This window comes from Macaca nemestrina, chromosome 3 (genome assembly GCF_043159975.1).
Source record: "Macaca nemestrina isolate mMacNem1 chromosome 3, mMacNem.hap1, whole genome shotgun sequence".
Classification (NCBI taxonomy): domain Eukaryota; kingdom Metazoa; phylum Chordata; class Mammalia; order Primates; family Cercopithecidae; genus Macaca; species Macaca nemestrina.
The window spans coordinates 115,526,013-115,670,191 of NC_092127.1; the positions used below are offsets into that span (position 1 = coordinate 115,526,013).

General features: G+C 41.0%; 2 protein-coding genes and 1 long non-coding RNA gene across 7 annotated transcripts; 2 read left to right on the forward strand and 1 right to left on the reverse strand.

Moving 5' to 3' along the window:
• Window positions 1-22,158: 22,158 nt before the first annotated feature.
• LOC105499571 (ubiquitin specific peptidase 46) lies at window positions 22,159-101,028 on the reverse strand. 3 transcript variants are annotated; one of them, XM_011772208.3, is made up of 9 exons: window positions 100,841-101,028; window positions 72,611-72,691; window positions 69,511-69,724; window positions 67,576-67,805; window positions 45,934-46,010; window positions 36,041-36,124; window positions 33,311-33,508; window positions 29,832-29,910; window positions 22,159-28,939 (listed from the first exon to the last, which is right to left on the reverse strand). In XM_011772208.3, the coding sequence occupies exons 1-9, from the start codon at window positions 100,874-100,876 to the stop codon at window positions 28,838-28,840; spliced, it is 1,101 nt and encodes a 366-aa protein (XP_011770510.1). In that variant the 5' UTR covers window positions 100,877-101,028; the 3' UTR covers window positions 22,159-28,837. The 3 variants fall into 3 exon arrangements, with proteins under 3 accessions (XP_011770510.1, XP_070949443.1, XP_070949442.1); XM_071093342.1 differs by lacking the exon at window positions 100,841-101,028 and adding an exon at window positions 98,024-98,142; XM_071093341.1 differs by lacking the exon at window positions 100,841-101,028 and adding an exon at window positions 74,936-74,992 and having other exon boundaries at window positions 28,779-28,939.
• LOC139362378 (uncharacterized) lies at window positions 98,401-99,331 on the forward strand. The gene is made up of 3 exons (XR_011621181.1): window positions 98,401-98,528; window positions 98,939-99,054; window positions 99,255-99,331. It is a non-coding gene; the product is annotated as an uncharacterized lncRNA (long non-coding RNA).
• LOC139362377 (uncharacterized) lies at window positions 100,024-106,904 on the forward strand. 3 transcript variants are annotated; one of them, XR_011621180.1, is made up of 4 exons: window positions 100,024-100,157; window positions 100,349-100,539; window positions 101,568-101,937; window positions 102,410-106,904. XR_011621180.1 is itself a non-coding variant. In XM_071093343.1 (4 exons), the coding sequence occupies exons 2-3, from the start codon at window positions 100,437-100,439 to the stop codon at window positions 101,871-101,873; spliced, it is 420 nt and encodes a 139-aa protein (XP_070949444.1). In that variant the 5' UTR covers window positions 100,024-100,157; window positions 100,349-100,436; the 3' UTR covers window positions 101,874-101,937; window positions 102,410-106,904. The 3 variants fall into 3 exon arrangements, 2 of the variants coding, with proteins under 2 accessions (XP_070949444.1, XP_070949445.1); XM_071093343.1 differs by having other exon boundaries at window positions 101,557-101,937; XM_071093344.1 differs by having other exon boundaries at window positions 101,580-101,937.
• Window positions 106,905-144,179: the final 37,275 nt, after the last annotated feature.

The following is a 144,179-nucleotide window of genomic DNA, read 5'->3' on the forward strand; positions in this document are numbered from 1 at the left end:
CCGTGTCCAAGGGATCTCATTGTTCAATTCCCACCTATGAGTGAAAACATGCGGTGTTTGGTTTTCTGTTCTTGCAATCATTTGCTGAGAATGATGATTTTCAGCTGCATCCATGTAGCTGGAAAGGACACGAACTCATCCTTATTTATGGCTGCATAGTATTCCATGGTGTATATGTGCTACATTTTCTTAATCCAGTCTGTCACTGATGGACATTTGGGTTGATTCCAAGTCTTTGCTATTGTGAATAGTGCCGCAATAAACATACGTGTACATGTGTCTTTATAGCAGCATGATTTATAATCCTTTGGGTATATACCCGGTAATGGGATGGCTGGGTCAAATGGTATTTCTAGTTCTAGACCCTTGAAGAATCACCATACTGTTTTCCACAATAGTTGAACTACTTTACCATCCCACCAACAGTGTAAAAGTGTTCCTATTTCTTCACATCCTCTCCAGCACCTGCTGTTTCCTGACTTTTTAATGATCGCCATTCTAACTGGTGTGAGATGGTGTCTCATTGTGGTTTTGATTTGCACTTCTCTGATGGCCAGTGATGATGAGCATTTTTTCATGCATCTGTTGGCTGTATGAATGTCTTCTTTTGAGAAATGTCTGTTCATATTCTTGGCCCATTTTTTGATGGGGTTGTTTGTTTTTTTCTTGTAAATTTATATGAGTTCTTTGTAGGTTCTGGATATTAGCCCTTTGTCAGATGAGTAGATTGCAAAAATGTTCTCCCATTCTGTAGGTTGCCTGTTCACTCTGATGGTAGGTTCTTTTGCTGTGCAGAAGCTCTTTAGTTTCATTAGATCCCATTTGTCAATTTTGGCTTTTGTTGCCATTCCTTTTGGTGTTTCAGACGTGAAGTCTTTGTCCATGTCTATGTCCTGAATGGTATTACCTAGGTTTTCTTCTAGGGTTTTTATGGTATTAGGTCTAACATTTAAGTCTCTAATCCATCTTGAATTAATTTTCGTATAAGGAGTAAGGAAAGGATCCAGTTTCAGCTTTCTACTTATGGCTAGCCAATTTTCCCAGCACCATTTATTCAATAGGGAATCCTTTCCCCATTTCTTGTTTCTCTCAGGTTTGTCAAAGATCAGATGGCTGTAGATGTGTGGTATTATTTCTGAGAGCTCTGTTCTGTTCCATTGGTCTATAACTCTGTTTTGGTACCAGTACCATGCTGTTTTGGTTACTGTAGCCTTGTAGTATAGTTTGAAGTCAGGTAGCATGATGCCTCCAGCTTTGTTCTTTTGACTTAGGATTGTCTTGGCAATGCAGGCTCTTTTTTGGTTCCATATGAACTCTAAAGCAGTTTTTTCCAATTCTGTGAAGAAAGTCATTGGTAGGCTTGATGGGGATGGCATTGAATCTATAAATTACCTTGGGCAGTATGGCCATTTTCACAATATTGATTCTTCCTATCCATGAGCATGGTATGTTTTTCCATTTGCTTGAGTCCTCTTTGATTTCACTGAGCAGTGGTTTGTAGTTCTCCTTAAAGAGGTCCTTTACATCCCTTGTAAGTTGGATTGCTAGGTATTTTATTCTCTTTGAAGCTATTGTGAATGGGAGTTCATTCATGATTTGGCTCTCTGTTTGTCTGTTACTGGTGTATAAGAATGCTTGTGATTTTGGCACATTGATTTTGTATCCTGAGACTTTGCTGAAGTTGCTTATCAGCTTAAGGAGATTTTGGGCTGAGATGATGGGGTTTTCTAAATATACAATCATGTCATCTGCAAACAGGGACAATTTGACTTCTTCTTTTCCTAACTGAATACCCTTGATTTCTTTCTCTTGCCTGATTGCTCTAGCCAGAACTTCCAACACTATGCTGAATAGGAGTGGTGAGAGAGGGCATCCCTGTCTTGTGACAGTTTTCAAAGGGAATGCTTCCAGTTTTTGCCCATTCAGTATGATATTGGCTGTGGGTTTGTCATAAATAGCTCTTATTATTTTGAGATATGTTCCGTCAATACCAAATTTATTGAGCGTTTTTAGCATGAAGGGCTGTTGAATTTTGTCAAAAGCCTTTTCTGCATCTATTGAGATAATCATGTGGTTCTTGTCTTTGGTTCTGTTTATATGCTGGATTACATTTATTGATTTGCATATATTGACCCAGCCTTGCATCCCAGGGATGAAGCCCACTTGATCATGGTGGATAAGCTTTTTGATGTGCTGCTGGATCCGGTTTGCCAGTATTTTATTGAGGATTTTTGCATTGATGTTCATCAGGGATAGTGGTCTAAAATTCTCTTTTTTTGTTGTGTCTCTGCCAGGCTTTGGTATCAGGATGATGTTGGCCTCATAAAATGAGTTAGGGAGGATTCCCTCTTTTTCAATTGATTGGAATAGTTTCAGAAGGAATGGTATCAGCTCCATCTTGTACCTCTGGTAGAATTCAGCTGTGAATCTGTCTGGTCCTGGAGTCTTTTTGGTTGGTAGGCTATTAATTATTGCCTCCATTTCAGAGCCTACTATTGGTCTTTTCAGGGATTCAACTTCTTCCTGGTTTAGTCTTGGAAGAGTGTTAAGTATCCAGGAAATTATCCATTTCTTCTAGGATTTCTAGTGTATTTGCGTAGAGGTGTTTATAGTATTCTCTGATGGTAGTTTGTATTTCTGTGGGGCCGGTGGTGATATCCCCTTTATCATTTTTTATTGCATCTATTTGATTCTTCTCTCTTTTCTTCTTTATTAGTTTTGCTAGCGGTCTATCAATTTTCTTGATCTTTTCAAAAAACCAGCTCCTGGATTCATTGATTTTTTGGAGGGTTTTTTGTGTCTCTATCTCCTTCAGTTCTGCTCTGATCTTAGTTACTTCTTGCCTTCTGCTAGCTTTTGAATGTGTTTGCTCTTGCTCCTCTAGTTCTTTTAATTGTGATGCTAGGGTGTCAATTTTAGATCTTTCCAGCTTTCTCTTGTGGTCATTTAGTGCTATAAATTTCCCTCTACACACTGCTTTAAATAAGGTGTCCCAGAGATTCTGGTATATCTTTGTCATCATTGGTTTCAAAGAACATCTTTATTTCTGCCTTCATTTCTTTATGTACCCAGTAGTCATTCAGGAGCAGGTTGTTCAGTTTCCATGTAGTTGAGCGGTTTTGATTGAGTTTCTTAGTCCTGAGTTCTAGTTTGATTGCACTGTGGTCTGAGAGACAGTTTGTTATAAGTTCTGTTCTTTTACATTTGCTGAGGAGTGCTTTACTTCCAGCTCTGTGGTCAATTTTGGAATAAGTGCAATGTGGTGCTGAGAAGAATGTATATTCTGTTGATTTGGGGTGGAGAGTTCTATAGATGTCTATTAGGTCCACTTGGTGCAGAGTTGAGTTCAATTCCTGGATATCCTTGTTAACTTTCTGTCTCGTTGATCTGTCTAATGTTGACAGTGGGGTGTTGAAGTCTCCCATTATTATTGTATGGGAGTCTAAGTCTCTTTGTAAGTCTCTAAGGACTTGCTTTATGAATCTGGGTGCTCCCGTATTGCGTGCATATATATTTATTTAGCTATTCCTGATGAATTGATCCCTTTACCATTATGTAATGGCCTTCTTTGTCTCTTTTGATCTTTGATGGTTTAAAGTCTGTTTTGTCAGAGACTAGGATTGCAACCCCTGCTTTTGTTTGTTCTCCATTTGCTTGGTAGATCTTCCTCCATCCCTTTATTTTGAGCCTATGTATGTCTCTGCGTGTGAGATGGGTCTCCTGAATACAGCAAACTGATGGGTCTTGACTCTTAAACCAGTTTGCCAGTCTGTGTCTTTTAATTGGACCATTTAGTCCATTTACATTTAAGGTTAATATTGTTATGTGTGAACTCAATCCTGTCATTGTGATATTAGCTGGTTATTTTGCTCATTAGTTGATGCAGTTTCTTCCTAGCATCGATCGTCTTTACATTTTGGCATGTTTTTGCAATGGCTGGTACAGGTTGTTCCTTTCCATGTTTAGTGCTTCCTTCAGAGTCTCTTGTAGGGCAGGCCTGGTGGTGACAAAATCTCTCAGCATTTGCTTGTCTGTAAAGGATTTTATTTCTCCTTCATTTATGAAACTTAGTTTGGCTGGATATGAAATTCTGGGTTGAAAATTCTTTTCTTTAAGAATGTTGAATATTGGCCCCCTCTCTCTTCTGGCTTGGAGAGTTTCTGCCGAGTAATCTGCTGTTAGTCAGATGGGCTTCCATTTGTGGGTAACTGGACCTTTCTCTCTGGCTGCCCTTAACATTTTTTCCCTTATTTCAACTTTGGTGAATCTGACAATTATGTGTCTTGGAGTTGCTCTTCTCAAGGAGTATCTTTGTGGCGTTCTCTGTATTTCCTGAATTCGAATGTTGGCCTGCCTTAATAGGTTGGGGAAGTTCTCCTGGATGATATCCTGAAGAGTGTTTTCCAACTTGGTTCCATTTTCCCCCTCACTTTCAGGCACACCAATCAGACGTAGATTTGGTCTTTTCACATAGTTCCATATTTCTTGGAGGCTTTGTTCATTTCTTTTTCCTCTCTTTTCTCTAGTCTTCTCTTCTCACTTCATTTCATTCATTTGATCTTCAATCTTTGATACTCTTTCTTCCAGTTGATCGAGTTGATTACTGAAGCTTGTGCATTTGTCATGTAATTCTTGTGTCATGGTTTTTACCTCTATCAGTTCTTTTATGTCCTTCTCTGCATTGATTATTCTAGTTATCCATTCTTCCACTCTTTTTTCAAGATTTTTAGTTTCTTTGTGTTGGGTACGTAGTTCCTCCATTAGCTCTGAGAAGTTTGATCGACCAAAGCCTTCTTCTCTCAACTCGTCAAAGTCATTCTCCATCTACCTTTGATCAGTTGCTGGTGATGAGCTGCATTCCTTTGGAGGGGGTGATGCGCTCTGATATTTTGAATTTCCAGCTTCTCTGGCCTGCTTTTTCCCCATCTTTGTGGTTTTATCTGCCTTTCGTCTTTGATGATGGTGACATACTGATGGGGTTTCGGTGTGGGTATCCTTTCTGTTTGTTAGTTTTCGTTCTAACACTCAGGACCCTCAGTTGCATATCTGTTGGAGTTTGCTTGATGTCCACTCCAGACCCTGTTTGCCTGGGTATCAACAGCGGAGGCTGCGGAAGATAGAATATTGCTGAACAGCGAGTGTTGCTGTCTGATTCTTGCTCTGGAAACTTCGTTTCAGAGGTGTGAGGTGTCAGTCTGCACCTAGTGGGGTATGTCTCCCAGTTAGGTTACTCAAGGGTCAGGGACCCACTTGAGCAGGCAGTCTGTCCGTTCTCAGATCTCAACCTCCATGCTGGGTGACCCACTGCTCTCTTCAAAGCTGTCAGACAGGGGCATTAACATCTGCTGAGGTTTCTGCTGCTTTTTGTTAGCTATGCCCTGTCCCCAGAGGTGGAGTCTATAGAGGCAGGCAGGCCTCCTTGAGCTGCAGTGGGCTCCACCCAGTTCGGGCTTCCAGGTGGCTTTGTTTACCTACTTAAGCCTCAGCAATGGCGGGCACCCCTCCCCCAGCCCCGCTGCTACCTTGCAGTTAGATCTCAGACTGCTGTGCTAGCAATGAGGGAGGCTCCGTGCACGTGGGACCCTCCGGGCCAGGTGTGGGTTATAATCTCTGGGTTGCTGTTTGCTAATACCCTTGGTAAAGCGCAGTAGTAGGTTGGGAGTTACCCGATTTTCCAGGTGTTGTGTGTCTCAGTTTCCCTTGGCTAGGCAAAGGGATTACCTTCCCCCTTGCACTTCCCAGGTGAGGCGATGCCTCGCCCTGCTTCAGCTCCCACTGGTTGGGCTGCACCAGCTGACCAGCACCAATTGTCCGGCACTCCCCAGTGAGATGAACCTGGCACCTCAGTTGAAAATGCAGAAATCACTCACCTTCTGCGTTGCTCGTGCTGGGAGCTGGAGGCCGGAGCTGTTCCTATTCGGCCATCTTGCTCAGGATCTAGTAAGCTATTTTTAATGCCATCTTTGTTCAAAAACTAGATATAATATATATAAAATAGAGTTTTTCTGATAAAGGCAAAAAAATGAGGAAAATTCTGCCAACCACTACCAAGTACTTACACTTTTATTCAGCTTTCATCTTCCTGCCTTCCCAAAATGATTTGATTGTTTACAACATGTCTTTCTCCAAAAAATGAGAGGTGAAAATATAGGAAAGTAGAGTGATAGTTACCTGAGGCTGGGAAGAGTTGGCAGGGAAGGGGGAGGTATGGTTAATGGGTACTAAAATATAGAAAGAATAAGATCTAGTATTTGATAGCACAACAGGGTGACTATTGTCAATCATAATTTAATTGTACATTTAAAAACAATGTAAAAAGTACAATTGGATTGTTTGTAACACAAAGGATAAACGCTTGAGGTGATGAATTCCTCATTTACCCTTGTGTAATTATTATGCATCATATGCCTATATCAAAATATCTCATAACCCATAAATATATACACCTACTTACTATGTGCCCACAAACTTTTTTTATTAAAAAAAAAAGAAAAAAATACATGTTTCTCAGGGTAGGCAATCTCTACTGGCCAATGTATAAAAGACTCTGGGCATTAGGACAAGGTCACATAAAGGATCTTTAAAGGATCTTCTCCAAGATTAACAGTAAGAATATTCAAACTGTGGATTTTGTAAAAGGAAGGGAAGGGGAGGGGAGGGGAGGAGAAGGGAGGGGAGGGGACTGTAAGGAAAAGAAAGGGATGGAGAAGAAATCTGCAGATTAAGAGACTTAAAAAATTAGCCAGACATGGTGGCATGTACCTGTAGTCCTAGGCTGCTTGGGAGGCTGAGGTGGGAGGATCACCTGAGCCTGGGAGGTCGAGGCTGCAGTGAGCTGTGATTGTGCTACTGCACTCGAGCTTGGACAACAGAGACCCTGTCTCAAAAAATAATAACAACAATTTTTCAATGGTTAAACAAACCATAGTGCTCAACAACGTACACTGGGTAATAAAACTATTTTTAAAAATACAAGACAATTATAGCTATAAAAGTCAGGAGAGTGGTTACTTCTGATTAGAACAGGGCAGGTGGAGGGGCTACTAGGGTATTTGCCAACATTCTGTTTCTTGTCTTGGGTGGTGTTACAAAAGTGCACAACTCACAACATCCCATTAAATTATTCATTGGTTTTGTGTGGTGTTCTGCGTGTCTTATTTTACATCAAATGTATGTTTGCATTTTTAATAGTAACTTAATGTCAAAGTAATTTAATACAAATTAGGTAATTTGTATTATTTATAAATATAGAGGTAAACACCAGAAGTGGCCAAAACAGGCAAGGGTGGTTATTTCTGGGGTATTGCATAGATTATGGATAATGAACTCCTATTTTGCATTGTAAATCTTTTGGTGCCAGATGTATGTACCATGTTGATAAAAAATGACTTTTAAAATAAATTGTCCCAGACCAGGGAAGACTAAGGAGACATGACGAAAAAAATGCAGTGTAGTAACCTGGATTGGATCTTCAGACTGAGAGAGAACATCAGTGGAAAACTAGTCAAATCTGAATAAAGTCTGAAGTTGTATTAGTCCGTTCTCACGCTGCTGATAAAGACATACCCGAAACTGGGTAATTATGAAAGATAGAGGTTTAATTGACTCACAGTTCTACATGGCTGGGGAGGCTGCCACAATCATGGCAGAAGGCATAGAGGAGCAAGTCACATCCTCCATGGTGACAGGGAAGAAAGACAATGAGAGAGCCAAGCGAAAAGGGAAACCCCTTACAAAATCATCAGGTCTCATGAGACTTATTCACTACCATGAGAACAGTATGGGGGAAATTGCTCCCATGATTCCATTATCTCCCACCAGATCCCCTCACAATACATGGGAATTATGGGAGCTACAATTCAAGACAAGATTTGAGTGGGGACACCACCAAACCATATCAGAAGTTTAGTTAAAAATAATGTACCAATGTTGGTTTCCTAGTTTTGACAAATGTATCAAGGTAATGTAAGATATTAAAATTAGGGGAAGCTATGTGAAGAAAATGCAGGAACTCTCTGTAACTTCTCTGCAAACCTAAGTTATTCTAAAATTCAAAATGTATGTTTGCCCTTCTGCCATGTGAGGACACATAAAAGGCGCCATCTATGAGGAATCAGCCCTCACCAGACATGGAATCTGCTGGCACCTTGATCTAGGACTTCTCAACCTCTAGAATTGCATCTTTGTAAACATCTTCACCCCATGATACCCCCACACTGCTTCATCTCATAAAGCAACAGTAACACAAGGCTCTTCTGGGAAACAGACTTATGGTGATGATTTCGAATGGAATTTGAGAAACCTATTAGGAATAATTGCTTATGATTTCCCCAAGAATTCTAAATGGAATTATTTAACCAGATTATCTAGCTTTATAAATATGAATACACTTACTTTTTATACCTAAGGTGCCAAAAATATTTCAAATAAAAACATAAAAAATATTTTTAAGTTATTTTTATGAGCTGCCTTTTAGATTGTCTTATTACAAAAATTTTAGACACACACGTGCACACACACACACACACACACACACACAACAACCAACTAAACCTGTCACATGGGAGATGGGTGAGTCATACATCTGAGTATGTCAAGTACTAGAATGGCTTACTCTGACTTTGGAGTAGTCCAAAAGCTGTAGGGGGGTAAAAGAAAAATTTTTTAACAAAAATTCACCTTGCAGTTAGTTCCATTTCAAGGTAATGGCAATTTCTTACTCTATCTCTGTTTTGTAGCTGAACTCCTGGAACGTATGGGCCAACAAACTGGAAGCAGAACAGAGTGAGGAAAAAGTTTTAAAGGAGAGAGTCTGACCTGCTCAAGGAACTGGACAAAGCCCAGTGCAGCCAGAACTCAGTGCAAGGAAGAAGCATAGCAGGATAGAAACAGGGATTGGAGTGTGTAGGACCTTAATATGGAACAGCTGACTCCATGAGATGCCGCTGAAGGATGATATGCCCGATGGGAGCACAGTCTGACCCACTGGGTTCAAAGGTCCTTCTGCTCCTGATGTGATAACCTGAGAGGGACCCTACCAAACATGCATCACCTGGATTTACTCATGAGGAAATCTCAGACAAACCCAAATGGGGGAGTGTAGTATAAATTACTGGTCTGTACTCTTCAATGTCACAAAAGACAAAGAAAGCCTGAGATTAAAGAAGGCTGAAGACACATGACAACCAAGTATCTGCCCAGGATTGGATTCTGGAAGAAAATAACTTTTTAGATAGGACATTTTGGGGACACTTGGTAAAATTTGAACTTGGACTGTATAGTAGATAATAGTATTGAATCAGTGTCAAATTTACTGATCATTGTAACTGTGGTTATGGAAGAAAATGTCCTTGTTAAAGGATACAGACTAAAGTACTCAGGAGCAAAGGGTTATGATGTCTCCACCATACTCGTAAATGAATCAGCAACAATAATGTAATAACAGTAATTGTAATAATCAAAATATGCATATATAGAGATAAAACAAATTATTAAAATTGGTAAATCTAGATGAAGGATAGATAGTTGCTTGCTGTCTAGTCTTGCAACTTTTCTGTAGGTTTACAATTTTTCAAAATAAAAAGACAAAAGAAAGCCCTCAGGTTGCTGTGCCATGAATGGATTGAGGAAGCAAGACAGTATGGTGGCGTGGACTAGGGGGTTGGCAATAGACATGAAGCGATACCTCTGTAATTGATGTATACATTGGAGGTGAAGGAATGAACCTGGAGGAATGAAGGAAAGGAGGTGTTTTATTTATACTTGCCATCATCACAAATCTACCTGGTCAGTTTTGTTTTTTTTTTTTTTTTAATTGGTCTATCAATATAATATCTTTCAAGGTATGACAATAATCATTAAAATCACTATAAGCATAAATGTAAATAAGTATCATCATTCATGTGACTATCACAAACACCACACCAATAACTTATTTCCATTGATATAGTAAATGCTCATGGGTGAGCTGGAACCGTGCCAGAGTCTGGGATTTGGTAGGTGTTAAGGCCATCATCTATGTTCTGGGAGTTCAGCTATGAAACAGAGATAGAGTAAGAAATTGCCATTACCTTGAAATGGAAGTAACTGAAAGGTGAAAAATTTGATCAGGTCATAATTTTTCATTCAATAGATGAGAAACTATGTTACTGTTCCTGGTGCTGGTGGTGTTGCTGGTGCTGCTGGTGCTGGGGGTGTTGCTGGTGGTGCTGGTGGTGATGAAAGCGTCCTGCTGGCTCTGACACAGTCAGGCTGCAGAATTCCTGCTCTAGGCATAGTCTGGGTTTGGAATTCACATTCTACTCCTGCTGCACTTTGCCTCCCTCAGTATTTCAGCAGAAACCCACCCTCAGGCTAGAGTGAGTTTATTAATCATTGATGCAGGGATTGTCTGACAGATGAAGAAGATCATTCAAGAGACTTTCAAGTCAAAGCAAGGGGGTGATATAATCCCTTCACTAAGGATTTTGAAATGGTAGCTTCTTATATTCTCTTCTCAAGTCTTAGCCTTCAACTTTCAGATTTCCATGTTTTATCTCAAGAATAGCAGAATAAATTTTGTGGCATTTACAATTTATGTCATATGACTTTGGCAATAATTTCAAGAAAACCCAAATCAAGGAAAAACATTTCAGCAAAAAGACAAGTTTCACAATTAGACCAGTTGGAAATTCCAGACCCTGTTGAAAGGGCAACAGTGGAAAAACAACATTATCAACTTTCAAGCTTCTCTTGGGCCCGGAATACTCAAGAGGAAAGAATTTCAAACACCAGATGAGAACAGACATCAAGCCTATTACACTGTCTTCCAGTAATCTTAAAATTATATCTCAAATTACTATACTTAGATGATGGTTCCAGGCCCTGTGTTCATTAAACAAATGTGAAACTAAAAAAATCTCTTTTGGCATTCATAAAACCAAGTAGTTCTAGGGTTCAGTGTTAGCTCTTGGTCCAAAAGATTTAATGAGTTCCTCTAATTTCCCCAAGCACTTTCTCAGGACGAATTCAACACTTGCACATGGATACAGCTAAGCCTTCCAAGCCTACTGGTGTAAGTCCTTCCTGCCCTATAGGGAAAATTTTTAAGTTTAAAAATGCTGTTTACATGTGTGCAAAGATATTCACTCCAAGGTTTTTGTTGCTGCTGTTGTTGTTTGTGGGTTTTGTTTTCGTTTTTGTTTTGAGACAAGGTCTCACCTGTCACTCTGTTGCCCAGGCTGGAGTGCAATGGCTCAATCATGGCTAATTGCAGCCTCAACCTCCCCGGGCTCAAGTGATCCTCCTACCCCAGCCTCCTGAGTAGCAGAGCATGCACCATCACACCTGGCTAATTTTTATATTTTTTTGTAGAGATGGGGTTTCGCCATGTTGCCCAGGCTGGTCTTGAACTCTTGAGCTCAAGTGATCTACCCCCCTTGGCCTCCCAAAGTGCTGGAATTATACACATGAGCCAGCTTGCTTGGCCTTGCAAGGTTCTATGTATATATAAAAGTAGCTATGGTATATCTATATTATGGAATTATATGCAGTAATTTTTTTTGAGATGGAGTCTCACTCTGTCTCCCAGGCTGGACTGCAGTGGCATGATCCTGGCTCACTGCAACCTCTACCTCCCAGGTTCCAGTGATTCTCCCACCTCAGCCTCCTGAGTAGCTGGGATTACAGGCGCATGCCACAATGCTCATCTAATTTTTTGTATTTTTAGTAGAGATGGGGTTTCACCCTGTTGGCCAGGCTGGTCTTGAACTCCTGACCTCAAGTGATCTGCCCACCTTGGCCTCCCAAAGTGCTGGAATTACAGGCATGAGCCACTGCACCTGGCCCAGTAATTTATTTTAAATGAAGTCACTCTAGTATAGAAAAATCTTTAAGACTATTAAGTTGAAAGAAAGAGCAAGTTGCAGAATAAAACTTAATAATCTTTGTTTTAAAAATTAAAACTAAAAACATATTTATATATCTATGTGCAAATATACATGTGTTAATGCAAAAATGGGTCTGTAAGGGCCTACCACAAACTTTCATTAGTAGTTATCTTTGGGGAAAAAAATGGAACTGGAATAAAGGGGAACTATCGGTTTTCACTCTATTTAACTGGATATTTTTGGTGAATTTTTAAATATGATCATGATTTGTGTGTCAAAATTACTGCATATAATTTCATAATATAGATGTATCATTATTTATTTAAAGAACATTTAGGTCTTTTTGATATTATGTGCAACTTTGCAGTGACTATCTTCACACATATGTAAACAGCACTTTTAACACTTTTCTACATAGAGCAGGAAGGTCTTACACTAGTAGGCTCAGAGGCTTAGCTATCCACATGCAAGTGTTGAATGAGTCAAGTAACTTTATTTTTTTAAATGCATATAGAAGTCAAACTACAAAAATAATAAGAAAAAAAGCCTTGTGAAGATTCTTTTTTATTATGTTTTCCTAACTGTGGACAATAAGCATTTAGTACTTTCATCTTTTAAATAATACAAACATGTTTTAACAAAACCAAACATGTGATCTGACTGGAACTAGGGAAACTCAAGAATGTTTCTGTATAAGAAGTTTCCTGAATGGCTCAGGTAAGAGGTTGCCAAATTGCTATGATTTGGAGCCGTTGGTGTTGCCCAGGCCATCTTCAGTGGATGAGCAGGGGCAGAGAAGGCTGCCCTCACCATGGGCCCACGGACTTTGGGCTCTGAAGAGGTTCTAATAGCTGTGAATATGGACCTCTGTGAGCACCCACTGCCCCTCTCTGAGTGGGTCCCTGGCACACATGTGAGGAAGGCTTGTGTCAGACAAGACCCTCTGTCCTTCAAGAAGTGCAGAAACGGCACTTGTGAATAAAATGCTGACTTCGTTGGACACCAGCAGCATAATTGGCTCCCGGGGGCAAAATTTGTCCCAAAGCTAGGAATAGAAAAAGTTTGCTCGAAGAACAAGAAGTATGACTTGATGATATCAGCTCTTTCTGCCCTCTCTTTCATTGGCTGACAAAAACAGCATCCATCTATGTGCAAGAGCCCAATCTGCAGGGTTCGTTGCCCTAAAAGAAAAGAAGATATTAGAGCTATTTTTGGAACCAGGCCACAGCAGACACTGTATATGATCCAAAGAGGTGATCATACCTTCAAAGAGTAGAGGAATTAAGCTAAATGGTGTTAGCGCAGTCTCATTTTGTTTCTTAAATTATTGCAGGTAACTTATACTTATTCCTATTTTAAACATGTGCTTCAGTGGAGTGGTTCTTCTATGTTCAGCTAGCTCAGGCCTAATAATGAGTTAATAATAACAAAATAACAGCTAAGACTTTCTAACCACTTACATTCCACCACTGAATGTACGGAATGCACTGAACATAGGCACAGGCATTTTGTTATGTGTTTGACACACTTTATCTCATTTAATCCTCACAACAACACTTAGACATAGGTACTGTTATTATTTCCCATTTTACAGATGAGGAAACTGAGTTTCATACAGTTGGTAAGTGGCTGAGCCAACATTCAAATGTGTGTTATTTTTACTTCAAAGACTGTGCTCTTAACTGCTGTGTTATTGGGGAAAGCTCTATTCTTTCAGATGAACAAAAGCTTGCTTCTAAACCACCTCATCATTTGTACCTGAAATTTGCATCAGGTAGCCTGGGTGGTCACCACAACAAAGGGTTCCAAAAGGACTCTCAGAAAGCTCTTTTAAATCCTGGCCTCAGTGTTCTCATCCCTAGATGGGAATGATAATGAGAGAGAGAACCTATCTCACAGGGTTGTTGGGAGAACCCAATGATCATGTAAAGTACTCAGCTTATTACTCATCGCAGAGTAATTGCTTAATAAATGTGTGAGAAAAATAAATAATATTTGCAAAAGCACACAAGTAAACATATTGGCTGGATTAGCTTGCTACTATAGGTAGAAAACACCTAGCAGAAAGCAGCATCTAAGTCATGGGACACTTCCCATTCTGTAAGTTTTGATAAGGCAGAAGAAAAAAATCTGGATCACAGCCCCCAGGGATCTCAGTGTGTGTTGGGGGCACAGGGAGCACAGAATGTCCAAATAGAGCAGCTTGCTATCATGTCTTCCTAAAGGGAAGGGGATGCCAAAAACAGTTCAGCTCCCGGACTGAAGAAGTCGTGAGAAAGAAGTCCACCTACTTCACGATTTTACTCAGTGCTGACTCGAACCCACCCCTTTATGCCATGGGATGGAGGGGAAAGAAGGGAGGTGGGAATGCTAGGTCCCAGGCAGAACAAGCAGCCACTTTACCCTTTTATCCATCCTCCTACCAACCACAGTGCTAATTTAATGAAATTTAGTTAAAATGAGTTCAGCACCACTCCAAAGGGGAAAATAAGCCAAGAAAGGGCAGCAGGAAAGGCTGAAAAACGTTTGGGGTGAGGAAATAAAGGAGGCCTTACTTCTTCAATACCAGATTACTGGTTTTCAAACTATGTTCTATGGAACCCTGCTTCAGGGGTTCCACAAATGTTTTCATTAAAGTTTCACTTTTAAAATATAACTTGGCTTAATAACCAACAGATATATTCAACTGTGTTATAAATCAAATTTGAACTCTTTGGTGACTCTAACTGAGGTAATCTGAGAGGTTAACTTATTTTAATGAAAAATCTTAAAAATAAAAGTTTCCCCACTATTTTGATTTTATTGAAAAGATCTTGGAGATTGCAAGGCAGCTGTTTAAAAAACAAAATGAAACACAATATGCAACCATGTATCAGTGCAAACTTGAATTTTCATAATTCCATGTGAGTGAAAAAAAAGTTCAGATGTAAATTGGGTGCTGAGACCAATAAAAGAATACTATTGTCACTGACAATCCTTGATTTCAAAATTTCATGTTCCTCAGATAGTTGCACTGTTCTCATTCTAAAAATAATTTATAAAAGGAATGTATACTAATAAAATGCCATATAAAACACCATATATATACAAGTGGTCAACAGATATATGAAAAGATGCTTAACATCACTAAGCATCAGACAAATGCAAGTCAAAATCACAATGAAACATCACTTCATGCCTGTCAGGGTGGTTATTTTCAAAAAGTTGAAAGATAATTGTTGGTAAGGATGTGGAGAAAAGAATCTGCTATGGTTTGAACCTGTCCCCGAAAAAGCACGTGTTAGTAACTTAACCCCCAATGCATCAGTGTTGGGAGGTGAGGCCTAATGGAAGGTGTTTAGGTTATGAGGGCTACACCCTCATGAATAGATTAATGCAGATAATAAAGTGCTTGAGGCCGTGATTTTGACCTCTTGTTCCCTCTCGCTTGCACTCTCTTCCCCTTCCACCTTCCACTGTGGGATGGCACAGCACTAAAGCCCAGGCCCAGAGGTGGGCCCCTTGATCTTGGACCTCTCATTACTTCAGAACTGTAAGAAGTGAATCTCTGTTCTTTACAGCTTACCCAGTCTCAGCTATTTTGTTACAAGCAGCACAAAATGGACTAAGACAGACGCCTTATATACTGCTGGGGGGAAGGTAAAGTGGTACAGTCATTACACAGAAAAAAGAATGGAGGTTCCTCAAAAAATTAAAAACAGAAATACCATATGATCCAGCAGTCCCACTTCTGGGTATATATCCAAAGTATATAAATTCGGTAACTCTCAAGACATATCTGCATTACCACTTCACTGCAGCATTATTTACCGTAGCCAAGATGCAAAGCATCCTAAGTGCCCATTGACAGATGAATGGATAAATACATGTCATTCACACACACACACACACACACACACACACATATATATATATATATATAACGAAATATTATTCAGCCTTCAAAAAGGAAGAAATCCTGTCATTTGCAAGAATATGAATGAACCTGGAGGACATTATGCTAAGTGAAGTAAGCCAGACATAGAAAGGCAAATACTGCATGATATCACTTATATGTGGAATCTAAAAAACTGGAACTCATAAAAACAGAGTAGAACGGTGGTTAATAGGGCTAGAGAAGGGGAAAATGAGGAGGTATTAGTCAAAGGTTACAAATTTCAGTTTAAGGTGAGTAAATTCTTAAAATCTAATATATAGCATGGTGACATAGTTAATAATAATGGATTATATGCATGAAATTTGCTGAGATCTCAAATGTTCTCATCACACATACACAAGAGTATTTGCTAATTAACTGTAGTCGTCTCACAATGTGCACATATGCCAAACCATCCTGTTGTACACTTTAAATATATACAATATTTATTTGCCTATCATACCTCAATAAAGCTGAGGAAAAATATGCCATATACACACAATTAGGTTCTACATTAGATTTTATTTTTCAAAAAGGTTGTGCTACTGAAACAAGAGCTTGAAAACAGCACTAGATCATTTGGGTGATGGACTGGAGAGGGTGAAATTCTATATATAAGACCCTTTGGTTTCTGCTCTACCTCCTGATTGCTAAGACCAGCTCTTTCTGTTTCCTTGCCCCAACCCCTGCAGTTCAGGCCTCCACATGCTTCTTTGAGCAGGCACCAGGGAGAGCTGGAGATTTCAAGAGCTACAATTGAGCTTGCACTCCTTTCCTCCTGCAAGCGCCCACCACACAGAATAGTGACTCTGCTTCTACTCTGGGACAACGGTCACCAGTCCCTCCTTTTTTACTTTAGGTAAAACCAACTTGAAAAGTGATGCAAGCAAGTATTGATAAGATCTCAGGGCTTCTATTTCCTGTATTTTAAATCTATTTTAAAATACATTCTATTTCCTTATCTTGACTTTGAACTGTTTTCCAGGAACTGTCTTTCCACTCTAGCATTCTTTGATTTAATGCATTGATCAGTAAAATCTTCTAATGACATGCCACAAGAGAAAACATCAACAGGAAAGGGGCAAGACAAACAGAAACTTTGAGTCTGGCCCCATCCTTTTGGGAAAATTTCAGAAAAGTAAGGGTAGATGGAAAAGTGAAAACCTAGAAGGCGTGTAAAACAGCTGTGAGAGGTAGAAGTTGTCACTTTTGCATATGTATATTCATAGAACTATATTCTATAATCTATATTAGTTATAAAGTGCTATTGTTTCATTACAATTTTCCAAATAAATGTGGTTACTTCCTTATACTGTAGCTTCAGTCTCATTATTTTTTATATGATTTAGCCATTGTAAAAGTTAAGGACATTTCAACAATTAAATCTCTGCATCACAAAAAATGTTTTTGCATTTATGCTAATGATTATGTTACTTCAAGTTAGAGGATGACAAAATACATGGAAAATCCCTTAGAGTTGGTTGTCAATCTAAACCACATCAACACTTCATACATTTGTCCTTTATGGGTTTAGAGATCCTGAATAGTTGAGGGCCTGTTCATTTGATAACTTTCCAGTACCATCTGAAAATTCCAGCAGTCTGAAACAAGATTGGCTATAATTAACTGTTGAAGCTGAGTCGTGGGTTCACAGAGGTTCAGTATTCTATTCTCTCTACTTCTGTACATGTTTTAAATTCCCCATGATAAAGTTTTAAAAAGAAACTATATCTATTTTAAATCTATTTTAAAATACATTCTATCAGGAAGATTTCTTTAAATTTTAGTGTGACAGAAGTCACTCACTCACCAGCCATGCCTAAGAAGAATGCATTAAATCTCCGCTTCCTTCAGCTCTGCTTCGCCATTTTTCTCTCTTGAATATTCTCCTTACACTTCCATCACTCACTTATTCACAACACTTGTTCTCAGAATGTCACTATAGACTTTTTATTTTTTTTTGAGACAGGTTCTTGCTCTGTCACCCAGGCTGGAGTGCAGTGGCACAATCATGGCTCACTGCAACCTCTACCTCTCCAGGCTCAGGTGATCCTTCCACCTCAGCCTTCCAAGTAGCTGGAACTTCAGGTGCATGCCAAGAAGTCTGGCTAATTTTTCTAATTTTTGTAGAGATGGGGGTTTCACCATGTTGCCCAGGCTGGTCTCAAACTCATGGGCTTAAGCAATCTGCCTGCCTTGGCCTCCCAAAGTACTGGGATTACAGGTGTTAGCCACCATGCCCGGCCGACTTTCTGTCCAATACTCCATTCCTCCATATACGTAAATGGAGAAAAAAATCCTGTACCTAATGTAATTAAAGTTCTATTATGTAGCTTAGAGTCTGGGGTCAGCAGACATAATTACAAATAAATGCTTCTAACAAAAATAATGAAAGCTTCAAAATGCAAAACTATTTTCCAGAAATTCTAAAACAGTAAATGAGTTCCTATCCCACATCACTTTTTCTAAAACGATAAATGAGTCCCTATCCCATATCACTTTTGAGAGGCCTCACAGTTTTTGCCTACAAAAATCAATAGCTTGCAAAAAATTGTAACCAAAACTTGAATAGCAGAAACAAAACAGGATATTTGTTCTCAGGTAGGGGAGGACTATAAGGATTAAAATTATGCTTTGCCACTTTAGTTGGCTTGCCATGGGGCTCTTTTCCTGTACCTCCCAAAATCAGAAAGTGGCTCTCAGATCTTTTATTTAAACCCTTACATTGATTTCTCCATTTTCTTTCTTTTCTTCTTCTGTTCTTCTGTGAAAAGAAAAGAAATTTTCAGGACCTTCCCTATTTATTATGCCGAGGGCAAAAGTTAAGCCGTGGAAACTGAGCCACAGTTGTTTTTCTTCTCTGGTGAATGACTGTTGCTTCTTGATCTTTGTGTTGAGATGTTATATATTAACCAGACTCCCTAATCTTTATTCAAACTTAGGCTACATGAGATAAAGACCCTCATGATTTTTACGTCTTTACAATGAGATGTTAAGCAATCCTTTGGAGTGTAATCAACAGTAGCCAATCAAATCTTATATCTCTGTGTTAGCCTTTGTATGGAGAATGTTGTGATTCTGTTCTACACCTATTTTTGCCTATATAAACAATCTTCACTTATCCCCACACTGGGAGCACCAATAATCATTCTCTGGTGTCCGGGTGTGCCTTGACAGCTACCCTCAATCTTTGCACTTAAACTATTTTAATTGGATCCTGACTCTTTTAAATTATTTCAGGTTGACCTTTCCTTTCCTGCTTTATAACATTAAAAAGCTAAATAGGAATAAGAATCACTTCTCCTCTCTTTTTAGATTTCTCCACATTAGCCCCACATCTCCTTGCCACACATTTGTTTTAACTTGACAACCCTTTCTAGGCACCAGCTTCAGAGAGGGACAGGACACTGTCTTCATGGAGAATGTCTTCTTCTCCCTTTTCATGATCTCTTGTTCCATTGCCCTGTCTTGCAGAAAGGTAAGGGCTTAACTTCAGCCTTGGTTTGGATTCAAGATCACTGTTGTCACATTTGGGATTTTTTTTTTTTTTTTTAAACAAAACACATAGACAAGTAATGTAAGTAAAGTAAGAGCAAGACTTGCACAACAGCTCTTTTGAGGACAATCAGGAGGTGTTAGTGGGCCCTTCAAACTAGAGGGCACCGGACCCTGTCCCTGCATCTTCAGTCATCTCTACTGCCACCTGCCCTATCCACACCAGGATCATCCCTCCCAACCCCAGCCCTATGATTCTGGAAAGCTCTTGAGCACATATAACAGGATCCAGACAGAACTTGGAATTTCTGTTGGAGCAAATTGGAATTCCTGAAATTGACTGAACCCTCCATACAGAGGGAGCTCAGTCCCCATCTCCTCTGTTTCAGGCCTTGCCTCAAATAGTGGTTCTGACCCCTCAGGAAAACAAGGGTTCGAGACACAGACACACCTGAGCCTGAGGGACTCTAAGGGGAGGTGTGAAGGTGCCAGGAACTATGAACAATGAGCAAAGCACGTCAGTCTTACCAGGCCATGCCCACCATCACACTACATGCTTTCCAGCATTTCTATTCATGACAAACCTGCTTTGACCTTGTTTTACGGGTTAGGAAAAACTGAAGTCCAGATTTCTCCAGAGTTACTTGTAAGAAGCCTCCTTTGGTGTCTGGGCCAACACCACCAACTCCGTGGGCAGGAGGAGTTGCTGCAGATCAATGAGGCGCCAGCATACCAGTAGCCATCCTATTTGTGTGTATGATGCTCCTTTCCCCCTTGCCCTCATGAGAACAGCAGACCTCAGGAAATGACTTCTCAGTCCAGCACTCTCCAGTCAGACCACTAGGAACACAACTGTGGTTGAACAAATGCTCAGTGCACTGAGAGACCACACACTCTGGGGGACTGTGGGGCATCTCGTAAGCGGCTGTCAGAAAGAACTCTGAGGATGGAGACCTTGCTTAGGTCATTCATGGGAGTGTTCCGCGGATAGGGGTGTGCTTTGTATTGGGTGCTGTCAGGAAGTGGGGGAGATGATCTGATTGAGATCGCAGTAAATCTCATGTAGCACAGATGAAAGCAAAGCTAAAATGGGAACTGGTGATGAGGAGAGAGGGGGATGTTTGTGATTTCGTGGTTTATACAGTGACCTTGTGTTTGTCTATGCTGGGATGAAATTATGAAGTGGTCTTGTTTTTCGTCTCACTTCATCACAGTCACGGCATGACCTTGTCTAAGGCTGGTGTTCTGTGCGATTTACATCAAACAAGAAACACCACAGCCCAGCGATGAGCGCCAGGATGGCTCCGGACAACATCAGAGGGCGGCTGTCTCAGGCTAGCCCCTGGCTGTCAGGGGATGCTTATTTTTCTCACGTCTTCAGCGTCGTATTTCATGCCTAGGAAATGTTAGGAAATGTTGTGGGGAATAAATGAAACAGTAGAGCCTATTTCCCAGAACTATTTATGACTTAAGTAGCTAATATTATATACTTTCCACTGTGTTGCCAATTGGTCTCTCCCCCTTGGGGACTGCTGGGGAAAATGGCCCCCTCCACCAACTACCACTCATTAGCATCCTACCCCAATACTATGTCCAACATCTGAGTTAAGCAAACCAGGAAGCAAAGGCTAGGACTGAACTAGGATCTCATGCCTCCTGATCCTTTGCTTTCCCATACGCTAGGGGGATTGCATCGGCTGGTGACCAACCCACACTGGAACCTGAACGCCATTGAATTGAATCTAAAATTCCATGGGAGAGCGAGGTCAGGGAAGCAACAGAGAGGGCAGAGAATGTGTAGGTTTCCTGTCAGCGAGGGACAAAGTGGGGTTTACCTGGGTCCCAGCTAACCTTGCAAAGCACACACACACACACACACACACACACACACACACACACACACGTGTTGGGCAGGTGTTGCGGCAAGACCCAAGGCTAGAAGCTAAGCAGTACTAGGAGCCTTAACCTTATTCCCCTCCTCTTACTCCCGAGACTCACAGCCCCTTATTCTTCTACATCGTGTATACATTTCCATCTGAGAGGAGGCTGTATGGTGAATTCATTCTTCATAAACCTTCACAGACTCCTCAGATGACATAATCAGTTAAAAGACCAAGTCAATCATTAGCCATGCAGGCAGAGAGTTTTCTCTCCATTCTACAGCCTTCACCCTTCTGCTGATGTCTCATACATCTGTGAAAGGAAAAGAACATCTCGGGACCCCAAACTCACTATACCAAAGAAAAAAGTTTAGCTTGGAAGCTGAGTCACAGAAAACTGTCTTTCCTTTTGTTCCTAAACAGATAGCAAAAAGAGGCCATGTCTCCCCAGGTGGCCTCCTGCAATATGGGACAAGAGGAGAATAGAAATCATCCCCACTACCCACCTTGAGATAAATGCATATTTGACTTTTCTATTGTTTATCTTTTGTAAAGTGCAGTTTTACTGAGTAGGAGACATACATAATTTACTGTTCCTCTACCTATTCCTTTCCACACGCAGCATGTGAATTCAGATTCAGCGAGTGTGAATCAAAGCCTCCTAAGAATATGACCATACTCTCCCTCTTTTTTTTTTCTTTCCTCCTTCCTCCTCCTGCCTACTTTTCCCCTTTAAATACTGAAGCCCTCAGATTCCTCTTTGTAAAAAGTAGGGGCCATAGATCATACTGTGGCTTTCGTCTCTTTTCCCTGGTGTATCTTCAACTTCGGCAAAATAACCTGTACATTAATTGAGACTTGGCTCAGTCCTTTTCTTTGGTTTACATGTCGAAGCTGGCACATATGACATACTTAGCCTAGCAATTTATACTTAATATTTGTTCTCCGGGCTTTGGGGTAGCACAGATAGAACAATATACCGAAGCCATTTCTCTTCAAAGAGTTTTCAAACAATTTATTTCACAGGAGAGGTGGACGTCAGTCTTCTTCACACAAGCGTTACAACCCATTAAAAAATTATCTTTCTAATCTCCTCAGAGTGGAAAACAGGTAATTCTCAACCTGGAGACAAGCTCTAAAGTACAGAGATATCACCTGCTGCAGGAGACGTGAAGGCTCACTCTTAAAGTTTTCTCGCATTTATTTTCCATTTTCTTAGCATGGAATGTTCTTTCCAGCAAGGTCCATTAAGAGAGAGTGAAATATGAATACAGCTGTATTGGATTCCTGAGGAGGACTTGATCAAATACATAGAAATGGTGGCTTCAATGATCAAATTATTTTGCTTCTAGCCAAGTCGGATACAAGTCTCCGTTTTCTTTTCAAAGCTCCCTTATGCTGAGAGGAAGTAAGAACAGAATCAGACCGCAATCTAAACACAAGTGCCTGAACTCCTTTTCCATGAAGAGTTTCTATAGAACTCCACGCTGCCTTAAGCACGACCTCACTCTCTCTCTCACTCTTGGGAGAGAACAAAGTGAAAGATGCATCCGTGTAATTGACAACCTGAGCACGACCCCACCAAGGTTCATACATAGTTTGTTATAATCATGTGGGAATTAAGCACACAATTAGAAGTCTTTTCTACACAATCTAACATCATTTCTGACTCTGTTATCTCATAGCCAAAATGAAGTTACTTTTCCTTTGTAAGCTCCTCATGTCTTTCGTTCAAATCACTTTAAAACATAAAGGAACCTTAAAAAGCAAACACAGGTTGATGCACCAATAAACCACTTATGTCCTATCTTATTTTGGTAAGTCTACATAGGCTCTACTTATCTGGTCATAATGTAAACAGATTGTTTAGAAATAACAGATGCTTGATTCATAAAGCCCACTGTTGAGGCTTTCATGATACTGGCTCTTTTAACACGAGAAGAGGCAAAACGTGATTCATTGCTGCAACATAACCGATTTATACTTTGTTTTCCAAAATGTGTTGTCCCTGAGCTGGAAGGCAGGCTGGGAAGAGCGTGGGGCTCCCAGGAAAAAGGATGGGGTGGCTTCATCCAACAGTGCCACCTGCACCACCGGTGAGGCTGGGGCTGAATACCAAACTGTGCTGATTTGCAAGGAGTTTCCCCAACAAGTATTATTTCCACAACTTAATTTTAAATTTCTTTCTCACCCAGACTTTTCTGAGACAAAAAATGAGTCTGTAAGAGGGACCCAATCTGTGTCACCTTTTTATCCGCCAGCTCCTGTCACAATGCCTAGAATGTAATAGTTGCCAAACAAATGCCTAATTAAAAATCTCTCCACCTGGGGCATCTTCACAAAAAGTCTACATGGGCTATCTTTAGTACTAACCCCACAACCAAAATTTTCCCTCAGTAAAAGAAAAATGACTGATATGGTTTGGCTGTGTCTCCACCCAAATCTCATGTTGAATTGTAATCCCCAGTGTTGGAGGCGGGGCCTGGTGGGAGGTGATTGAATCATAGGTGATTTAGCACCATCCCGCTAGTACTGCCTCGTGACTGAGTTCTCACGAGATCTGGCTGTTTAAAAGTGTGTAACTCCAGCCGAGCAAGGTGGCTCATGCCTGTAATCCCAGCACTTTGGGAGGCTGAGGCACCTGAATTCAGGAGTTCCAGACCAGCTTGGCCAATGTGGGGAAACTTTGTCTCTACTGAAAACACAAAAATTACCCGGGTATAGTGGCACATGCCTGTAGTCCCACCTACTTAGGAGGCTGAGACAGGAGAATCGCTTGAACTTGGGAGGCCGAGGTTGCAGTGAGCTGAGATCACAACACTGCACTCCAGCCTGGGTGACAGTGAGACTCCATCTTAAAAAAAAATAAGAAAGAAAAGTGTGTAATCCCTCCCGCTTTGTTCTTTTCCTCTTGCTCCTGCCACATAAGATGGGCTTGCTTTCCCTTTGCTTTCTGCTGTGATTTTAAGTTTCCTGAGGCCTCCCCCAAAACAGAAGCCTGTACAGCCCATAGAACCATGAGTCAATTAAACCTCTTTTCTTCGTAAATGACCCAGTCTCAGGTATGTCTTTATAGCACTGCCAGAATGGACAAATACAATGACTTAGCAAATATTTTTATCTTCATGTAAATATAAGGCAATGGAAATGGAATGCTTCATTTTTTTTCAGTAAAGGTATTTTAAGTATCAATACAAAGAGAGGAAAGGAAATTTGAAGAAATGGGAAAATACATTCTCTAGAATTTGTGTCACCTTGGTAGTGACAGGCCTATCCTATAAATCCCACTGACAAAGTGAGGCCTAGGAAAGAAAAACACATTCCCAAGAAGATCTTCTCTTCCTTTGGCCTTCATGGCAGACAGATGTGACTTTCCCAACAGTCTCTGTTTCAGCTCAGTCAGGTTCAACTGCACTGCCCTGAGAAGATGGACAGCAGTTGGGAGACTCAACACTTACTGGCACATTCCCTGCTCTTCGTCTGTGAGGTTTTATTCCCATAAATGGACCCAAGCATGTATTCAGATGACAATCTGTCCACCCACAGATGCCCTGGGTGACTGATGCGGAAAAGCAGCCCTACCCGTGATTACTATAGGCTTCACTGTGGCCACATGGCATGGACCTGTGCCTGCCCCCCTTTTGGGGCAGGGAGTGGTGTGAACTCACCTGAGGATTTCTGAAGCTGGGGGTTCCCCGTGGCTCAGAAACAGGCCCAGAAGTCAGCTGGCTATCAGGACACCAGGGACCAACCACACTCCTACTCCTTCCTAGAAACCAGATGCTGTAGGCTGCCTCCTTATTTGGGGAATGGATCTTTCATTTCATAACTGGTTAAGGGGATTTTATATGCAAAGTCCCCAAAAAGAAATACACTGTGATGCCTAGTTAACTATCCCTAACTTCTTTTCACTGATATTCTCAATTTGCTATTCTCCAGATACTGTTCCCTGAATTAAATTCTGTTGATCTTTCTCACTCAAAAAAGTGATGAGTTATCTCCAGAACATTGATTTTTATCAACCTTGAGAGTAACGCTGCCTTTATATATTATAGTGACCAGAATGTTCTGTACATTTCCACTGCTTCAAAATTAAGTTTGTAATAATTACTTGGACATAAGACCTGCCACTGACTCACGCTTTATAAAAATGATTTTAAGCCCATGTGTGTAGCATTACCCGGATATAATTCTCTAGAAAGAGAATTTCCATTTTATTCATTTATTTAATTTTTGCAAACAATTTTAGAGGCAGGGTATTAAACTGATTAAAATTTCACAAGATTGACATTATTGCTTAAAGTGCTTGAATTGGTTACATTTTTAAAAATTAAGGTACAGATTATTTTAAATAAAAACTACAATATTTTTAGCAACAAAATAATAAGAATGCCACACAAATACAGTAACTATTTTGGTTACACAGAAATGGAAGCCAAAAATAAATTAATGTAATACTGGAAAACAGAAATTTAATTAGGCAGAAAAGTAAGAAATAATTTTCCCTGACCCATGCCATTTACATGAGTTCATTACAATAGTGCTGATAAATGCCTTGACCATATAATAGCAAACAAGGGCAAAACATTTAGTGCACAATATTTTAATACACATGAATATACAAAGTTGATCAAAATGCAATGTTGAAAGATAAAATCCATCTGTAATAAAGCTACACTCCAATACCTAAAATAAGCCCTAAGCTCCAGTTAGAATATAGATCATTATTCGGCATGACCATGAAATTAAGGGTATCCATGAAAATAATTGCATAGGGACCATTGCTGACATTTTTTCCCCATTTTATCTTAAATCCAAAATATACCAGGCCATAAAACCAAATATGACTGACTTCCTATTCAAACTAATGCCCTGCTTGTGTTGTGCCTCAGTCTCTTCAGACCAGTCCACTTCCTATGACCATAGAAGGGAAAATGCACCAACACAATAGGACTGGATGCCAGCATTTTACCAACATTTACTTTTAAACACATGATTTTTTAGCATTTTTTATGCCATAACCTAGAGGCTAAACTAGTACGTAACCAATAAAGCAAATGTTCCTTCTGGTTTTTTTTAAGTGTAAAACACTGTAACTTATTTTATAACACCCAGCAGTTAAAAGAAATACAGCAGGCCTACTCACTTCTGCAGATGACACAGGAAATCCTTGGCCATTGGAGGGAATACTGAGGAGCCTCTGGGCTATTGCTGACCTCAGAATGGTCTCACATCTCCCACACCATTTCCTGTTTTACACTATGAATGAGGGATGTAAACTAAAAGTGTTTGCATGTTACCGTCTTTACATAAAGAGACATGATTGGGAAAAACTTGTAGCTGCCTAGTGTTTGTTTCATTTATTGAGGAGGAAGAGTGAAAAAATTAGCAGATAGCTCTAAATTTTAAAAAGCTGATGGAGTGTTGCTGGAGAAGTGTGTTTTGGTCTTTTTCCAATCTTCTTTTTCTGCACCACACAATTGTTTTAATGTCTTTGCAATATTTTCTTATACTTACCCTTTTTCATTCCAAAAATCTATCCATGAATGCTGAATTTTAACTGACTCTTTCTATTAAAAGGAATTACTTTCATTAAATCACTGGGAAAAACATTTTGCACAACCAAACAGAAAAGAAATATCCTGAACTTATGACTGAGCATTTAAACATTACTTCTACAGGCTTCCAATTGAAATATTTTTTCTAATAAATTAGCTTCAACAGTTGTTTCAAAGATAATTTTAATAGCTTTTCTTATGAATCAGTTCCAATATATTAGAGGCCAATCATCATTTTCTTAAAACTTTGTAACTTGCAGTCAAATATATGGATTCTATGTAGTACAAACATTTTCCTACATTAATCACCTTCAGTCGGAAACTGCCTCTCCTTAAAAGGAGACAAAGACTCACCTTCCAGGTAGTGATTACTGCATAAGTTTCATGGAGAGAAAAACAATGCTTATAAATGTGAAATTGCCTCTAAACAAGGCAAGGTACATTTCCATCACTGTATAAAACAATAACATGAAGATCACCCTGTTTTGTCTTCTCCAGTGAAAAGTAAAACATTTCACTTCAAGCATAAACAAATGAAATGTTGGCATGCTTACTTAAGTTCTGAGCAATAAACAGTTCAAGATATTTCAAAGATAAGAAATCCAGTTTTCATCTAGATAAAGTGCTATCCTCTTCATTGTTGCAAAATGGCCACTAACATTTTCCATTTCAATTTTAGTTCACATTATGCCCAAAGTTTGCATGTTCATTAGCGGATGCATTAGGTAACAAAAATATGTTCACAGTTTATTATAGTGTATGGAAGTTACATGACTTCCAAAGGAAGCCAAGATCTAAGACTCAAAAACCAGCTCAACGGCAAAACACCAAACGACCCTTTTAATTAAAGGTACCAATATTCAAATGCTCTAATAAATACATATATAACAAAAGTGAAAAAAGTAACTATAGTGAGATGAGGTTCTTCCAAAAAAATTCTGTCTTGTCAAGCATTTTAGGAGTCTGAGCTAAAGAAACAGCGCCATTTTGTTCATTCCTCCCCCTGCCCACGGACACTTCCTTTGAGCCACCTTCATACCCAGCTAACTCTGGTATTCCCTCTAGGGAAGGTTCTGTATCAGCCCTGGGACTCGCCAGTGCCTCAGTAAACAGACGGACTATATTAAAAAGTTAAGTTGTACAATGTGCTGATGGCTGGAAAGATGCAGTACCTTTGTTATTCCTGATAAGGAACAATGCCGTGCTGACTGGCTAAGGTGAGGTTTGCCAGCCCTGCAGTCACTGACTGTGACACATCAGCAGGATTGGAAAGATACCTTGAAAAGCTTAGCAGTGCCGGATACAGGATAAATACAATTCACAGGGCCTCACAAAAGTGTCACTGAAAATAAACAACATAGAGTTATTTTCCTGAAACTTGGGTTTTGGTAGAAAGGTACGAAAATAACTTTTCATTGTCCACAAAAACTTCCCCCTCTTGGCTTTGCCTGCCCTGAGCCTTCTTAGCCCCTGGAATTCTAATGGCTAGGTCAGCACAGCCTAGTGCCAATGCCAGCCAACACCAGCCACCGCGGACAGCTTCTCTTCACCCTGTTTCATGTGAAGGATGATTTTAGTATTGAGGTTACTCACTTTTCGACATTTTCACTTGCACAAACTTAAAGCTACAGTTGCACCCCTAAAAGGTGAATATCTACCCAATTCTTCTGTCCTTTTATCAGAAAAGAGGCAGAGAAGCTGAAAATGGGTAGCAATGCTTCCAGGGACAAGTTAAAGGAATGCACTGTAAGAAGACCCTGGAAGCCACAGAAGTTTAGCAAACACCTAAAATAGACCATAGACATTCATAGGAAATGTCATTCTAATACAGCCAGACATAATGAATGGCATAGCTTTCACCCAGTCCTAAAATTAGCAACTGTTATTCACACAAATCAGACTACAATCTGATTGCAGTTAACTCTACGTCAGACTGAAATAAAACCAAGAGTAGTGCTGCATGTAAAAACACAAAAGGAGAGAGTCTAACTCGGCCAGACCATTGAGACTCAGAGTGATACCATTAGTGGGCCACTGGGGAAGAAGAAAGACTGCAGAGAAACCAGGTAATAGTGCTTTGAACATTTTCCCCCACTTGACTCAGTTCCACAGTTCTTTAAGTTACTCTCTTGACTGATAGAATAAAATATATCCAGATTCTGAATTTTTTGATATATCTGATGTCAGGCCATAGAATTCTTCAATAGCTTGAGCATCTATTTTCTGCAATAAAGGAGAAAGAAAACAATACAATTATATAATATGATTCCTGGGGAAAGGAGATAAAAACTAATGGAATATATATTAAAATGCAAGGAGGACAATTTGTTATGAAATCATGATTAGGAACTTTCAATAGCAAATGGAGAATTCCACAGACTTGTCTGAAGGACATCATCACAGAAATTGTACATCTCTGGGAAAGTAGGCAACGCCTTCATGCATTAGCAACCCTGTGTGGGCACTCATTGAAGAACAAGACAAGACATCTCCCAGATGGTAAACTGATGGGTCCTGGAAATAGCCTTAAGTCTTTCCGGCCACCAGAGTTTAGTGTTATTCCACTTTTAGTGTTATTCCACTAAAACTGCTACCCTAGTGGGTTAAAATAGATCATGTCTTTGAGTGTAGAATTCATTCCAGCTAGTATTCTTTTATAACAAAATCAATACATAGAATGTATTGGTGTAATATAAAGATTTCCAGATCCAACAGACTGAAAAAAATAAACAATAATCGATACAAGAAAAATTTGTTATAATAAAATAATTTTAATAGAACTTTGAAGTCTATTGTTTGCCCTGTATCAGAGGGGGCTTTAGTCATGATAGAAACAAGACTTATACTTAAGTATGATTTACGGTGGCACAGATAGAGAGACCCCGTGTCTATGGCTGAACCGTAGAGAACACTCATCGGTAAGTCCGTGATCACACCCCTTCTCCCTTTCCATGGAGCATGGGGATTAGCAGAATTTGGTTTTGAATAGAAATTTAAGTTGTTTTCAAATTACATTATGGGGAAAGAGGCCTATTTTAGAAAACATCTATACGTATACGTTCCCTGAAATACTATTGATGCTCTATGACTACTGGAGAATAATCTGCAAACCAACCTCTACAATGTCATCATCAAATAAAAGCCAGAAGCCGTGACTTTTCACGATAGTGATATAATGCCCACGATTAGGACCACTGGAAAAGAACAATTAAAAGAAAGTCAGCAAGTTAACATTTACCTCTTTATAAAACTCTACTTAGCTCTTTATAAGCAGTGCTTCTCTGGGAAACAAACTATGTCATCAGCATAAAGAACTTGGAATATAGCTGATGTCTATGTTCACAACACTAAGCTGGACACGAGAATACAAAAGTGGACAGAAGAGATGTCTTCTAAGGACTCATAATCCAGCAGCAAAAACAGACACTCAAATTCAGTAAATATTAACAAAAAATTACTCTCTACCTATTCTGTGCCAGGCCCTATTCTATCTGTCAGGGGAAGAAGCAGTGAACAAAACAAAGACCTCACTTACTTAGGACTTGGGGTAGGGGCCAGATTGGCAATATACAAACTAAAGTTATAAATGTATGTCAAGCGGTGAGAAGTGTCATGGAGAAGGATGAAGCAGGGTAATGGGATATGAGTGATGGGAGGAGGTAATATTTGATGGAAAGTGAAGGGAGGCCACTTTGATAATGTGAACAGAAGGAAATTTCCCTGAAGGAAATGGCAGGGGTAGGGGTAGGGGTGGGGTTGGGGTCAGGGCATGGGGAGAAGCCATGTGACTCTGGGATGGAAGTTTCAGAAATAGGGAATAGCAAGTGCAAACACCTGGGGTGAGTGAGTAGCACTTGGTGTCTTCAGGAACAGCAGAGAGGCCAAAGGAGGCCAGAGCAGCAGAGTGAGCGAGGAGGGGAAGACCGGAGGGGGCTGAGGGGCAGGTGTAGGAATCGCAGGTAAGATTTTAGGCTTTGCTTCGAGCAAGCCAGGAAGAAATGGGAATTTTGAGGAGTTGCATGATCTGTGTTTTAGAAAGACATTAACAAACCAATAAGCATAGTAACAAGTGTTAAAAAGCCATATACTATGCTATACGGAAAAAAGCAGAAAGGACAACTAAGCAGCTGTCACTATGTAGTTAGGTTAGATTTGCACGAGTGAGGAGATTTTAATCCTAAACCTAAAACTGTTTTTTAACGCACTGTTAAAGTTGAAAAAGCCAAACTTTCCCCTTTGTTTACCCTCTTTCAACACAAGATGATGCCAATGATCTGTTCCTGCCCTTTCTCCAGCCTCCTCCAGCTACTGTCTCCCTTTCCCTCTGAGCTCCAGCCCATCGGGCTCCTCTCACACGCCACCCCCTTCACATTACGGGCCTTTGCATTGCTGTAAACTCTGCCAGAGATAATCCTCCCCCAACTGCATTCTTTTTAGCCCTCAGCTCAAATGTCACCTCCCCAGATAAATCTCTGCTGACCACCTCACCTGAAGAGGTATTTCCCATCACTCACTCATCTCTCTGTTTATTCCTGATAGCACTGATCAAAATCAAATTATCTTGCAATGGTTTGTTTTTGGAGGTAGCAGGGCAGTGTGTTTACTTGTTCATTATCAGTCTTTCCAGATAGATTATAAATTTTGTGAGGGCAGGGCCCCTGTGCTGTGTGTCTTTTCGTTACTCTATCTTCAGATCCTGGCATGGAACCCAGAAAACATGAGCTTAAAAAAAAACTTGCAGCAGAAATCAATGCATGAGGCTATGCACCTGTTGCAACTGTGGGCCTGCCTTCCTGGCATGGAAGGGAAGGCAGGCCCAGCTCCCTAACCTCAAAGCTTTCCAGTGCTACCTGGAAGCCACCCAATCCACATGCATAGGCCAACCCTGCTCCACACAGGAGAACAATGCTACTTCTGTGGGGAGGAGTTTGAAGAATCCTAGTTAGTGGCATGCATGACTTGGCACCAACTGATTTCTGCTACCAGGGCTCTTCTGACCTTGTGCTCACAGTACAGAAACTGACCTTAGAGAACCCAGCCTCCCGCTGGACGTCCAGTTCCCTCACCTGGGTCTCTGCCAGTCCTCCCAAGGATTTGAATTGGGCACCCACAGAGACCCACACTGAAAGTCCTGTGTACCCTGTGCAAGGGGCCCTCCTGTTCACACCACCCCTGCCACCCACTTTAGCCACAATGCCCACCAGGTCCCAGGCTCTGCCTGCCTTAAGACCTTCCTGAACCCTGCACCAATGTGAGGCCTCACCCAGTGCTCAAGGCTAGGTTCCAGGTCACTGAAACACTGTGTTCTTCAAAAGAATAACAGCTCTTCTTCAGGGAGAACACCACAAAACTGGCATATAACTAGCAAATAAATACCATTTTACTGAGAATACAAGAAAACATCCAGTGACTTAAAGTTAATACGTGCAGGATAAAATATGGGGTGCTTCACATGTAAAGTTACAGTTTCTGATGCCATCTACCCTAGTACACAATTAAAAATGTATCAATCTATTCCTGCGCATGGCAATGGTAGTCTCCTGGTAATGGTGTGTTCACCATAATCCGATTTTAGCAGATGGCGGAGAAAGACTCTTACTCTGTGACACGCCCCAATCTAAAACCTACGAGGGCGGGGGAAAGCTGTGCCTACTCCCAAGACAGAACATACACCTGTCCCAGCTGAGCAAAGAATAACAAACAGGTAAATTTTCAATATATTTTTCTTCCCTTATACCAAATTATGGAATAAAAAATATCTGCTCACACTTTGGGAGGCCGAGGCGGGCGGATCACAAGGTCAGGAGATCGAGACCACGGTGAAACCCCGTCTCTACTAAAAATACAAAAAATTAGCCGGCGCGGTGGCAGGCGCCTGTAGTCCCAGCTACTCGGGAGGCTGAGGCAGGAGAATGGCCTGAACCCAGGAGACGGAGCTTGCAGTGAGCCGAGATCGTGCCACTGCACTCCAGCCTGGGGGACAGAGCGAGACTCTGTCTCAAAAAAAAAAAAAAAAAAAAAAAAATCTGCTCAAAGGATTTCGGCAAAATGCTTTGCCTTTCCATATCTAGAGGCCTTCTCTCTCTTATCTTTTTTTCTGATTATATACTTATTACAGAATGTTGGGGAAAGAATAAAAATAACAAAGAATATTTTTTGAGAATATATTTTTAATCACTCAAAGTGCCAAAAAAATATTAAATTTGATCCACTGCTTCCAGTCTTTATTTACACATCTTAAAATACTTTTGAGATCATACTATAAATGCAACTTGGCTTTTTAAAAATTAAAATAATAGCATAGACATTTCTCCATGTTATTTCAAATTCCTCATAACCATCATTTCCATGCAAAGGAGATTTATTAAGTGATTTCTCTCATGATAGAACACTTAGATTTTCATTATTGGAATGCTCTTTATTTTATGTGTCTGCAGGCATGTTTACATATTTTTTGTGATGATCAGTAAGAGTTTGGAAGATATCCCAAAAGTACTGAGTGCCACGGCCCAGGAAAGGTGCAGCTGGATATACTTCAGTGAAGGGGCAACCCTTACACTTACCCTGTATGTCTGCTTCCAGTCTTGCCCTTACCTGCCACAGTGAACGACCACAGCAACCAGGTCATACATGCGGTCCAAGTTCACCGCATCACTAGAGGTGTTGAAGAGCCGGAGTTCCAGAGGGAAGACCACACGGTAAGACAGCTTGGTGTATCTGTGCAGCTGCTCCATGTACTTGAACCGCTTTAGGTGCAGGGCCAAGATCATGGGCAGCTTTTTTACCCTCATCCTAAGAAACCATGAAATAGAAAATCAGTTGTACCCAACACCTGTTAGGGAAAGAGAATACACTGTCACCTGCCCAAACAGAATAAGAGGAAGTTCTATCCAACTTCAAACCAGCAAACAACCAAACAGTTTGCAAGGATAAAAGTATGTTGGCTTATATAGAGCTGATTTAACCTACATCCCTGGCTCCCAGAAGCATCCCAGCAGGAGAAATGTACAACGGTGTGTGTCTATTTGTTGAAAGGAGATGTTTCAGAATTTTTGTACAAATAAAAATAGGTTGTGCAATTGTTCTCCACCACTGCCCTGTGCCTTCCAGAGAGAAATGATACTTGGACAGTCTACCCCCTCAGATGATGGAGAGGTGGGTTGAGAGCTTTTGAGAACAGGAAGATGGGAGGAGGACAAGGTAGACGGTGCCGACTGCTGGACTTACAGGTTCCGAGGACTGGCAGGAGATGGATGCTTCTGACACACACTCTAGGGCACTGGGACACCAAGCGTGCCAGGCTCACTCTCATTCCGACCCTTGTGATCTTGGGCAAGTCACTTCCCTTCTCTAGCTCTCAGTTTCCTCATTTATAAAATGCAGGGGTTGGTTTAGGGCTACATTTTGCAAACTGGGTGCATGAGAGCACTGGAGATGTTAACAGATGTGATGTTTCTGTGGCTAAGTAAGTTTGGACGATGCTACTTTCTGCTTTGAAGATCCTAAGTGTACATTACCACACTGAAGATTTTGAGAAATCCTGCAGTAAAGGAATTGTTCTGTTGTTTGATGTTGGACTTCCCAAACTTATATAAACATAGAAAGGTTTTTTACTAGGTGATCGTTCACCTAGTAACTGATCATTCCTCAGTAAAAAGTCACAAAAAAAAAGTAAAAAGTCACCTAGTAACTGATCATTCCTCAGTAAAAAGTCACAAAGATAACAGTTTATGCAGAGTATACTGCTAGAATAACGGGTCTTCCAGTTATCTTCCAGGCCCCCATTCCATGAATGTACTGAATTAAGTGTAAATGCCGTTTAGTTTGCATACATTTTTAATGCATAGTATGTGAAAAGGACAAATTTTAAAAGAATAGTTTTAAGGAATCTATTAAGGAAAAGCCCTGTTCATACAAATAAGCAAGTAAAACAACACTAGAGAAATAAGAATTATGGGGAACCCCATATTTTACAGGAACACATGACATTGTAATGTATAAACTCCCCAGGGCTGAACGAAAAACATCTTAATGCCACAAAGGAAGACCCAAGGCCAGTCTTAGGCAGACTGCGGTTATAAGGATGGGGGGCAGACGTGAGTGACCTTCTTTACTAACAAAAGATATCTACCTACCTCCTTGAGGCCTGCCTGCTACAGTGACTAACCATCTGTAAGTTTTGCAGCAAAGAAAAGTGTACATGTTTGGAGTGAACGCCTGGGAAGGCTGGGCAGAGAAATGATCTCAACCTCAGGTCTAAACCCCTGAGGGTTTTAGACAGCAGTACTGAGCATCTGCCAGCTGCCTTGAATACTCCAGACCACTGACAAGATAGATTTAACTCACGGAAGCCTTTGCAGGATGACTGAAATGGCAACTTTCCTGGCTTGTAGGAGCAGATTAATGGGGAACAACTGGTTATTCCAGATTTTCCAAGAGCTATAACTGTCTGGTGTGCAGAAAAGATGGTGCAATAACTTACTTTCTTATCACCTGTTCTTTTTCTTTTTTTTTTTTTTTTTTTTTTGAGACGGAGTCTCACTCTGTCACTCAGGCTGCAGTGCAGTGGTGCGATCTCAGCTCACTGCAACCTCTGCCTCCTGGGTTCAAGTGATTCTCCTGCCTCAGCCTCCCGAGTAGCTAGGATGATAGGCGCCCATCACCACACCCACCTAATTTTTGTATTTTTAGTAGAGACGGGGTTTCGCCATGTTGACCAGGCTGGTCTCAAACTCCTGACCTCAAATGATTGGCCTTCCTCGGCCCCCCAAAATGCTGGGATTATAGGTGTGAGCCACTGCGCCCAGCCTCTAATCACCTATGCTTATAACTGATGTGTTAATAATTTCCTCATGAGTCCTTATGAAATGATATATATTTTTTAAACTTCTGTCTCTAAATAAGAGGTCCCAATGTTTAAGCAATACAAACAAAAATAATATTGGGTGTCTACTATGTGTTATATACTCTGCTAAGTATTTATATAATTTACCTTTAATCTCAAGAGAATAGTGATTACATTTAATCATTACTTGTTTATCTAGCATAGTATCTGGCACACGGCAGGGCTCAACAAATATTTGCTGAATGACTGAATGAATAAACAAATAAGTAAACAATCGGACAGACAACTCTCCAAGTTGTCCTCTCCAAGGTCAGCGTTCTTATCCCAGTTTCACTGGTGAGGAGGGTAATTGACTTCCCCAAGGTTCCACGGCTACAAGCCCAGGAAGCTGAGATTGATTCAAAGCCAACCCTACTGGGCCCCACAGTCTGGAACCTTCTCACCACACAAAGATAACCCTGAGCTAAATCTTTACCTACCTTTTCTGGGCTTCTTGTTTGCTGCAGCATGTTTCACAATAATATTTTTGTTCACTACACAGTGTTTCTGTGTTGCTGAAGTCTCTGTAGAGGAAAATATTTTCATCTTTAAAAAATGTCCAAATCTACTTGGTATACCATGTTTTAAATCCCTCAATTAACCTGTAGGGTAATTTTTAAATAAAAATGGGAGAAGTAATAAAAAAAAAACCCTACTTAAAACTAGGATGGAAGAGAAACTACAAGATAAATAAAAAGAAGACTGGGTGCCATTATGATGGTAGACATGTTCTTTACATCAAATCATGAATTTACCATGAGAGATTCAAATATAGTTTTATTTATGGGATATATAAAGGCAGATACAAATTAGGGTTTCCAACTGGATTCAGAAAAAAACCTCATGATTTAATGGTGAATACCTATAAGCTAGAAACTAAAATCATAATAGAAAAATGCTGTTGAGTAAAAGCTCACCATAAACACTAAAACTTAGGTCGAAAAAGGAAATCAGGTAATATGCAAGGTGACATTATTGTGTAGTTAATGAAAAACAGTATTTCTCTGGTAGTCCATATTTTCAAAGAGCACGAAAGTAAAGATAATGAAATTTAAACCATATACAAAACTGCCCTCTTACTGAACTAAAGAAATCCTGAATTAATCAAATGACCACCTCCTACCAACCATTGCTCCCCACTGCTCCCCTGCCAGAGGATATGAACTTTTGCCTGCCCCCTTTGGAGAACAAAAGCCACTGTGTTTGTCATATGTGTATCTACCTTATCTTGAGGTTCTACTCTGCTACTTATGGTTTTTATTTTTTAAATGTCATGGTTTTTCATTCTTTTCCAGCCATCGAGATTCTACTTAACATTTCTGTGGTACTGCTTCAAGGGCTGAAAAGAACATCTGGACTAACACCCTACAGTTTTGAAAAATTCTGGGACATTTCCTTGTTCACAGAGTGTCCTAGCACCACAATGACCAGATTTTATTAAACATAAAATGTTATTTAAAATGTGTTAGGTGATTCTACCACTTACACAGAACACATCAAAAGAAAACATGGATTCTTTCATTCATTAAGTCCCCAAATGTTTCCTGCCAGTCCTCTGGGCTAGATTCTGGGGATCCACAGAGAATAACTGCCCTCATACGGTTCACACTTCAACAGAGATACGTGCAAATGAACCACTGACAACATGAAACGATCAGTGCAGCTTCAATAAAAAGTATTACATGATTCCCCTGCTGAAACCCTCCAGCAGTTTCCACTGCACTTATCCACCCTGCCTCCTCTCTGCTTCAGTCACACTGGCCCTGGGATATCCTCTTCTTACCTTAGGGTGTTTGCAGGTGCTATTTTCTCAGCACTGAGAGCTTCCTCCCAGAAGCTTCCATGGCTGGCTAACATGGTTGTTCAGCACTCAGCCTAAACATCCCCTCTTTGGAGAAGACTTCTCTGGCCACTTTGTCCAAGCCTATCCAGCCCCTATCGCATTGCCGTCTTATTTCTTCCCAGCATCTGAAACCAATCTTCTGTTCATTTGATTACTTGCTTCCCCTCTATGTGGGCAGTGCGCTTGTCATTCCTATATCCCCAGCACGACACACAATGGAACGCATTAATATTTGTTGGTTGAATGAATGAACCAACAAAGACAGAAGCAGGTGTAAAGTCCAGGAGAAAGCACAGAGAAAGAGGGAAAGTGTGCCAGGTGAACAAGCAAATAAGAGTCAATGACTCCAGAGAGAGAACACTGCAGTGCAGAGGCCTGGAGGTAGGGAATAGCAGCAGCGGTGTATTAGTCTGTTCTCATGCTGCTAACAAAGACACATCTGAGACTGGGTAATTTATAAAGAAAAAGAGGTTTAACGAACTCACAGTTTCACATAGCTGGGGAGGCCTCACAATCACGGCAGAAGGCAAAGGAGGAGCACAGTCATGTCTTACCTGGCAGCAGGCAAGAGAGAGCATGTGCAGGGGAACTCCCATTTATAAAACCATCAGATCTTGTGAGACTCATTCACTACCACGAGAACAGTATGGGAAAAACTGCTCCCATGATTCAATTATCTCTGCCTGGCCCCTCCTTTAACACATGGGAATTATTACAATTCAATGAGATTTGGGTGCAGACACAGCCAAATCATATCAGGCAGCAAGTCACACAGCCTGGAATACGCTACCAAGACACCAGCATGAACACTAACCAACAGTCTCAACAAAGAAAAGACATAATCAGGTAGTGCTTTTTGGAAATTCCACTTTTGACAGCATGGTAGAGGGGGGATTGGAGAGGGCTAAAAGGCAAGAAAGCCATTAGAGTGCAAATGTACTAAACTTTCAGATTTCAAGTACGTGGTATATAAAACAAACTCATACTTAGCTGGTTGAATACTTCAATTGAGTAAGTGCTGTGGAATCTTGTTTTGGCTGCATGGGATTGACTGGAGTGGAACCAGGGAGCCAGAGGCAGGGAGGTGAGTATGGGCGTTATGGAGCTTCATATCCTCCCAATGTCTACTGTGGACAAGCTGTACTACCAAGCTAAAGGGTCACAATAGCCAAAGAAAGGCCAGCAACAAACAGGGAATCATTCATTCCTACTCATTCTTATTTTTTCCAAAAAGTTATTTGATTTGTACACCCAGACAGGTGGAAATATAGCAGAAGTTAATACCTAATGTAAAGACCCATTTTACAAAGAAGGTCGCTGACAGAGTAATGCTCTTAGGGCATCCATGAGTTGAGAATTAGAAAATGAAGGTAAATTAGAAGAAGGGAAGGACCCCAGCAGTAAATGCTGAGGCAGAGCAGCTGTCAGTTAATGCTCTATACCTGTTAGAACAAAAATGGGCAACAGTGGTGTAGGAAACTCTTCAATGAGAAAGACAGAGGGGCACTTGCTCTCTCCCACACTTGGGATAAATTATCAAAGCATAGAGCAGAGGTTGTGAGAAAAACACAAAATTCTTTGTATTGCTTTAAAAAGAGGCAGAGCAGCAATAAAATATTACTTAAAAATACACTTTGGGGCTTGATATAGTTTGGATCTGTGTCACCACCCAAATCTCATATTCAACTGTAGTCCCCGATGTTGGAGGTAGGACCTGGTAGAAGGTAACTGGATCATGGGGGCAGAATTCTCATGAACGGTTTAGCACCATCCTCCCAGTGATGTCCTCGCCATACATCGTGGTTGAGTTCTTGCGAGATCTGGCCATTTAAAAGTGTTTAGCCCCTCCTCCAACCCCTGGCTTCTGTTCCAGTTGTGTGATGTGTCTGTTCCCCCTTCACCTTCTGCCATAATTGTAAATTTCCTGAGGCTTCCCCAGAAGCCAAGCAGATGCCAACACCATGCAGAACGATGAGCCAATTAAACCTCTTTTCTTTATAAATTACCCAGTCTCAGGTATTTATTTATAGCAACGTGGGAATGGACTAATATAGGGCTGCTCCAAAAGTAGTGAGTTATCTCAATTGATGGTTCACAGTCAGTTATAGATCAAACTCCTTGTTCTACTTTTTCCTCCATTCTCAGGAAGGAAGGAAGGAGGGAAGGAGAGAAAGAGAAGAAAGAAAATACACTTTGGGAACAAATCTAATAAGAAATGCATGCTTTTACAAAAAAGGCACTAAAGCCTTATGCAAGTATTTTAAAACTTAAAAAATGGAGAAAGACTCTTTTTGGGGAAGGCTATCATTTATTGTAAACACAGCTATCGTGTCCAAGTTAATGTCTATCTTTGATATATTTTCAATTAAAATCTTTTTCACTCATCACAATAATTTAAAATCGATATTAAAAATCCTCAAGTAACACTTCCTGATAATTTCCATGTCATGATCACACAGAAATACTACCATGAGAAACACAGTAGGATATACTGACGAGGCTGCTCCTATGGCTGGCCATGGGGCTCTGGCACTGCCAGGCCCTCCTAGCCTCCCAGGAACCGAGATGAATACATCTAACCCATTTTCCCTGGCTCACCAGTTGGGAAGTTTTATTCTAGAATCTAGTGCAGTGGTTCTCCTCCTGCTCGCCTGGCTGCTCATTAGAATCATCTGGGGAGCTTTAAACACAATCCCAATGCCCAATCCCACACCCCTCCACCCCCGACTCTCCCTCTATTCAATTACATCAGAATCTCTCCAGGTGGAACCCAGGCATTATTGTTCTTAAATCTTCCAATGTGCTGCCAAAATGCCAATGTAAAGGCAGAGAGTCATTACTCCAATGCTTCCCAATAACCTGGGGATATTGTCGGCACTGGGAGAATGGGAATTTAAAATGAGAGGAAGATAGAGGAAAGGGAAGGTGGTTTTAGAGCACTGAGCATTTGGAGGAGAAAGAGGAGATTCTGGGAAGGAGTCATGGGGAGGGTCTAAGGCACTCAAGTGGAAGACAAAAATAACCAAAAAGGTCATGCAAGGATAATTAAGATAAACTTCACATAGTTTAAGTTTTTGCCTGAGGTCAGTCCTGAACTTTTCACAAGGAAAAAACATCTTTCTTTCTCAGTATTCTCCTATGACACAAATGGCTTACTCTGCCTAAGACACAGTACTGAGGTTTGAAGTATTAGATTTATAGCTCAGCTACCACACAAACTTAATGGTTTCTCCAGATCTATATCCTGAATTTAAACACTATTTATATCATTTCTCTGGAACAAAAGTTCAGTGAAAATACATTATAATTCACCACCTAAAAACTTTCTGGAAGAAGGTGCCAGAGATCTTACATTCAAACCCCACCATTTTAGCTTAATTTTTTATTTTTTAAAGTTATCGAAATGAAAGAAACATATCAGAAGAGAAATGCAGACATAACATTAGAGAAGAAAATTCATAATTCTAGTTTAAAAAACAAATCCTCAAAAATGCAATCCAAATTAAACCATGAAAGGGGCCAAGCAAGAGCCCACCCTTCCTTCTCTTTTGTCTCAGAGACAGAGAAAGCTAACGACTCCACTGGCATAATTTGCTCCCTGCATCTTTCTCCCGCAGGTCCTTCTCCCATCACGGAACTCTGAGTGGTGAGTGGCAACACCTGGCAGGCTTCTCTTTCTGCTGTAGAGGTGACATCTCACACGCATGTTAGGGCAAGGTCTAGTTTAGGTCTAGTTTAGGTGGGATGTAAAACAAGGGAGTGGGAGGCACTTCAGAGATATCAGCCTGCACAGTGCAGTAAGAGAGTCGAATGTTTAAAAGGCATTCAGAGTCTACTTTATATTCACCCACCCTAGCCTGAACATTTCCAAGTGCCTCTAGCCTGACTTCACCAGGTATGGATAACCAATATACACATTTCTCCAGGAAAAAAAATTATGGAAACCTAAACTTCAGTTCTATTTCTTATAACAAGGTTTCCCAAAGGTTGAAATTATCACCAGTCACTTAACACTTCACCTGGCTGATCTCAAATCTACAGCCACTGCCACCTGCCCTTTTGAACAGTTCAAGTAATTCCTGGAAAAGAGGGAATGTAGCCAACCTCCCTAACTCCAAATTCTCACCAAGGAGGAGAATGGGCATATAATGGCCTTCTCCCATTCCCTCATCAAAAACTAATGGTGGTACACCCTTAACGTTTTCCACGACCTGTGATCATAAAACCTTAGGAAATAAAAAATGGCTTCTTTTCACCGGAACGTTAGGAACTGATAATTGTTTGGCTCTGTGTCCCCACCCAAATCCTATGTTGAATTATAATTCCTAATGTTGGGGGAGGGACCTGGTGGGAGGTGATTTGATCACAGGGGTGGATTTCCCCTTACTGTTCTTGTGATAGTAAGTTCTCACAAAATCTGGCTGTTTAAAAGTATGTAGCACTTCTCCTTTCACTCTCTCTCTCCTGCCACCATATGAAGATTATGCATTTCCTCTTTACCTTCTGCCACAATTATGTTTCCTCCTGTATAGCCTGTGTAATTGTGAGCCAATTAAACCTTTATTCTCCATAAATTTCCCAGTCTCCAGTATGTCTTTACTGCAGTGTGAGAACAGACTAATATAGAAAATTGGTACCAAGAGTGGAACATTGCTATAAAGATATCTGAAAATGTAGAAGCAACTTTGGTACTGGGTAACGGGGCAGAGGTTGGAACAGTTTGGAGGGCTCAGAAGAAGACAGGAAGATTTGGGGAAGTTTGGAACTTCCTAGAGACCTGAATAGTTGTGACCAAAATGCTGATAGTGACATGGACAGTGAATTCCAGGCTGAGGAAGTAACAGATGGAAATAAGGAAGTTATTGGGAATTGAAGTAAAAACAAATCCTCAAAAATGCAATCCAAATTAAACCATGAAAGGGGCCAAGCAAGAGCCCACCCTTCCTTCTCTTGCTATGCTTTAGCAGAGAGATTTGTAGCATTGTGCCCCTGCTCGAGAGATCTCTGGGACTTTGAATTTGAAAGACATGATTTAGGGTATCTGGTGGAAGAAATTTCTAAGTAGCAGAGTGTTTAAGATGTGTTCTTGCTGCTTCTAAGTCTATGCTCGTTTGCATAAACAAAGATATGACCTGAAATTAGAACTTATATTTAAAAGGGAAGCAGAGTATAAAAGTTTGGAAAATTTGCAGCCCAACCATGTGGTAGAAAAGAACAATCCATTTTTAGGGAGGAATTCAAGGCTGTAGAAATTTGCATAAGTAAAGAAGAGCCAAATGTTAATAGCCAAGACAATGGGAAAATGCCTCCAGGAAATTTCAGAGACCTTTACAGCAGCCCCACTCATCACAGGCTTGGAGGCCTAAGAGGTGTGAGAAACACACTCACCCATCCAAACCCAAAGAATGGACTTAGAGTCACAAAGAACAGTGGAAACAAGACTTTTAACGGTGGTCTTGCAAGATCGGATGTCTGGTAGGCAGGCACACCAGGGGCAAGTACAGCAGCTAATTTCAGTAGCTAATTTATCTCCTAGCACACAAGTCCCTCCCCCAGTTCCTCAATGGTTGAATACTATGGGGTTACAATCTTCCCGGACATTGCCTAAGTTTCATTATTCCCTCATAAGTTCATACCCCAGTCCCCTTCCCTGCTTAAGTTTCAATTTCCCAATAACAAAACTTTCTTCCCTTTTATGTGCTGACCCCTCCTCTATATCCTGTTCACTTACAGTGACTTTCTAGGTGCCATGAGCTGTGCAGTTTGTCACAACCACAGGCTGGCTGACAGTACTTAGATCTATGATGCCTTGAAAACAAAACATTTAAAATGTTTTCTCACAGAGGGAAAAATGGTTTCATGGGTCAGGCCTAGAGCCTCCACTGCACCATGCAGCCTTAGGACATGGCAGCCTACACCCCAGCCACTCCAGCTCCAGCTATGGCTAAAAGGCACCAAGGTGCAGTTTGGGTTGTTGCTTCGGAGCATGCAAGCCCTAAGTCTTGGCAGCTTCCATGCGGTGTTGGGCCTGTGGGTGTGCAGAAAGCAAAAGCTAAAGTTTGGAAGCCTCCACCTAGATTTCAGAGAATATATGGAAATGTCTGGCTGTCTAGACAGAAGTCTGCTGCAGGGGCGGAGCCCTCATGGAGAACCTCTACTAGGGCAGTGCAGAGGGGAAATATGGGGTTGAAGCCCCCACACAGAGTCCCCACTGGGGCACTGCCTAGTGGAGCTGTGAGAAAAGGGCCACTGCCCTTCAGACCCCAGAATGGTAGATCCACCAACAGCCCACCCTGTGCACCTGGAAAAGCTACAGGCACTCAATTCCCGCCTGTGAAAGCACCTGCAAGGGCTCCTCCAAAGCCACAGGGGTGAAACTGCTTGAGGCCTTGGGAGCCCACCCCTTGTGTCAGTGTGCCCTGCTGTGAGACATGGAGTCAAAGGAGATTATTTTGGCACTTTAAGATTTAATGACTGCCCTGCTGGGTCTCAGACCTGCATGGGGCCTGTAGCCCCTTTGTTTAGGTCAATTTCTCCCTTTTGGAATGGGAGCACTTACTCAATGCCTGTACCTCCCATTGTATCTTGGAAGTAGCTAGCTTGTTTTTTATTTTACAGGCTCATAGGTAGAAGGAACTTGCTTTGTCTCTGATGAGACTTTGGCCTTGGACTTTTGAGTTAATGCTGGAATGAGTTAAGACTTTGGGGGACTGCTGGGAAGACATGATTGGTTTTGAAATGTGAGAAGGACATGAGATTTGGGAGGGAACAGGGGCGGAATAATATGGTTTGGCTCTGTGTCCCCACCCAAATCTCATATTGAATTGTAATCTCCAATGTTGGGGGAAGTACCTGGTAGGAAGTGACTGGATCATGAGGGCAGATTTCCCCCTTGCTGTTCTCAAGATAGTCAGTGAGTTCTCATGAGATCTGGGGGTTTAAAAGTGTGTAGCACTTCCCCCTTTGCTCTCTCTCTGTCCTGTGGCTGCTTCCCCTTCACTTCCACCATGATTGTAAGTTTCCTGAGACCTCCCTAGCCAGGCCTCCTATACAGCCTGCAGAACTGTGAGTCAATCAAACCTCTTTTCTCCATAAATTACCCAGTCTCAGGTATGTCTTTATAGCAGTCTGAGAATGGACTAATACAGAAACTCATGCTGTAAACAGAAACATTCAGAAGAAAAAAGAGGCCATCATGGCCTATAAAACTCTTTGCAAACAAAGAAATTACAAACTTGTCCTAGACACCTGGACACAAGCAGAAAAGCCAAACCGATAAGAAGCACTCAGGTAACTATCAGTCCCAGGGTGGGGAACTCTCAGAGCCCTGGGAAATGGGAACGCAATCAGCCCCCAGCTCACACAATACATTACACCCAGATGAACCAAGAAGCTCTTCCAAGCTGTTGTTGGTGCCTTTTCCCTGAAAGATGGCTTTCTAACTGCAACCACCACAGCCAAATCCCTTTAATCTATTCTTCTAAAAGGTTCCAAGTGACCTGAGCTCCTGAAATAAAGGTTCTGTCATCTGGCCCTTACTCATAAAAATTATGATACTATAACAATGTCTCTGACACCCTGCTGGAACACCCCAAGCCTTGGGGAGGCCCATGCTGACCACCTGGTCTACACAGGCACCTCCACTACCAGCCACTCTTCAGACTTGTTTTATTTCCTTCAAAGCAATGATCACTGTCTATGCATTCCCACTAGAATGTAAGTGCTGTGAAAGCACAGGCCTTGTCAGGTTCACTCCTCTATCCCCAGTGTCTACAACACAACCAGGCAAATTATAAGCACTCATGGCCTCCTGTTGAAAGGAAGAAAGGCAGAAGGGAGTGAGGGGCTCAAAGGGAATTACGTCTTTACAACAACTCTGAGCACATTTTCAATGCACAAGTCAATAAAAATGTCTACAGTAAACCTGGGCAAACATTACTGTTACACTCAGGGCTCCTTATCTTCTCTTCACCCTCATGAGAAAGAATTTCTTTCCATGGATGATCTCCATAGAATGCTTAAAAGATGGAGGAACAGGCAACTCCCTCATTAGTTCTCAGCCCAAAGTGCATAATATTTAAAATAATAAAATAGATTATCTTACAAAAAGATCGTAGGCATCTATAGCCTTTATTAACTTAACTGTATGAGAGAGAGAGACTGTGTACGTGTGTGTGTGTGTGTGTGTGTGTGTGTATGTAAGAAAGAGCAACACTGATTGATGAAGGCCAAAGCCTACATCTGCATTAAAGAGTAACATTTTATTTTTAAATTTAACAACCAATTACTTCTATTTTATGCTCTTTTTTCTCAGTGGGACTCTTCTCCAGACCACATAATCTCTCTTGGGAAAGGAGAGATAGAAAATAATACGATCATATTGGTTTAAGAGGAGGGAAGATTATGTCCTGAAGAAATACGGGATTTTCTCTCCCACTTAGCTACAAGCCTGATCAAAAGCTCACACTGCCTCAGAGTTCATAAGGTTACCTTAGACAGTGGGTAATGGATGTATTCTGCTCCACATCAACAGAAAGGTCAAGAAAATCTTCATCTTTGCTACTAACCTGAAATACAAACAGGAAAAAATACATTAGGCATGAAATACGTAGTAGATAACACTTTGAATATGTATAGGTAATCACTGACTGCAATAAAAACCATAACTGCAGTTAAAGTCCTGCATGGACATGTATACTCATTGGCACCCAATTACCACAAAAGCAACCCAATCTAGAGAAAATCCCAAATTCTCAATTTAACCTCATCCCTATCCCAGTTTTGACTCACAGCTTTTAATAGTTAAAACTCAACCAGATTTCTCTCCCTCTCCATTCATTTCTCCCATTGTTTCAAAGTAGGGAGTATTAAATATCCATATAGCCCAGATTGCAGAGTGATAAAAAATGGAAATGGAAAAAGGACAAGAGACTTACAAAATCTATCACCCAGATGACCATCCCTTGTTGAGCTGTTTCCACTTTTTGCCAGTCCCTTGAAATCACTCCCTTTCTCCCTTGCCCCATCATTCAAACCGTGTGGTGGGCCAGGGAGCCTGACAGGCAATGGGCTGCAGAATCACACTGACCACACATAAAGCTGTTCTTTGGCCAGGAAGTGGTCATCACATGCAGAGCCCTGTGCTGTCCATGACAATGACCAGACCTGGGGCTGGCCTGGAGCCTGGGCTCACACAGGCCCGCCATACTGTGGGCAGTTCTCAGCGGAGCTGGTTCAGTGGCCCCAGCTGTCTCTCAGCCTTCAACAGCTCACCCCACACTAATTCTGGATCTCATATATCTCAAAGCTCACTGAGTAAGTGCTTACTTTCCACTAATTCACTGACAACCCTGGGGTTTTACTACCTTGTTCCCGGAGTAGCAGGAACAGTTGGCAACAACCTTCAGGTGCTCAGTCAATTAGCAGCAAAATGAAAACAACATTCCTTTTAAAGTGTGACAACTACCCTATGACCCAAAATTCCAGAAGTTATCTGAAGAAATATTCAGAGATGTGGATGCTCTCTTTTATACTTTCAGAGGCACACACGGGAGCCAGGCATGGTGGCTCACGCCTGCAATCACGGCACTTTGGGAGGCTGAGGCAGGTGGATCACTTGAGGTCAGGAGTTCAAGACCATCCTGGCCAACATGGTGAAACCCCTTCTCTACTAAAAATACAAAAAATTAGCCAGGCATGGCAGCACGTGCCTGTAACCCTAGCTATTTGGGAGGATGAGGCAGGATAATTGCTTGAACCCGTGAGGCGGAGGTTGCAGTGAGCTGAAATTGCGCCACTGACTCCAGCTTGGGTGACAGAGTGAGACCCTGTCTCAAAAAAAAAAAAAAAAAAGTACACACGGGAATGGATACTGAGACACAAGAATGGGTATCGCCCAGATCTGTATTCTGTCTCTGCCACTTATAAAGTCGATAGCTTCAGGCTAGTTACTCAGCCTCTGTTTCCTCATCTGTAAAGTGGGGACAGCAAGAGTGTCTATCTCATAAAACTGTTGTAAGGAGGAAATAAGATAGTACATGTGAAGTGCTTTAAAAAGTAAGGACTCAATAAATTAGGAAGCAGTAAAAAATTTTAAGTGGCCTAAAATGGTCAAAAAGTTGGGAATGGCTTTCTACATTGTGGTTATCATATGAAATGAAAAAGTAGGTTATACAACTATATATAATTTAATTCCAATTTTGTATTTAAAAAAAAAGGCATCTTTATACTTACACACATGCATCCCCTCCCTTGGCATTCTCTACCATCCTGTTTTAATTTTTTAATGCCATTTATTTCTGTCATGATAGAACGCATTAGTAGCCCCAAATCCTCACCATTGCCTCTATTGGCTTCTTTGTCATATGGCTTCACAGATACTCTCATCAAGAGGTGATTATGTTTTGCCACCCTTGAGTCTGAGTGCGACCATGTGACTTGCCTTGGCCAGTGGGATGCTAGAAGGCAAGTTACCAGCAGAAGCCAGAACAAGCATTTGTGAAACTGCTCTCTTGCATCACCATAAGAAGGATAATCCCAGGCTAGCCTGCTGCTCCCAGAAAGAGGAGAGATCCATGGAGGAAAGCTGTCCTAACTAAGGCAATCCAGCCAAGCCCAATCTAGAGTAAAACCCCTAATGATCTTGCAGACATGTGAGTGGGCTAGCTGAACTACAAATACACAAGTTCAGCCGAGTCCAGCCTAGACCAGTCGACCACAAGCCAACCCACCATTGCATGAGTTATAATAATAAATGATAGTTTAAGGCTCAGAGTTTTGGGGTGGTTTGTGACAAAGCAATAGATTACTGATACAACTACTTATCCTTTTATATGTTTTACTTTTATATGTTTACTGTCCATCTCCCCCTCACTAAAATGAAAGTTCAAAAGACTGGCTTCCATAGTAACTAAGATCCTAGCACACCAATACTCTCCAGAAAACTAGAAACTATAAACTCACATAACCAAAAACTAAAAGCAGCTACCTGAAGGCACTGGAGAGTGAACACAAGCAAGCACATGGGGAGTCCACACTTGGAGAAGGATAGCCGTACACAACAAGTTCATGGTTTCATGGCCTTTAGCTGGGGGTGCTGAGGGGGAAACGCAGTCTTCCCGGTCTGCAAGCCGGAAGACTAAATCTGGGAAACCATGCCCACTGGAAAAAAAGGAAGGAGGGTATCTCCAACCCTGCCCACATGTGGCTGGCCCCTGATCCACCCATGCATGTAATACACACAAAGCAACTTGGCTATTAACAAAATGGCTGCCACCCAAAATTCAAGCTGTCACCCAAGAAACATAGTGAATAGTTTGGATCCAACCAAGATAAGTGCCTGTTAAACCTAAAGAAACTCAATATGCATTAAAGAAAACTAACAGAATCTGGCTGGGCGTAGTGACTCACACCTGTAATCCCAGCACTTTGGGAGGTGGAGGCAGGTGGATCACTAGGTCAGGAGTTCGAGGCCAGCCTGGCCAAGACAGTGAAACCCCGTCTCTACTAAAAATACAAAAATTAGCTGGGCATGGTGACAGGCACCTGTAATCCTAGCTACTTGGGAGGCTGAGGCAAGGGAATCGCTTGAACCCGGGAGGTGGAGGTTGCAGTGAGCTGAGATCTTACCACTGCACTCTAGCCTGGGCGACAGAGCAAGACTCCATCTCAAAAAAAAAAAAAAAAGAAATCTAACAGAATCCAGTGTCTCTGCCATTTAACATTCTCAATGTTCTGAATAAGATCCAAAGTTACAATATGTGACAAATGACTTACCTAAGACATTCTTTTTTTTTTTTTTTCCAAATAATAACTGATTTTATTCATTTGGCACAAACAAGAATAAAGTGTTTACAATTCAAAATGAGGCAAAAAATAGCCATAGGCAATTACTCCATCTTTTATTTCAGCATCATTACCAGTAACTGCTTTATTGAGCAATTCACCTGATTAGAATGGCAAAAGCACAACTTTAAAGTTGATTGAATGGCAGTAGAATGTGTTGTACCTGCTTGATACTTTTCTCTTTTTTTTTTTTTTAATTTATTTATTATTATTATACTTTAAGTTGTAGGGTACATGTGTATAACGTGCAGGTTTGTTACATATGTATACTTGTGCCATGGTGGTGTGCTGCACCCATCAACTCGTCATTTACATCAGATATAACTCCCAATGCAATCCCTCCTCCCTCCCCCCTCCCCCTTCCCCATGATAGGCCCCTGTGTGTGATGTTCCCCTTCCTGAGTCCAAGTGATCTCATTGTTCAGTTCCCACCTATGAGTGAGAACATGCGGTGTTTGGTTTTCTGTTCTTGTGATAGTTTGCTAAGAATAATGGTTTCCAGCTGCATCCATGTCCCTATAAAGGACACAAACTCATCCTTTTTGATGGCTGCATAGTATTCCATGGTGTATATGTGCCACATTTTCTTAATCCAATCTGTCACTGATGGACATTTGGGTTGATTCCAAGTCTTTGCTATTGTGAATAGTGCTGCAATAAACATACGTGTGCATGTGTCTTTATAGCAGCATAATTTATAATCCTTTGGGTATATACCCAGTAATGGGATGGCTGGGTCATATGGTACATCTAGTTCTAGATCCTTGAGGAATCGCCATACTGTTTTCCATAATGGTTGAACTAGTTTACAATCCCACCAACAGTGTAAAAGTGTTCCTATTTCTCCACATCCTCTCCAGCACCTGTTGTTTCCTGACTTTTTAATGATCGCCATTCTAACTGGTGTGAGATGGTATCTCATTGTGGTTTTGATTTGCATTTCTCTGATGGACAGTGATGATGAGCATTTTTTCATGTGTCTGTTGGCTGTATGAATGTCTTCTTTTGAGAAATGTCTGTTCATATCCTTTGCCCACTTTTTGATGGGGTTGTTTGGTTTTTTCTTGTAAATTTGTTGGAGTTCTTTGTAGGTTTTGGATATTAGCCCTTTGTCAGATGAGTAGATTGCAAAAATTTTCTCCCATTCTGTAGGTTGCCTGTTCACTCTGATGGTAGTTTCTTTTGCTGTGCAGAAGCTCTTTAGTTTAATGAGATCCCATTTGTCAATTTTGGCTTTTGCTGCCGTTGCTTTTGGTGTTTTAGACATGAAGTTTTTGCCCATGCCTATGTCCTGAATGGTACTACCTAGGTTTTCCTCTAGGATTTTTATGGTATTAGGTCTAACATTTAAGTCTCTAATCCATCTTGAATTAATTTTCGTATAAGGAGTAAGGAAAGGATCCAGTTTCAGCTTTCTACTTATGGCTAGCCAATTTTCCCAGCACCATTTATTCAATAGGGAATCCTTTCCCCATTTCTTGTTTCTCTCAGGTTTGTCAAAGATGAGATGGCTGTAGATGTGTGGTATTATTTCTAAGGACTCTGTTCTGTTCCATTGGTCTATATCTCTGTTTTGGTACAAGTACCATGCTGTTTTGGTTACTGTAGCCTTGTAGTATAGTTTGAAGTCAGGCAGCGTGATGCCTCCAGCTTTGTTCTTTTGACTTAGGATTGTCTTGGAGATGCGGGCTCTTTTTTGGTTCCATATGAACTTTAAAGCAGTTTTTTCCAATTCTGTGAAGAAACTCATTGGTAGCTTGATGGGGATGGCATTGAATCTATAAATTACCTTGGGCAGTATGGCCATTTTCACAATATTGATTTTTCCTATCCATGAGCATGGTATGTTCTTCCATTTGTTTGTGTCCTCTTTGATTTCACTGAGCAGTGGTTTGTAGTTCTCCTTGAAGAGGTCCTTTACATCCCTTGTAAGTTGGATTCCTACGTATTTTATTCTCTTTGAAGCAATTGTGAATGGAAGTTCATTCATGATTTGGCTCTCTGTTTGTCTGTTACTGGTGTATAAGAATGCTTGTGATTTTTGCACATTGATTTTGTATCCTGAGACTTTGCTGAAGTTGCTTATCAGCTTAAGGAGATTTTGGGCTGAGACGATGGGGTTTTCTAAATATACAATCATGTCATCTGCAAACAGGGACAATTTGACTTCTTCTTTTCCTAACTGAATACCCTTGATTTCTTTCTCTTGCCTGATTGCCCTAGCCAGAACTTCCAACACTATGTTGAATAGGAGTGGTGAGAGAGGGCATCCCTGTCTTGTGCCAGTTTTCAAAGGGAATTTTTCCAGTTTTTGCCCATTCAGTATGATATTGGCTGCGGGGTTTTCTAAAATAGCTCTTATTATTTTGAGATACGTTCCATCAATACCAAATTTATTGAGCGTTTTTAGCATGAAGGGCTGTTGAATTTTGTCAAAGGCCTTTTCAGTATCTATTGAGATAATCATGTGGTTCTTGTCTTTGGTTCTGTTTATATGCTGGATTATGTTTATTGATTTGCGAATGTTGAACCAGCCTTGCATCCCAGGGATGAAGCCCACTTGATCATGGTGGATAAGCTTTTTGATGTGTTGCTGAATCCGGTTTGCCAGTATTTTATTGAGGATTTTTGCATCGATGTTCATCAGGGATATTGGTCTAAAATTCTCTTTTTTTGTTGTGTCTCTGCCAGGCTTTGGTATCAGGATGATGTTGGCCTCATAAAATGAGTTAGGGAGGATTCCCTCTTTTTCTATTGATTGGAATAGTTTCAGAAGGAATGGTACCAACTCCTCCTTGTATCTCTGGTAGAATTCAGCTGTGAATCCATCTGGTCCTGGACTTTTTTTGGTTGGTAGGCTATTAATTATTGCCTCAATTTCAGAGCCTGCTATTGGTCTATTCAGGGATTCAACTTCTTCCTGGTTTAGTCTTGGAAGAGTGTAAGTGTCCAGGAAATTATCCATTTCTTCTAGATTTTCTAGTTTATTTGCATAGAGGTGTTTATAGTATTCTCTGATGGTAGTTTGTATTTCTGTGGGGTCGGTGGTGATATCCCCTTTATCATTTTTAATTGCGTCTATTTGATTCTTCTCTGTTTTCTTCTTTATTAGTCTTGCTAGTGGTCTGTCAATTTTGTTTATCTTTTCAAAAAACCAACTCCTGGATTCATTGATTTTTTGGAGAGTTTTTTGTGTCTCTATCTCCTTCAGTTCTGCTCTGATCTTAGTTATTTCTTGCCTTCTGCTAGCTTTCGAATGTGTTTGCTCTTGCTTCTCTAGTTCTTTTAATTGCGATGTTAGAGTGTCAATTTTAGATCTTTCCTGCTTTCTCATGTGGGCATTTAGTGCTATAAATTTCCCTCTACACACTGCTTTAAATGTGTCCCAGAGATTCTGGTATGTTGTATCTTTGTTCTCATTGGTTTCAAAGAACATCTTTATTTCTGCCTTCATTTCGTTATGTACCCAGTAGTCATTCAGGAGCAGGTTGTTCAGTTTCCATGTAGTTGAGCGGTTTTGATTGAGTTTCTTAGTCCTGAGTTCTAGTTTGATTGCACTGTGGTCTGAGAGACAGTTTGTTATAATTTCTGTTCTTGTACATTTGCTGAGGAGTGCTTTACTTCCAATTATGTGGTCGATTTTGGAGTAAGTACGATGTGGTGCTGAGAAGAATGTATATTCTGTTGATTTGGGGTGGAGAGTTCTATAGATGTCTATTAGGTCTGCTTGCTGCAGAGATGAGTTCAATTCCTGGATATCCTTGTTAACTTTCTGTCTCGTTGATCTGTCTAATGTTGACAGTGGAGTGTTGAAGTCTCCCATTATTATTGTATGGGAGTCTAAGTCTCTTTGTAAGTCTCTAAGGACTTGCTTTATGAATCTGGGTGCTCCTGTATTGGGTGCATATATATTTAGGATAGTTAGCTCTTCTTGTTGAATTGATCCCTTTACCATTATGTAATGGCCTTCTTTGTCTCTTTTGATCTTTGATGGTTTAAAGTCTGTTTTATCAGAGACTAGTATTGCAACCCCCGCTTTTTTTTGTTCTCCATTTGCTTGGTAAATCTTCCTCCATCCCTTTATTTTGAGCCTATGTATGTCTCTGCGTGTGAGATGGGTCTCCTGAATACAGCAGACTGATGGGTCTTGACTCTTTATCCAGTTTGCCAGTCTGTGTCTTTTAATTGGAGCAATTAGTCCATTTACATTTAAGGTTAATATTGTTATGTGTGAACTTGATCCTGCCATTATGATATTAACTGGTTATTTTGCTCGTTAGTTGATGCAGTTTCTTCCTAGCCTCGATGGTCTTTACATTTTGGCATGTTTTTGCAATGGCTGGTACTGGTTGTTCCTTTCCATCTTTAGTGCTTCCTTCAGGGTCTCTTGTAAGGCAGGTCTAGTGGTGACAAAATCTCTAAGCATTTGCTTATCTGTAAAGGATTTTATTTCTCCTTCACTTATGAAACTTAGTTTGGCTGGATATGAAATTCTGGGTTTAAAATTCTTTTCTTTAAGAATGTTGAATATTGGCCCCCACTCTCTTCTGGCTTGGAGAGTTTCTGCCGAGAGATCTGCTGTTAGTCTGATGGGCTTCCCTTTGTGGGTAACCCGACCTTTCTCTCTGGCTGCCCTTAAGATTTTTTCCTTCATTTCAACTTTGGTGAATCTGGCAATTATGTGTCTTGGAGTTGCTCTTCTCGAGGAGTATCTTTGTGGCGTTCTCTGTATTTCCTGGATTTGAATGTTGGCCTGCCCTACTAGGTTGGGGAAGTTCTCCTGGATGATATCCTGAAGAGTGTTTTCCAACTTGGTTCCGTTTTCCCCCTCACTTTCAGGCACCCCAATCAGACGTAGATTTGGTCTTTTTACATAATCCCATACTTCTTGCAGGCTTTGTTCATTTCTTTTTCTTCTTTTTTCTTTTGGTTTCTCTTCTCGCTTCATTTCATTCATTTGATCCTCAATCGCAGATACTCTTTCTTTCAGTTGATCGAGTCGGTTACTGAAGCTTGTGCATTTGTCACGTATTTCTCGTGTCATGGTTTTCATCTCTTTCATTTCGTTTATGACCTTCTCTGCATTAATTATTCTAGCCATCAATTCTTCCACTTTTTTTTCAAGATTTTTAGTTTCTTTGTGCTGGGTACATAATTCCTCCTTTAGCTCTGAGAAATTTGATGGACTGAAGCCTTCTTCTCTCATCTCGTCAAAGTCATTCTCCGTCCAGCTTTGATCCGTTGCTGGCGATGAGCTGCGCTCCTTTGCCGGGGGAGATGCGCTCTTATTTTTTGAATTTCCAGCTTTTCTGCCCTGCTTTTTCCCCATCTTTGTGGTTTTATCCGCCTCTGGTCTTTGATGATGGTGATGTACTGATGGGGTTTTGGTGTAGGTGTCCTTCCTGTTTGATAGTTTTCCTTCTAACAGTCAGGACCCTCAGCTGTAGGTCTGTTGGAGATTGCTTGAGGTCCATTCCAGATCCTGTTTGCCTGGGTATCAGCAGCAGAGGCTGCAGAAGATAGAATATTTCTGAACAGCGAGTGTACCTGTCTGATTCTTGCTTTCGAAGCTTCCTCTCAGGGGTGTACTCCACCCTGTGAGGTGTGGGGTGTCAGACTGCCCCTAGTGGGGGATGTCTCCCAGTTAGGCTACTCAGGGGTCAGGGACCCACTTGAGCAGGGAGTCTGTCCCTTCTCAGATCTCAACCTCCGTGTTGGGAGATCCACTGCTCTCTTCAAAGCTGTCAGACAGAGTCGTTTGCGTCTGCAGAGGTTTCGGCTGTGTTTGTTATTGCCCTGTCCCCAGAGGTGGAGTCTACAGAGACAGGCAGGTTTCCTTGAGCTGCTGTGAGCTCCACCCAGCTCGAGCTTCCCAGCTGCTTTGTTTACCTACTTAAGCCTCAGCAATGGCGGGCGCCCCTCCCCCAGCCTGTTTGCTTAAAGCGCAGTATTGTGGTGGGAGTTACCCGATTTTCCAGGTGTTGTGTGTCTCAGTTCCCCTGGCTAGGAAAAGGGATTCCCTTCCCCCTTGTGCTTCCCAGGTGAGGCAATGCCTCGCCCTGCTTCAGCTCTCGCTGGTCGGGCTGCAGCAGCTGACCAGCACCGATCGTCCGGCACTCCCCAGTGAGATGAACCCAGTACCTCAGTTGAAAATGCAGAAATCACTGGTCTTCTGTGTGGCTGGCGCTGGGAGTTGGAGACTGGAGCTGCTCCTATTCGGCCATCTTGCTCCGCCCCCGCCCAAGACATTCTTAAAAGAAAAAAAACTGAGACCAATCCTGGGATGACCCAGATGTTGGAATTAGCAGATAAGAATTTTAAAGAGGCCATTATAACTATCATCAATAAAATAAAATATACTCGCAATGGATCAAAAAACGTGAAACTCCAGTAGAGAAATAGAAACAATAAAAAAGAATCAAATAGAAATTCCAGAACTGAAAAACACAATACATTGAATGAATTTAACAGCAAAGTGGAGGTGACAGAGGAAAAAACAAGTGAGTATGAAGACAGATCAATGGAAATCACCCAATGAGGACTAAAGAACAAAGACTGAAGTAAAAATTAACAGATACTTAGGAATCTTTTAGCTAATACTGTACATATAATCAGAGTCCTAAAAGGGGAGAAAAGGGAGAACAGGGCAGTAGAACTGAGAAAATAAAGGCTGAATATTTCCCAAATTTGGTGAAAGACATCCATTAATAGACTCAAGACATTCAACCAACACCAAGCAGGATAAATACAAAGAAGGTCAGCCAAGGTGCCTCACAGGCAAACTGTTGAAAATCAGAAATAAAAAGCAAATCTGAAACATCTAGACCAAAAAAAAAAAGATAAGAGGATGGTTCAATTGGCAGCTAACCTCTCATCAGAAACTATGGAGGCCAGAAGACAGTGAAACATCTTTCATGTGCTGAAAGAAAAAAGTGATCAGCCTGGATTTCTTATGTGCCATAAACAGATCATTCAAGAATGAAGGCAAAATGAAGAGAATTCATTGATATAACAGACCTGCATCACAAGGAAGGGGAAAGGAAATTCTTTAAGCCAAAGAGAAATGACACCAGTTTGAAATCCAGATCCTTGAGTATAAAATGCATCAATAATGATAAATATTTGTGCAAATAAAAAAGACTTTTTCTCGTTTAATTTTTGTGTAATATTCACACCTCTTTAAAGGAAAACGCATAACACTGTCCTGTGGGATTTATATTCCACATAAATGTAATACATATAACAACTACAGCATAAAGAACAAGGTAGGGTGGGAGCAGAGGGAATATACACCTATATATTTATATGCTTTCTAGATTTCAGGTGAAATAGTATCATTATCTGTAAGGATACTGTGAAAAGTGAAGAATGTCTATTGTAATCTCTAGCAAAATCACTAAAAATACACACAGGCATGCGAAAATATACTCAGAAAAGATCAAGAGGAAAATTAAAAGAAAATACAGAAGAGGAACAGAAGAACAAAAAATAGAGGAAATAATAGAAAACAAAATCCAACTATACCAGTAATTACCATAAACATTAATGGACTAATAATTACAAATAAGAGACAAATATTGAATGAAGGATTTTTTTTTAAGACAATACCAATTTGTATGCCATCCACAAGAGCTAAACTTTATATATAAAGACACAGATTGAAAGTAAATGGTTGGAAAATGACATACTATGCAAAGAGTTAGCATAAGTTTGTAGAGGGCTAATATCAAATAAAATAGATTTTAAGATAAAGTTATTAAGAGAAATAAGAGAGGACATTTCCTAATGATAAGAATATCAACTTATCAGAAAAACACAACAATCGAATATGGAGAGTCCCCACCACAGAGTCTCAAAAACACATGAAGCTGGAACACTGTTTCACCAGTAAAAGGGAATAAACTCCTGATACATGCCACAACACCACTGAATCTCAAAAATGTTATGTAAGTGAAGGAAGTCATACATAAAAGACCACATATTGTATGATTCCATTTACATGAAACATCCAGAAAAGGCACAACTCTAAAGACAAAAAGTAGACTAGTAGTGACCTCAAACGGAACAGGAATTAACTGCCAGATATGAGGGATCTTACTGGTGTGATGAAAATTTTCTAAAACTAGGTTATAGTACTGGTTATACAACTCAGCAAATTACTTAAAGAAAAAAAAAATCACTAACTAGATAGGTTTTATGGCATGTAAATTATACCTCACCAAAGTTGTTTTTAAAAAGTCAAAAAATTCATAAAACAAAAATTGACAGAATTAAAAGGAGAAATAGGACAATCCCACAAAAATATTTTAATGCTCCTTTCTCAGCAACTGACAGAAAAGCTAGCAGGAAAGTCAACAAAGACAAAAAGGATCTGAATAACTTTATCAACCAACATATCTAACGATTATAGAATGCTACACCCAACAACTGCCAAATATTCTTTTCAACTCAGTAGTTCTCAACAGGGGAAATTTGGCTTCCAGGAGACATCTGACAATGTCCGGAAACATTTTTCAATGTTGTATCTTGGGCGGTGCTACTGACATTTAGCAGGTAGAAGCCAGAGATGCTGCTTAATATCCTATAATGCACAGGGCTATCCCCAACAACAAAGAATTATCTGATCCAAAAATGTCAATAGTTCTAACACTAAGAGATCCTGTTTTCTTTTTCTTTCTTTCTTTTTTTTTTTTTTTTTTTTGAGACAGAGTCTCACTTTGTCACCCAGGCTGGAGTGCAGTGGCGTAATCTTGGCTCACTGCAACCTCCGCCTCCCGAGTTCAAGTGATTTTTGTGCCTCAGCCTCCCAAGTAGCTGGAATTACAGGCGTGCGCCATGACACCCGTCTAATTTTTGTATTTTTAGTAGAGACAGGTTTCACCACGTTGGCTAGGCTGGTCTCAAACTCCCAACCTCAGGTGATCCGCCCACCTCAGCCTCCCAAAGTGCTGGGATTATAGGCGTGAGCCACCACGCCTGGCTGAGAGATCCTGTTTTCAAGGGCAGATGGTACATTTACCAGGACAGACCATGTGGAAGGACACAAGACATATCTCAATAAATTTAAAACTGAAATCATACAGAATACATTCCCTAACCACAACAAAATTAGAAATAAATACCATTAGGATATATAAGAAAATCCCAAATATTTGGAAATTAAACAGCATACTTCTAATTAGTGTACGGATCAAATAAAAAAAGATCACAGGAGAAATTAGAAAATATTTTCAACTAATGCCAAAGAAAACATACCATCAAAATTTGTAGCATGCAGCTAAACCAGTGCTTACAGGGAAATTTATAGCTTTGTATTTGTATGTTAGTAAACAAAAGAAAAGGGACCATTTTTCTACTTTAACTGCTATATCCTTAGTACCTAAAATAATTCCCAGCATTTAACAGGAAATAAATATTTACTAAATAAATAATAACTGAACAGAAGACTGAACAAATGGAAATATATCTAAATGACAACAGTGGCATCCGAGTGGCAGAATTATGAGTTTTTATTAATTTCTGTTTCTAATTTTTAAAAATAATCCACAATATTTTCCTTAATTGGCAGAACATTTTTCTTAACCTAAATGGCCCTTCTCTGAAATAAGAAGATTATAGCCAACTGAAACCATAAATAAATTAGATAGCTAGGATCTCATTCTACTTAAGCTCTTAAACGAAGAAGGGAATAAAAACAAAAACATTTTGTCCTGTTGGATGCAAATCTTTTTCTGAACTTAACGATTTTGGAGAGAGGGAGAAATGGAACAAATGTAATTCATTAACTGAAAAAAGTTTCTCTCAATTCCAAATGCAAACTGCTACTGGAATGAGAGTGTGTGAAAGTGCTGCGCAGAGGAATCACCCCTGCGGGGCCATCAAAACATGGCGCTAAGCCTTTCCGTTTGGATTTTTCTCTGTCCTTGCTCTAGATTGACACAGTCAAAAGCAATTAATGATCAAATAATGTGGGTTTTTTCTGGGGGGGGCGGGGGGGGCGGAGGAAGGGTGTTGGTTTGGGGGTTCTGTGGGTTTTTTGTTGTTGTTGTTGTTGGGTTTTTTTGCTTCTCTCTCTTCCAAGAAAGCTGCCAGAAAAGAAAACCATTTTCTTCCCACACACAAGGATCTCATTCTGGTCTAACTGAAAATACAGCTTGTCTCCAAGGAAACATCTATCACTAAGAGACTCCAATACTCTTAGCAAGTGCAAGCTATATCTTATTCTCCTTTCTTCTCCCTCAATTTTGAGCATGGAAGTCTCTCAAAAACTCTTAGTTTAAAAGCATATAAGAGACCTCTCACTTAATATTCTTTTTAAAGTAATTAACTGCAAATCAATTAATAAAATTGATTACATATAGGGTATACATATAAATCATGAGCTTTGCTAAGTTCTTAAGAAATTAAAATCATATTCAGGCCAGGCGCAGAAGTAGCTCATGCCTATAATCCCAGTGCTGTGGAGGGCTACGGTGGGAGAATCACTTAAGGCCAGGAGTTCAAGACCAGCCTGGGCAACATAGTGAGGCCCAGACTACAAAAACGCCTGTAATCCCAGCACTTTGGGAGGCCACGGCGGGCAGATCACCTGAGGTCGGGAGTTTAAGACCAGTCTGGCCAACATGGTGAAACCCCGTCTCTACTAAAAAATACAAAAATTAACCAGGCGTGGTGGCAGGCACCTATAATTCCAGCTATTTGGGAGGCTGAGGCAGCAGAAGTGCTTGAACCCGGGAAGGGGAGGTTGCAGTGAGCCAAGATCACGTCACTACACTCCAGCCTGGGTGACAGAGTGAGACTCCATCTCAAAAAAAAATCTTATTGATCACCACCACTGTATTCCAGCCTGAGCAACAGAGGGAGACCCTAACTCTAAATAAATAAATAAAGTCAGCTTCTAAATCCCCATATTCTTTTCTTGAGCTTAGTAGAAAAGGTGATGAGGTGGCAGTTCTGCGCTGTTCAATCATGAGCCGAAACTGTGCTGGCTTTAAAAGGTACCCAGTGGTGGGCTTGGGAAAAGTGCAACTACAGCCAATTTGAATGAATCTCTGGGACTCAGAATCTCCACTGACTATCACACCTCCCTCCATTACCCAGCCCTACTCCTATCTGCAAAAGCCTCAGAAGCTCTACTAATCAATTTGAACCTCTGCAAACAAAGCAATGAGGAGCTGTAAAATTGGTACTTAATAAAGCAGTTCTTAAAACAACCTTTTGGCTCCAGTAGCAGATACAAATGTGTTAAAGCCACTGAGAAGCATGGGAAAACCAGAGATTTGTAGAGCAAAAGCTCAGCTTAAATGGAAAGAGGGAAAATTAAAACAAACAGTGGCAAAATTAAGCTCCAACTGGGCTAACAAATCTTATGAACCAAACAAAAGAATAACCAAGGGAACATGCAAGGCTACAGTGGAATATCCAAGCCCCAATTCTGAAGTGCCTTTATCAAGGTTATCCAGAAAAGTCAGCAATGAATTACCCCTTAAAATAGTCTCTCCAAGTCTATTGCAGAATGAAACTGTTTGTCTCCACAAATCCCTCAGTTGACATTTGCACTGCAAGCATAAGCAACATTTACAAAGGGTGAGACCCAGGAAAAAAAAAGAAAAAGAAAATCATTGTTTTCTGAAAGCATGAAGGCTGGCAAAAAGGTTTTCCACAATTGAAGGAACTAGCAGCTGAGGCAGTGACAATGGCAAGGTACCCCCAGGGGCTAATTTGCTGCTCAGGATCTAGTGCCATTTAATCCCACAGTTAGACTTCACAAACATGGGTCTTGGCAATTCTGACTGAAGCACCATCTAAAGGCTGTCTGCCCTAGGCAAAGGATGTTACTCAAAAGAGGCACCCTGTTTCTCATCCAGGTAAAGGAAATCTTTCCCATTAGGTCTTCTTGCACACCAAGTACTCAACATTTTATAGTAACAGAAAAAGCCTGCAGGCTATGTGTTTTCTTAGAAAGTACAGGGCTTTCTAACAATTAGAGCTTTCTAAAAATGGAATGCAACGCCTTGGGAGATTGATTCCCTGCCTCTGGACTGGGTCCATCAGATGCTGTTGACCAACTGGCTAGGATATCATAGAAGGGACTCAGCACTGGCAGAAAAAAAAAGATTAAATGACTGCTAGGATCCCATCCAGTTGAAGGAGCTAAGAAAATGGAGGTGATTATCCAAGTAACTCCAGAGAAAAAACACTCTTGCCTGAAATCATCTTATCATTTCAGGAGGAAGAAAAGTAGGTTTTACAGATTGCCCCATTTTCCAGAAAGACATACCGGCACACTCGCATCTACTTCTACAAAACAAGTATAAACAGTTGGAATCCATTATAACAAATACTACAGTATCATCCAAAAATTTCGAAGGCATTTTTGGGCACAGGTTTCCCACTCGTGATAACCCTCCAGGAGATAACAAGCTAGGTAAAAGCTTTTGCAATATAAATACTTGACAATGCAATATTTGCATTTATTGGGATCAGCTGACCTTTTCATAAGGGAAAAAAAAAAAACTACACATGTGTCTGAGTCCATCTTCTGAGTCTTCCTGAAAATCCACATTGAGTAAAGATGGATTTAGCAACAGTGTTACTGTAGAGTCTGGTACAGGTTCTCTGGCTACAAATGTAGGAACTGAAGCCCCCTTGTTCTGGTTCCCATATCATAAACTCATGCAGTACTCTGTTCTTCTTCACGGCATCTTGCAATTATAATTACTTAACTAATTACTCATTTTGTCATTAAAGACTGTGTCCATGCTGGAAGTTCCAGAAAGGCAGGGCTCTCACTGTACCCTCAAGTGCCTCAGGCTTTTACATAGCAAATGTGGAAAAAAAAAAAAACCCACATATTTACTGAATAAAAGAATACTGTACAAAGCCACTAGATTAGCAAAAGTGAAGATATCTGAGAAGAGCAGGGATAGATGATGTAGAGAAATGAAAGCACTCACTCATATACTGAGTGTGTAAAGTGGTATAACCATTTTGGAAATTTGACACTTTCTAATGATGTTAATGAAAAGCATACAATATGACCTAACACATTTACTTGATGTGCATATCCTAAAGAAACTGGGTTCATGTGCACTACAGTATATGTATTAAAATGTTCATAGCTGCATTGTTCATATTGCCCCAAACTGGCAACAGCCAAATACCCATCAACAGTAAAATGAATTAGTAAACTGTGGCATATTCATGCAATAGAATACCATATATCAATAAAACTGAATAAACTAAAGCATCATGCAACAACACAAATGAATCTTACAAGGGACACTGAGCAAAAGGCAAAACACAAATGATACATATTTATGATATGTATCAAAATGTCAAAAACAAGCCAAACTGAACTATATATTTCAGATATGCAAAAATAGGTCATCAGTTCTATCAAACATTCAAAGAGATAAAAACTTATAGAAGCTCTTCCAAAGAAAAGAGAGAACCAATTTCACAAGAATGTTGATAGCAAAACCAGACAAGTACAGTGGAGAAAGGAAAAGTTCAAGCCAATCTCACTAATAAACATAGTGGCAAAAAATCCTAAAAATTTTAGATCTCACAATCCAACCATGTATATAAAAGATAAAGCCCCAATTCAGTTTCTCACAAAAATACAAAGTGGGGTCAACATTAGAAACTCTATTAATGTGGCCACACGCTGTGGCTCATGTATGTAATCCCAGCACTTTGTGAGGCTGAGGTGGGCAGATCACCTGAGGTCAGGTGTTCAAGACCAGCCTGACCAACATGGTAAAACCTCATCTCTACTAAAAATACAAAAATTAGCTGGGTGTGGTGGCATGCACCTGTAATCCTGGCTACTCCAGAGGCTGAGACAGGAGAATTGCTTGAACCTGGGAGGCAGAGGTTGCAGTGAGCCAAGACCGTGCCACTACACTCCAGCCTGTGTGACAGAGGAAGACTCTGTTTCACACACATACAAAACAAAACAAAACAAAACAAAAAAAAAAACTCTACTAATGCAACTAACTTACCACCACTTTAGAAACATTTGGCACTACCTAGGAAATCTGAAGATGCACATGCCCTATGGCCAGCAATTCTGCTCCCAAAAGGATATCCCAGAGAGAATTTTGCTCATGTGGGCCAGCAGATAGTTTGTAGCAGCACTGTCTACAAGCCAAAACTAGACACACCATGTAGAAGAATAGAAAAACAAACTGCAGTATATTCCTACAATGGTATACTATAAAATAACAATGAATGAACCACGCTACAAAGAAATGGCCAATTCTCAAAAATATTCATATAATCTTTAATGATAATAGCAAGTTTAGAAGAATACATGTATATGATTTCATCTATATAAAAGCCATAAACATGCAGAACTAAGTAAATGTCTAGAAATACACATGCATATGTATGTAAAACTACAAAGAAAAGATAGCATTGACACACAAAATGGAAGACAGTGGTTATTTCCTGGGCAAAGGATGAGATTGAGAGGAAAATTAAATTGCAAAGAAGTACACGGAGGGTTTCAAAGTTATTGCTAATGTTCCATTTTTGTATAGGTGTATATGCCTATGGATTTTTTTAACTATGCTTTAAAATGTATACGTAGCCTATATATAAACATACACTATACACACATACACTTCTTTATAAACATGATGTATTTCCTAATTTAAAAAATAACTTCAATACTTACCAGTCTAGACCAGGCTTTACTATGAATCATTTCTCAATTCTAGCTCATGAAATAAATCAAAATATTTTCCCATAACATATAGTTTTCTTCTTCAAGAAACATGACATTTTCATTTATTTATTCACTCAACTATTTATTGAGTAATTATTATATGTCAACTACTCCTTGGGCACCAGAGAGAGAAACAAAACTGGCACTATCCCTGTCCTCATCAATCTTACAGTTTAGATGCTGCATACAAAATACATATAGATAAATACATAAATACAACAAAGTGCTATCACAGAAAAGTAGACTATTGTAAGATTATACAAGGTGACTTCATTAAGTTGGAAATTCAGAGAAGGCCTCTCTTGGGATTTAACACAAGTTGAAATCTGAAGAGGTTTTAGTCAAGCAATAGGGGCAGGTGGTGTGCATTCCAGACAGAAAGTGGCATGTGCAAAGGACCTGAAGCAGGAAGGGGTTTAAAACGCTTGAGAAGCTACACTAAAGCTACAGTAAGAAACAGAATAGCAAAGATGACCCTGTAGAGACAGACAGAGCCAGATTATGTAAGAATTTGTAGGCAGTGGTATTTTCAGTGAGACTGCAGGCCACTACTATACTTTAGGTAGGAGAGTAACATGGAGGAAGGCCAGAGGAAAAAACAGAGAATCCAGTAGGAGTTACTACAGTAGTTTAGTTGAGACTGCCAGCCAAGAGTTGACGGGTGCCTGAGCCAGGATGGTAGCAGGGAGGAAGAAAAGTATATTAAGGGAGATACAGCAGACAGGGAGTGGCAACAGAATAGATGTAAGAGGTGAGGTAAGGATGGCGTGAAGGAGTACACCCTTATTAAATGACAAATATTGAAAATCTGTCAATTGTCATATTTACAATATAGCCCTAGTTTTGATGTTTAAAAGTATACAAAATTATTCTGAAAATAAGCTATCAAAAGGAATAAAAAACTATAATGGATTAAAACACACGAAATATATTAAAATTCATGAATTCATCACAAAATGGTAATACAAAAGACAGAGAGGGAGATAAAGTATATTAAAGGCTCTAACATTGTTGGAAAAGTGGGAAAAAAAATGAAAGAGGTCAAGGATGCATGTTGTAATCGCCAGAGTAACCTCTAAATGAATTTGGAAATGTAATATATTAAATGCCAAAAAATGAAAAATATTTCATTGACCCAAAAGAAGAGAGAAAAATGAATATAAAATAGATCAATTAAATAAAAACAAAGGGTAGGGGCCAGGTGCGGTGGCTCACGCCTGTAATCCCAGCACTTTGGGAGGCCAAGGCAGGGGATTACCTGAGGTCAGGAGTTCAAAACCAGCCTGGCCAACATGGTGAAATCCCGTCTCTACTAAAAATACAAGAGTTAGCCGGGCATGGTGGCGGGCACCTGTAATCCCAGCTACTCAGGAGGCTTAGGTAGGAGAATCACTTGAACCCGGGAGGCAGAGGTTGGAGTGAGCTGAGATCAAGCCACTGTACTCCAGCCTGGGCGACAGAGCGAGACTGTCTCAAAAAAATTTTTTTAATAAAATAAAAATAAAAACAAAGAGTAGGGTGGTAGAAACATACTGCCATTTTACCATACATGTTAAAGTACACCACAAGGATGTGTCCAGAATGTGGGAAATGCTATAGGACAAACACCCTGATTTCTTCAAAAAACAAATTGCAAGGAAAAAAGGGTGGGCGGGGGAAGGTTGCAGGTGAGGATCAGGATTGGCCAAAGTGTTAACAATCACTGATCCTGAATGATACACACATGGGAAACACCACACTACTGCCTCTACTTTTGTATTCATTTGAACTTTACTGGAATATAAAGTAGAAAGGAAGAGAGGGAAAATGGGAGGGAGGGAAGAAGAGAGAGAGACAGAGATGGTGGCAGGGAGGGAAGATCTCTGGATACTTATTGGCATATTTATGTGCAGAAAATGTTTTGGCAGGATATATTTTTAAATGTTCAAGTGGTTATCTCTGGGCTAATTTTTAGAATGTTACAAATTCATCATCTCTAGGTGGGAAGATGACTGGTAACTTTTAGTCTCTTCTTGTTTAGCTATGTTTTCTAATTGCTTCTACAACGGGTAAAACAGAATGCTTGACTCAAAAATTGTTTAAAAGGATGGAAGAAAGACTGCCAAAACCCAAAAAGCTTCTCCCAACATAGATGTTGATGTGTAAATCTACATTTCTTAAACATTTCTGGGTTACAGCTCACAATGGACTGAATGTCTGTGTCCTCCCAAAATTCGTCCGTTGAAACCCTCATCTCTAATGGGATGGTATTTGGAGATGGGCCTCTGGGAGGCAAACAGGTCATGAGGGTGGAGCCCTCATGATAAGATTTGTACCCTTATAAAAGGAGACCCGAGAGAGCTTGCTTTCTCTATCTCCACCAAGTGAGGACACAGCCAGAAGGCAGCTGTCTGCAAGGCAGAAAGAAGGTCCTCACCAAGAACCTGACCCTGCTAGCACCTTCATCTGGGACTTCCAGCCTCCGGAACTGTGAGAAATGATTTTCTGTTGTTTAAGAAATCCATGAAGGATTGCGTTGTAGGCAGACCAGACTAAGACACAGGCTCTTTGCAGAATCTGACAAAAGCTACTAACTCTCTTTCCAGAAAAATGCACAATCTTATAGAATTTTTCATACAATGTCAAGAAACTCTGAGATCCCTAATGAACCTATAGACTTTCTATGCTGTCAGTAGTAGCTAGAATAAAAAATTATAGCTGACATTTATTGCCCACTTGCCATGTGCCAAGCATGGCTCTAGGTGTCAACTCATTTAATCCTCCCACCAACCCTCCAAGATGGGCATTCTCATCATCCCCATTTTATAGATGAGGAAACTGAGGACAGAGAAGATTAATAATTTGCACAGGGTCCGCTAGTTATTAAGCAGAAAAGCCATCATACAAACTTGGGCAGCCTGGCTCCAGAGCTCAGCTCTTAAGCAGCAAAATATGAGGCCACCCACAGAGTTGAAGTTAAACATGCCAAGCAAATATGACATCCTGAATCATGCTCTGGAGAACATATCTTCAAATTCAATTAACATTAAGTACCTACCATGTGTCAGACCCATCCAAACACATAAGCTCATCCAACCCTCAAAACAGTGCTGTAAGTAACTCGCCCCAAATACGCAGTTAACTGCTATAAAAACAGGAGTCTAGCCTGTCTTCTGACTCCAAGTTCAACATACCACAGCTGATTGCCTCTAAATTGGGGTGATGGTCCTGTTCCACATTACACATGACCTCCCAATGACCAAAATCTTTGTAAGGTAACTGGTTGACATCCAATTCAATAGGTTAAATCTGTAGACCCCAAAATTTGCCCATGGTGTAAAGCAATTCAGCATTTGAGGAGATTTTTCTTCATTACTCAGCTTTGGCCTGCTGAGACATCCTGGATGGATATGTGCTTCCAAAAGTTTGCACTTGAGTTTCATATGCAAAAATAGGATCATTTACATACACTGCAGATAATTGCTAAATGCTGTAATACCACATTGCAATCACATGCAACATAGCCTACATAAATATGAACACGCGAGTTACATGAGAGCTCCCCTAGTACTTACAGTTTCACAGTTCAAGCATCGAGTTTCATTGGTAAGCGTTCCCTGAAAAATCTCATGGACCCAGGTGAGTTCTGGTTTATTATTTTCTGCAGGTTCGTTCATGTTGCCATTTTTTAATTTTCCATTTTGTTTTTCCTGTTTCTTCTCCTCCTGCAGGATGTCCGCAATAGTGTTCAGCAAATAATTTAAAAATTCATGAGCATCCTGCTGCATGTAGTTATCAAAGAGATCTGGAAAGCAGAAGGTGGTTATTTCAGTCTCTGGTTCTTGAAAAGCAAATGGATGTAGTTAGTGTTACATGCCATACTTAATTTTTTTTTTTTTTTTTTTTTTTTATAAGAGACGGAGTCTTGCTCTGTCGCCAGACTGGAGTGTAGTGGTACGATCTCAGTTCACTGAAACCTCTGCCTCCCAGGTTCAAGAGATCCTACTGCCTCAGCCTCCTGAGTAGCTGGGGCTACAGGTGCGTGCCACCATGCCCAGCTAATTTTTGTATTTTTAGCAGAGACCAGGTTCACCATGTTGACCAGGATGTTCTCGATCTCTTGACCTCATGATCTGCCCACCTCGGCCTCCCAAAGTGCGGGGATTACAGGCGTGAGCCACCTTGCCCAGAGCCCATACTTCAATTTTTATACTGAAAGGGTGAACAGGTATGGAATATAAACATACTCATCTCTACCAAGCAGCTTCAATGAGTAAGTTTCCAAAGAATTTTTTTAATTCATTTCCATTTTCCACCACGTACCAAAAACAAAATTTCCCGTATCTCCCTAAAGTCATCACATTTATATAAAACTACCAAAAGTTCTATTTGTTCTACAAAAGAACAGAAGTTACTAGATAAGTTCCCTGATAAAATATGAATTTTTAATATGATGTAACTACCAATGATCAATTAAGTATTCATTGGGTAATTTATTCAGAACAACTAGGGTGTCTTCCCAAAGATCATATCAAACCCTGGACCAGCCTGGAAGCAGCCTAGATGAAACACAGAAGGGAGATGAGGGATATGTGTGAGCATGCATCTATCTGATAGTGTTCTGAAACCAAATACAAATGATTCCAGAAGCCTCCTGCTGCTCCCCGCCATAAGGACAAACAATCAAAAGATGAATGCAGCTGTGAACCTTCATTATTACTCACGTTCACAACTTGACAGAGTGCTCTGTTTCCTTCTCCACTCAAATTAGTTTTATTCTGGTATGTATAAACTGTAACTTCAAAACATAGCAATCAAATTAAAAGAGATTTTATAAAACAAATACCTGATTAACCATGCACATCTGATGAAGGAAGGCTGAATCTAAGATAAATAGTAATTGCCATAACAAATATCTTTATAGTCATAAAAACTGCCAATACAAAACTTCTGGAATACGCACCTAGTTTCTACTACCTACTCCCCAAAAGAAGAAGATAGAAAAATCAGGACTTCTAAACATCATATAAAGCAATCAATTTGATATCCTTCAATTACCTTAGGCAAATGAAAATCAGAGGTATATTTAAAACAGTAGAGGCTCTGATTAGATAATAGGCACTTATTTTAGTAACCTATGACAAGTGTATAAGACAGTACTATTTTATTCAATTATTGCATCAACCAATTTAGGCCAATGAGTATCCCACTCAGAAGGCTGCCTTGGACACTTTTCTCTCTTACAATGATACTGCCCAGAATGGAGAAAATAAAAAGGTCATTCTAAATTGGAATAATAAACGTGCATTTTTAAGCATGTTTCTAACCCAGTTTTGTTTTATGTTTACTGGGCAGAGAAGAAATGTTGTTTCTTAAAAAATGACACCGAGTAGTTAACCATGCTTATTTTCCCTTTTCGAAAAATCTCAGCTCTTCCTTTTGAGGAGATAGAGAACCATCAATTCTCCTTATTTCAGAGGCTTAAACACATTATACTGCTTACTACTCACCATTCTCTTTTCTCAGCCTTGAAATGAACTTCTTTGGTGGGATGACGCCAACCTTCTTCTTCTGCGTGGCAATGCTGTGGAAAAGGTCCGCCAGGCACGTCAGCAAGTTTTCCTTCTTCTTTTGCTGGGCCTTGTATGCCAACACATTCTCCCGGAATGGACGGCAGAAGTACAACGCCTGAAGCACGGAGTTACAGTAGCATGTGTTTCCAAACTGCCAAGGGACAACAGGGATGGTTCAAGTCATTGCCTGGGGATGAGCCACCTCTGGAATAAGTAGTGAGGGTGAGAAGGTCCCCACTCCATGAACTGGCCTGGATGTCCCTGTATTGGAGTCTAGTTCACCATATCAGAAAACTAGTTAACTACTGTAAATACCAGTGACCATCTGATCCACAGAGAAATGAAGAAAAATGCACATCATTCTGGTGCTTCTCTAGCCCATCAAAGTCTCGAGAATGATAACAAGCACTCTGCCTCAATAAAGAGTCTAATGAGGCCTGCTGGTGCTTAAAAAAAAGAGAGAGAGAAGAGAAAAAAATCTACATAATGCAGAGACTCAGGAAAGCAGCTGGCTAAATAAAAGATGCACATTGCAATACATCAAAACTCCTACGACAGGGAAAATAAAAATCTGAATAAAAAAGAAATCCAGTAATTAGGAACCACTTGCTCGGGTGAAACAGCCTAAACTGAACGGGGGCTGGTTTTCGTTTTTCAATATTCCAGGGCTCCTGCCCACTGGCTCAGACCACATTTCCTCACTTAACCCCAAGCAACACAGGCAAAAATATGCTGCCTCATGTCACTCTCCCAGCTTCCCACCCTCTGGACTTCTAAATGGCCCTTGATCTTGCCTCTGCCAAGGCAGCAATTGTGCCAATACCATACTACCCAAGTTCCTAGCCTGCAATCACATTAGGGCCCACCCAGTAACATTTTATACCTCTCACAAAGCATGGATACTGAGATTATTATTAAAGAGGGAAAACATCTCACTGATTTTCAACTGACTATAAGACCACCTCTGTAGAAGAACACAGCTGAGACTATCACTTTAGAATTTTTTGTGCACAATAAAATTTAAAGAAAAAAATTCTAAGGAAATAACTAACAAGATTAATAACAGATTACAAAATGCTATGTAGGATTGAAATAGAACATGAACACCTTCTCAAAACTGGTTGTTGGCTTGTGTGTCGTTTAGCCAAGAGCGAGACAGATGCTCTGCCATACTTAACATGACATTTCTACGTATGCTAAGATAGAAGGCTTCCTATTTTTATATTTTAATCTACTTTGACACAATTATGTAACAGGAGACAAACCTCTTTGTACAGAGACGCTGGAACTTTCATAAATTACCATTCAAAGGGAACATAAATGAAGCTATTAATAAACACAGATCCCACAATCCTTACACAAACTAGGAAATGGCCTTAATTCTTTCTTTCTTTCTTTCTTTTTTTTTCTTTTTCCCTCTCCACAATCTGCATTTGTTATTTTTCTTAGCCAGGGCAGAATTCCCATGCCTTGAATAACTTACTTCACAGGGCTAAGCAGAGGCTTGTGCACAATGGCTAAAAGGTTTGTTTTAAAATTTTAAGTCAGCATTTCACCAACACAATGCCCTATATTCCAGGACTTAGCTTTCCTCCTTCCATTCTTTTCTCTTCTACTCAGTATCTCACCTTTCCCCAGACACCCTTCAGTAACACTTGGCCCCAATTCAGTGGATAACTCCTGGGAAGGGAAAGGAACTAACATTTACCGAGCGTCCACAGTATGTCTCAGCTTCATGTCAGGGTTTTAAATAGGTGCTCTCATTTACCCTTCATTATCACCCAAAGGGTAGAAGCCATTATGACCCCCATTTTACAGATGGGGAAATGGAGGCTCAGAAAAAGTAAGTAATTGCCCAAGATCACACAAGCTAGGGAGTAGCACAGGCAGAATTCAAACCGAAGTCTGTATTACATTAAAGCCAATGTTCTTCCTATTATGTCATGGGCAGCATTTACTTGCAGAGAATATTTCCAGCTTTCCCAGTGGAAATTACTACTTACCACACCTGGGCACTGACAGACTATGTTCAGCATAATTATTCAGAAAACCAATTGTTTATGAGTTAGTATTTGATGTCACTTAACACCTATATCACAGAGAAAAAGGATCAAGTGAGGAAGAAAGCTCATGAGGATGGAGGCACACGACCTCTACCGTGTTACTACTCCATTATCATCAACCTACCAAGGAAGCAGAGCTGCTGGGTCCAGCCTTCTACAAAGGAGGTTACTGCTGAGCACAAAAAAAAATGAGGCCAGGAATTCTGAGATAAAATGGTCCCAGTTTTCCCTCCCAACCTGTCCTGCTTCAGGTACACCACCAACTTACACTGTTAAAGAAAGACACTGGCAATGTGCTGGTAACGTTTTTAAAACGCTGGTTGTACTGATGTAAACTTAAAGAAAGACTGGCTGAACAGTTCATCCAGAGGACACAGGGAGAACATATAAGAGCAGATTTGGGGCCTGGTGCGGTGGCTCACGCCTGTAATCCCCGCACTTTGGGAGGCCAAAGCGGGTGGATCACCTGAGGTCCGGAGCTCGAGACCAGCCTGGCCAACATGGCAAAACCCCGTCTCTACTAAAAAATCAGCCGGGCATGGTAGCGCACGCCTGTAATCCCAGCTACTCGGGAGGCTGAGGTAGGAGGTGGAGGTTGCAGTGAGCTGAGATTGCGCCACTGCACTCCAACCTGGGTGACAGAGCAAGACTCTGTCTCAAAACAAAACAAAAAAAAAGCAGATTTGGCTACAAAGACTAATGAAGTTATTATGAAAGTTATGTATGCAAAGGAAATTCCTTAAAGCATGGGGGGGAAATGTAAATTTGACCCAAAATGCAATAATTAAATGTTTTTTGCTGGGACAACTCATACTTTCAAAAATAGGTTAAGTTGCCTCCTCCCCAACATTGGCATTCTACTAAGGAGCATGACCAATCATTTAAAAATTGGCAGTGATAAAAATGCACTTAGAGTAGAGTTGCTTCATATACCCTAAAACATTTGATGAAAATAAAACATTTTACATACTTACATTGACCAATCCGAAATAGTGTTCATTGATTGGAAACTGCTCTGGACCAATGTCTTTTTCCAGAGCAGAGGCATTGGTGCCCTAAAAGAGAAAAATAGCAAAAGTTCTGTTGCATGTAAAATAGATGAAAAGTAAAATCATACTTAGAAGAGTCTACTATTGAGACAAGCATCTCCCCCGGTCAATATGGTATTTGGTGATGTTTGCACTGAAGGAAAATGTGTCAGAAGTAAAGCAGAAGAGCAGTTAATAATGTCAGCCTTATTCTTCTCCTCATTGAACTTATTCATCCCCTCAAACCTACTCTACTTGACTTCAATTTTCTTCCAATTAGAAAAGAAAGTTTAAGATAGGCAAATGAACAAACAATCGCCAAGAACTTCTGAATAAGGAACATGGGCATTTCAAACAGCCACAGCAGCTTTTGTAATATTTGATGGCATACAGAATCATATTACCACTATTAAAGTCAATGTCTTCATTTTAATAAAGATTTACTGAGCACCCACTAAGCCAGACACTGTTCTCTAGGTCTGGGCATGGATAACAGAACAGTGAACTAAACGCATGATGCCTACTCTCATGGAGTTCGCACTTTAGCAGATGAAGACAGACTGAAAGGAAAAGTGTGTTGGAGAGTTTATTTAAAAATAATAGTGCAGGGGCTAGGTGCAGTGTCTCATGCCTGTCAAATCCTAGCACTTTGGGAGGCCGAGGCGAACGGATCACTTGAGGTCAGGAGTTCGAAACCAGCCCAGTCAACATGGTAAAATCGCATCTCTAGTAAAAATACAAAAATTAGCCAGGTGTGGTGGCAGGCATCTGTAATCCCAGCTACTCAGGAGGCTGAGACATAAGAACTGCTTGAACCCAAAGGCTGGAGGTTGCAGTGAGCCAAGATTGTGCCACTGCACTCCAGCCTGGGTACAGAATGAGACTCCATTGGAAGGAAAGGAGAAGGGGAATGGGAAGGGGAAGGGAGATGGAGGGAGGGAGGGAGGGAGGGAGGGAGGGAGGGAGGGAGGAAGGAAGGAAGGAAGGAAGGAAGGAAGGAAGGAAGGAAGGAAGGAAGGAAGGAAGGAAGGAAGGAAAATACTGCAATGGAGAAAAATAAAGTAGGAAATGGGGATGGGGAAGACAAGAAGTAAGGATGGGGGAGAGGCATGCAGGCTGTAGAGGGTGGAGAGCAGCACCTTTATTTTTTTATTTCATTTTTTGAGACAGGTTGTTACTCTATCACCCAGGCTGCAGTGCAGTGGATTATGGCTTACTATAACCTCAAATTCCTGGGCTCAAGTGATCCTCCTACCTCAGCCTCCCAAGTAGCTGGGACTACATGTGCACACCACCATGACCAGCTAATTTTTTTTATTTTTGGTAGAGACACGGTCTCATTATGTTGTCCAGACTGGTCTCAAACTCTTGGCTTCAAGCAATCCTCCCACCTCATCCTCCCAAAGTGCTGAGATTATAGGTGTGAGCCACGATGCCCAGCCTGCACCTTTAAATAGAGTGGTCAGGGAAGGCCTTACTGAGAAGGCAAATGTCCAAAGAATATTGTAAATAGTGAAGAAATACAAGTTAAAACCTAACCTTTCCCAAATGCATCAAATTGGTAAGCCACATGACAATCCGACATGATAACAGCTACTGGGTACACTTTCTATGTGCCACGGACTGTGCTATTTATGCTCACAACAATCCTGTGAGGTAAGTACTATTACCATCCCCATTGCACGGACAAGGAACTTAAGACTCAGAAGCATTTAAGAATCCACCTAAGGTCCATTGTAAGTGGTAGAGCTAGGACTTGAACCCAAGAGGCAGACTTGAGAGTCCACAATCATAAGCAAATGCTGTACAGAGCAATTCTAATATTAAACCTTTTGTTGAGTCCCATTAAGGGTCAGTTACTGGCAAATGATTATCATCACTCCATAAGACCTGAATGAGTCTTCTAGGATTAGGAAAAATGACCCAAGTTCAGTACAATATGGTAAGTAGTTTGGGAAGCAGGTAAAAATAAGACTCCATTTGTACCATGGACTCTATCATCATTCTAGAGAAGGCTCTGTCTACCTTCGCAGGCCATCATGGAAGACTAACAGCTCACAGAAACTCAAGACTTGAGAGACAGGTATTTTTAAATGAATAAGAAAAAAGTTTTGGCTGGACATGGTGGCCCACACCTGTAATTCCAGCACTTTGGGAGGCCAAGGTGGGCGGATCCCTTGAGCCCCAGTGGTTCGAGACCAGCCTGGGCAACATGGTGAAACCCTGTCTCTGCAAAAGATACAAAATTTAGCGGGACGTGGTGGCACAAACCTGTAGTTTCAGCTCCTCAAGAGGCTGAGGTGGAAGGATCATCTGAGCCTGGGGAGGTAGAGGCTACAGTGAGCTGTGATGGCACCATTGCATTCCAGCCTGGGCAACAGAGTGATACCCTGCCTCAAAAAAGAATAAAGAAAAGAAAAGAAGGAAAGGAAAGGAAAAGAAAGGGGAAAGGAAAAAGGAAAGGAAAAAGGAAAGGAAAAAGAAAACGAAAGAAGGAAGGAAGGAAGGAAGTTTCATCTTTAAAAATTGATCTGCTGTTACTATTTATTCTGGACTCACAACTGGCATCTCCTGTCACAGAAAGAAATGACCAAAACATAAGTGAGAACCAGTCAAAATGGCCATTTGTCCCTAAGTAAACACGAAATGTAAAATGACCCTCCTCAGACCACAGAACTACAGCAGAAATGGCACACAGCCTCCCCTCATCATAACATCCTTCAAATTCCACTTGTTTCCTAGGTCCTTAATATTGTTCCACCAAACTAATAACTCCCTTTACCTGTCATCTGAGACTTAGAGTTCAAGGATCATTTGTGTCTAGGATAGTTTCCATGTTTTTTCATTAGTCACTGCCTTCACAATAATGTGACACTATATACAAGGCTGAATTTTTGAAATAACACATCAAATTACGGTAGGACTTTACGGTATAGACAAAAATCACTAAAAATTTTCAATAAAGTTATATCTCAAGCATAAATCAATGTAAATAATGCATATTAAATATACCCCCATAGCCATTTTTCAAGCAAAATTAGGATATATGGCTTAGAGCCCAGGAGGAATATCAGATATAAAAGTATAGCACATGGAGACAGATACCATTAAATCTTTCTTTATGAGGTAGGAACATATTCAAGTTAATCCATGATTTTTGCTATTTGGAAATTCTTAGGTTCGGTTTGCTTTTTCTACCTATCTTAATATTTTCCCATTTTGGGAGGCGGCAACCTGGAGGTGGAGGTCATGACTCATATAAAGGATGGCAACCCAGGGGCCAGTGTTCAAGAGAAATACGCTGGAGACAGAGGCCTGGCCCACTCAGGCAGGAAGCTGGGTGTACCACAGCACAGCACAGCACAGCACAGCACAGCACAGCGAAAAATCAAAGTGAGCTCTCTGTGCCTTCAGTGAAACCTTGCTCTACTCTGAGGTCAGCACTTCCTCACCACCCCTCAGGTTGAGCTTGCTTGGGTCTGGAAGGGTCATGAGGAGAAGTTTGCTGGGCCCTGATCCTTGGCGCTGCTTCTAGACCATGATACCCTCACCCTCTTGTAAAAACACTTCCCTTTCTTTTTTTTTCTCTTTTTTTCTTTTGAGACGCAGTCTTGCTCTGTCCCCAGGCTGAAGTGCACTGGCTTGACCTTAGCTCACTGCAACCTCCACCCCCCGGGTTCAAACAATTCTCCTGGGGCGGGCGCAGTGGCTCACGCCTGTAATCCCAGAGCTTTGGGATGCCAAGGTGGGCAGACTGCCTGAGATCAGGAGTTTGAGACCAGCCTGGCCAACATGATGAAACCCTGTCTCTACTAAAAATGCAAAAATTGACCAGGTGTGGTGGTGGGCACCTATAATCCCAGCTACTCGGGAGGCTGAGGCAGGAGAATCACTTGAACCCAGGAGGCGGAGGTTGCAGTGAGCCGAGATCGTGCCATTGCACTCCGGCCTGGGCGACAAGAGCAAGACTTCGTCTCAAAAAACAAAAAACAAACAAACAAAAAAAATTCTCCTGCCTCAGCCTCCTGAGTAGCTGGGATTACAGGCACCCGCCACCATGCCCAGCTAATTTTTGTATTTTTACTAGAGATGGGGTTTCACCATGCTGGCCAGGCTGGTCTCAAACTCCTGACCTCAAGTGATCCACCTGCCTCGGCCTCCCAAAGTGCTAGAATTACAGGTGTGAGCCACCGTGCCCAGTCAAAACATCTCCCTTTCTGAGGTCTATAACTTCCACTACTGTGAAGCTCCCTCCTTGCCCCTCTTCTTGGCTGACCCAAGCTCGTGGAAGACCTACACTTATACTACAACTCTTACCATCCCAGGTGATTTCAACACCCATGTGGATGGATGAACCATCCCACACATGCTCTCGCAGCAACTTGATGTCCTATTTTTCAATTGTCTTATTTCACTCCACTTTTTAAAATTCCATTCCACTTCAGCTACCCCTCCCATAGACACCCTGGATCTGGTCATCACCCTGAAATCCTCAAATGCAGCTGCCCACAATCTACCCAAACTCAGCTGTCAGCTGGCTGCTTCTACTTCTTCTTTTTTTTTTTTTTTTTTTTTTTTTTTGCCTCCTTATACCCTCCAGGCAATGTTACCACTGGCTTCTTTTAAGCCCACAGTCCTAGCCACACCTACATCTCTCCAGAACCTCTAGTCCTCTACTTTCTCATTCAGCTTTGAGTCTGTGGATAAGGAATCCAGCTGCTCTTCTAAATAGCCCTCACCCTGCCCTTTGGCCATACATCTGGTAAGAAAGCCAAGCCAGTGTAAACCAAACATTTTCCTCTCTGAACATACACCCAGACAAATGTGCAATGCTAGAGGGAAAAAAGTCAAACAACCAAGCTGACTAGATTCATTGGAATGCCCCCATTTCAAGTGGCCCACAACAGGTCCCACATTCCAGGGTTTCTCCAGTGCATTCACTTTCCACTCCACAGTGCTCATTTCCAACGGTCCCCAAGTTCCTCAAAACTTTGCCATCCCCTTGACCTTTCTCACTGGCCTTCCACTCAACAGAAAAAAGCAAAACAAAACATTAACTGTTAGACAGGGACTCCCCCAACTTCCTACATGCCTCTTTCTTGCTAATGACAGAGAGCAAGAAAATGATCAGATCCTTCCCATCAGCATTTAAACATGCTCCAGCTCCCATATCAAAAATATACACACCCACACTGCCCCAAACATCACCTCCAGTTATCAGCTCCTCCTCACTTCCTCCTCAGAGCTAAACTTTCTTAAACAACTGTTTATTCTGAAACATTTATAGATGAATCAGATGATTTCTGAGATGGGTCTCAAACAATCTGGTGGTGAGGTTGGGGAGAAGTGGGGGTTCAGGGGATAAAGCTATGTTGTTGAAGTTGAGTGATGGGTGTGTGGGGGCTCACTGTGCTTTCTGTTTATTTTTCACATATATGTATATAGGCAAAATAGTAGCCCCCTTAACCTCCATAACTAGAGAATACATGACCTGACATGGCAAAAGGAAATTCAGGCTGTAGATGGAATTAATTTGCTAACCCAGTGACCTTACAATAGGGAGACCTACGTATTCTCCAGGTAGGCCCAATGGGATCAATCATAAGGGTCCTTCCAAGTGAGAGACAAAAGCAGAAGAGATCAGAGTGAGGCAATGTGTGAGGTCTCAGCTCGCCCTCACTGGCTTTGAAGATGGAGGAAGAGGCCAGAGACCAGCAAGGCAGGCAGCCTTTGGAAAACAGGAAAGCCAAGAAAATGGGTCTCCTTTCAGTCTCCCGGAAGAGCACAGTCTGGCACCACCTTGATTTTAGCCCGGTGAGACCCATTTCAGACTTCTGACCTCTAGAACTGTAAGATCAAAAATGTATATTGTTTAAGACACTAAGTTGGCCAGGCGTGGTGGCTCACGCCCGTAATCCTAGCACTCTGGAGTCCAAGGCGGGCGGATCACAAGGTCAGCAGTTCAAGATCAGCCTGGCCAATATGGTGAAACCCCATCTCTAGTGAAAATACAAAAATTAGCCGGGCGTGGCAGCAGGCACCTGTAGTCCCAGCTACTCAGGAGGCTGAGGCAGGAGAATTACTTGAACCTGGGAGGCAGAGGTTGCAGTGAGCCGAGATGGTGCCACTGCACTCCAGCCTGGGCAACAGAACAAGACTCTATCTCAAAAAAAAAAAAAAAGACACTAAGTTAATGGTAATTTGTTACAGCAGTAATAGTAAATTAATACAAAATGTCTCAGGCGTTCCATAATAAAATCATTTTTTTCTTTTTTACGAGACAGGGTCTCACTCTATTGTCCAGACTGCAATGCACTGGTGTGATCTCGGCTCACTGCAGCCTTGAACTCCCAGGCTGAAGCGATCCTCCCACCTCAGCCTTTCAAGTAGCTGGGGCTACAGGTGCATACCCCCACACCCAGATAATTTTTGTATTTTCTGTAGAGACAGTTTTGCCATGTTGCCCAGGCTGGTCTCAAACTCCTGGGCCCAAGCGATCTGCCTACTTTGGCCTCCCAAAGTGCTGGGATAACAGGTATGAGCCACCGCACCCAGCCTCCTAATAAAATCTTAAGACTTGTCTCTACTTCCTCATCTCCAAATCACTCCTCAAAAAGCCCCTTCTGGGCTCTACCCTCACTTCATCACTGTTGAGTTTCAAATGTGGCAAACTCCATGGCACTTTTAGGTGGCTGACTTTTTCCAGGGGCTGTCTGGGGCCCTCCACCCTCTCCTGGGCCCAGGCAGGAACCACTCACATGGCTTTAATCAGCTGCTATGTGCCAACCATTTCCAACTCTTTCTCAGCAGCCCGAAAACCTCACTTGTGAGCTCCAGGCTGAATGAGTACTGGCAAGTCCACTTCTTTGTCTCACAGGATCTCAAAATCAATTTACCTAAAACTAGATTTTTCACTTATCTGGTGTTTCCCTGCTTAGAAAAGGACAATATCCTCCTCTTCTTGGCTCATGCCAGAAACCTACGGTCATGCCGACATCGTCCTCTGCACTCTTCGCCCATCCATCACTGTCCTATTGCCTCACCCTCATTAAATCTCTCGATCCCATGTGCTTCTCTTTTACTCTACTGCCACCAGCTAGGTCAGACTACCAGATCTCTCATCTGAATTACAACCACATGCTGAATGGCCTCTACCGCCCATCTTACCTACCTCTAACCCCGCCATCAACGCTGCAAAAAGTGCTCTTGTAAAATATGACTCTGCTTAAAATCCTCCAGTGACCTTCACTGCTGTCTCCAACCTCATCTCCTGCCCCCATCCCCTGTCCCAATGGCCCTCCTGTTCTTTGGTACCTCAAATGCCCCTGCTTACCATCTGAGTACTCCTCCTTCCCTGCTTCTTCAGACGCCTGTGTCCCAGCATCCTGCAAAGCCAGCTTAAAGATCAGCTCCCAGGAGTATTCTACACTGGCACCCCTAAGTTAAGTCAGCCTCTGTGACAGAGAGAATACTGCCCCTCCCAAAGTTGTCCAGGCCCTAATCCCTAGAACCCATGATGATGTTACCTTATGTGGCAAAAGGCACTTTGCACATATGATTAAATAATTAAGAACCTAGAGATGGGGAGATTATCCTGGATTATCCAGGAGACCCAGTGTAATTACAAGTGACTTCAAGAGAGGGAGGCAGGAGGGTCAGAGTCAGTGAGGAGACTGACAACAGATGTAGAGGTCAGACGGAGAGACTGAAGATGCCATGCTGCTGGCCTTGAAGAGGGACGAAGGAACCATGAGCCAAGGGATGCAGGCAGCCTCTACAAAGTAGAAAAGGCAAGGAAATAGACTCTCCCCTAGAGCCTCTGGAAGGTGTACAGCCCTGCTGCACCTGGCTTTTAAGGCTTGTGACCTCCAGAACTGTAAGATAATATATTTGTGTCTTTTTAACCTACTTTCGGTAATTTTTACAGCAGCAACAGGAAAGTAATACACCCCTCCCCAAGCTCCACTTCCCACTCATAGCATCCTGGATGTCTCCCTTGTATATTCCAGTTATTATTTATATAATTATTAACATCTGTCCAATGCCCTAAATTATATATATAATTATATATATTATATATATAATATATATTATAATATATATATAATCATATATATATAATTATATATATATAATTTTGTGTGAATATATATAGATATTGCTCATGGGAGCAAAGAACGTGTCTGACCTGCCCAATGCTGCGATCTCAGTGGCTGGCACATAGTAGTCCAACAATACCTGCTGCATGAACTGATGGCTGGATGAATGCATGCATGGACAGGGATGGGTAGGGCTGCCTGGGTAGTTTCCATGTGCATGATAATTTGGAAACATATGTTTGTGCACTCCCTATGTACTGTTCAGTGAGGCATAAGCAGTACCCTTCATCACTTCCCCATTTTCCCTTCCCTTTTATAGACACATACTCTAAGAATTGGTTTCCATGGATACAGAATGTCACTGATATTGACATTTGGAACCAAACTCTTACTTCACATGCTAGCATTTTTCATTGGTAACATGAATTTTTGTGCATCCTTAACAGACTTAGGGCTTAAATATGTTAAATGTAAATGTTTGCATGATAAAAGAACACAGACATGATGGGGAATGTTTCATGAGATGATGATGATAATTGCTTAAAGATAAATTAAGCAGTAGTATCAAAGTTTTAAATGACCACAACCTTCAACCCTGCAATTCGACTTTTTTTATTCTACTATATTTTCATACAGGTAGAAAAAGAGACAAAGGCTGTAAAAAGACTCAAATAATATAAGTGTGGCTTAAACAAGATGGAAATTTATTTTTCTCTCATGTAAGTATGCAAGAAGACGCAGCGTGGGCCTGATATAGCAGCTCTGCAGTGTTGAGGACTCAGGGTCCTTTTACCTTGTTGCGCTGTCATCCTGAAGAGCCAGTTTCTATCTTTGGAACCAATATGGCTACTCTAGCTCATACCATCAAATGACCTCTGCCAGGGGGAAGCAGAAAAAAAAATGGGAAAGGACTGATCCTCTTCTTTCAAAGATGCTCCTGGAAGCTGCACAAGTTACTTTTGCTCACAATCCTGCTAGCCAGAATCTAATCTAGTCATACGGCCACACCTAGCTGCAAGGGAGCTTGGTAAAGGTGGTCTTTACCTGGGCAGCCATGACCAGGTAAAATGTCTCTAGAAATGAAAAATGCACTTTTTTTTTTTTTTGAGACAGCTTCTTACTCTGTCGCCCAGGCTGGAGTGCAGTGGTGCCAACAGGGTTCACTGCAGCCTCAACCTCTCAGGCTCAAGTGATCCTCCTACCTCAACCCCAAGAGTAGCTGGTACTACAGGCATGTGCTACTACCATGCCTGGCTTTTTTTTTTGTAGAGTCAGGGTCTTGCCATGTTGTCCAGGCTGGTCTCGAAATTCCTGGGCTCAAACAATCCTTTCCCCTTGACCTCCTAAAGTGCTGGGATTACTGGTGTGAGCCATTGTGCCTGGCTGAAAAATGGATACTGAGGGGACAATCAGCAGTCATATCCCTGCAGCAAGGTTTGTATCAGGAAAAAAGAAAAAGAAAAAAGAAAGTAACTTGAACTGGTTAAGTAATTATAGTAATTCATATGATGGAATACCATGTAGCTAATTTAAAAAGTAAAGTTACCCTACAGGTACTGCTATGAAAATTTGCCTAAGATACAATGATAAGTAAAAACATGTTACAGAGTAACAACGTGTTGTATAGGACAAAACTGTAAATGTGGTTCATTCCATCAACAGACACTGAGCCCTGCGGTGTGCCTGGCTCTATTCTACATCTGAGGGACACGAGGTGAACAAAGCAGACCAGGCCACTGTATTCAACATCTACATTTTAATGGAAATTTCTGAAAGAACACTTGAGAGATTATAACAGTGGTCCCCAGCATCAGGGAGTAGGCCTAGAAGAAGAGGAGGTTAAGAACGGGCTTTTCTTATTATCTTTTTAACTCTTTGAATTTGCACTATGAGCATATATTATTTTTTATTAAAATTTTAGGTCAGGCTCATGGCTGTAATCCCAGCAGTTTGGGAGGCCAAGACAAGTGGATCACCTGAGGTTGGGAGTTCAAGACCAGCCTGATCAACATGGAGAAACTCCGTCTCTACTTTAAAAAAAAACACAAAATTAGCCAGGCGTGGTGGCGCATGACTGTAGTCCCAGCTACTCAGGAGGCTGAGGTAGGAGAATTGCTTGAACCCGGGAGACAGAGGTTGCAATGAGCCAAGATCGCACCATTGCACTCCAGCCTGGGCAACAAGAGCAAAACTCCATCTTAAAAAAAAAAAAAAATTAACAAATTTTTAAAAATGTAATAAAAGTTTAGTAAATGAATGCCCTGCAGACCAGTTGCCTAAGGCCCTTGGCAAATACCTCAGAGTTGTATTTGGCCATTTTTTTTTCACCACTATGAAATGCCTCTGATTTTAGTCACTTTACCTCTTTGTGGCCTTAGTTTCCTGGCTGAGAGGTTGGGCTGCTGATATCCAGTCTAACTATTCCTCAGGGCAGCAGAGAGAATGAAGCAAAAACTGGGAATGTTATCAGCACTGTATAAATCGTAAAGTATGTTACAAATCCAAGAGACTGCACTTCTATTGCTAGCACCCTGCACAAGACACAAAAGGCAATGAGGGGCACTGAAAAATAATTGCTATATGACCAGATGGTGAACAAAGTACCTATCTAGTGGGCTAAATCACAGGGTCTGGAAGCATAAGAAACATAGGGTTCTTATTTCCATCAGTAAAAAATGTGGTAACCTTTGAAAAACAATGCAGCCAACTTTATTAAAAATAGCATCTGAGCTGGGACAAGTTCCAACAAGACTATCATCTTAGCTCCTCAAAGCACCTCTGAAAGCAATTCTATGACTACCAAGGGGTGCTACTAAAACACAAACAACAATAACAAAATCCCAGGAAGGATGATTCATAAATGCATAAGATGGAAAAAGAAAGAAATGTTTTGAAGCAATTTACAAGGAAAACAAGTTAGAATTTCTTCCTTGGTTGGGGGTTAAAGGATGAAGATGGCCTTGCCCAGAAGGAGGAAATAATGAAAACAATGGCATTAAAAGGTCTGGAAAAACCAATGAGAACTCTGTCGAAATATGGAAGAGCCTAAAACAAAAACACAGGAACCAGGAAGGGTCCCTGGAGAAGAGCCAGACCATGCCACAGATTAAAAAATGAAGGCCCAGAGAAGCAAACGTACTTGCCCAAGATCTTTCCAAGGCAGCTCATTTATCTGCATCCTAGGACATGCAGCCTTTCTTTCAAGTTTGTACAAGGAAGGGACACAAGAAAGGCCAAAGATAACATGTAAGGATTTCTAAGTACATAGAGAATAAGTCATTAATTAAATTAAAGTAGATGACAGGAGAGGTGAACATTGCTGCTAAAACCACATTTGTAGATCTGTGGTTCAAAAGGCTACTCTACTTATCAACTATACTTTCAAAGTACAAAGCACATAAAGGACCTATTTTCAAAAGGACTAGTGTTCCCAGAAATCTGATGACAAAGATCATTCCTGTAGTCTTATGGAGAAAGTGAAGCAAAAATGAAGTGACTCAGCCCAAGATCTCAGGATAAGTCAGAAGTCACCCGACAGAATTCAAGTGTGATCACAGAGGAATTATGGCCACTGATGCCTCTGATGTAATTAATAATAACAGAGAACTCATAAATAGCATAGACTGTGTACAGTCACATTCTAGGGATTTTACCTGTATTTCATTCATTTTAATCCTCATAAAAACTCTGAGGCAGATGCTGCTACTGGCCTTATTTTAAAGATAAGAAAACTAAGAGGGCAGGGAACTATTCAAGTTCACACAGGTGCTAAGTACTGGAATTGGGTTTGAACTTGAACAATCTGGCTCCAGTGTGTGTACCCCCAACTACTACATAATATGGACTCTCAGGGAGGCAGAGTCTCCTTGGAACCACAGAACTGAAAGAACTGAAGAAACCGAAGAGGTCACGAAGTTGTCAGGAGAACCCCCTTCCTTCTGAAGCACCCCTTGAAATTTTCCAGAATGAGAACACACAAGTCCTTTTCCATGAAATCTCTACAGAGTACTGGCAACCCGTTTAGAGGAAACATAAAATTGAGATTGGGAGTCAGGGGAGACATGAGATGTAGTCAAGAGGAAAGCAGATTTTTTTTCAAAATCATTTCAAAGACTGTGGACCTTTTATCTAGCCAAATAATAAAAACAAATAATGTCAACTTTTAAAAAGCTAAAAGAGAAAACCATATCAAAAAGCGAATTTGAATTCTAGGGAGTAAACCATTTTACACCTAATAATGAAATAATGTACAATCTTCTCTACTAAATACTTAGATAGATACTGACAATAACATAACGAAAACAATGGAAAAGGGAGAGAAAGTGCATATGTAGAACAAAATGTGTTAATATATTAATATAGCTTATCTCTTGGTAACATAGCTTATCTCTTGGATTACTGCAGGGAGAGGGGTGGGGAAGAAGAGAACTGGCAATGAATTAAATTGAGGAAAGAAATTGTTTATTTTAATCCAAAGAAAGTTGCAGAATATCTGTTATGCCTTTAAAAGATACAAACCCACAGACCAGCCAGGAGCACTATCCATCTCCTCCTCTAGCTGCCTCTCCTCATCATTTGTTTCAACGTCACTCTTCAAAGCTACCTTCCCTGACCCTTCCCACTCATAGAATCCTGTCTGTTCCTCCACAGCCCTTAGAACAATCTGTAACATCATAATTGTAATTATTTAACAACTGTCTTCCCACTAGACCACAGGTCTGCAACTAACAGCCCATGGGCAGATTATGCCAACTGTTGTCATAAATAAAGTTTTACTGCAACACAGCCATGATCATTCATTTACTTATGGCAACTGTTTTCACAATATTAACAGCAGAATTGCGTAGCTGTGATACAGACACTACGGCCCACAAAGCCTAAAACATTTACTCTCCAGACATTTACAGAAAAGCTTACCAACCCCTGTACTAGGCCATAAACTTTATAAGGGCAGCAATTAGGTATGATTCATTTGCCAGCACCTAGTAGAATGTCTGGTGTATAGAAGGCACTTGATAAATTTGCTCATTGAATAAACTTGGGAAGCAGGGGGAACGTTAGCAGTAGGTGCCACTCATTCAGACAACTTCACATCTACATATTCGTTCAATCTTGCTTGCTAACCCAAGGCAGATTACTCTTAATATCCCCATTCTACACATGAAAAAAATGTACGGAACCTGCCCAAGCTCACTCAGCCAATAAGAGCAGATCTGGGATTCAAACCTACGTCAATTCCATTCCTGAGTCTGAGCTCTGGACCACAAGTCAGGAGAGAAGATATTCTCATTCACATTTTCAGTAATTCTTTAGCTACAGATGTAAGGCTTGGGCAGACAGCCAGAACTGTCTCTGAGTATGTCCACTTTCACTGCTGGCTGTCACACATTACCTAACCACCGGGCACTTACCCAGAGTGGCTACGAATGCCTGACCTGTTTAGTTAGCAACATGTCACCACTGAGCCCCTGTCCCACTGAGCAATACTGAATGTGACTCTCTCTGCCAAATAAATCATTGATGGGAACTCATTATCCCCATGTCATAGCTGAAGGAAATGAGGTTAACTAACTTGCCAAGGTCAAATGTTAGCATAAGGCAGAGGTAAGTGGTGAATCTATGATCTTAACACCATTTTTCTACAACACTGGTTCCTGTTTCAACAGCCCATTCCTCTCCAGGCTTTAACAGGGAAAGCAATCATGAACAAGAAGGCAGTCAAGGGGCATTTTCATTCCACAGCATGACAGCGTGTCACTTCTATGTCTTATATCAGGGGTCCCCAAGCCCCAGGGACAGTTCTGTGACCTGTTAGGAACCAGGCAGCACAGCAGGCAAGCAGGCATTATCACCTGAGCTGTACCTCCTGTCGCATCAGCAATAGCGTTAGATTCTCACAGGAGAGTGAACCCTACTGTGAACTGCGCAGCAGAGGGATCTAGGTTGCGTACTCCTTCTGAGAGTCTAATGCCTGATAATCTGAGGTGGAACGTTCATCCCAAAACCATCCCCAGCCCTGCCCAGGTTTGTGGAAAAGTTATCTTCCACAAAACTTGTCCCTGGTGCCAAAAAGTTTGGGGACTGCTATCTTACATGATACTGAATTAAAAAAAAAAAACTCTGAAAAAAACCTTGGGGCAGGCGCAGTGGCTCACGCCTGTAATCCCAGCACTCTGGGAGGCCAAGGTGGGCGGATCACAAGGTCAGGAGTTTGAGATCAGCCTAACCAATATGGTGACACCCCGTTTCTACTAAAAATACAAGAAATTAGCCGGGCGTGGTGGCATGCACCTGTAAGCCAAGCTACTAAGGAGGCTGAGGCAGGAGAATCGCTTGAACCCAGGAGGCGGAGGTTGCAGTGAACTGACATCATGCCATTGTACTCCAGCCTGGGGGACAGAGAGGGTCTCCATCTCAAAACAAAAACAAAAATTAGCCAGACATGGTAGCATGTACCTGTAATCCCAGCTACTCGGGAGGCTGAGGCAGGAGAATCGCTTGAACCCAGGAGGCAGAAGTTGCAGTAAGCCGAGATCACACCACTCCAGCCTGGGAGGCGGAGAGAGACTACATCTCAAAAACAAACAAACAAAAACAAACAAACAAAAACCTCAACATGACTCCATTTAATAATTGTACACAGAGGCCAAAACATCTGCCACTGAAGAAAGCTGACGCTGGGATACTTGACTACATGACCATCCCAAGTCATTCTAGCAAGAACTGTTAAAAAATATCTAGAAAGAAGCTTTGGCTGGCAAAACAATTCTCCATATATTTAGAAATAACACAATGAAGTCCTTATGCAAAACTAAAACTTCAAGTCAAAAGCAGAACAAAGAATCTTGAGACCATGTCTGTTTTCTAGCTGCAGGTGGAAGACAAGGAAATAGCCACTCATGCCACTGAACTCAGTGAGCTAGAAGCAAGCATCTCATTTTCAATTCAATCTTTCTACAAAGCCACCAAGATGCTGCCTGAATTATCGTGTCCCTTAAGCTCCTACTTTACACAGAAATACACTTCCCATCTCTTCCCAGAAAGGCAGAGAGAAGGCTGGGGTCCTTGCAAAATCCCAGGTCAAAAAGGCCTTGATATGGTTTGGCTCTGTGTCTCCACCAAATCTCATCTAGAATTGTAATTCCCACAATTCGAGGGGCCTGGTGGGAGGTGACTGGATCATTGGGGTGGTCTTTCCCCTTGCTGTTCTCATGATAGTTCTCACAAGATCCAGTTGTTTGAAAGTATGTGGCACTTTCCCTTTCCCTCTCTCTTGCTCTCTCCTGCTCCACCATGGTAAGATGTGCCTGCTTCCCCTACAACTTCTGTCATGATTTTAAGTTTCCTGAAGCCTCCCAGTCATGCTTCCTGTTAAGCCTTTGGAACTGTGAGTCAATTAAACCTCTTTTCTTCATAAATTACCCAGTCTCAGGTAGTTCTTTATAGCAGTGTGAGAATGCACTAACATAGGCCTACTCTGCAAATTTTATTAATAGGGTGATTTCATCCTCCTTTCTTCTCATCCAAGCTCAAGGTCTTCATCAGTGAAAATCACAACTCCTGCATTCCCACCTCACAGCATGGGGAGCACTGCAGGCATCAACATGCCTCAATGCACTTGTGCAGCAACCCTGCCCTCGGGAACCAGTCCCTCCTGGGTCAGTATTGCACCATCAGAGATATTTTCAACAAATGTAACAAAAAATCCTGAAATGTGCTGATTATGAAATATAAAATATAAAATTCTGAGCTCTCTCCTCCCACCCCCAATAGGGTAGCAATGGGAGAAAAAATATGAGCAAGTTGTTCTTTAGAGCAATGTTACTCAAAACGCTCCGTGGTGAGCTACATCCAGAAACTGAAAACATGGAGATAAAATGGGTGGATACAGTAATTTTGTATCTGTCAAGTTTAGTAACAAAAAATTAAGGCTTGCATTTTATTTCTCTTTGGGTTTTTTTTATTCCATTTTGCTAGTTATTCCTTTTTATTGTATTTTACAAATATATTGGTCTGAGACAGACTGAAAATAACAATAAAACTAGTCCTTCCCTGCAGACTCTGAAAATAATTACCAACAGCAAGGCATTTAAATAAAATTGAGTTTATTTTCCTAAATGTGTGAATAGCTGCTGAAGCTCACTTCTAATAAGAGAAATGCAAACTACAAATTAAGACACCACCTTTCCCCTGACTGGCAAAGATCAAAAGGTTTCTGGGTAGCAAACTGCTTTGGCAAGGCTGCAGGCAGCCAGAGTCACACATATTGCTGATGGAGGGCAATTTGGCAAAATCCATCCCAGTTACAAATGCAAATCCATTTTTAGGAAGTCGGTCTACAGATATACTCCCACATATGGAGAAAGTTGTTCCTTACAGCCTTGTTTGTAAAAACCAAAGACTAGAAAACTACCTACAACATGTCCTGCTAGTCAGTGAGGGCCTGGTTCAGTGAATTCAATACACTCAAGCAACTGAATACTCTGCAGTGATAAAAAAAAGAATGAGGCGGCTGTTCCCACGGACCCTCCTATAAGACACAAACAGCAAGGGGCAGATCAGGACAGATCAGCGTATACTCTATGTACTGTTTGTGTTTTTAAAAACTAGGAGAGAAATATAAACACATTTGCTTGTATATGCACATAACTCTAAATGGAAGCATAAGAAACTATAACTATTGATAGATGCTAGAGATAAGAATTGGACAGTGGGTCTATTTTCAACATACAACCTTGTGCACATTTTGAAATGTCTGCCACATAAACTCAGAGTACCTATTCAGACACTTTACTTAAAAATTTAAAAAAGAAACTGCGCTTAGCTACTTCATGTATTTCTCAGTTAGGAAGGCTGTGTGCACCAAATGACACAAAAGGGTGTGGTATAAGCTCATTCAAAGACAACTTATCTTTTACTCACCACGTGCCCTCATTCTCAGGAAAAGGAAAAAATACTGTATCTTGACTAGTGACAAAAAAAGCTTAGCCACACCCCACCAGCATGTGTCTTCCAATGGCATTTTGGTCAGAAATCATAGCTTCTTCCTCCCTTTGTCCTGCAGCCCTTCCCTAGTTCTCCTTGACTGAAAACCATAGCTGGTTTATAACACACATGCTCATCTTCTTGCCACTGCTCACCAGCAGGAGTGGTTCTTATTTTATAGACCCAGAGAGGCCTCAGTGACCTGTCCAACATCACTAAAGCTGGAAAGCAATCAGAGCCCAGGATTTCTGAGTCCTAGCTCAGGGCTCTGTCTACTACAGTGTTTCATGGACTCTTTCACTAGTGGAAACAGGAAGGGCACTGGAAGAAAGTGGTAATGCAATGCCCAGGCAACAGGCTAAGCACTAGACATCAATCTCTCTGGTTAAGCCCCACAATGACCCAGGAAGGTAAGTCCTCTCATTACCCACAGGCTATGGATAAGAAGTATGTCTTTACAAGGGTAGAGAACATCAAGCTCTCATACCCAATCAACAGTGGTATAGAAAGTCCAACCAGATCTCAGCCATGTGCTCACCTGCCTCCCAAGGAAGCTCACTGACCAGATTCATCATCTACAAAGCAGTTCAACAAATGGTGCTCCTCCAAGAGCCGGTTATTTGAGCCACTACAAAGAACCTCTCATCTGAGCCAATGTCACCCAAACTATGGGCCATGAATCCTGGAGGGAGGGGAATTACTCTTAGATGGCATCAGTATGAATAGTTTTAACTGTAGAAATAATGTTTTTGAAAAGGATTAGAAAAGCATAAAACTAGCTCATCAAACCCATCATTTTGCAGATGTTTCCGAATGAGGTCAAATTAGGGTGAACAGATTAAGGAAAACTAAGTAAATAAGTTCAAGTGATACACAGGTGTAGCAAAAACCATGAAGAATGATGACAAACTGACATTTGAGTATCACTGACCTAAGTAACTGGATCCATCCCACAGTTTTTCTCTAGAGTAAGAAAAATTTGGAAATAATAGGTTATTCACCCCTACCCTGCCAACCATACAATATGCATTCGTTCTGAATGTTATTTTTATTTATTTATTTGTATTTGCCTTCTCTCCATTACTATAGTACCCCTCTGATTCACGAGGCAGGGAAACCCAGTTCCCAAAGCATCCTGAAACTCTGCATTTAAATGGGAGTGTCCTGTGGTGGCTTAACCTTAGAGTGACCTACCTCGAGTTTGCCCTGAATGGCTCAGATCACACCTATAGATCAATTAATGTTTTATAATTACTCTGAGCATTCTTTTTCATTTTGAAAAGTATCTGACTTCGGAACCCAATTAGACAGTTTCCTGTTGTCCTGTCACCTGCTACAGCGCTGATGAGAAGAGTCCTGTGGGCCTCTCTCTACCTCTTTCTCCCAACACCACAGCTTTAAAGACGGTATCTCATTGACTACCTTTGTTGTAAAAAGATAAATAGGCTCTAAGATTTACCAAACAGGATTCTGAATTCCAAACTCCTCCACTTTACAACTATATAGAAAATAGAAGTTGTTTTGTTTTTCCCAAAGCCTTGCTGCTCTAAAAATGGTCCTGAAACCAGCATTATCTGTATCACCAGAGAGCTTGTTAGAAGTGCAAAATCTCAGCCCTACCCCAGACCTGCTGAATCCAAATCTACATTTTAACTAGAGCTCCAGCTAATGCCTATGCATAATAAAATTGGAGGCATACTGCTGTACTGCAAGGCAATTCTTCCATTCTACCAAATTACATCCCTTCATTCATTTATCAATATTTATTTATTGAGCACTAACCACATATGTGCTAGGCACTGTGCTGACAGCTGGGAAATCAACAGTGAATAATACAAATAAATATAGTTCCTGCCCTCATAGAGTTGTCAGTCTAACATGGTGGTTTCTCAACCTTGGAAGCTCACATCGGAATCAACTGTGGCACGTAAAATACACACTCACACATACACACACAGGTGCCTAAAATTCACCCCAGACTACCTACATCTACATACTGTCGGAAACGCTTGAGACTGGGACCCTAGAAACTGTATGTTAAAAAAGCTCCAATTGGTGGAACCACTTCGGAGAGCAATTTGACACACCTAGCAAAGCTGCAGATGGGCGCATCCTAAAAGCAGCACATTGACTTCCAGGATTATATCCTAAAGAAATGAAGACACTTGAGCAAAGAAGACAGAAACAAGAACATTCACTGTAGCACTGTTTCCAGAGAGAATATTGTAGAAACTACCAAATTGCCCCTAAATAAGAGAATGAATAAGTAAACCATGGTTAAGTCAAAGAATCCTGTTACAGAGCAGTCAGAATGAATAAACTCGACCTCTATGTGTTGACATAATCTCAAACATACCTGTTGAGTAAAGACAGTTGCAAAAGGCTACACAGTTTTATCCATACACAAACGTTGCAATCCATTGCTTATGAATTCATATATACGAAGTAAAGTATAAGACATGTTTGGTAAACACCATACCAACTTTAGGAAAATGATTTGCTCTGGGAGGAAGAGAAAGGAAAGAGATAGGGGTGAATGAGTGTCTATTTTTAAGGTAAAAGAGTCTAAAAAGAGTTAGTGCTATTTTTAAGGTAATGTGTCTAAAAATAAAAGTAACCAAATATGGCTACATTTTAATGTCTGTTAAATCTGAAGGGTAGGTAAACCTATATAACATTATTTTTTTCATGCTTTTTTGTATGTTAATGTTTTGTGATTCAATTATTATTTTTAAAATTTCTTTTAAAAGCTTCACAGGTGATGTGATACAAAACCAGTGCTGAAAATCTCCGTTCTGAGAACATATACTAATAAAAAACCTGGCTATTTAATATCAAGAAAAAGTTAAGTTGTCCGGGTGCAGTGGCTCACGCCTGTAATCCCAGCACTTTGGGAGGCCGAGGTGGGCGGATCACGAGGTCAAGAGATCAAGACCATTCTGGCCAACACGGTGAAACCCTGTCTCTACTAAAAATACAAAAATTAGCTGGGCATGGGGGCACGTGCCTGTAGTACCCTACTCAGGAGGCTGAGGCAGGAGAATTGCTTGAACCTGGAAGCGGAGGTTGCAGTGAGCTGAGATGGCGCCACTGCACTCCAGCCTGGCATCAGAGCGAGACTCCATCTCAAAAAAAAAAAAAAAAAGAAAAAGAAAAAAGAACAGAAAAAGTTAAGTTACTAGCTTAAATAATTTACATTCATTTTTAAAAAAACTTTCACATGGAGTAATTTATTAAGCAATATTTTTTAAGAGGCTAAGGTTATTACCCAAGGGAAGCAATATTTCTCCAAGCATGGCCCTCAGCTCACCTATAACAGAATGTGGAGGGAGTAGGAAGGAAGAGGGAACACTAATTTAAAAGGCAGATTCCAGAACCCCAACTAAGACCTACTTAATCAAACTCTCTGGGTGTTGAACCCCAGAGTCTAAATTTTTAATAAGAGAATGCACATGTGGGCACCATTCTTTGGTACACCAAAGAACCTAAAACCATACATTTCTTTGTTTAATGAGGTAATACTCGTCATACTCTGAAAATTAAAATGAAGTGTAGAGAATACTTTCTAAATATTTGAGACAGTAATTCCACCAGTATATATTCAAGCAGATCCAGATAAAAATTTTCCTGCACCGTGTACCTAACTTGAAGGACAAAGAAATGTATTTTAGGAAGACAACCATCATTTCACAATGCCTTTCTAAAAGAACTTGAAAGAGCAACTGGGTAAACAGGAAAACTCCACAAGTCCAGTTTTGCTGCTGTTCTCACCGGAACAGGCCCTAGACACAATTTTCACTAAAGCCAATTTCAATTAAACCAAGCAAATGTGGCTCGACCAAGGCCTGGCTGGCACAGGAAGGTCTCCTGAATTTACTATCAAAACTCAAGATATCTTCTCAGTGCCACTCTATTATTTTTTTGTTACTCGTTTTCACCCCTCCACAGTGATTATCTTGTCATCATTTTTTTCACCTGCATCTTCCAATTCATCCCTACCTTTCATGACTTTTGCTTTGGTCTCCTTGATTTTCCTCTTCATTGTCCCTGTTTTCAGACAAAACCAAAACTACAATCCTGACTTTCAAGCCCTGGAAAACTGCTCCCAAGCCCGAGTTGAAAACAAACCAGCATAACAAACACATGAAAAGATGTTCAACCTCCCCTAGCAAACAGAAAAAGTGCAAATTTTAAACCACAAAGGCACAATTTCACACCCATCAGACTGGCAAAACATCAAGTCTAGCAATATCAAATATCTGTAAACATGTGAAGCAATTGGAACCCCCAAATGCTGCTTGGTTGGAATGCAAATTGGTACAACTTCTTTGGAGAGCAATCTGGCAACTTATTAAAGAAGACGATCTAATTTCTTTGACCCAGCAATTCCCTTCCAGGTTTACACCACAGAGAAACTGTCAACTGTCAACTGTGTACACTATACACAGGGAGATGAGTTCACAACTGTTCATTGCACTAAAACAGCACTCACAAATTTGTAAGCCTGCTTACAACATTACAATGAATGTGTCATAGCATATTTATATAATAAAATGTGGTTATATAGCAGTTAAACCAGGATTATGTGTCTCTCAATAGCAAAATCACAATTTAAACAATAAAAGCAAACTGAGAAGAATGTTTAGTATTATAAAGCATGTTTAAAACATGAAAAAATACACTATATCTAGTTTATGAATGCACACAAATCTAGTAAAAATATAAAAATACACAATAAACAACAAATGCAGAATAGTGGTGGAGGGGCAACAAGATCAGGAAGGACTCATAGGTGGTTTTAAATGTATATATAGTATTTTATTTCTTCACGGGGTGGGGAGTACACGAGTATTCACTCTATTATTCTACATTTCTGTATGTCTAAAAATCACCCTCACTCAGAAAAAAAGCCAAAGTCTGAGCTAATTTAAAAGTATCTGAGGGTTCTGAAAGTGGCATTGGAACTTGAGGAAGAACAGGAAGGTTGGCCCTATGAGTGTAAAGTGAAGCTTTGGGGACCATGGAGTCCCACTACCATGATCTTAAAACCATCCATGACAAAGAATCATTCTCAGAATTGTGGTAAACTTCCATGTACAGCACTTAAAACATCCCTCAAACTTCAAGTCATAGTCCCAGAAGAGAAATATTCCAAAAACCCTTTACTGTTGGGGTTGGTTGGTAATCGAGTTTGTCTCAAGAATGTTTTTGCAGCAGGGCACAGTGGCTCATGCCTTTAATCCTAGTACTCTGAGAGGCTGAGGCGGGCGGATCAACTGAGATCAGGAGTTTGAGACCAGCCTGGCCAACATGGTGAAACCCTATCTCTACTAAAAATGCAAAATTAGCCAGGCATGGTAGCAGGCACCTGTAATCCCAGCTACTCGGGAGGCTGAGGCAGGAGAATCATTTCAATCCAGGAGGCAGAGGTTGCAGTGAGCCATCGCACTCCAGCCTGGGCACCAAGAACAAAACTCTATCTCAAAAAAAAAAAAAAAAAAAGATTTTGCTGGTTGATTTTTGGGTGGCCTTTTCTCTTAAAGACCACCAAGGCCTTTCAAACCCTTAGGCCAGCATTTGGTTCCACCACAACTGAAGGTTTGTTATAAGAAGCTGCATTAAAATAATTAGACCAGAAAAGTTAACTAGACTAAAAGACACCATCTTTTACATCTCTTCTAGTTAGTTAGCTTTGGGTGGCTTCATGGGTAGGCTAGAGATAGAGATAGGTGGTTACCAAATACCCTTCTGATGATACCACAGAATTTAATACCGTCATGGAACCCCAATCCATTCACACTAACTAGAAAGACTAGGAGGGGGGAAAAAAGACATCTGAGCTAGAGAAATTTCTCTTAATTGCTAAGAGAATAAAAATTGAAAATGTCTTTCAATTATAACATAAACATACCAAAATTCCACTTAGTGAAGAATAAATAAACAGGTTTTATGGTATGAGTGAACTGAAGCACATAAAGTTGCTATTCAGAAAAGGTATCATAATCTTTCATTCTAACTAAATACTGGCATTCAACTTCGTTTTCTTGGAGGAGTCCAAGAAAAACAGAAAAATCCGCAGAACTAATTGTCAGGTCCCGACCTAACATAAACCTCTGCATATGAGACCAGTGGGGCCAGAAAAACAGAATTTCTTTTCTTTAAACATTAACTCACCTCACCTCACACTGTATTTTCTAACCCCAGCAACTATCAGAGTAGACCCTCACATGACTTTACACCTAGCTGATACATTAACTAAACTTACAGTTGCCAACTATCTTTGAGAATGGCAAGCATGAATAACAGTAACAGAGGAAAAGGCAAGATATCTGTTCCCCCAAATCATAAGACCAACATATTTTTTAATAATTAAAAAATTGTTTCCAACCATTCTCAAAATACTTGCCTTAGGTAAGTAGTTATCAAGATAAAACTATAAAAATTCTCTAGTTTTCTTTCAAAATTTTAATGTTTACTTTCCCTTTATTTCAACATAACTTCATTTATTTATATGTATATGTTTTTATTTACATGATTTTATTTGTTTGTTTGTTTTTGGTAGAGATGGGGTCTCACTATGTTGCCTAGGCTGATCTTGAACTCCTGGGCTCAAACAGTCCTCTTGCCTCAGCCTCCCAAGTACTGGTATTACCAGTGACCCACCATGGCCAGCCTACTTCATTGATTTAAAAGAACTAAAATCTGGCACTCAAACTGGTGTCAAAAATTACCCTGAGGCTGCTCTACAGATGCTAAAATGCTAATATCTCATAAGTTTAATGCAGTTTTAAACAAGGCAGTTAGGTAACGAAGTGGTTGCTAACCAATTAAGAGGTGCAGATTTTCATAAAGGCTTTATCTAAGAAATTCTACTAAGAAGCTTTTCATGACCAAAACCAGAAAATCAGTTTTAGAAGATGAGAAAAACAAAGGTCCTCAGAAATACAACAATTTGTCCAAAAGCACCATTGGATTCATGCTTAACTGGAGAGACACCCAATGGTGCAGATTTCAATTCTAACTCACATTGACTATAATCATGTCCTCATATAAAATAAAAGCCAGAAGTAGAACATGTATCCAACTTTGGTCAAATGAGAATATATTTTTGAAATGTCCTGTTGTATTAATCAGTCTTTCCACTGTACAGCTGCTGGGAGTTTGTTCAACCTCTATCTGTGCTGGTATCACACTGTATTGAAATGGTTTCATCTTTACCAATGTTACACCCACAAGATAAGGAACGGTGGGACAGGGACCCACCTCATTCATTTATTAAGCAGTTGAATATAGTCTGTGCCAACACTAACATAGCAGGTCCTCAACAGATGGCCATTTATTGGAACAAAACTTGTAATCTATTTGATACACGGCATTTTCTCAGAGGTACATCTTACAGCATTATTAACAAATGAAATAAGATTAGAAGATCTGGACCAATTTGCATTGGTATGTCACATTTGGTTTCTTCTAACTAATGCTTCCTTTTTAGAAAATTCCTCAAGCTCTTCAAACAGGAAACTTTAAAAAAACCCAAAAACAAAAACCTTCCATTTGCAGGGCCATAAATATATATAGGAAGTTAAATCCATTGGTCTGGATAAAAATCAGAGGATTATCAACAGAAGACATTTCCTCATGCTTGGTAGCAGCTAGTGCATTATGAAAATTACAACACACCAGCCAAACAAGCTTTACTATATCTGAACCAGACACTGCTGTGTGGCCAAGCTGCCTTGCCCTGAGCAAGTTCATCAAGAATTACCATGGCAGGAATTCACACGGAAGAAAAATTAAAACAAATGGAAACTAGTACTAAACTTCCAGTGGACAATAAAAGTTCAGCAAGTGGGTGGGTAAGTGGAGGAATGAAGATATTTTCCAAGTTTCCTATATCTAAAACTGGCACAAGAAGTATAGGGATGTTTAGTTCTCAATCACACAAAGTATCTGCCACAAGTTTGGTTTCTACTCTGCCGGGTCCTTTCTTATCTGGTGGAGGAAACAAATCCACTTTCAATGATAGATCTTCATTTTTTCCTGTTACCCAGAAAAATGGTATCTTCTAACATCCTTTCTGGTCACATATCAGCCTGTTCAAAATATGTCAAACGATCTGCTTAAAAAAAAAAAAAAAAAAAAAAAATGCAATCCTCACTTGCTCTTACTACAACTACTCAAACCAGCTGGGACCAAACAAACTTAGGAGTGGGAAGGGTCAGTAAGAGGCCCACAGAGAAGCTAAGCAGTGAGAAGGGACCTGTAAGACACCTACCTGGAAACAATTCATTATTGAGCGAAGAATCAAGGTCCAGTGAATATTTACGTCTGATCCAGTGAAAAGACAGCAGTTTTCTCATATCCAGCCTTCTCCTCTGGGAAGGAAGACTGGGAGGGGCGGCAGGGGCGGTGGGGGTGGGGGGGGGGTGACCTGAGCAGGGGGCGGGGTTAAGGATTCCCACTCCAGCCTTCCTAAACGTGGGCGGTGTTTATATTAGTGGTTGCTTCCACCAGGTCTGAAATGGCATGATCTCCACTGTCCTTTAAACACCTGGTAGATGACATAACAATGAGAAAGATGATGTTGACAATGACACTGAGTTCTAGCCATGTACCAGGCCCTATGCCCGAGTAATACAATATTAACATCTCCTTTTGGTAGATAAGGAAAGTCTAAGACTGGGCAACTTGTTCAAGGACACAAAGCCAACATGTGTTAGAACCAGGACCTGCCGAGCATGGTGGCTCACAGCAGTAATTTGGCGCTTCGGAAGGCTGAGGTGGGAGGACCTCTTGAGCCCAAGAATTAGGGACCACCTTGGGGAACAAAGGGAGACCCAGTCTCTATGGAAAATTTAAAAATTAGCCAGGCATGGTGGCACGTGCCTGTAGTCCCAGCTACTCAGAAGGCAGAGGTGGGAGAATCGCTTGAGCCTGGGAGGTGGAGGCTGTAGTGAGCCACCATGTTCATGCCACTGCACTCCAGCCTGAGTGACAGTGTGAGACCCTGTCAAAAAAAAAAAAAAAAAAGGAACCAGGACCTGAACCCAGAAAGTCTGACATTAGAACCCAAACTCTGTCACTCTCTCTAGACACAGCGTCTAAATAGGCACATCGGACTCTTTAATTAATGAAATTACTTGTTCCTCACTTCATCTGGGTGATGGTCCTAAATTTGGTACCTTTTTAGGTCTCCACCCAAGATGTCAACTCTCAGGGCAGTATTGGCCTGCTCCTCTCAGGTCCTCCCCACACCCTGTCTCCCTAGCTGAGTTTCACTGAAACACATTGTGACATTCAGCCCAGGTGTGCCAGAAAGCCCCAACAGCACTGAGGGCGGGAGGGAGGCGGGAGGGAGGCGGGTGGGGGGAGGTTGGGGGCTGGCTTCCTCTAGGAACATGCTAGCTCTCAAGTTTCCAGCCTGCTTCTACACAGAGAGGTGTAACCACACACAAGCTGGACAAGAACACCACCAAGGGCTGGGACGGAGCCTAACTACCCTGTAGTATCCTTAGGCCTGCGGCCACACCAACAGACATGAAAGAGTATTCAAGCTGCTCCTGATTCACAGTTCCCTCAGAAGCTGGTCGTAGGAGAGAGAAACTGAGAAGGCATCACCTCTATAACAAGCAGCCCCTCCACAGGAATAAGAGTAAACCTGTCTCCTCGCAGAGAAATGAAAAAAGAGAAAACAGAAAGGCTCCAGGATCCACTCCCTGTATGAATTCGCCCGGCACCAACCAATACCTGTGCAGCTATCACTCTGGGAGGCCCCAGCATTTGCTCTGCTGGCCGTGACAGTGGCACGTCCCACTGTGCTGAAAGCTGAAGCCAGCAGGTCTCAATTCCACCCCTGAGCTAACACAAGGTTTCTTAATGCTCCTTTGCCATGTGTTGATCTTGCAACAGAATGTGGGACAGAAGATTTAAAAAGCTATGTGATGGGGGAAGGACAGCCAGATCACCTTACACCAGGGCTTCTCCATCAAGCTTCCTTGGATTCCCTTTAGGGGCCAGTATTACTAGCTTCTAGGGAGGTTTTCCTCAAACTGGCACTGTAAGAGCACGTGTTGCCTCTGGGGACCAGTTTGGGAGGGGGCTGGAGGGGGGCGGGGTGCAGTCTAAAGAATGGAGCAAAGCACACATCATCTCACCCTGCAAGGGACAGCAATGCCTTACTCCAGTCTGAGCTCCCAAAGGCTCTGACAAGTGGAGGTGCCAGCAGGGTCCACCCTGGGGACCCTGGGGACCCAAGGGCTGGAGGTTCTTCCTACAGAAAAAGGGAAAGCAATGGGAGAAGCCCAAATTAAAGTGACCACCGCGTCATGGGCTCGGACTGCATCAGAACCCAGGGATGTCCCTGGCTGTATCCATGCCCGCCAGCCTCCCCTAGGTCTACAGCGGATAAGGTAGGATAACCCTGGAGACCTCCTCCAAGCCCACAGCCGGCCCCACCCTTAGGGCATGCAAATATTACCGCTACAGAGCCTTGTCCCTTTTTCACAGATGGGGAAACTGAGGCATGCGGAGCAAATTACGGTGCTTTTTCAAACCAGGTTGAAGTTCACTTCTCTAGCCACAATTTTGCACTTTTTTACAGCTTTATTACATTTCCAATTTCTCCATATACACAATTGGTGTTGCAAAGTGAATTCTAAACACCGCTGAAGGACTGAACTCAAAATGAGATGAGGGCAGTCTGGGCGTCCAACAAGGCCGACTTGACCGCAAGAAGAGGATGGGTGCCCCCACCTCCACCTTATCCCCCACCCCCTCCCTGGGGACGTTCAGGTTCGGTCGCTTCCCTTCCCTCAAGCCGCTTCCACCGCAACCCAAGGGCGGGGGCGCAGCAGCGGGGCCCCGGGATCGCCGGGCGGGCTCTGATGTACCGGGGCTGAGGCGGGCGCGGGGGGCTCGGGGACCCTCCCCGGCCGCTGAGGGGGCTGCGACCGCGCGCCCAGCTCGGCGGCCGGGAACTTCTGGCGGCGCGGACCCCGCCGCCCCAGCCGCCGGGCGAATGGTGCAGTTCGGGCTTCCCTTTCTTTGCCTCGCCGCGAGTCGGGCGCGACCCCGAGGCGGCTCGGCCACTCACCATATTACAGATGGAGGCGATGTTTCGGACAGTCATTAGTCTAAAGGTTGCAGCGATCCCTCACCGCCATCTTTACAAGGGGAAACCGGGACTGCCCATGGTGGCGCGCTGGCGGGGAGGCCGGGCGGCGGCGCGGCGGCCTGGGGTCCAGCTTTCAGTTTGGCTGGGAGAGGGAGGCCGGGAGGAGGAGGCGGCGGCGCGGGGAGGGCGGGGAGGGAGCGCGGAGGGGCGGGGAGTGGCGGAGCGAGGGAGCCTGGGCCGCGGCCGGCGGCGCGGGGAGGAGGGGCGGCCCGGGCGCGCCGCGTGAGTCCGAGCCGGCCGCTCCGAGCGCTCCGGGCTGGGTTCCCGGGCCCCGCCGCGCCGCCTCCCTCCCCGCCCGGCCTGGCCTCCTGCTTTTCCATTTGATTCCCTGCCTCTCTCTATTCGGACTGGAATGCCGGGCCAGGCTCCGGGGCGCGCCGCTGCGGCAGCCGCACCCCGCAGGTCCCCCTGGCCGACTCCGACGCGGAAGCAGCGGCCCTCCTCGCCGTCGGGAAGCCAGGGAGCCGGGGACGGCACGGGGCGCGGGGTGGGGAGGCGGGAGGCCCGGGCCGGGGCGAACCCGGGGCCGCCTTCCGTCCTCGCTTTTTCCTCGTCGCCTTCCTCCCGCCGCGCCTCGGCAGCCTCCGGTGTTTAGTTTTTGGCGAGGGGTAGGGGTGGCAACGTCCAACTTTTAGTTCTTCCCGAGGGTTCCAACCAGATGGCACCGGCGGGGACCCAAGAAGTAAAATGGGGCGAGGACACCGGAGCGGTCAGAGAGCCCTCGCCAGCCGCGGGCCGGGCGCCCGAGAAAGGGCGCCAGGAGGCGAGAGGAATCCGGGTCTGGGCGGAGGCCAGCAGCGGCGCGCTTGGGCGGCTTGTAACATTAGCGGGTCCAAAGGAGACGTCCCGGTTCCGCGCAAGCACTAAGGAGCAGAAGGAACGAAAACAAAACTTTTCCATATCTTCAAGGCAGGCATACCCCTCTCAGGGATGCCCAGCCTCCAATTGTTGAGATGGACGCTGTATGGGATCATGCACATTTCCCGCATTAAAGGTCGTGTCTGTGGGTTCAGAGGGTGAGTCTGTGCACCACTTAGCAGATAGGTCCACGCGAATTGAAGGGGCCGGTTTCTGAATGTGTGAAACAGTTACACATACAAAGTTGCAATTCGATGCTTTCATGGGAGAAGTTGTACAAGTGAGATGCGTGATAAATTCTTAAATCAATATTTAATGACAAATTGAATCAGAAGAAAAATTAGTTGAAGATAACTTTTATCTAACCAAGAGTAAACATTTGAGAGCCCTTGATTGCTAATACCCCCTAGGATCTGGGGAGGAAACAGTAAGACAGACTCGTTGACTGAAGGTTTTGGGAGTCATGTCACTGTGTTTTCCAGTGCACATAAGAAGTAATATTCCTGCTTAAGTCTTTCAACCTAAATATTATTTCCAAATACATCCTGATGATAATTTCTTCCATTGTAAGTCATGACTGATTTTCTTCTCTCTCTCTCTCTCTCTCTCTCTCTCTCTTTGTTTTTTAAGAGACGGGGTCTCTATGTTGCCCAGCCTGATCTTGAACTCCTGGGCTCCAGTGATCATCCCACCTTGGCCTACCAAAGCGCTGGGACAACAGGCGTGAACCACTGCACCCAATGCTTACATTCATGATCTCCTTTAATCGCCACCATAACTATTAGCCGGTAGACGCTATTATCTCGTTTTTTGCAGATCAGTAACATAAGGCTTAGAGGATCAAGTATCCTGCCCAGATGCCTTACCGAAATGCTACAGATGAAGTTGGTGTGGTAACCTGGGCTGAGCACTCTGGGAGAGGAAGAGAAGAGAGAAGACAAAAAACAACTGAGCTATGACCAATCCCAACACAGAGGCCCAGAAAACTTTAAGATTTGAGGATTAATGTCTCAAGGTCAGGAGCAACCTCAAGACTAAAACTCAGATCTCAGGACTCAATTTCACAGAAGTTCCACTATAAAGGCATTAATCCAAATCTTTAAATGATATGAAAATTTTATAATAAGAGTTCAATATTTCTGCGAACATTGGCACATGGATTGCAAAGTCCACAGGATTGAAAACACCATCAACATAATGGAAATTGAACATCATCTGATTACTGAGTGCTATATCAGCAAGTTAAACGGATCTTTTGTATACATTTTAATGGTGTATCTCCTAAAACTGAAGTATTCAATATAAACATCCAGATTGAAACTCAGGCAGTGAATTACATACACAACAAATCAATTGAACATGGCAGAGCTTGTCAGACTCATGAAAGATTAAATACATTTTACATTTCCACAAGTGTAGTATTCACAGGTCTAAATTGGAAAATTCTTGGGTTGAAGAATAATAATCATAATCTTAGCTTCACTCATTGAGGAAACATTATTCAGGGATGATAAAAGGTAAAACCTTAAAAATATTGACAAGCTAATGAGAGAACTTTGAGATAAGCTGATATGCAGGTATCGTTAGGACTGGGAAAAGCAAGAAAATGGAAGGATGGCACTAAACGGCTGATATGGTTTAGATATCTGTCCCCACCCAAATCTTTATTAAATTGGAATCCCCAATTCTGGAGGCAGGGCCTGGTGGAAGGTGTTTGGAACATGGGGGAGGATCCCTCATGGCTTGGTGCTGTCTTCACAATAATGAGTGCGTTCTCCCAAGATCTAGTCATTTAAAAGTGTGTGGCACCTCCCCACTACCCCCCTAACTCTCTCTTGCTCTTACTCTGCCATATGAGATGTCTGTTCCCCCTTTGCCTTCCGCCATGATTAGAAGCTTCATTTGCCCTCCTCAGAAGCAGATGTTTGTGCCATACTTCCTATATAGCCTGTAGTACCATGAATCTCTTTGCTTTATAAATTACCTGGTCTTGGGGATTTCTTTATAGCAATGCAAGAATGACCTAATACAGAAAACGTACCGAGAAGTGAGTCATTGCTGTAGAGATGCCTGAAAATGTGGAAGCAGCTTTGGAACTCAGTAACAGGCAGAGGTTAGAAGAGTTTGTAGGACTCAGAAGAAGATAGAAAGATGAGGGAAAGTTTGGAATTTCTTAGGGATTGGTTAAATGGTTGTGACCAAAATGCTGATGGCTAGGCCGTGAACAGAATGCACCCAAGCACTTTGCTAAGGCAAAACATGTGTGACCTTTGCTCTAGTTCCCCATAAGTTCCTTATTTCCATTCGAGACCTCAGAAGCCTGGACTTCAAACCAAAATGCTGACAGAGATGTGGACAGTGAAGTCCAGGCTGGTGAGGCCTCAGATGGAAATTAGGAACTTACTGGAAACTAAAGCAAAGGTCACGCAATGTTATGCCTTAGCAAAGAGCTTGACTGCATTCTGTTCATGCCCTAGGAATCTGTGGAAGTTTGAACTTGAGAGTGATGATTTAGGGTATCTGGCAGAACAAATGCCTAAGCAGCAAAGTGATCGAGAAGTGGTGTGACTGCTTCTGGCAATCTATGCTCAGATGTGGGAGCAAAGACAAAAGGTGGAACTTATGTTTAAAAGGGAAGCAGAGCAAAAAAATGTTTGGAAAATTTGCAGCCTGGCCATGTGGCAGAGAAAGAAAAAAGCTTTTTCAAGAGAGGAATTCAAGCAGGCTGTGGAACAATTGCTTGCTAGAGATGTTTGCAGGATTAAAGGGGAGCCAAGTGCTACTATCCAAGACAATAGGGAAAAAGCCTTGAAGGCGTTTCAAAGAACTTCAAAGTAGCTTCTCCCATCACAGGCCCAGAGGCCTAGGAGGAGAGAATAGATTCATGGACTGGGCCCAGGGCCCTGGTGCCTTGCACAGCCTTGGGACACTGCTCACCACATCCTAGCTGCTCTTGTTCCCACTCTTGCTGTGGCTCAAAGGGGCCTACATACAACTTGGACTGCCACTTTGGAGAATTCAAACAGTAAACCGTGATAGCTTTCATGTGGTGTTAAGCCTGCAGGCACACAAAGTGCAAGAATCATGGATTCTTGGCAGCCTCTGCCTAGATTTCAGAGGATATATGGCAAAGTCTGTTTGTCCAGGCAGAAGCCTATTGCAGGGGTGGAGACCTTACAAAGAACCTCTACTAGGGCAGTGTAGAGGGGAAATGTGGGGTTGGAGGCTCCAACAGGGTCACCACTGGGGCACTGCCTAATGGAACTATAGGAAGTGGGCCACTGCCCTCCAGACCCAGGGATGATAGATCCACCAGCATCTTGTATTCTGTACTTGGAAAAGCCACAGACTGCAGCTCATGAGGACAGCCTTGGAGTCTCTACCCTGCAAAGCCATAGGAGCAGGACTGCTGAAGGCCTTGGGACCCCCACCCCCACCCCCGCCCTTGTACCAGTGTGGCCTGGATGTGGGACATGGTGTCAAAGAAGATTATTTTGGAACTTTAAGGTTTAGTGACTTCCCTCCTGGGTTTTGGACCTGTGTGGGGCCTGTAGCCCCTTTCTTTTGGCCAATTTCCCCCATTTTGGAATGGGAACGTTTACCCAATGCCTATACTCCCATTGTATCTTGGAAGTACATAATTTGTTTTTGATTTTACAGGCTTATAGGTGAAAGCGACTTCCCTTGTCTCAGATGAGGCTTTGGACTTTGGACTTTTGAGCTAATGCTAGAATGAGTGAAGATTTTGGGGGCCTATTGGAAAAGAATGATTGTAGTTTGCAATGTGAGAAGGACATGAGATTTGGAGGGGCCACGGGTGGAATGGTATAGTTTCTCTATCTCTCTTGCTCCCACTCTGCTATATGAGATACCTGTTCCCCCTTTGCCTTTCACCATGATTGAAAGCTTTGTGAGGCCTCCTCAGAAGCCGAGCAGATGCCAGTGCCATGCTGCCTGTACAGCCTGCAGAACCATGAGCCAAGTAAACCTCTTTTCTTTATAAATCACTTAGTCTCAGATATTTCTTTACAGCAATGTAAGAATGGCCTAATACAATAGCCTAAACTAATTTGAGGGAGGTGATGTGTCTCTTGCTTCACAAAGTATGGTTCATGGACTAACAGCATTGGCATCACCAGGAGGTTGTCAGAAGTACAGACTTTCAGTTCCCATCCCAGACCTAATAAATCAGACTCTCCAAGAAGTTTGGGGAGCACTGCTCCAGCCAATGACTTGTGGTAGAATTCTGTTTTTGCCTCACCAGCATCCATTCTCCTTTCAGTAACAACTCCTAGCTTCTACTTTGGGGAACTTTCCATCTCCCACACTCAGACCTAGGGTTCAAATGTGGCTAACCTAGCCCCCTGTGACCAGAGGAAGGCACGTGATCCAGGCCTGGCCAATGACAGTGCCTCATGCCCCAGCCAAAGTGACTGGTTCAGCCAAGAGGATGTAATATGAGCTGAGCCAATGAGACTTAGCCCTGGTACTTTTGGGAAAGAAATACTCCCCTTCCTGAGTTTACTGAGCTGGTAAGATATTCATCTACAGCAGCCATCTTTCAATTACCTGAGAATGAAGCCAACACAGGAAAATGGAGCTAAGAAATGAAAGACATCCTAACAACTTCATTTATCCACTCGCTACCAGATCTGAATCCTGGGATTTTTAGAAACTCAAGCCAGTATAGTCTTCATTTTCTTTGGCCAGTTCAAACTGGATGTCTACTAGTTCCAACTGAAGGAATCCTAATACATCAGTCTCTTCCTGTCCCTGAAATTCGTTAGGCTCATTCTGAATCTTTGATGTTTCCTTTTCCTCTCTTCTTTGCCTGTGTTTAATCCATTTTGCATTGCTATAAAGGAATACCTGAGACTCAGTAATTTATAAAGAAAAGAGATTTATTTGGCTCACAGTTCTGCAGGCTACACAAGCATGGCACCAGTATCTGCTCAGCTTCTGGTGAGGCCACAAGAAGCTTTAACTCATGGCAGAAGGTGGAGGGAGAGCAAGTGTGTCATATGGCGAGAGAGGGAGCAAGAGAGGGGAGGGAGAATTCTCTCTCTTTTCTTGTTTTTTTTGGCAATCAGATCTCGTGGTAACTAATAAAGCAAAAATTAATTCATTACCATGGCATGGACACCAAGCCATTCTGAAAAGATTCACCCCCATAACCCAAACACCTCCCACCAGGTCCCACCTTCAGTATTGGAGATCACATGGGGGACAAATATGCAAACTATGTCACTGCTCTCTAAACCAGTTTAGAAGGTTCAAAGTTCGCCTCCTCCAGATGTGCCTCTTGCCTGAGACCTTCCCATATAGCTTCCCACACATTCTGCTCTCCCCAGCCCATCAGTGAATTCCTGTGTCCAGGTGGCTAATGGTTCCATACTTACCCTTCAGCTGTGACCAGTTTTGTGTCCACCTCTGTCTTCCTCCCTCTTTTTGCTTAGATGACACCCACTTAACCTGTAGATGTCCCCCTGCTACAGGTGGGATACCCTTGTTATATGTTCTTATAGCACCACCTGTCTTCCCTTTGTGGCACTTATATTTGTAAATATATTCATGCCATAGAGTACTGCATGAAGGCAGTCGAGTGGGTGGTTCAAACGTAGACCCTGGTGTCAGCCTACCTGGACTAGCTATATGACCTTGGGCAAGTTTCTTAACCTCTCTATACCTCAATTTCCTTATTTATAAGGTGAAGATACTAAGAGTACCCCCTCAGAGAGTGATTTTGTTAATTTATGTAAAGTACTAAGAACATGCCTGGCACATAATAGTCACTGCATGAGTGATATCTATTATTGTTGTACATGGGATTATTTGATGTCTGTATCCCAACTCCCATCAGACATGAAAAAACAGGTCTGCTTTTGATCACCATTTTACACTTAAAGAAAAGGGCCAGGCTGGGCGTGGTGATTCACACTTGTAATTCCAGCCCTTTGGGAGGCTGAGGCAGGTGGATTGCTTGAGCCTAGGAGTTCGAGACCAGCCTGGGCAGCATGGCAAAACCCCATTTCTACAAAAAAAAAAAAAAAAAACACACCTAGCTGGGGGTGTGGTGGTGTGTGCCAGTGGTCCCAGCTACTCAGGAGGCTGAGATGGGAGAATTACTTGAGCCTGGGAGGTCAAGGCTACAGTGAGCCATAATTGTGCCACTGCACTCCAACTTAGGTGACAAAGTGAGACCCTATCTCAGAAAAAAAAAAAAAAAAAAAAAAAGAGGGCAGCCAGGCATGGTGGCTCATTCCTGTAACCCTAGCACTTTAGGAGGCTGAAGCAGGAGGATTGTTTGAGGCCAGGAGTTCAAGACTAGCCTGGTCAACATAGGAAGATGCTATCTCTACAGAAAATTTTTAAAAATTTGCTGGAAATGGTGGTATGTGCCTGTAGTCCTAACTACTTGGCAGGCTGAAGTTGAAGGATTGCTTGACCCTGGGAGTTTGAGGCTGCAGTGAGCCATGATCATGCCACTGCATTCCATCCTTGGGCAACAGACCAAGACTCTGTCTCTATTAACTAAGTAAATAACTAAATAAAAAGGAAAGTAGAGTCCGGGCATGGTGGTTCATGTCTTTAATCCCAGCACTTTGGGGGACCCAGGCAGGCAGATCACCTAAAGCCAGGAGTTTGAGACCAGGCTAGGCAGTATGTTGAAACCCCATCTCTAAAAAAAAAAACAAAAAAAAAAAAAACAAGAACAGAAGTTAGCTGGGCATGGTAGTGCATGCCTATAGTCCTAGGTACTCTAGAGGCTGAGGTGGGAGGATTGTCTGAGCCCAGGAGGTGGAGGTTGCAAAGACCCTGTGTCAGAAGAAGGAAGGAAGGAAGGAAGGGAGGGAGGGAGGGAAAGAAAGAGAAAGAAAGAGAAAAGGGAAGGAAGGAAGGAAGGAGGAAGGGTGGGGAAAGGAAAAGAAAAGAAAAAGAAAGAGAGAGAAAGAAAGAAAGGGAAAGGAAAGGAAAGAAGGAGGGAGGGAAGGAACAGAAAAAAGGAAGGAAGTGAGGGAGGGAGGGAAGGGAAAGGAAGGGAAGAAGAGAGAAAGAGGAAGAAAAAGAAAAAAGGAAGGAAAGAAGGAAGCAGAAAAGAGAAAAATTTCCGTAGGAGTAGCCAATAAATTGAATACTGAATATTTGGACAATTGCCTTTCTCTAAGTGGTCTAGAAGCTTCTGGAGGGAAGGGATCTTGTCTTGTGCATTAAAAAAAAAAAAAAAAAAATCGTATCCAGTCTTAAGTACTGTGCCTGGCACATTAATTCCTTTCCTCTTTTCCCCTCACTGCCAAATGAGTTATTGCCACTCACTTGATATGCAAACACTGGCTGTCTGATATGGAAAAATATTTTTCTGGCTGTAGACTTGAGTTTGATTACCAAATTGATTTCTGTGAATTATATTTCAATTCTGTGCAGAACTTTTTGACAGCCCTTTTCTTTAATCACCATGTATCCAATAAATATTTATTAAAGACATATTCTGTGCCAGATACTGTGTGAGGCACTTGCCATCCTGGGATAAAAGAAGGTGGAACTGGCACTTACATAACTCAATTTCTAATGCAGCATTCATTGGCATTGTTAATGTCTTTGCTACTTTTTATGTGCTATTAGTATAAGGATAAGATAACTTTGGCATGAGTATCAAATTAGAATTCCTACAATGGAAACTACATCTAAAACCATGGGTGTATTTATGGGTGGTTAAGATTCCCTAAGTTAGCCAGGAAGGGTGGCACACGCCTATAGTCCCGTGTACTTGGGAGGCTGTGACGAGAGGATCACTTGAGCCCAGAAGTTCGAGTTCAGCTTAGCTGACATAGTGAGACACCATCTCTGTTAAAAAATAATAATAATAAAAGTTGTTTAAGCCTTTGAAACAATTGGCATATTTTGAACTGCCAAGTGAAAGGCCACTGAAGGATTTTTAAGCTAAGTTGGAATGTGATTAGATTTTTATTTGATAATACCTTTTGATTAACTGAAAGAATGGATTACTGTAGCTGGCTACACTCTGGGGAAAAAGGGTTAAAAGATAGCAACATTTTTCTTGGTGAGACCAGTTAGAAATCTGTGGTGAGAGAGTCCCAGAGTTGTTGATAGTCTGAATTTAGGAGAGTGGCCGTGGAAAAAGAGAGGTAGGCATACTGAAGGCTTTTTTTGGAGGTAGTCAGCTGAATTTGTGATTGACTGGGATGAAGGACAAGGGCCAGTCCCAGATTTCTGAGATTTCTGACTGGAATGAAAAGAAATGTCATTTTGGGTTTTTGTTTTGTTTTGTCTAACAATTGGGAATGCTGAAGGAGAAGGTTCAGGTGAGGTAATGAGGGAGAAATGAGTTTGGTTCAGAAATGTCGCCTTTGAGATAACCGTGAAACACCTGAATTGTTTTATCAAGTAAGCCCTTCGCTGTACACATGTAGAGCTCAGAAGAAAAGTCTGCACTGTAGAAATAAATCTAAGAGTGATTAACATATAGAAGATAATGGAGGACACACAATTATGGATTAAAATGCCCAGAGAGTGTCAAGTGAGATACAGACAAGCGTGTAGTTCATGAAGAGCTCCACCATGCAGAGAGCAGGTGGATAAAGAGTAGCCAATGAAAATCAAAAGAGAAATTCCAAAGTGGCAGAAGGAAAGCCAAATTGGCCTGGCACAGTTGTTCATGCCTATAATCCCAACATCTTGGGAGGCTGTGGCAGGAGAATCACTTGAGGCCAGTAGTTCAATACCAGCCTGGGCAACACAGTGAGATACCCATCTCTACCAAAAAAAAAAAAAAAAATTTAATTAGCCAGGCATGGTGGCCCATGCCAGGAGACCTAGTTCCTCAGGAGGCTGAGGGCAGAGTATTGCTTGAGCTCAGGAGTTTCAGGCTGCAGTGAGCTATGATCACACCACTGCACTCCAACCTGGGTGACAGAGTGAGACCCTGTCTCTAAAACTAAATAAATCAATTTTTTTAAAAAAGAAAATCCAAATTAACACACAACATCACAAAAACCAAAGAGTATTTCAAGATGGAGGGAGTAGTCAAATATATCAAATACAGCCAAGTGATCAAGGAAGATAGATAATAATATTAACAATGGTCACTTCTTGAACAAGACTTTAAGCTGCATTTAATACTTTCGACGACCCTGTGAAGGAGGTAATATTAAAATTCCTATTGCGAGGATCACTTGGGGCCAGGAGTTCAAGGCCAGCCTGGGCAACATAGCAACACTCTGTCTCTTACAAAATAAAAAATAAAAAAAATTAGCTAGGCATCGTGGCACACACCTGTAGTCCTAGCTACTCGGAAGACTAAGGCTGAAGGATTGCTTGAGCCCATGAGTTAGAGGTTGTAATTCATAGAGCTATGAACATACCACTGCACTACAGCCTGGATGACTGAATGACCAGAGTGAGACTCCATTTCTAAAAAAGACATTTTTTTAAAAACCCCCACTGCAGAGAAGCAGCAGCTGAAGCTGAGTACTTAAGTAACTTTCCAGAGTCCAGTGAGCATTGTCTCAGCAGAGCCTATTACTAAAGAGTTCTTTGAATTCTATCAAGGGCAGTCTGGGTGGAATGGTTGGGAGATAATACATACGGGAAGGGGTTGATCAGTGAAAAGCACATGAAAAGACAGACTCTAAAAGATGTTTGGCTGTGAAGGAAATGAGAGATAGGTAGTAGACAATTGGAGACCTCAAAAATGCCTTCAGTGGGTGATTCTCTGCCTGGTCTGCAAAGACCTCTTCTCATCTGGCTCTTCCCTGACTCTTCCAACTTTTAAGCCAAAGACAGCACTCACTTCATACTTCCAGGCCTACAGGCTCACAACGCCTCCTCTCATCTTCCTTTTGTTTCCGTTCCTCAAAACTCAGTTCAAACTTCACTTCCATAGGAAGTCTTCTCAGCCTCATCTTCCTCAGTAAGTTTTCATCAAAGGTCACTTTTTGTAATTCTTTAAAAACCTAAACTGCCCCGCACAGTGCTAGGCACCTGCACAGGTGGTTCTCAGATACTCAGCAGGTAATGAATGATTTTACCTGAAACACTTGGCTTACTTGATCAGAACCAGCATACTCACCACCCTGCTTTCCTGATGTTCTCTCCCTTCTCCACATTCTGGTCTGAATTATATGGAGCTGAGAGCCGTTGAGTGTACGGGAGGATGGAATTTAGAAGGTAAGTGCATGGGAAGGAAATTGAAGCCAAGAAGCTTCCATGGAAATGAGACTTCCTAGAGAGGTTTAGCCATAAAGAGAGATCTCAAACAGCAGCTTCAGGGAGACAAGGGAATAAATAGGTTTGTTGATTTATTTGTTCCTTTCATCAAAATAGTTCATGTGAAAAAAATTGAGTATGTTTGTCATCAAAAGGTGAGAGGCTCATGAACAGGGGGGTTTGATGGGGGAAGTTATTAGAAGGAGTGGAGGGTGGGGCAGATCAAGTGCCCGGAAGCTTTAGAAAGGGGGAAGTCCTTTCATTAGGTTGAAAAAATTAATCTGAGATGCCCTCCCTCTTCTCCGTAGACAGAAATATCTTCTCCTTCATTACCCTCAAGGAGTTCCACTGCCTTGCTTATTGCTCAGTCCCCCAGAACAGCAGACACATAGTAGGGCTCAATAAATGTTTGCTGAATGAAGTTATGATCCAAAGAGGACAACACTGGAAGAGTGCTAAGCATAGACTCTAGGATAAGGTAAGTAATATAGAGTTCCACAGCGGGCAAGTCTATGCAAACCTACCCCAAAGTCTGAGGCAGCTGAGAGGGCGAAGAAAGAGGCTGGGAAATCTGGTTTCTTAGAAAGAAACATTTAATAGGTACTTATGAACAGTAGCCTTGTATGTGTCTCAGGTGGCATGAGGCAAAATGGTGGATTCCCCACCATTACCTCCATGACCCGGGGCTTCAATATTACAGGGAAAGCAGTGGCTCAGAAGGGATTTGTAGAACAATTGAAGTATTGTAACATCAAGGTTATTTGACCTAAGGGCAGGAGTGGGGGTCAGTATGTGCTCTTACACAGGGAACAATAGATAAATTGGAAATCTCAGAGGCCGTCCCAGCACTGGGGTTAATTAGAAGCTAACATGGTAAATTAGCACCCAAGATAGAGTTGCTTTGGCCTCCACATGTAGCCGGGTCTTATTTAGAACAGAATTTCTTTGGGAATGTTTACACTCCTTCCATGGCCACAAACACTGTTTACAATAAAGGCAAAGCTATTTCTTCTATCCAGATTATTCCTCAGTGTCCTCCCAGCCCCTTACTATGGGTCACTTCCACAGCTTTAACTATCCCACCACCACCTGGTGGGAGGGCAAGGATTCCGAAGAGGCACCCTGAACGAGACTTCTCTCAGAGGGGCAGCACCCTATAATTTTCTTTGGTCCTGTCCTTCTAGAAAGCTGTAAGCCATGTGGCCCATTGAAAATAAGATAAGACTGTTCTAAATGCCCTTGCTGTACGTGGCCCATTGAAAACAAGGTAAGACCATTCTAAATGCCCTTGCTGTACGTGGCCCATTGAAACCAAGGTAAGACCATTCTAAATGCCCTTGCTGTACAGTTTTGTCCCCAGTCAGGGGTGAGGGTTTCACTCTTCCACTTCTTCTCGGAAAATTAGGTAGACAGCCGGATTAGGGTTTATAGTGGCAGGGCCATAGGCATAGCATCCTCCTAGTGGCAGCTGTGGTACTCTATACTTGGAAAGCACTAAGCAAATGCCAGACATTGCTTACTGTCACCAGTGGCCAAAAAGAGGTAAGCTGTAACTGACCAGCGCAAAATTCTTTACTCAATTGTTAAGCCTTTCAAGATCTACATGAACCAGGTAAATGAATTCAAAAGTCTCAAGGGTGCTAATGGATTCAAATGATCACAAATGTCTTGTGCTTTTTTTAAACGAAATTCTGGTTCAACTGAAACCTTTGAAAAACGTAGATGTTTCCATTTTCAGCATTGCATTCATTGCCATTTGGACTTTTTAAATAAAAAGGGAAACACAAGGATAGCTTAATTATCTTTGAGGGGCACATTGATTATGACCATTTGACAGAAATCACTGATAAAATAATGAGTTTCAATTATTTCCTATATTTCCTATATTCAATTTATTTCCTATAGGAGTAGATTCTTATAGGTTATTATGACTTTTTAAACAGTTGTTGTTTTTATGTCTCAACACAAAGCATCACAATTTCTGTATGTTTTAATGTTTTTAGTTAAATCATAACATGCATACAGAAAAGTACATAAATCTTAAGTAAATTGTCACAAAGCAAATACACTTGTGTAATTACCAGACAGGGTGAAAGAACAGAACATTATCAGTATCACTAAACCCCCAACCTTCTCTGATTCTTCCAGTCGCTATCCCCTCTTCCCCATGGGTAACCCCTATTCTGACTTCTAACACTATAGCTTACTTTTGCTTGGGTTTTTTGTTTGTGTATGTTTGTATAACTAAAACCATGTAGTGTGAGGTGGGTATCGTGTGGGCTCCTTTAATCTCAGCTACTTGGGAGGCTGGGGGAGGAGGATACACTTGAGCCCATGTTTGAGTCTGGCCTGGGCAGCAAACGAAATCCCATCTCTAAATATATAAATATATAAATATAAATAAATATAAATATAAATATATATATATATGCTGGGCGCAGTGGCTCATGCCTATAATCCCAGCACTTTGGGAGGCTGAGATGGGTGGATCACTTGAGGTCAGGAGTTCAAGACCAGACTGGCCAACATGGTGAAATCCCATCTCTACTAAAAATATAAAAATTAGCCAGGCATAGTAGCAGGCATCTGTAATCCCAGCTACTCAGGAGGCTGAAGCAGGAGAACCTGGGAGGCAGAAGTTACAGTGAGCTGAGATGGCACTACTGCACTCCAGTCTGGGCGACAGAGCAAGACTCTGTCTTAAAAGTAATAGTAATAGGGGCCAGACACAGTGGTTCATTCCTGTAACCCCAGCACTTCAGGAGGCCAAGGTAGGCCACTCACAAGGTCAGGTGTTCGAGACCAGCCTGGCCAACATGGTGAAACCCTATCTCTATTAAAAATATAAAAAATTAGCTGGGCATAGTGGCAGATGCCTGTAATCCCAGCTGCTCGGGCGGCTGAGACAGGAGAATCGCTTGAACCTGGGAGGCAGAGGTTGCAGTGAGACAAGATCTCACCACTGCACTCCAGCCCTGGTGACAGAGTGAAACTCTGTCTCAAATAATAATAATAAATAAATAAATAAATAGTAAAATCATGCAGTGTATACTCTTGTGTCTGGATTCTTTTGCTTAATATTATATTTATGAGATTCAGCCATGTTGCCCAGAAAAGCTGTAAGTCATTAGTTTTCATTGCTGTATAGTATTCTATTATATGAAGATGCCACAGTTTATTTACAGATTCAATATTGATGGATTTGGGCTTGTTTCTAGTTTGAGGCTATTACCAAAAATGCTACTATGAACATTCTTCTGTGTATCCTTTGGTGTACATATGCACAGATATCTGATTGGTAGATACCTAGGTAAAATTGCTGAGTCATAGGATGTGCATATGTTCAACTTTATAAGGCCAAGCAGGTTTAAGGTATCATATTAACATTCCCACTAGCAGAGCGTCAGAATTCTGATTGTTTCACATGGTCCTCATGCTTAGTATTGTCATCCTTTTTTTTTTTTTTTTAAGACAGAGTCTCACTCTGTACTCCAGGCTGGAGTGCAATGGCATGGTCTCTTCTCACTGCAACCTCTGCCTCCCAGGTTCAAGCGATTCTCCCACCTCAGACTCCCAAGTAGCTGGGATTACAGGCACGCACCACCACGCCCGGCTAATTTTTTTTTTTTTTTTTTTTTTTTAGTAGAGATGGGGTTTCGCCATGTTGGCCAGGCTGGTCTCAAACTCCTGACCTCAGGTGATCTGCCCACCTCTGCCTCCCAAAGTGCTGGGATTACACGCATGAGCCACCACACCTGGCTGGCTTTTTAACTTTAGCCATTTTGGTGAGTATACAGCTGTATTTCATTGTGGTATTAATTTAAAATACTGTAATAAACAACCAATTGGGTTTCCTTTTTTAGCAGAAAAGAGGGAACCATTTATAACTTGGTAATGCTCATAAAAATATTTTTGGCAATGAGTCCACATCATCCTATTTCCTTTTAGGATGGTGTTGATGATCAGTCCATGTCCCAACTAATACAAAGATAACAACATATGATGTGACAGGGCCGTCCAAACCATCTGTTAAGCAGAAGGACTCATGTAATATCTCCTTGAAACAAAGAATGATAGAAAACTGAATAGCAGCCGGGTACAGTGGCTCATGTCTGTAATCCCAGCACTTTGGGAGTCCGAGGCAGGAGGATTGCTTGAGGCCAGGAGTTTGAGACCAGCCCTGGCAACATAGCCAGGCTAAAGTTTGCTAAAGTTAAAAAGTCTGACAATATTAATTATGAGGAGAATATGAAACATTGCTTAAACTCTCATCTCTATAAAAAATTTTTTTAATTAGCTGCCGCTTAGGAGGTGGGAGGATCACTTAAGCCCAGGAGATCAAGGCTATACTGCAGCCTGGGCAACAGAGCAAGACCTTGTCTCAAAAAAAAAAAAAAAAAAAAAAGAAAAGAAAAATGAATAGTCAAAAATTATAATCAATAACAGAGAACTACCTTTAAAAAAATTAAATGTAAAATGTAGAATATATAGTTCAATTTGGCTCATCCAATACAACCAAATGAAAGCCAAGAGATTAGGTGATTAAGACCCACACCAGCTGTAGACAGAGCCAGAACTAGAAGTCTAGTCTATACACCCATGGCTTTTTATACCCTACCCAGAATTTTATTCAACATACTTAAGTCTAAAATTTCTCTTTAAACTCAATTTAATTGGCCAAAGTTCAGATTAATTCTGTAAATGCACTTAGCTAAGCGTGAAAAAGATCAGTATGTTCATATGCTGTAATTATATAGCCATGCTTTCTCTCCCTGACTAATTAGGAGACAACTCAACACTGAAATCCAGTCCCAACAGAACATGTTATCTGGCTATCACTCTGCAGAAAGACAAAAGCAGTCTATCTAAACTCCCACTACTTTATTCGCCAGCAAGTCAAGGCTTAGAGTTTTATAAAGCAATCCATGTATATAATTAGCTTTCTTTTCCTCTGAGAACTCAAAGGGGCTAGCTCCGTAATGCGGTAGCTTTCTTGTAGGAAGATGTCACCGTTGGCCAACCATCAGTAAAGCATGGACTTTAAGTCATGGCTCTGCACCAATCAGATACATTCATCCAGAACTGCTAAGTAACAAAATAAAACTAATTTGTCCCTATAAGGTTTATGGTTTGAGTCTCTGCTAACAGCATCAGCAAACCAGCTACAAACTCTTTCACTAACCTTGATCTGGGAAATAGATGTTCTTTTCTATTTCACTGTGGCATTCAGGTACTATACCCCCTAAATCAAAGGCCCCACAATGGTGGCTCACAGACATATTTGGTTTTACTATCACTGGTTTAAATTTGAATTAGAGCCAACACTTGAAATCTAGCGAGTTTACACAAAAATTCAGATTATCATCCTCTCTTGAACCATGAAAAGCTTTAGCCATTCAGGGTCAAGATTCCTGTTATGGGCCAGGTGTAACTGAAAGAGAGTGGCCTCCCTGAGTGGAGAAAGGTCTCCAGAGTTCACCACAGTCTCCTGTCCAGGCCTCTTTACTGCTTTATTCTCCCTTTCCTGGCCTCCATAGGCATTTGAGTTTACAACCCCTTCCCTAATCAAATGGCCTCAAGGTCAGGTTTCTGCCTGGAGAAAACAATGGTTGCACATTGCCAGCAATTTTTTAAAGTCTAAAAATAGGCTGCATATGATTGTGATACCTGCGGGGCCCTGGTGGATTGCCCAACCCTGCCCTTATTCATTCCCTTTCTATGGATTGGATATTGGTATCACACAGAGCTCCACTCACATACAACCTAGCCAGAGAGATCTGGAACTTCTGTCATGACCCATGAACCCGACTTTCATTCCTTCCTCCCAAGTACTGCACATGGGCAGAAAAGTGCTGAGAGATGTCGTTCAGTTTTCTCTAATCTGCAAGAAATTCAGTTGACAAAGAGATCTGTGCATCTGACTCTCCTTTTAAGCCTCTGTATGTTTCCCCTGTGAATCAGTGCATTCAACAATGCTATTTAAAATTCAATAAAGACAAATGAAATTATAAAAACGGATTATCACTTTTATGGAAAATCAACTAAATAAATGTTTTGCTCAGAATGTCAAGTATTAGGGGACTTGAAAAAAATATTGAAAGTGCATTCCCTAGGGGAGGTGAACAATTCAAAAAATAGGGCATATGGCAACAGTGCTAACTGATATTTCAAATACAAATGGCACTGCATGTCCTAATGGAAGAGGAGCTGTGTTACCTGATGAGATGACACAAATCGTGCAGTGGGGGTCTCAAGGGCCCAGTGGACAGCAGCTGTGCAGGATCTGAGGCTACGGATATGAGCAACACTGTGTCCCTAGCAATCCACAGGGGAAATTAGTTCACATATAGAACTATATTTTACAGGATTTACCGTGGTAAAAGCTTCTTAAGTTCCCAGTAACAATAGATAGGCCAGGCACAGTGGCTCACACCTGTCATCCCAGCACTTTGGGAGGCTGAGGTGGGTGGATCACCTGAGGTCCGGAGTTCAAGACCTGCCTGGCCAACATGGTGAAACCCCGTCTCGACTAAAAATACAAAAATTAGCTGGGCGTGGTGGCAGGCACCTATAATCCCAGCTACTCAGGAGGCTGAGGCATGAGAATCGCTTGCACCCAGGAGGCGGAGGTTGCAGTGAGCCAAGATTGTGCCGCTGCACTCCAGCCTGGGCGACAGAGAAAGACTCTGTCTCAAAAAAAAAACACAAAAAAACAGATAGCCAGAACCCAGATGGTCTCAACAAAACTGCAGCACCACAAGGAGTTCAGCACTGCATAGCACTACTCCTGTCTGTTGGGCTCTTGTTGAAGGATCTAATTTATCTACCTTCCCTTCTCTTGAATCACCAGTAGTTGATCGTGTGGTCTCATTTTGGAGTAACTGCTCAGGCGTGCATCCACTTAGTCATTTATTCCCAAGCTCTTTTTTGTGGGGTTTTTTTTTTTTCAACCTGTCTATGGAGCTGACATTCCCAGGCTCTAATGAGGTTGCCCCATAAGGCTATCCATTCCACAGCCATTTTAGAAATCTCTGGAGAAGTGTGTTAGAAGTGAATATTCTTTTTCTTTTTCTTTCTTTCTTTCTTTTTCTTTTTCTTTTTTTTTTTTTTTTTTTTTTGAGACAGAGTGTCATTGAAGCTGGAGTGCAGTGGTATGATCTCATCCTCACTGCAACCTCTGCCTCCTTGGTTCAAGCAATTCTCCTGCCTCAGCCTCCTAAGTAGTTGGGACTACAGGTGCATGCCACCATGCTTGGCTAATTTTTTGTATTTTTAGTAGAGAAGAGGTTTCACCATGTTGGCCAGGCTGGTTTTGAACTCCTGACCTCAAGTGATTCACTCACCTTGGCTTCCCAAAGTGCTGGGATTACAGATGTGAGCCACCATGCCTGGCCCAGAAATGCAGATGTTAGGGCTCTACTCCAAAAGATTCTCACCTAGTAGGTCCAGATGGAGACCAGGAATTTACATATGAACCAGTACCTCCAGAGGATTCTGGCTTACATGGTCTGTGGCCATACTTTGAGAAACACTATCTCAGAAGGCTGATGGCAACATTTCATAATTCCATCTCCAGCATCAATTTTTAAAACATGTTTTTAATACATTGTCAAATATATGTCTTGAATTCATAATAATACAAAACCTGTCCCATCATTATTGAAGGTTGTTTTCCTATGAAATTTGATAAATAAAGGAAAATAACGATATGAACTGTTTTTCAGAGTAACCAAATAGTGTACGAGGAAAAGTCCATCCTTATAGAAGCCCAGCTAACAAATACAGAAGGAATGACTTAAAATTTTTTAAATCACTATTTTACAATTACTAACATTAAAAAAAGTTGTATAAGGAATGAACATAAACGGATGTCAAGGCCATTTAGTGAAAGGGTAATGGCTAACTTTATTTTTTTGTTTGTTTGTTTGTTTGTTTTTTAGATGGAGTTTCACTCATCGGCCAGGCTGGAGTGCAACGTCGTGATCTCAGCTCACTGTAACCTCTGCCTCCTGGGTTCAAGCAATTCTCCTGCCTCAGCCTCCTGAGTAGCTGGGATTACAGGCACCCGCCACCATGTCCAGTTAATCTTTGTATTCTTAGTAGAGTCAAAGTTTCGTCATGTTGGCCAGGCTGCTGTTGAATTCCTGACTTCAGGTGATCCACCCGCCTCAGCCTCCCACAGTGCTGGGATTACAGGCATGAGCCACAGTGCCTGGCCTGGGTGATGGCTAACTTTATACTGAAGGGATCAGATTTACACCACCTGAGCCCACTGATGAAGCTCAGAAAAATGGGGCAAATATAACAACATGTACCTCGTGATATGATGGTCCAGGAAGTATGAAGTTTTCATCTGCAAAAAAGTCAACCTGAATTTCATCAAGCCACTTTATAGAAAATATGGGAGAAAAATAAATAAGTTAAATTACACTAAAATGATGTAATAAGACAAATCTAGAATGTGGATCATGTCTAAAATTTGGACAATTAATCCAGTTTCTACAACAAATCACTGGTCAAATGAAGGAAGAGGGTTGTTACAAACTAAAAGAGACTTATGGACATAACTAAATGCCATGTGTAGGTCTTATTTGAATCCTGATTAAAAGAAACTGACTGTAAAAAGACAGCTCTGAGATGCTCAGAGGAATGAAGTATTTTTGCAAACACTTGAGCAAAAGTAAGGGTAGATGGACAGATAAAATGAGACTCACAAAATATTGCTAACTGCTGAAGCTTAATGTTGTGTATATGGTTTATTATACTGTCTAATTTTGGGTATGCTTGGCATTTCCCACAATAAAAAGTTTTTAAAATATGCTTTAGCTGTAGGCACCTTCCTCTTCCAAGTCAGGCTAATGAAGTCAAGAAGACTTAGCAAGAAGTTGAAGTTCTTATTACTCAGGAATTAAACATTTCTTTCACGTAATAACTCCCCTATAAATGTCCTTCCAGAAAGTCAAAACTCAGTTTTCATATCCTGAAATCTATTATTTTTCTCAAAGCCCAAAAAAAGCCAGGCACGGTGGCTCATGCCTGTAATCCCAGAACTCTGGGAGGCTGAAGCTGGCCGATCACTTGAGGTCAAGAGTTCGAGACCAGCCAGGCTAACATGGTGAAACTCCGTCTCTACTCAAAATGCAAAAATTAGCCAGGTGTGGTGCCAGGTACCTGAAATCCCAGCTACTCGGGAGGCTTAGGCAGAAAATTGCTTAAGCCTTGGAGGCGGAGGTTGCAGTGAGCCGAGATCACACTACTGCACTCCAGCCTCGGCGACAAAGTGAGACTCTGTCTCAAAAAAAAAAAAAAAGAAAGAAAAGGAAAAGAAAAAGAAAAAATCCTTGAGTCAAAGCTTAAAAAAGCACTGGCGGTTGTTCCCTGTACTCCATTACTCCCTTATCTAAAAGCTTAATGAGATGTATGGAGTAACTGGAACTCCATTTATAGTGTTGGCTGCTCGAGAACCATTGAAAGACCCTAAAAAGCATCACATAGCTATTAAGTGAAAGCAAACTCTTTTCATTAAATAAGGAAAAAACAGCTGTCCAGACTCCGGAGTTTTTGGTGTTGTAAAATGCATTATTTAAATAATGATAAAATGTTGAAACAACAATGGTTGTACTTCACTGTCACATGTTTCTAGAATGAAAGGATAATTACCTTAGAATTCTGCATCTACAACTTACTTTGTCCTGTTCACCTTGAAGAAAATGGATTCAGAATTAAAATTTCCTGAATGAAAACTACTCTAATTAATTAATCTGAGTGCATTTGTAAATTTTGAAGTCACTACTGTAAAAATGTGTGCAGTAATTTAATTCTTAGAGACCATTTGGTTTTCATTGCCTTTAATGTTAAATTGGCTACTTCACTCACCCTCCGGTAGTTAATATTCACAACACAATTCTCTTGTCCAACATTCTTTCAAATGTCTGTTTCCACTCCAGAAGACATCAGCCAGGATACTTAGGTCTTTTTTAGTAATTCTGTAAGTAATATTTCTAACTTTATTTTTTAAAAAGTCTTCATCAAGGCTAGGTACAGGTCTCATGCCTGTAATACCAGCACTTTGGGAAGGTCAAGGTAGAAGGATTGCTTGAGTCAAGGAGTTCAAGACTAGCCTGGGCAACATAGTGAGACCTCGTCTCACAAAATATAAACAAAATTAGCTGGTGTGGTGGCACATGCCTGTAGTCCTAGCTGCTCAGAAGGCTGAGATGGGAGACTCATTTGAGCCTGGGAGGTCAAGGCTATAGTAAGCTGCGATGGTGCACTGCACTGCAGCCTGGGCAACAGAGAGACCTGTCTCAAAAAAAAAAAAAAAAAAAAAAGTTTTAGTCAATAACCTTTTTGTGGCTTTCCTGTGAAATGCCAAGTGCCATTAAAATAAAAATGTTGGATACCTGCCAGTTTTTGCTCATACTGTGTTCTGGGAATACCTACATCAAAATCACGAGGTGTGTTAAAAATGGGCCAGGCAGTGGTGGCTCACATCTGTAATCCCAACAGTTTGGTAGGCCAAGGTGGGAGGATTGCTCGAGCCCAGGAGTTTGAGACTAGCCTGGACAAAATAAGCCCTGTTACTATAAAGAGTAAAGAAAATTAGTTGGGTGTGGTGGCATGCACTTGTGGCCCAGCTACTTGGGAGGCGGAGGGAGGACTGCTTGAGCCCAGAAGGTCAGAGCTGCAGTGAGCCGTGATCATGCCACTGCATTCCAGCCTGGGCAACAGAGTGAGACCATATCTTTAAAAAAAAAAAAAGCAGATTCTTGGGTCCCCTCTTGAGCCTATGAAATCGGATTTGTGATGGGGCCTGGAATTCTTTACCTTCAGCAAGTGTGTCAGGTGACTCACACACTAAAGTTTGACAACCAAGTTTCCAAGATCATGGAGTTTCTCTTGCATTTACAAGAAAAACAGAGGATAGAGAAGTTTAACAGTACCGTTAATAAAGCAATCAGCCAAATCTGGCATGTGGAAAACTCTGCAGGAAAACTGACCTGCTTACTTCAAAAAGTCCAAGGTATATTCATCAACTCATGAATAGATAAACAAAATATAGTATGTCCATATTTTGCAAAAATGCAATATTATTCAGTCATGAAATAGAATGAAGTACTGATATCTCCTACAACATAGATAGACCTTGAAAACATTATGCTAAGTGAAAAAAGGCAGATACAAAAGGCTACATCTTGTGTGGATTTCATTTACATGAAATATCCAGAATGGGGCAAATCCATACACAGAAAGTAGGGTTGCTGAGGGGAAGAGAGATGGGGAAAAGTTAAACATAAAAATGTTCTGGAATTAGATCATGGTGAGTGATCACATAACTCTAGGAATATATTAAAAGCCACTGACTTGTGCATTTAAAAGGGTGACTTTTATGACACCTGAATTATATGTCACAAACTGTTATTAAAAAGTTAAAGGCATAAAAATGGGTCATTTTTTCTAGACTAAAAAAGGCTTAAAAAACACAAAGGAAGTATAAGAACTAAACAAAATGAATAGACTTTGTTTGAATCCTAATTCAAGTAAACTTTAAAATGACATTTTTAGACAATGGGGGAATTTGAATGTGGACTTGGATTTACTTTTAAATTTCTTGGCAATCATCTGGCATTGTTGTCAGGTATGATTGTCTTTTTGTATTAGAGTTCTGTAGAAGGACAGGACTAATAGAATACATGTATATATGAAGGGGAGTTTATTAAGGAGTATTGACTTACATGATCACAAGGTGAAGTCCCACAGTAGGCCGTTTGCAAGCTGAGGAGAAACGAATCCAGTCCAAGTCCCAAAACCTGAAAAGTAGTGCAGCCTTCAGTCTGTGGCCGAAGGCTCAAGAGCCCCTGGTGTAGGTCCAAGAGTCCAAAAGCTGAAGAACTTGGAGTCTGATGTTCAAGGACAGTAAGCATCCAGCATGGGAGAATGATGGAGGCCAGAAGACTTAGCCAGTCTAGTCCTTCCACGTTCCTCTGCCTCCTTTAATCCTAGCCATGCTAGCAGCTGATTAGATGGTGACCACCCAGATTGAGGGTGGGTCTGCTTCTCCCAGTTTGCTGACTCAAATGTTAATCTCTTTTGGCAACACCCTCACAGGCACACCCAGGATCAATACTTTTTATCCTTCAATTCAAGCAAGTTGACACTCAATATTAAGCATCACATTTTTCTTTTGAGATGAATACTAAAATGTTTAGGAGTGAAATAATGTAATAATATCTGGGATTTGCTTTAAAAATACTTTCACAAAAAGGGGTGATAGATGGGACAAATATGCAAAGTAAATGTTTTTGTTGATTTTGTTGGCTGGAAGATAAATATATAGGGGCTTATTGAACTTTATTTGTGTATGTTTGAAAATCTTTATAATAAAAAGTTCAGAATAGACCAGAAGTTCAAGACCAGCTTGGGCAACATGGTGAAACCCTGTTTCTACAAAAATTAATACAATTAGCCAGGTATGGTGATATGCATCTGTAGTCCCAGCTACTAGGGAGGCTAAGGCGGAACAATCACTTGACCCCTCTTGTGATCAAGGCTGCTTTGAGCTATGATTGCACCACTGCACTCTAGCCTGGGTGAGAGAGTGATACCCTGTCTAAAAATAAAAAAGTTAAGACTAAAGGAACTCAGGATTTCTTGATTGTCTTATTTTGCTGTGATTCAAAAAATTTCACTTGTACTACTGAACACCAAAGTGTTAGGGTGAGATTGAAGGAAAAATATTAGAAGTTAGTTCTTACTTTTTAGCTCTTCTGCAGGGAAGGGCCAGAGAGGGATGAATTTTGAATGTTGCCATTAACTGGGAGAAATTAATGGACAGAATAGAAAGGCACTGGGTTTAAAGTTTCTTGGTCATTTTTTTTTTAAAGAAAGATCACTTAAATTGAAATTCTAAGCCCCTTGAAATTCTAAGAGCATGAAACTATTGTTTACTAAATATTCTGTTGATACCATTCTAAATAATGAATTAATTTTGCATCAAAATAAACTTGTGTTGGATTCAACATTTTATTTTGGAGGGTTTCCTATGGTGATATATTGCTTCTAGAATCTAGTTTTACTCTTACAATCTTGTTAAAGATATTTACCTGCCTTAAAAATGTAGTACTATTTATATACATACACACATAAACATATGCACTGAGAAAAGAAAATTAGTTTAGGGCAAGTAATCCCATTACTGAGGATAAACCCAAAGGAATATAAATCATTCTAGCATAAAGACACATGCACATGCATATTCATTGCAGTACTTTTCACAATAGCAAAGACATGGAATCAACCCAAATGCCCATCAAAGATAGACTGGATAAAGAAAATGTATTACATATACACCATGGGATACTATGTAGCCATAAAAAGGAACAAGATCATGTCTTTTTCAGGGACATGGATCCTCAGCAAACTAACACAGGAACAGAAAAACAAACACTGCATGTTCTCACTTATAAGTGGGAGCGGAACAATGAGAACACATGGACACAGGGAGGGGAACAACACACACTGGTGCTTCTCTGTGGGAGTGGGGTGGTGGAAAGCATTAGGATAAATAGCTAATGCATGCAGGGCTTAATACCTAGGTGATGGGTTGATAGGTGCAGCAAACCATCACGGCACACGTTTACTTATGTAACAAGCCAACGTGTCCTGCACATGTATCCCAGAATTTAAAATAAAATAAAACAAATTTTTTTTAAAAAAGAAAGAAAAATAGTTCAGGACAGTTTGAGCTATGTGAAGTATGCAAAAGTTATAATGCCCAGAGAGATATGAGTATGGAACTTCAGTCATATCCCCTGACCCAGTGCCTGTGCCTTGGGGACCATTGTTTAAAGTCATTTCGTTCGTAGCTAGCTGCCTCACCCATTATCTTCATGTTCCTGGAATTTGTGACATAAAGAACTATTTGTAGCCAATCATTAGCTTATGTTGTTTTAATGTAAATTCTTGATAAACAAGTTATAAACTGCTTCTTTTTTCCTTTAAAAACCCACATGTAACTGCCACTAATCAGAGTGTATATTCAGGGCAACTTGAGGATGGCCTCCTCAAGCTCTAAGCTCAAATAAACTCTCTACTTAATTATATTTTCTGAATCTCATTATGTAAGGTTGGCATTTTGGCTATCCAGCTGGGACCTGAAGCACACCTCCAGTGATCCTCAGTATTTTGCCTACAGCCCTGGTATCGGCACAAATGACTTTGTTCATCTGACCTTGCCAGAGTCACTAGGGTTCTCTGGTAAGGCCCTTGGTGGGTTTAAATCCTCTGTGACAGTTGAGGACTCAGAACTGATTCAAGCTACACACATTTCTACCCAATGGGGTTGGAATTGAAGCTCTACTTTAAGGTAGGTGGTACATTTGTTATTCTCTAGAGATTCTGCGGATTGCAGATTTGTGACTTTCATATTTCTCTGAGGTTAAGGGTTTGTTTCTAATTACTCCTTGGAGTTCTTCAACTTTTCTGTATTTGAAATTTTGTTCAGGGAGAAAACAGTTTCCCTCTGAAAAAAGAAAGGGAAATCTCTGTGACTGAAGCAAAAAATTTATAATTTGAAAAACTGGCCAGATTCTGAAGCTCAGTTCAGTTGACAAATCTAAACTTTTTTCTTGAATGACCAAAATTTCTCCCAGTAGGTCTTTCAGAAGGAAAGTCTAAAATATAGACATTAGTATTATGATAACCAAGTTCTGTTAGTCCATTCTTGTGTTGCTATAAAGAAACCTCTGAAGCTGGGTAATTTATAAAGGAAAGAGGTTTATTTTGGTGCATGGTTCCGCAGGTTGTACAGTAAGTGTGGTAACAGCATTTGCTTCTGGTGAGGGCCTCAGGAACCTTACAATTACGGCAAAAGGTAAGGGGGAGTGGGCACATCACATGGCAAGGTGCGGGGGGAGGTGCTACATTTTTTTAAACAACCAGTATTCATGGGAACTACCAGAGTAAGAACTCACCGTTTACCATGAGAATGGCATCAAGCCATTCAAGAGGGATCTACCCCATAACCCAAACACCTCTCACCGGGCCCCACCTCCAACATTGGGGATTACATTTCAACATGAGATTTGGAGGGGGCAAACATCCAAACTATATCATGAGATTTTCTCTTTAAAAAGAAATCTACCACTAGAAACTCCAGCTGAATTCATGTTTAATACTTACATTGCCTCTTCATGCAAGTATTTAGAAAAATATGGGTCTCACATAACTTGAGATGACCCTGAGTTACAATGATCAAAATGGGGATGCCTTTGAAATACCTAAACTAGTTTATCTGCATGTTCAATTAGAAAACCCCAGCTCTAAAATAAAACAAAATAACTGGGAGCGCTATTTTCAATGGAAAAGCTTCTAAAAATGTTTCTAGTAAAGGCATTTATTTGTAAGTGGAAAACAAAGGATTGTCTAAAACAATTTCTAAATTGAAAAACCTGCTGAAATTTCTCCCCCTTTTTCAACTCTTCCTTCCGTTTTGTCAGAACTTCCTTGTCTGGACTTTACCTCCCCTTCCTCTTCTTCCTCTTTCTCCTGCTGTTCTGGTTCCATTTTGGGAATACCCTCTGTCCAGTACAGAAGAACCTGCCTTGGTTTATTAACCATGGTAAATGTAGAACTTAAAGGGATAACTAAAGAATTCCCAGATCCTTTTCAGAGCTCTGTTGGGTTTGCTAGAGGTTTTGAATTAAACATTCGAGCTTATGATCCAGGAATTTCTGATTTATATCAACAGGTTCACATTTTAGTGTCAGAAAATAAAGCCAAAGATTGGATAGCAAAGGCAAACTGGAGAAATCGTTTAAAGGACTTCCATAACTTTTTTGAAGCTGACTGTAAATGGGCTCACAATACTGTCAAAGTTTTACTAGACTCTATCCCCTTAGTTTTCCAAAAAGCAGTTGATTGGAACAAAATACAACATGCTGAAAAAATCCTGTTGATCACATAATGTCATACTATGGGAAATTTGAAAGAATGTTTAAACAATATTCAGGCCTATGAGAAGAAAGTTATGCTAATCATCAAAATGATATTCTCCTTAACTCAAACTTTATAAATGAATCAGATGAAGAAATGGCAACTATAACAAAGACACAATGCCCCGGTTGGGCCACCTCTCAAACTCATAATCTAGTTAATCCATTGTTCTATACTGTAACCAAAGAAGAAAAGGAAAGGGAAGTTAAATCAAGAGGAAAAATAAATAAGTCATGAGTTTACAACTAAAACAATTGTCCAGGCTGGTGTAGGGGCTCATGCTTGTAATCCCAGCAATTTGGGAGGCCAAGGTAGGTGGATCACTTGAGTTCAGGGCTTCAAGATCAGCCTGTATGACATGGCAAAATCCCATTTCTACAAAATAAAAATACACAATTGTCCAATCAATTTACAACCCCTACACAACCTAGTAAGTTCCCAAAGTGACCCAAATCAGCCACTTTTCAATTACTAAAAAAAGCCTGAACATTTCAGGATTATATAATACTAGCATCTCTTTTCAAGAAGAGGGATATATATTTAGAATTAGAAGATAAAATATAATTATTATGTCCCAAAAAATTTTCAAAACCTGATCATTTTAAATCATAAATTGCAATTCATATTGTCACAGAGAAAACTAAATTGGTAAATGATTAAAAATTACAAAAGCTGTTAAAAGTAGTATCTGATCTCACAGGGCCAGGTGGCTCATTCCTATAATCCCAGCATTTTAGGAGCTCAAGGCAGGCAGATCACTTGAGGCTAGGAGTTCAAGACCAGCCTGGCCAACATGGCAAAACCCCATCTTTACGAAAAATGCAAGAACTAGCCAGGTGTGATGATGCATGCCTGTAATCCCAGCTACTTGGACAAATGAGGCACAAGAATCACTTGAACCTGGGAGGTCGAGGTTGCAATGAGCGGAGATCATGCCACTGCACTCCAGTCTGGGTGACAAAGTGAGACCCTGTCTCAAAAAAAAAAAAAAAAAAAAAGTAATATCTGATCTCTTTGGTTTTGGGGAACCAAGGATTACTTTGTGCTGTGAGAGAGAATTTGACTTTAGTGTATGTAGTGTCTGACAAGTCACTGCAAAAGCTGCAGTTTGGGGAGTGGCTAACAATGGTCTCAGTGAATGCTTGTTAATGAAGAGTGCTACTTATTTCTCTGAGCACTTAGGTAAAAAGGCGGGTTTGAACATTTGTGAGGACACTTGCCACCAAGAGATAAGATTCCTGACAGGGAAAGGCTGATCACAGAGGGGGCCGATTGGCATCATTTCACCTGCCAGTAACAAAGGAATGTCTTCATGGTGAAAGGCACTGTGGAAGCATTGCATGGCCCAGTTCCAGGGGATTTCCCCTTATTAGGGGACCTGGGATTGCAAAAGTGGGATCCTTGATTTTTTTGTTTTTATTTTTGAGACAGAGTCTTGCTCTGTCACCCAGGCTGGAGTGCAGTGGCGCAATGTCGGCTCACTGCAACCTCCGTCTCCCAGGTTTAAGTGATTCTTCTGCCTCAGCCTCCCGAGTAGTTGGGACTACAGGCGCATACCACCACACTCATTTTTTGGGTTTTTTTTTTTTTTTGTATTTTTAGTAGAGATGGGCTTCACCGTGTTAGCCAGGAAGGTCTTGATCTCCTGACCTCGTGATCTGCCTACCTCGGCCTCCCAGAGTGTTGGCATTACAGGCATGAGCCACCGTGCCCGGTCAGGGATCCTTGATTTTTAAAGATCTAGATGTGCTGCCTTCCAGCTGTCCCTGCTTTTCATATATTTAAATATTAGTATTTAAATATATGAAAACTGCATATATTGGTAACTGCAAAGTAACCCTGGTAACTGCAAAAGTTTTCTTTGTTTGCCTTGTTCATTAAAGGGCTCCACCTTGAAGTCAGTAATCTACTCAAGAGACAAATTAAGTGGAAAAGAACACCTATCTAACCAGATTGGTATCCAAAATACAATGTTCTTAGCTGGCTATACTGAAACTCTTTGTAAAATAAATCTACATCTATAAAGGAAACCCCCATTTGTAAGGACATCTCCCTCACTGTACCTAAACCACTAGAAACTTTTGAGAAAACATTAGTCTAAAGTGAATGTGACAAATATTGCCTTTATTTAAGATACTTAACATAGGCCTTTACCTATAAATAATGGTGTTTACATCTAACTTCTGCGTCTTTAAATAAAAATTATCACATAAGAGTCATGTCTTTAAAGGTACAAATTTAGGATTGCCTAGCTAATATTGTTTAGAGCTTGATTGTCTAAAGAGGGTAGAAAAACTATTTGAAAATTGGCTTTAAAAGAACATTATGAAGCTGTAAAATACACTTCTGTGTGTATGTCTATATGTTTATGTGTCATGTATGTGATATTTCATTACAAAGATGTATGAAAAAGCTCTAATCATTGGTTTTTAAAAGTTAACACTTAAATATTTAATCAGAAAAATAGAAACAAACTCAAATGCCTTTAGTTTACATGACTTGGGTGAATGCTCGGTAAATAAGACTAGTTTAATATTGTTGGTTTAATGAAAACAGCTGTGTCTTCTACTCAACAAAATATGCATGTATTTAACTTTAGGGTTCCTGCTTAGGTAGCAACTACCTAACATTCACAGACTGTAAAAATGATTAATAAATAGCTTGAGATAATAGCTAGCTTTGTTTAATGAACTATTCAAGCATAATTGTTAAAAATGAATAAATTAGGCCAGGCGTGGTGGCTCGCGCCTGTAATCCCAGCACTTTGGGAGGCCAAGGCAGGTGGATCACCTGAGGTCAGGAGTTTGAGATAAGCCTAGGCAACATGGTGAAACCCCATCTCTACTGAAAATACAAAATTAGCCAGGCATGGTGGCACATGTCTGTAATCACAGCTACTTGGGAGGCTGAGGCAGGCGAATCACTTGAACCTGGGAGCTGGAGGCTGTGGTGAGCTGAGATCGTGCCACTGCACTCCAGTCTGGGCAGTAGAGTGAGACTCCATCTCAAAAAAAAAAATGAATAAATTACATGAATGTAAATGGGATACAAGTTTATAAATGAACTCCATAGTTCCAAAAATATTTTCAGAAACTTGATCTTAAAGTCATGTTGTGTTAAATTAAGTAATAGATAATCATAAAATGTCTGAGTCATTTATATGATATAGAAAAGCTATCTCTAAATCTGTTAATTAGAAAATTGAGGAAACATCTTTCTAAAAATTATTAAATGGTTTAAACTTACAAATACAGGCATAAACTCTACACCAAAAATAAAATTCTAAGCCCCCACCAACCAACTGGACCCCTGCTTGGCTAAGGGCATTCTAAAGTAAACCTGGTTGAATAGGAGAATATTTAAGGGGAAAAATAGTGGGTCAGGTGTGGTGGCTCATGCCTGTAATCCCAGCACTTTGGGAGGCTGAGGCAGGCAGATCACCTGGGGTCAGGAGTTCGAGACTAGCCTGGCCAAAATGAAACCCCATCTCTACTAAAAATACAAAAATTAGCTGGGCGTGGTGGTGGGTACCTGTAATCCCAACTACTCGGGAGGCTGAGGCATGATAATTGCTTGAAGCCAGGAGGTGGAGGTTACAGTAAACTGATATCATGCCACTGCACTGCAGCCTGGGTGACAGAGTGAGATTCAGTCTCAAAAACAAACGAAAAAAAAAAGGGGGGGGAGAAATATTAAGAAGAAAGAGAGAGAGAAAAGAAAAGAAAAGAAAAGAAAAGAAAAGAAAAGAAAAGAAAAGAAAAGAAAAAAGAAAGGCAAGGCAAAGCAAAGCAAAGCAAGGCAATTTGGAATTCAGGCACAGCTGACCAGGATTAACATAAAAACAGAGACTTTAAGACTGACAAAACAGACTTTTTGTAGCAATAAGACATCAGCATGACAGGTAGCAGGCCCTGAAAGAAATTGAAGTTTTTACCCCAAAATATAGTTCTTTTTTATTTTTTATTTTTATTATTTTTTTTGAGACAGGGTCTCACTCTGTCACCCAGGTTGGAGTGCAGTGGTGCAATCTTGGCTTACTACAACCTCCACCTTCCAGGCTCAAGCAATCCTCCCACCCCAGCCTCTCTAGTAGCTGGGATCAAAAGACATGCTCCACCACACCTGGATAATTTTTTTTTTTTTTTTTTTTTTTGTAGAGATGGGTTTTGCCATGTTGCCCAGGCTGGTCTTGAACTCCTGAGCTCAGGAGATCCACCTGCCTCAACCTCCCAAAGTACTGGAAGTACAGGCATGAACCACCATACACGACCTCCCAAAATATATTTCTTTGATATATTTTGAAATGGCACTGCAAAGCTATCTCTTGTACAAAAAAATATACCTTCTGTTGAGAACCCCTTTCCCTTTCCAGGTCTTCTTTCTGATCCAGGAGTGAATTAACAGAGTTTGGCACCTTTAAGAAACACAATCTATTTATTCTGAAGCATGCTACCTGGAGACTTTGTCTGCATTATAAGATCCTTGATCTGCACAACCCTTGACCTTAGCCCAGATACTCTCTTCTACTGATTTCAGGTCTTTCATTAAGATCTTTCAACCAATTGCCAGTCAGAAAACCTTTGAATCCACCTATGACCTGGAAACCTCTGCTTTGAGTTGCATAAGGGGGAACTTTATGTGTTCAAAATGACAATAGGAAAAAAAAGTAAATTTTTGTCCTAAGGTAAGATGCCAATATAAAAAGGAAACACAGGACAAAACTGATGCTTTAAGCAAATTTTAGAAAATTTGTGGAAAACTCATCTTAGGAAAGGAATTTTGTTTGTGATCAAGTTGGCTAAAATTAGAACGAAATTATATTTAAGTTATTTTTCTAAAAATTGAGCACTCATGGGCATAGAGACTGCCAGACCCGTACCCACCTGTGCCCTGTCCCCACACCAACAATGCCGCCAGTGCAAAACTGTGTGGGAGACCAGTAGACCCATCCTCACCCCCAGCAGCAGCTGCCGGCTGCACAGAGAGTGCACAGGGTTTCATGCCTACCAGCACCCCACCCTCATGCTAACACCAGCCCTGGAGCAAACACATGCACAGACACTGGGCGGACCCCTGGCTGGCCTCACTATCCTGCCACCATCACCACTGCGAACACCCACACAGAAGTTGGCACCCCTGAACCTGCCAGCACCTCACTGCAGCCAATGAGTGTGCACCCTGCCATGCTACCCATGCTGCTGGCACATGCAATCAAGGATGGATCCCACAGCCACTTCCCTACAAAGTTCTGTGGCTGGTACCACCCATCAGACTCTTGTGAACACTGCTTCAGGAACAACTTGGCTCTTCCAGCACGGCAGGTTCCTAACTTCCAGGGACCACAGAAAAAAAGCCAGGGGTCTGAAATCAACACCCCAGAGTTAGAACACACAGTCCAGGAGTTCTGAGCTGAGCCTTGGCTCCGTAAAATCCTCCAGAAACAAACCCAGTCAATTGAACCCACCTTATACCACAATTAAATCTCCAAGAACATAAAATGGAATAAAAGAAAAAAAAAACTTATCTAAAAGTCAGCAACTACAAAGATTGAAGGAATATTAGCCCACAAAGATGAGAAAGAACTAGTACAAAAACTCTGGCAACTCAAAAAACTATAGTGTCTTGTTACCTCCAAAGGATTGGACTAGTACCTAAACAGGCTGAGATGGCCAAAATTACAGAAATAGAATTCAGAATCTGGATAGAAAATGAAGATTATTGATATACAGGAGAAAGTTGAAATCTAATCAAAGGAATCTAAGGATTACAATAAAACGATACAGGAACTGATAGACAAAATAGCCATTAGAACAAAGAACCAAATTTATTTGATAGAGTTGTAAAACATTCTATGAGAATTTCATAATGCAATCCCAAGTATTAACAGCAGAACTGACCAAGCTGAGGAAAGAATCTCAGACCTTGAAGACCTCCTTGAAGACCTCTGAAATAACTCCATCAGAGAAAAAGAGAGAAAATACAATAAACAAGAAGGAACAACCACTGAGTAATATAGAATTATGTAAAGAGACCCAATATATAACTCATTGATGTGCCTGAGAAACAGGGAGGGAAACCAAGCAACTTTGAAAACATATTTCAGGGCTGGGTGTGGTGGCTCACACCTGTAATTCCAGCACCTTTAGGAGGCTTGAGGTGGGTGGATCACTTGAGGTTAGGAGTTTGAGACCAGCCTGACCAACATGGTGAAACCTTATCTCTACTAAAAATACAAAAATTAGCTGGGCGTGGTAGTGCACGCCTGTAATCCCAGCTACTCGGGAGGCTGAGGCAGGCGAATTACTTGAACCCAGGAGGTGGAGGTTGCAGTGAGCCAAGATCATGCCACTGCACGCCAGTCTGGGCAACAGAGTGAAATTCCGTCTCAAAAAAAAAAAAAAAAAATCAGGATATCGTCCATGAAAATGTCCCCAACCTCACTAGAGGCCAATATTCAAATTCAGGAAAGACAGAGAACCCCTGCAAAACACTACATAAAAAGACCATCCCCAAGAAACACAGCCATCAGATTCTCTAAGGTTGAAATGAAAGAAAAAAGGCAGCTGGAGAGAAGGAGCAGGTCGCCTACAAAGAGAACCCCATTAAGACTAACAGCACACCTGTTAGCAGAAACTCTACAAGCCAGAAGAGATTGGGGGTCCATATTCAGCATTCCCAAAGAAAAGAGTTTTCAACCAAGAATCTCATATGTGGCCAAACTAAGCTTTATAAGTGAAAGAGAAATAAGATCCTTTTCAGACAAGCAAATGCTAAGGGAATTCATTATCATCAGACTTGCCTTATAAGACACTTTGAAGGGTGTGCTAAATATGGAAAGGAAAGATTGTTACAAGCTGCTGAAAACCACATTTAAATACATAAACCAGTGACACTACAAAGCAACCACACAAACACCTCTGCATAATAACCATGATAACAGGACCAAATCCACACACATTAATACTAACCTTGAATGAAAACTGGCTAAATAACCCAATTAAAAGGCACAGAGTGGCAAGCTGGATAAAGAAGCAAAACCCAATTGTATGCTGTCTTCAAGAGACCCATCTCACATGCATGACGCCAATGACATCCCTTCAATGTAAAGGAATGGAGAAAAACTCTACCAAGCAAATGAAAAACAGAAAAAAAATGAGAGGTTGCTATTCTAATTTCAGACAAAATAGACTTTAAACTAACAAAGACAAAAAAAAAGACAAAGAACGTATTACATAATGGTAAAGGGCTCAATTCAACAAGAAGATCTAACTATCTTAAATATATATACTCAACATAGGATTGCCCAGAAACATAAAGCAAGTTCTCAGAGACAAATGAAGAGATTTCAATAACCACACAATAATAGTGGAAGATATTAACATCCTACTGACAGCATTAGATGGATCATCAAGGCAGAAAACTAACAAATATATTCAGGACCTTAACACTTGACAACATGGACCAAATAGACATCTACAGAACTCTCCACCTGAAAACAACAAAATATACATTCTTCTAATCTGTACATGGCACATACTATAAAATCAACCACACAACTGGGCATGAAACAACCTTCAGCAACTACAAAAATACCAAAGTCATACCAACCACACACTCAGACAATAGTTCAATAAAAATAGAAATCATTCAAAACCATATGATTAAACAAAAAATACACAACCTGCTCCTGAATGACTTTTGGGGAAATAATGAAATTAGAGCTGAAATCAAAAAATTCTTAGAAACTAGTAAGAACAAAGATGCAATGTACCAGAATCTCTGGGACACATCCAACACAGTGTTAAGAGAAATGTTTGTATAACTAAATGTCCACTTTGAAAAGTTAGATCTCAAATTAACAACCTGACATAAAGTCTACAGGAGTGAGAGAAACAAGAGCATACTAACCCCAAAGCTAGGAGAAAACAAGGAATAACCAAAATCGGAGCTGAACTGAAGGAAATTTAGATGCAAAAAAAACCATACAAAAAGATCAATGAATCCAGGAGCTTATTTGAAAGAATTAATAAGATTGATAGCTTGGTAGCTAGACTAATAATAAAGGAGAGAAGATCCAGATAAATGCAATCAGAATTGACAAAGGGGATGTTATCACTGAACCCACAGAAATTACAAGAATACCCTCAGAGACTATTACAAACACCTGTATGCACACAAACTGGAAAACCTAGAAGAAATGGATAAATTCCTGGAAACATACAATTTCATAAGGTTAAACTAGAAAGAGACTGAATCTTTGAACAGACCAATAATGAGTTCCAAAAGTGAATTAGTATTAAAAGGCTAACAACCAGAAAAAGGCCAGGACCAGATGGATTCACAGCCTAATTCTACTAGATGTACAAAGAAGAACTGGTACTATTTCTACTGAAAGTATTCCAAAAAACTGAGGAGGATAGTCTCATTTCTAACTCATTCTATAAGGATAGCATCATCTGATACCAAAACCTGGCAGAGACACAACATAAAAAGGAAATTTCAGGCCAATATCCTTGATGAACATTGATGCCAAAATACTCAGCAAAATATGAGCAAAGTGAATCCAGCTGCACTTCAAAAAGCTAATCCACTACAATCAAGTAGGCTTTATCCATAGGATACAAGCTTGGTTCAACATACACAAATCAATAAATGTTATTCACCACATACACAGAACTAAAAACGAAACCACGGCTGGGTGCAGTGGCTTATGCCTGTAATTCAGCACTTTGGGAGACCAAGTGGGGAGGACCACTTGAGCCCAGGAGTTTGAGACCAGCCTGGGCAACATGGTGAAACTCCATCTCTACAAAAAATACAAAAGTTAGCAGGGCATGGTGGCATGCACCTGGAGCTGGAGAGAAGGTGCTCACCTACCAAGAGAACCCCATAAGGCTAACAGCCTGTTAGCAGAAACCCTACAAGCCTATTATCATTTCCCCAGAAGTCATTCCCCAGTCATCCCCCAGAATCATTTCCCCAGTTACTCAGCAGGCTGAGAGAGGAGGATTGTCTGACTGGGAAGTCAAGGCTGCAGTGAGCTGTGATCACATCACTGTACTACAGTCTGGGCAACAGAGTGAGACCCTATCTCAAAAAAACAAAAACAGGCTGAGTACAATGGCTCACACTTGTAATCTCAACACTTTGGGAGGCCAAGGCAGGTGGATCACGAGGTCAGGAGTTTGAGACCAGCCTGGCCAACATAGTGAAAACCCGTCTCCAATAAAAATACAAAAAACTAGCAGAGGTTGCAGTGAGCCGAGATCGTGCCACTGCACTCCAGCCCAGTTCAAGACTCTGTCTCAAAAAACAAAACAAAACAAAACAAAACAAACAACAGAAAAACAAAATCCATGATCATCTCAAGTGATACAGAAAAGGCTTTTGACAAAATTCAACATCCCTTCACGTTAAAAAATCATTGCTGGGCAGGGTGGCTGACGCCTGTAATCTCAGCACTTTGGGAGGCTGAGGCGGGCAGATCATGAGGTCAGGAGTTCAAGACCAGCCTGACCAACGTAGCGAAACCCTGCCTCTACTAAAAATATAAAAATTAGCCGGTCATGGTGGCGTGCACCTATAATCCCAGCTACTTGGGAGGCTGAGGCAGGAGAATTGCTTGAACCTGGGAGTGGAGGTTTCAGTGAAATGAGATTGCACCACTGCATTCCAGCCTAGGCAACAGAGCGAGACTCTGTCTCCAAAAAAAAAAAAAAAAACAAAACACCTCAACAAACCAGGCATTGAAAGAACATACTTCAAAATAATAACAGTCCTCCATGAAAAACCCACAATCAACATCATACTGGCAAAATATGGAAGCATTCCACTTGAAAACTGGAACAAGACAAGGATGCCCTCTCTCATTACTCCTATTCAACACAGTACTGGAAGTCCTAGCCAGAGCAATCACACAAGAGAAAGAAATAAAAGGCAGCCAAATAGGAAGAGAGAAGGTGAAACTATCTCTGTTTGCAGACAATATGATTCTATACTTAGAAAGCCGATAGTCTCTGCCCAAAAGCTCCTTGATCTGATACAAACTTTACCAAAATCTCAGGATACAAAATCAGTGTACAGAAATTGTTAGCATTCACATACACAAACTGGGAGCCAAATAATGAATGCAGTCCCATTCACAATCACCACATAAAAAATAAAATATCTAGGAGTGGCTGGGTATGGTGGCTCACACCTGTAATCTCAGCACTTTGGGAGGCCGAGGTAGGCGGATCACCTGAAATCTGGAGTTCGAGACCAGCCTGGGCAACATGGTGAAACCCCATCTCTACTAAAAATACAAAAATTAGCCAGGCATGGTAGTGCACACCTGTAATCCCAGCTCCTTGGGAGGCTGAGGCAGGAGAATCGCTTGAACCTGGGAGGCAGAGGTTGCAGTGAGCTGAGATAGCACCACTGCACTCATCCTGGGTGACAGAGTGAGATTCTGTCACAAAAAAACAAACAAAAAAAACCACCTAGGAATACATCTAACCAAGGAGGTGAAAGACCTCTACAACAAGAATTACAAAACACTGCTCAAAGAAATCCGAGATGTCACAATCGAATGGAAAAACATTTCATGCTCATGGATAGGAAGAATCAATATTGTCAGAATGGTCATACTGCTCAGAGCTATTTATAGACTCGATGCTATTCCTATCAAACTACCAATGACATTGTTCACAGAATTAGACCAAAAAATTTAAAATTTCTTATGGAACCAAAAAAGAACTCAAATAGCCAAGGCCATACTAAGCAAAAAAAAAAAAAAAAAAAAAAGTGATATTCATATATTCATCACTTTACCCTACTTCAAACTATTCTACAAGGGTAGAGAGCCCAGGAATAATTCCACACACCTACAGTAATCTGATCTTTGACAAAATCAACAAAAACAAGCAATGAAGAAAGGACTTTCTATTCAATAAGTGGTGCTGAGGTAACTGGCTAGCCATATGGAGAAGACTGAAACTGGATCCCTTCCTTACACCATATACAAAAATTAACTCAGGATGAATTAAAGACTTTAATCTAGAACCCATAACTATAAAAACCCTGGAAGATAACCTAGGAAATATCATTCTGAACCTAGGACCTGGCAAAGATTTCATGATGAAGACATCAAAAGCAATTGCAACAAAAACAAAAATTGATAAATGAAACCTCATTAAACTAAAGACCTTCTGCACAGCAAAAGAACCTATCAAGAAAGGGTAAACAGACAACCTATACAATGGGAGAAAATATTTGCAAACTATCCATCCAACATAGGTGTTATATCTAAAATCTATAAAGAACTTAAATTTACAAGCAAAACTAACCCCATTAAAAAGTGGCCAAATGTCATTAACAGACGTTTTTCAAAAGACATTCATGCTGCCAACAATCATATAAAAAAAGGTTCAATTTCACTAATTATTAGAGAAATGCAAACCAAAACCACAATAAGATACCATCTCACACAAGTTATACTTGCTATTTTTAAAAAGTCAAAAAAATAAAAGATGCTGGTGAGGTTGTAGAGGAAAAAGAATGCTTATGCACTGCTGGTGGGAATGTAAACTTGTCCATCCACTGTTGAAAGCAGTTTGGCAATTTCTCAAAGAACTTAAAACAGAACTACCATTTGACCCAGCAATTCCATTCTTGGGTATATACCCAAAGAAATTATAAATCATTCTACCATAAAGACATATGCATGTGTATGATCAACTCAGCAGTATGCACAATAGCAAAGACATGGAATCAACCTAAATGCCCATCAATGGTACACTGAATTTTAAAAATGTGATACACACACACACACACACACACACACACACATACACACACGGAATACTATGCATCCATAAAAAGAATGAGATCATGTCCTCTGTAGCAACATGGATGGAGCTAGAGGCTATTATCCTAAGCAAACTAATGCAGGAACAGAAAACTAAATATCACATGTTCTTATGTGTAAGTGGGAGCTAAACAGTGAGTACATATGGATGCAAGGAAGGGAACAAGAGACACTGGGGCCTACTTGATGGTGCAGGGTGGGAGGGGGGTGAGGACTGAAAAACTACCTCTAGGGTACTATGCTTATTACCTAGGTGGCAAAATAATGTGTACACCAAACCCCTGTGACAGGCAATTTACCTATATAACAAACCTGCATATGTACCCCCAAACCTAAAATAAAAAATTTTTAAAAAGAAAACAGGAAAAAAATATTTATTTTACTGAGCCCTAACAAAAAATAAATAAAAGTCAGAAGGGTCATAAGTGTCTAATCACTCAACAAAACTAGCATCTCTATCTTCAGATCACAAAAAGATGATAAACTCAACACTGATTTTACTTTTCTGGGGAGTGTAAGTTCAGCTCCACTAGAAGGAATCTTTTTTCACCGTTGTGTATCTTCAATTATTTTAAAAAGTTAGCTTCCCATTCCAGTAGACATAGCTAAAAAAAGATATTAGTTTTCCTATAACTTCTTCAATCCTATGGGACCCTCTGATATATAAAAGGATAATTTCCTTCTTCTGTGAAATAATATATCCACAAGTGTGTATATATATATATATATATATATTCTTGTACACAGATCATGTTCATCAACACCACAAATGTTTAGTGTCATGGAAGAATTGGGCATCAAAATTTGTGTATGTTAATTTATTAAGAAAAATATTTTTAAATAAAAGAGAAATTCAGCATCCTAAATAGAGTATTCTAAATGTAATTTATATTTTGTTCTGTGGTTTTAGGTTATCACCATTATTGAAATAAATTTTTGTATTGTGCTCTCATTAAAAAATAATAAAATAAAAATTGAGCAAACTGATTCAAGACGAGTCTAGGACCCTATGTAAAACAACACAGTTTTCTTAGAGTATTGATCTGGTCTTTAATAGATATTGTTAAGAGGTTATAAAATGTTTATAGAAATCTCATGTTGTGTGGCCAAAGCTGACTTAGATTGGATGAATTTGTTTATAAGACTTTATTAAAATTAGCTTTATTGTTACTAATATACTAACATGAAAGTAAAATTTGATTTTCTCCTTCGAACAAGAATTTCACATAGTATTAATAAGACATTATAACATATTTATTTACCTTTTGAGTAAACTGCAAAAATAAGTGGAGGAAGACTTTGCCTCATGCTGTCTTTTTTTTGTTTTCTCTACTGGAAACAGTATCCTCTCTATCAAAGAGTAAAAGTCTTTGCTTTTTGAAATACGTTAATTATCATTTTGGGTAAATGAATGATTATTTTTTACAGTGACCTGTGATTGTGATTCTATTTTGATCATATGTTTTAAACTTTTCTTATTTTAATATCAAGTGTTTCAAACCTTTAATATTTGATATACTTCCCAAAATTAAATTTTGAATTCTAAAATTAAGTCTTTTTGACCTGAACTAACTTGCACATAACAAACAGGAACCCCTGAAAATCCTCAAGAGACATGTTAGGCTTATTTGGTATGTTAAACTCATACAGGAGGCATTGTTAAATAAGAAATTGTGTTGAACTTTTTCAAGTTATATTTGCATAAATGTGTTATTATTATGTGTTCCAAAATTATATGAGGTTCCTAAAATTCTGATACATCTTGATATATGTTATGTCTTATGTATGTATGTGTGTATGTATGTTTTTGAGATGGATGGAGTCTTGCCCTGTCACCCAGGCTAGAGTACAATGGCATGATCTCAGCTCACTGCAACCTCCACCTCCCAGGTTCAAGCAATTCTCCTGCTTCAGCTTCCCAAGTAGCTGGGATTACAGGTGTGTGCCACCACGCCTGGCTAATTTTTTGTATCTTTAGTAGAGACCAGGTTTCACCATGTTGGCCAGGCTGATCTCGAACCCTTGACCTCAAGTGATCAGCCCGCCTCAGCCTCCCAGTGTGCTGGGATTACAGGTGTGAGCCACCACACCTAGCCTTTCAGTCATATTTATAATTATTATGTTAAATTGTTGTATGCCACAGAAACGATATAATTGCATTTTCAATTGCATCTTTAACCATGGCTACTCTAAGTCTTTTTTCATTCACAATCATTGGTTTACTTTTATTCTACTAAAAAAGTGGTTTATAATAGATTATAGTCTATATTTGCTTCTTCAAGTAAATTCACTTCTTTTTTTGCTTCTTCAAGTAAATTCACTGAAAAGAGCCCTGACAAGTACCCTTGAGAACAGGCTTCTGATAACTTTAGAGATCATACCATTAGACCAAGTTAAAGTTTCCAGAACTCTAATAAAAAGCTTATGTGTTCATGAAATTGCTAAGAAAACATCAAGCAGAATAAGAATTATTACATGGTACGACTTGATAGAGGACTAAAAGTATGTTTTCACGAAAATTGTTAACAAAACATCAAGCAAAATAAGAATTATTACACAAGACTGAATTGATAGAGGACTAAAATTACTTTTATGACATTTTTTGTTTGAAACATTCCTGGTTCTTTTTATACTTTGTTTTCTAGAGTCAAGAAAACATTTTTCTTTTCAGTTATTTACAGCTCACAGCAATTGTCTAAAGTATACTTTTATAAGCAAAATTTAAATATTTACCTTTCTCTCTACCTGATTTTTCCAAAATTTGGAAACTATTGGTGACTATTCCTATTTTATAATTATTTGCATAGGTTCAATAAGAATATGTTTTCTTCTGTAACAGGACATGTTAGATGAACTGGTAATTTTACTAAGGCTCGACAGGAATGGCATGTTTTACATATGACCAGACTGCTTTGAGGAATTGAAATTGATTTTATACAGCTGCTAAAACGCTGTTGGAAAGACTAGCCAGGTACCTTGTCTACATGGGTTCTGACTCTGTGGTAAATGAATAATATCACTTTCTGAAGATCGAGGAACCTCAAGATATTTTTGAGACCTTGAGAAGAGAGGAATTCACCCAATTCATACAGATACTACACGAACAGTCTCCTGGTGAATCCCTGGTTTGGTATCCTAACTTCAAGAAGCTTTTAAAAGTTTAATCTTAAGTGGCTGGGCATGGTGGCTCACACTTGTAATCCCAGCACTTTGGGAGGCCCAGGCAAGCAGATCACCTGAGGTCAGGAGTTTGAGACCAGCCTGACCAACATGGAGAAACCCTGTCTCTATTAAAAATACAAAATTAGCCAGGCATGGCAGTGCACGCCTGTAATCCCAGCTACTTGGGAGGCTGAGGCAGGAGAATCACTTGAACTCAGAAGGCAGAGGTTGCGGTGAGCTGAGATTGCACCATTGCACTCCAGCCTGAGCAACAAGAGTGAAACTCCGTCTCAAAAAAAAAAACAAAAAACAAACTTAAATTCCTTATTAAAATGTTCCAACAAAGCAACTTAAAAGAGCCTATATGGCCATTCGCTATTCTTGCTGAGTTTTATGCAAATAATCAGGCCAAGTATAATACTAAAACTTATTTTGCAAGTACATTGGTGCTATTAAAATTTACCTTTGGTAGAAATGGGGAGCTGAAGAGGGAAAAAAAAAATGTTTCAGAAGAAAACTATAGCACACCTTTTCTTGTATACCAGTCCTGAACACTGTTTTTAACATTTTATTATTTCTCTATGATTTGAACTAAATCCAAAATTATTTCCTGGATATAAGAATTTTCTAAAGAAGGACCAGGTTTTCATTTTCTTTATAATCTTCATAGTTGACTCCTTTATGGAATAGGGTTTTCTTTTTGACATTTTGGTATGCAAATTCTCTTTTTTATTATAATCTTTATGTGTATTATATTTCTACTATGTATCCCTTGTTTTACTTCTGAGAAAACTAAACTCATGGTAATCTGAATACTAGAGATGATTCAACAAGTGATAGCAGCTATATAAATCAATGACTTGACTGAGGTCTCATTTTTGCCACCCTGTGATGCCATCCCATTTAGCCTTTGGGGACTCTTAAAATTCCTAACCGAGATGTATCCTGTTTCCTCCACCCCCCCATGTGGAACAGGACCATCTGGGAATGAGCCTTCCTAATGACATGGGACTAAGCTCCTGAACATAACTGAAGCCAGAACTGTTTGAGTTCACCTACAATGCTTTCTTTGAAAGGTCGTGATGAAAAGGGGGGAAATGAGAGAAAAAGAAAGGTCAGAACAGTCTGAGTCATATGAGATATGCAAAAATCTATTTGGCCCAGAGGGACATG

What these genes read in the sequence shown, in the direction of transcription:
- LOC105499571 (XM_071093341.1), bottom strand. Translation starts at nt 74,977, where the DNA reads ATGATCCTTCCACCTCAGCCTCTTGAGGAGCTGAAACTACAG. An exon ending in AAACAAGAAGCCCAGAAAAG is followed by an intron (nt 33,509 to 36,040) that starts GTAGGTAAAGAT and finishes ATGGTTTCTTAG; the next exon opens with GATGAGGGTAAAAAAGCTGC. An exon ending in GTGGTCGTTCACTGTGGCAG is followed by an intron (nt 29,911 to 33,310) that starts GTAAGGGCAAGA and finishes GTTCTTTTCCAG; the next exon opens with TGGTCCTAATCGTGGGCATT.
- LOC139362377 (XM_071093343.1), top strand. Translation starts at nt 100,437, where the DNA reads ATGAGGGCAGTCTGGGCGTCCAACAAGGCCGACTTGACCGCAAGAAGA. An exon ending in CCCTCCCTGGGGACGTTCAG is followed by an intron (nt 100,540 to 101,556) that starts GTTCGGTCGCTT and finishes TCCAACTTTTAG; the next exon opens with TTCTTCCCGAGGGTTCCAAC.